Source organism: Lepidochelys olivacea, assembly GCF_965140295.1.
Source record: "Lepidochelys olivacea isolate rLepOli2 genome assembly, chromosome: 17".
NCBI classification, from domain to species: domain Eukaryota; kingdom Metazoa; phylum Chordata; order Testudines; family Cheloniidae; genus Lepidochelys; species Lepidochelys olivacea.
The window spans coordinates 24,571,776-24,696,287 of NC_140427.1; the positions used below are offsets into that span (position 1 = coordinate 24,571,776).

Consider the following 124,512-nt stretch of genomic DNA (forward strand, 5'->3'; position numbering starts at 1 on the left):
GAGCTGGCACCCCTATGGCCATGGGAGCCACAGCAAAGTGTTCCCTCAGCAGTAATAACCAGAAGTGAGGTGGATACAGATCGGGGAAGTTGCATTCAGAAATTGCAGGAATCGGATCCGGGACTGATGGGATTACAAAATTGGGGGACAAACATGTACCAAAGCTGGAGCTGAGGGAAGATATTTGGTGTGCTTTCACAGCCGAAGGACCAATAATGTGGTGCCCCCAGGAGAGTTGGGCAGCCTTCCTAAGCTGGGTGTATGGGAGCCTGGCAGGGGGACTTCCCAGGGTGGGAAGAGGCTTTGGAGACTCTGAAACAATTGTGCTGGTGGCTGGGTACGACGGCCGACTTGAAGTCGCACCTGGAATGCTGTTTGGACTGTGCTAGGCACAATCCACCTTATCAGGAGTTTTAGGAGGGAGTTAATGAGACAGGCCCCACAAGGTCCTGGGAAAGGATACAAATAGACTACACAGGACCCTTACACCAGATAAAAAGGAAAACCAGTTTATGCTGGTGGTGGTAGACGCCTTCAGCAGGTGGGTGGAGGCATTCCCCACAAGGCGTCAGACTGTCCGGGTGATTGCTAAAAAGCTGGTAAATGAGGTATTCGCTCACTGGGGGTTCCCAAAGATGATTGACTCTGACCAAGGGGTCGCCTTCCGGTCAGACTTGGTGGGGAGCTCACAGCACGCCTGGAATAACACAGTTGTTCCATATGACCCACAGGCGCGGGGCAGCTGGACTGCACTATCAAAAGTGAACTGAAAAAGGGAGTAGAAATGGGAGGGAGAAACTGGCCACAACTATTGCCCTTTGTCTTAATGAGGATAAGGGGCCGGGAATCAAAGAGAACAGGGTTCTCCCCCATGAAGCTCTTATGGGAAGACCCATGGAGTGATGGGAGAATTTACTCCCTCCAATACCGGGGAAGTCTCCACACAGGCCTGACACAGGAGTGGGTCTTCACGCTAATTGGTCACATTCAGCGGGTACAACAGGCAGTGGCCTGGCAAGATGAACAGGGAGCAGCCAAGATCAGAGCCTGGTGTGACCTGCCTGGAGAGCGCACTACAGCTCACTTCACTGGACGCACGGGCTCCCAAAACTCATTGCTACTAATCACAATTGTTGCTGTTGTAAATCCTACCCAGATCCCATGATGTGAAGTGGCAAAAGGAGGAAACACGTGGAATACTACACCACCAAGCTGAGGCAGAGGAGGGCTTTAAGGATATACCCATAGAAAACTGTACCACTAATCCCCCCATATGAATTTGGCAGTGTCGGTATGTGGTGTATGGATTGGAAGCGGGGGTCCCGACCCGGTGGAGAATATCAAATTTATCAGGAAATATTGCATGGTATTCCTTAGAATATGCCATGATCAATGACAGTGGGAAACACAGTCATCCAGCCATGTGGTTTGTCACAGAGGGCCCAAAAACCAAATCCCTATGGTCTCCCAGAGTGTATGAACCATCTTTGAGGTATGGGGTCCCACAACTGGGATGTGATGTTACCATGTGTAATCATAATGGTACTTCCTCAGAGGAAAATCCCTGGACGTGCAGTTGTTATGTACATATCTCGTTGGGCATAAAGTCTCCCCTGGGATGCTGGGTATATGACAATTTAACTGCTTTGCAGAATGTAACCCTTCAGGTAGTATGGATGCCAAGCTGGAAGAATCCTGATCTAAACTGGCCACAGCCTGGAGCCAGGAATACCCCCCCAACAGGCAAACATGTGGGAGAGGGTGCAACGAGCACTTTCCAGTCCATAACATGGGTGGTACACCCCAGAGAATGGCGGGTGGACCGAGTGCACCCCAACTGCAGTACATACATAGAAGGGCTAAAGCAACAATTTAATTGGTGGGTGAGAGGACATACATGGAATCATTACCGAAAAAGGGACTTATGGGCAGCAGAAAACACAGAGTTGGGTGTATGACATTTGGGGTACAGCTGGGTAACTAAGCAACTGATAAGCCAGAATGTAAGCAGCAGCCAATCAATGAACTACTGGCACAGCAGCTGTCTGCAGTCGCAACGGGGTGGGAAAGGGCGGCAGAGGTAAAATGGACAGGAAAGCTTGTGATGTGGGCAGGGGATGGCTTCAGAAGGCTAACCTGGTGGGAGGAGAAGCTAGCCCATATTTATCCATATTTGCAAAGACATACCCTTCCGCATGGAAAATAACATCCCTGACCTGTGGGGTTAGCACCTGTGTAATAGTTACCGTGGTACCTTGGAACGGGACCAAGGCAACTAAGGTGGTCCCCATGAGCCCTATGGGAATACTGAGAAAGGGAGGAGCTCATTGGGAACCACTGGGGGATAGATGGGGAGGATGGAATGGTATAAATTGGACAATAATTCAGTTAAGTAATTGTTTGTCCAGAGAAAATGTTTGGATGTGCCCCTCCTCAATGGGCATGGAGAAGCAGACTCAATGGCCTGTTGCCAGCGGTGGACAATTGGGTGTGATGTATATGGGATATGCTGGGAATGTACTCAATTCTGCAATACAACACTTGGGAGTATAAGTGCACCTGCATCTAGCACAATTATACATATTTACATGCTGCCATGTACTTCAGGACTTTGGTGCAAAAATGGATCTGTGGAACTCATTGCTGTGAACAATCGAACCAGTGAATACTAAGTCGTTAAGCTGGTTTGGACTATACTCCATTACATCACATTGTCTGCACTTTGGACTTCTGGTCTTTTGCTCGCTGTCTGCATGACAAGAACCATGGGAGAGGGTAAAGGGAAAGCCCTCTAACAGGTAGGAATAAATAGTCAGTTTTCACAATGGAGAGAGGTAAATAGTGGTGTCCCCAGGGGTCTGTACTGGGACCAGCACTGTTCAACTTATTCATAAATGATCTGGAAAAGGGGGTAAACAGTGAGGTGGCAAAATTTGCAGATGATACAAAACTACTCAAGATAGTTAAGTCCAAAGCAGACTGTGAAGCGTTACAAAGGGATCTCACAAAACTGGGTGACTGGGCTACAAAATGGCAGATGAAATTCAATGTAGCTAAATGCAAAGTAATGCACATTGGAAAACATAATCCCAGCTATACACATACAATGATGGGGTCTAAATTAGCTGTTACCTCTCAAGAAAGAGATCTTGGAGTCATTGTGGATAGTTCTCTGAAAACATCCACTCAATATGCAGCAGGAGTCAAAAAAGCTAACAATGCTGGGAATCATTAAAAAAGGGACAGATAATAAGACAGAAAATATCATATTGCCTCTATGTAAATCTATTTTATGCCCACATTTTGAATACTGCGTGCAGATGTGGTCACCCCATCTCAGAAAAGTTATATTGGAATTGGAAAAGTTACAGAAAAGGGCAACAAAAATGATAAAGGATATGGAGCAGCTTCCATATGAGGAGAGATTAATAAGACTGGGAGCTTTCAGCTTAGAAAAGAAACAAATAAGGGGAGATATGATACAGGGCTATAAAATCATGACTGATGTGGAGAAAGTAAATAAGAAAGTGTTATTTGCTCCTTCTCATAACAGAAGAGCCAGGGGTCACCCAATGAAATTAATGGGCAGCAGGTTTAAAACAAACACAAGGAAGTATTTCTTCACACAACACACAGTCAGCCTGTGGAACTCTATGCCAAAGGATGTTGTGAAGGCCAAGACTATAACAGGGTTCAAAAAAGAACTAGATAAATTCATGGAGGACAGGTCCATCAATGGCTATTAGCCAGGAAGGGCAGGGCTGGTGTCCCTAGCCTCTCTTTGCCAGAAGCTGGAAATGGGCGACAGGGGATGGATTGCTTGATGACTACCTATTCTGTTCATTCCCTCTGGGGCACCTGGCATTGGCCACTGCCGGAAGACAGGATACTGGGTTAGATGGACCATCGGTCTGACCCAGTATGGCCGTTTTTATGTACTCACTTAAAATCTATCCCTTTGTAGTTAATAAAGTTTTTTTGTTTGTTTTTGACATAATCCAGTGTGTTTAAATTGAAGTGTCTGGGAAACTCCATTTGGGGTGGCAAGTTGTGTGTATATTATTTCTATTGAAGAAATAACAGACTTTATATAACTTGTGTTGTCCAGGAGAGAGCTGCGCAGTACAGGACATACATTTCTGGGGGGAAATCTAAGACTTGGTGTCACCCTACAATGTAGCCAAGGCTGGTGAGAGCCAGAACATAAGAACAATCCTAGTGGCTCAAACATCGTAAGTTTGGCCACCATGGAAAGAATTGTATACCGTAACACAAACACCCAAGAAAAATTCTCAGAGATATGGAATCCTTTTCTAGAAATATCTGAATGATCCTATGAAATGCATAGTCCCCCCTCACCTCACTCTCTTTTCTACCCACTTCCGACCCTTTCCATCTGGATCCCCCTCTTCTGAATTTTGCTTCCAATCTTTTTAAACAATTTTTCTTTAACTAGTCAGATTCTTTTTAAACAAAATGTGTTTGTTTGTTGTGTAACACAAATAATTGATTTATATTTTAACCATTCATATTATATGTAATTAAATGTTTAAAGTATAGCTAAGGTTAGGTAGCAGATGGTTAATATATCAGAAGGAGTTGATGTATTATGAGAAGTGTATGTATATTTTATAGTGTTTGTTTTTCTATATATGTTTTAAAAACATTAATAAATAGGAAATAGGAAAAAAAGAAAAAAAGATGGCTGCCAAGGTGAACTGCAACCGGAGTGATGTCACAGAGAAACTGATGACATCACTTCTTTATGACATTACTAGGCTGGCTCATAGTTAAGGGAATTGATAATTGAACAGAGGCCAGCAAAGCAAGTTTTTTGTGGAAGTCAAAAATCCTAATTTCTTAACAGATGGTGCTTGTTCAGCCTGCAGGACGGACAGCCTTCAAGGGAACAGATTATGGATTCTGCTCAGAAAGGGTATAGTTTAGGTCAGCCATCAGCAAAGTTCCCCCGGAGTGCCTCACCCCAGGGAGGGGGAGGGCTCCTCCAAGGCATCCTGCTCCAACAAGGGAATGTGCCCCCACGAACCACCTCACTTCTGCAGGGGAATGAGCGCTGCCAAGGTGTCTTGCTCCGACAAGCAAGTGCACCCCCCCGAAGCGCCTCGCCCCAGCGGGGGAGCGAGACCCCCCGAAGCGCCTCGCCCCAGAGGGGGAGCGAGACCCCCCGAAGCGCCTCGCCCCAGCGGGGCAGCGAGATCCCCCGAAGCGCCTCGCCCCAGCGGGGGAGCGAGATCCCCCGAAGCGCCTCGCCCCGAAGCGCCTCGCCACAGCGGGGCAGCGAGATCCCCCGAAGCGCCTCGCCCCGAAGCGCCTCGCCCCAGCGGGGGAGCGAGATCCCCCGAAGCGCCTCGCCCCAGCGGGGCAGCGAGATCCCCCGAAGCGCCTCGCCCCAGCGGGGGAGCGAGATCCCCCGAAGCGCCTCGCCCCGAAGCGCCTCGCCACAGCGGGGCAGCGAGATCCCCCGAAGCGCCTCGCCCCGAAGCGCCTCGCCCCAGCGGGGGAGCGAGATCCCCCGAAGCGCCTCGCCCCAGCGGGGCAGCGAGATCCCCCGAAGCGCCTCGCCCCGAAGCGCCTCGCCCCAGCGAGCAGGAGAACTCTCCCAAGGCATCCCGCTCCGACGAGAGAGTGAGCCTCCCCTAAGTGCTTCATCCCAGCGGGGGAATGAGCTCTGCCAAGGCTTCCTGCTCCGTAGGGGGATCGCCCCGTCCCGAGCCGCCGCGCCGCAGCGAGAGGGTGAGCTCTTGCGCAGTGTCTTCCCCCAGCAAGGGCGTGATCTCCCGCAAAGCGCCTCACCGCAGCGAGGGAGCGAGAGCCCCCGAAGCGCCGCCCCACAGACAGTGATGGAACTGAGAAGTGGGAAATGTTCGGTCCAGCCAGGGAAGTTGTCAGTGACAAGTAGCCATTTGCTGGTAACTGTGCAGCAGGGCCTCAGTGCCCAGAGGGCGGAACCACACCAGAGAGCCAGCCACCTGCCAGGGACTGAACTGAACCAGGGAACATCGACACTGGCTGCCGGACACGTTCACAGGCCTCCTGCTCTCCCAAAGAGTGAATCCTTACAGACAGGATCAATCCCCAGGAGCCCAGAGGCTGCTTCAGCCAGCAAGGACTCACCTCAGCCACAGACCAAAGGTGCTCGCAGAACCATCCTCAACCCAAAGGACCAATCAACTCAGACCGAACCCATCTATGCAGTCTCCTTTCCGCCAAGGACCGAAGGGACCCGCAGGGGCTCTCCCCATCCCGACACCAAAGGGACCCGCAGGGGCTCTCCCCATCCGGACACCGAAGGGACCCGCAGGGGCTCTCCCCATCCGGACACCGAAGTGACCCACAGGGGCTCTCCCCATCCGGACACCGAAGGGACCCGCAGGGGCTCTCCCCATCCCGACACCGAAGGGACCCGCAGGGGCTCTCCCCATCCGGACACCGAAGGGACCCGCAGGGGCTCTCCCCATCCCGACACCGAAGGGACCCGCAGGGGCTCTCCCCATCCCGACACCGAAGGGACCCGCAGGGGCTCTCCCCATCCGGACACCGAAGGGACCCACAGGGGCTCTCCCCACCCCGACACCGAAGGGACCCGCAGGGGCTCTCCCCATCCCGACACCGAAGGGACCCGCAGGGGCTCTCCCCATCCGGACACCGAAGGGACCCGCAGGGGCTCTCCCCATCCCGACACCGAAGGGACCCGCAGGGGCTCTCCCCATCCCGACACCGAAGGGACCCGCAGGGGCTCTCCCCATCCGGAGAGTGAGTCAAGCTACAGGTGCACACTGCACCAAGAGATGGAATCGATTTGCAGGGGCTCACTCCATCCGGAGTCCGAAGTGGCTCCCAGGACCTCATTCCATCCACAGACCAGATGCACTAGCAGCTATGTGTCTGTCCCAAAGGATGCATCAACCCAGACTGAACCCTTCCTTGGGCTCTCACTCCACTCGGAGACTGGCTTAACCTGCAGGGGCTCACCCCATGCTGCGAGTGCAGCCACCCACAGAGGCTCGCCCCGGCCACAGACTGCATTAATCCCCAGGGATTTACCTCCTAGGGCCTTAGCCAAGTTTGGACCTGAATCAACATGGTGGTCCTTACTTCAGCCAGACACTGGACAGTCAGACAGTCAGGCTCCCGCGTGGCCAGGGTCGTCAGTGCCAGCGGCTGAGCCACTCCTTGCTGGAACTTTGCCTACAGAGACAGACATGATCTTAGATTGTGTGTGTGAAGGCACAAGGATCTCAGGCAAAGACTTGGCTATGCCAGTGTTACCAGACAAGCAACTCATGGCTGTCCCATCACATAAGGATGAGCCGGAGCGTGCTGGGCCCAGCTATGAAGCAGCAGACATGATCAAGCCAGCCAGAGAAAGAACAATTCCCAGGTTTAGTGCTTTCTTTGTGGGTATGTACAAACAATCTTGGACCATGAATTTACTGGGGTCTCTCAGCGTGTACATTGCAGGCTGGGACTGATGTCCTGTAACTCCACTATGATCACGTCTCCACTACAGGGCTGTACTCAGTCCTGCTTCTGTAGTAGCAGCTATCACTGTGACTGCTTCATGCTGAAGCTAGATGGGACTAAGTGCGAAGCTCTTGGCTGGCTGTCCCCATCTGAGACACTTACATCAGAGTAAGAAACAACCGTAGGTATGTTCAACCTGGGACCTCATACTGGGAACTGGGATGCTTATAGGCACACATCTCGCCCCCCCTCCACCGCCAACCCCAAATATGAGCCTGAAAGGATCATAGAATCATAGAATATTAGGGTTGGAAGGGACCTCAGGAGGTCATCTAGTCCAACCCCCTGCTTAAAGCAGGACCAACCCCAGCTAGATCATCCCAGCCAGGGCTTTGTCAAGCCTGACCTTAAAAACCTCTAAGGATGGATATTCCACCACCTCTCTAGGTAACCCATTCCAGTGCTTCACCACCCTCCTAGTGAAACAGTGTTTCCTAATATCCAACCTAGACCTCCCACACTACAACTTGAGACCATTGCTCCTTGTTCTGTTTTAAAGAAGCTTCACAGGGATGGAGCAGAAAGAATACACAGTCCTTGGAAAGTTCTGCAAGGCTTTTGCAGACCCTCCAGTGCATCTGGGGGAGACTATGCATCCAAACATCAGGGGAGCAGAGCTTCCATGGAGGGAGCTATCACTAAGGGTCACTCAGGGAGGAACCCACCAGTATATGGAAGTATGTGGAGGGGAAGTCAAGTGAAAGGAGACACTTGAGTGTTCAGAAAAGCAAGGGGGGCAGGTTTGGAACTTCCTATTAACCTTTGGTTCCATGCCAAGCAGACAATCCTGGGTGCAGCACCTTCCCCAGAGCACACATAAGGGCAATAGGAGTCAGAATCACAGACAATCCATGTGGGGTCTCAGACAGTACAGTGTTTTGCTGCATTCTGCAAAATCTAGGGCAGTGGTTCCCAAAGTTTTTGCCAGCATGACCCCATTTTAATAACTTATTTCCTCCCAGGACCCCAGACAGCATGGAGGATGCCATTTTATGTCCTCCACACAGTGTGACCTTGCACGTATGGTGCACATGGGCTCAGGCCGCATGAGGGATGCCATTTTGTAAAGCAAAATGGCATCCTCCATGCATTTTTGACCTCGCACACTGTGCACACAAGGTCACACTGGGCGGAGCAAAATGGCATCCTTCGCACACTAGGGATTGCCATGTCCCCATCTGGGGTCCTGACCCACAGTGTGGGAACCACTGATCTAGAGCCTGATCATCAGCTGATGTAAATCTGTGTCATTGTATTGGAGTCAGTGGAGCTGGGCTGACTTCAGTGTGCTACATGGCTTAACACCAGCTGCCGAGAAGGACCTGGGGATTACAGTGGATGAGAAGCTGGATATGAGTCAGCAGTGTGCCCTTGTTGTCAAGAAGGCTAACGGCATATTGGGCTCTATTAGTAGGAGCACTGCCAGCAGATCAAGGGAAGTGATTATTCCCCTCTATTTGGCACTGGTGAGGCCACATCTGGAGTATTGCATCCAGTTTTGGGACCCCCACTACAGAAGGGATGTGGACAAATTGGAGAGAGTCCAGCGGAGGGCAACAAAAATGATCAGGGGGCTGGGGCACATGACTTATGAGGAGAGGCTGAGGGAACTGGGATTGTTTAGTCTGCGGAAGAGAAGAATGAGGGGGGATTTGATAGTTGCTTTCAACTACCTGAAAGGGGGTTCCAAAGAGGATGGATCTAGACTGTTCTCAGTGGTAGCAGATGACAGAACAAGGAGTAATGGTCTCAAGTTGCAGTGGGGGAGGTCTAGGTTGAATATTAGGAAACACTATTTCACTTGGAGGGTGGTGAAGCACTGGAATGGGCTACCTAGGTGGTGGTGGAATCTCCATCCTTAGGGGTTTTTAAGGCCCGGCTTGACAAAGACCTGGCTGGGATGATTTAGTTGGGGATTGGTCCTGCTTTGAGCAGGGGTTGGACTAGATGACCTCCTGAGGACTCTTCCAACCCTGATCTTCTATGATTCTATGAGATCTCTTTCTCTATTGTGAGGATGCCTCTTACACAGTGGAACACTCTGGCTGCCGCTTCGTTGACATGACCTCCTGGCTCGTCTGTACTAGAAGGAAGCACTAGTTAAATGGTACAGACAAGCAGGTATTGATCTGCATAAACTGGTTCCTAACTCAGAATCACTGCTGTGAATATCTATCCCACAGTTCCTGGCTCTGTCCGCACAAGGCAGAGAACTGCCAGGTATTCTGCGTGGGACAGGAGCGCTGTGGGATTGTTCTGGGAGAACCAGTTAAGGCAGTTCAGCTGCCCTATCTCCACCAGCACTGAAAATGTTCCTTCTGAACTAGTGCGCACCACAATGGTCCCGTTGTCCTGGCCTTGGTCCATTCAGCTCAGTTAATAAGTCCCTGGTTTCAAGGTGCTGTGTCACCACAAGGCAAAGGGGTGGTGAGGTGTGCGTTGGAGAATTTCCTGTACCTTACGCCCAGAGCCTGGACAGAGATGCTTCATCCCAAGGCAGAGAAGCATTTGTGATAAAATTTTAAATGCCGCAAGCACTGGGGTTTCCAGCTCCAACATGTCCCTTGGGGATGCTCTTCCACGGCCCAGTGGATTTGGCTGTTATACAGCCTGAGGCAGAGAGGCATGGCCACTCTTGGAGACTGATGGTGCGGGACAGCTAGACGCCCCCGGAGGGCGGAACCGGTAAGGCCACTCTCACTACGCTGGAAACAGAGGGGTGGGACGGGAACAAGAAGTATAAAAAGTGATCAATGGCTCCATATCTAGTTGGCAGCCGGTGTCAAGTGGAGTGCCCCAGGGGTCGGTCCTGGGGCCGGTTTTGTTCAATATCTTCATAAATGATCTGGAGGATGGTGTGGATTGCACTCTCAGCAAATTTGCGGATGATACTAAACTGGGAGGAGTGGTAGATACGCTGGAGGGGAGGGATAGGATACAGAAGGACCTAGACAAATTGGAGGATTGGGCCAAAAGAAATCTGATGAGGTTCAATAAGGATAAGTGCAGGGTCCTGCACTTAGGACGGAAGAACCCAATGCACAGCTACAGACTAGGGACCGAATGGCTAGGCAGCAGTTCTGCGGAAAAGGACCTAGGGGTGACAGTGGACGAGAAGCTGGATATGAGTCAGCAGTGTGCCCTTGTTGCCAAGAAGGCCAATGGCATTTTGGGATGTATAAGTAGGGGCATAGCGAGCAGATCGAGGGACGTGATCGTTCCCCTCTATTCGACATTGGTGAGGCCTCATCTGGAGTACTGTGTCCAGTTTTGGGCCCCACACTTCAAGAAGGATGTGGATAAATTGGAGAGAGTCCAGCGAAGGGCAACAAAAATGATTAGGTGAGGCCTGACTGGGATGATTTAACTGGGAATTGGTCCTGCTTCGAGTAGGGGGTTGGACTAGATGACCTTCTGGGGTCCCTTCCAACCCTGATATTCTATGATTCTATGATTCTAAAAGACAGACACTGTAGCTCGCTCAGTTGGGCGAGATGGACATGTTTGAGCTGCCAGACCTGGCCGATGCTGAGGAGCTGCTCGGATTGCAATGTATCCCAGGGAAACAGAGGATGACCCCGGGACGCAGGTGCACCCCAAGGGGCGGGGATGAAGCAGCCCAGGGACAACTGACGGTAGTAAGGCTGTGTTGCTGCCTGAAGACAGGTCAGTGTGTTGCGGGCAGATCCCCACGGACTCAGGGGCAGAATACTCTGCTAGTTAGGGCCCTGAGCTGGGACCCGGTGGAACTGGGTGGGTCCGGGTCCCCCTAAACCCTGCCACCCGACCCTAGGGCCAGGAGACCTGTGTTGGTCTACCATCTGCTGAGCTAGGGTGCTAGACTGCTTTGGTGCTCACCCCTGCCTGAGCCCTAGACTGCTTTGGTGCCCTGCCCTGCTTGGGACCTGGGCTTCTAGACAGCTGACTCATTTGCCCTGCCCTGCCTGAGGGCCAGAGCCTCAGGCCGTTTGGTGCCCGGCCGGGCCTGATGGCCCAGGCTCATAGACTATTCCTTGCTCTGCCCTGCCTGAAGGTTTGAGCCCTCAAGAGCTAACTTCCCCTTGTACAGACTGCCATTCTAGGTGCGTGACAGCAGAGAGGTGTGGCCACCATTGGAGACTGACAGTGAGGGACGGCCACGCACGCCTGCACACTTACACAGCCGAATATCCCCTTCCCTCCGCTCTATCCCATCACTTCTAGTTATACCTCTGTCCGCCCTCCAAAGTCATTTCCCCTTCCCCCAATACCTGTGTGTAGGGGGTTCTCATCGTCCCTGTTGGTCAACATTTCGCTGAGTTTTGCCATCAGTTACAGGTATACAACTCCAGCGAGTCCATTGTTTATTTTGGGGAGTCTCTTCATTGGTTGTGGCCAACAAAAATTGTAGTTTTACAAAATATTGGATCCATATCCAGGGAATGCGTGACAAGGGATCCAGGCAGGGAATTTGAACTTGGACAACCTTCTACTCACTGGCTCTAGTGCCGGATCTTTACTTCCTGGCACCTGTCATATGAGGTCACAGAGGGCTACATGCCTCAGGTCAGTGGCAACTGTTCCAGTATCTTCAGCTCGGTATCCCTGTCCTCGGATATGCCACAATTCTGCAAATCAGAGCTGGGCCGATGCTCTAGGCAATGATGTGATTTGGTACCTCTCCTAAAGTTCCTTCTTCTCACTATGTAGCTCCTATTCTGTGTCATTTCTTCCAAAATTCTGTCCCCTGGTCTGCTCAGTTGTCTTCAGTGGGTACCATGAGCCCCCAGATGTGCCCTAGAATCCTTTGCACTGGGTGTAGAGCAGGGGTCTCAAACTCAAATGATCACGAGGGCCACATGAGGACTAGTACATTGGCCCAAAGGCTGCACCACTGACCACCCCCCAGCACTGCTGCCCCAGCCCTGCCCCCACTCCACCCCTTCCGTGAGGCCCCGTCCCTGCCCCGCCTCTTCCCACCCCTTCCCTGAAATCCCCACCCCCATTCCAACTCCTTCCCTGAAATCCCCACCCCAACTCCGCCCCCTCCCTGCTCCCCAGGGGGTGTGCATGCTGCATCAGGGGGCAGGGGGTCGGGGTGCAGGAGGGGTGCGGGGTGCAGCAGGGGGCTCAGGGCAGGGGGTCGGGCTGCAGGAGGGGTGTGGGGTGCAGCAGGGGGCTCAGGGCAGGGGGTTCGGCTGCAGGAGGTGTTCGGGGGGCGGGTCTGGCCGCTCTAGGTAAATGCTGTGGGGGCGGGGGCGCCGCGGGGAGCTGGCGGGCAACAGAAAATAACCCGCGTGTTTGAGACCCCTGGTGTAGAGGTTGTCAGTGGTCTTTCAAAGAAGGTGTTGAACTTGCCACAAAGGATCCCAGACCAAAAGTTTCCTGTCACATGAGGAGCAGAAACAAGGATACCGTTTGGGAGCAGGGAGCCAAACACTCTGCAGTAGTCGGAGAAGATCGGTCTGGCAGTGTCCTGTTGGTAAATGAAGATGGAAATCCCTGTATTAGTCTGACACCTGCTCAGCCTGTGCCTAAAGCTCCTCTTGTTGTGACCAGTTGAAGGCCTACGTCAGGACACTGCAGGTCTTGACCCTGGATCTGTAGGAGCCCAATCACCTGCCACTCTCCGCTTTCACCCGGCAGCTTGCTCCTAACTGACTGAGCAGGAGAGACCATGGAACCTAATGCCACATCAGAGGCGGCTTCCCTGGGCCTGGCTCCAGGAGTACTGTGACCTCTGATTGGTCAGGGCTTCCTATTGACACCCAAAGAAAGGTACAGGAAGTTGTCTGCACAACTGGGCTCTACCTGGCTGCTACATTGGACCCTGCCTTCTTGCCTAACTCCTGAACCTGCTTCCTGACTTATTCCTGCTTTCCTGTCTTGTTCCTGATCCTCACCCAGGTCGCCAACTCTGGCTCCATCTTCAACCACTCCATCTCCAACCTGACTGCCTACATCTTGGCCCCGATAGTCTGTCCATCTGTGGCTAAAGCAAATTTTAAAAAATTGACCAGTTTTCAGTCTGAAAATGCAGTTTTGTTGAAATTTAAATGTTTCGTGGGAACGTGTTTTCAACTAAATCATTTTGTTTAGATAATGTCAAAATGTTTCATTTTAACTTCATAGTTTCAATTCAACTTTTATATTATATTAAAATATTAATGTTAATGATGTATTGTATTTTTGTTTAATACCACAATGCATATATTATATTTATTATTTCAACACAATATCAAAGTTGAAACACAAGTAGATGTTACTGAAACAAATGGTTCGATTCCAAATCAACAATTTTTTGAATTTTTGTTCCATGGGAAATTTCAGCATTTGGGCTTTTTGTTCTGATTCAGAATCAGTTTTCCCCCAGATAGTTCTGGAATTTTCCATGGGATGGATATTCTGTTTCTGACCAGCACTATTTATGACTGTGCAGTAGGAAGTGCTTGCCATTACGGTGTTCCCCATTGCAGTTTGCATTGGTTCTTAGATAAGTAGTCCCTGAGTCCCAGCTATGTAGCTGTTCACTGAACCAAAAAGCTGTTCTTTTGGCCTGTGCCAGCATTCCCACAGTTCATTACTTCCTCCTCAGTATATGGCACTGTGCTCAGAGCGTCAGCCTTGTACAGTATCACAGAGCTGTTGGGTCATGAGGGAGTCTGCAGGGTCTTTCACTGTGTGTCATTCAAACAACCTGTGAACGCTGGAGGAGAACCACCAGATCAGGAGGCTGAGTTGTTGATGTCATTCATTCTGTGCTGCTCAAAGCTGATATCTCTCGGTCTGTGTGAATGGCACATCCCCACCACTAGACCAGCTGGTGTTTGAAAACTAAAACAAAGGTTTGATAATAAAGATCGTGGCCAATCCTGGGAACTGTTGGTTTGCCAAGGCAGTCTCTGGGAGCAGGAATGAGAGGGTGTTTGCAGTCAGGGAATAACAGTGATCCCTGCTGTTGTTGAAGACTCCAGTGACGGCCATTAGACCAGGAGTAGCCTGGATTTAGAAAGCTTGGGGAAACTGATTCTTAATCTCCTAGCCACCATTCATTGATTTGTCAGATTTGGATTTTATCCATGTTCTCTTAGCATCTGTTTGCCAAAGACTTTACCACCCTACCCAGTTGTTTTACTGGGGCTGTTCCTTTCAGTCCTTCAGAATATATAGTAGTGAGCTGTTGTGCAGGCGTGTGTGTGTGTGTGTATGCACCTCTGCCCTCCCCTGAAAGACTCAGAATTGCTCTGTGTCATAGGCTCCATACTGCTGACAGAGAACGGAGATTTTCCTTCAGCTCAGTACTGAGGCAGTGACCACTGCACTGGTTCCTGATTCACATTTTGAGGTTCTCTTCATGGTTGTGAGAGCTAGAAGCAACATGGGCAGGCGCCAGGGAGGTGCACACAGCCTGTGTGGCTACAAAGTGTATGTGCTTCAAAGCTGAGATCCTGGAGCTCATTTCGGTGGCGAGCAGTGGGTGAGGAGAAGACGGGAGTCAGGAGACATAGCTTCTCCTCCCAACTTGCTTAAACTCTCTGTGCCATGGGTGCCCCCTCTGTCACAAGATTGTTACTAGGTATAATTTGTGAATATGTTTAAAACACTTTGAGATCTGCCGGTAAAAGATTCTAGAGAAATAGAAGGTATTGTTGTTATCAGCAGGATGGGGGTGAGTCATAGCCAGCCAGAGCCCTTACAGAAAAGTCCTGTCACAGGCAGCAGGGAAGAAAGTGTTAGGGTGCGGTAGATTTTTGACTGGTCTTTACAGAAATTACTCTAAATATCTGGTTTCAGAGGAGCAGCCATGTTAGTCTGTATTCGCAAAAAGAAAAGGAGGACTTGTGGTATCTTGGAGACTAACCAATTTATTTGAGCATAAGCTTTTGTGAGCTACAGCTCACTTCATCGGATGCATTCAGTGGAAAATACAGTGGGGAGATTTATATACACAGAGAACATGAAACAATGGGTGTGACCAGGCAGACTGTAACGAGAGTGATCAGGTAAGGTGAGCTATTACCAGCAGGAAAGCCCGGGGCGGGGGAGAGGGGGGGAATAGTTTTACTTTGTGTAATGAGCCATCCGCTCCCAGTCTTTATTCAAGCCTAAGTTAATTGTATCCAGCTTGCAAATTAATTCCAATTCAGCAGTCTCTGGTTGGAGTCTGTTTTTGAAGGTTTTTTTTGTTGAAGAATTGCAACTTTTAGGTCTGTAATCAAGTGACCAAAGAGATTGAAGTGTTCTCCAACTGGGTTTTGAATGTTATAAATATCTAAATATCTGTAACATTGAATAGAAAATGTGATCATTGCCATAGTTTTTGGAACCAGCCTGCAGAATTCTCCAGCCGTCTAGTCTGTTCATGAGTATAGGCTGGTTTTATGCACCTACAGAAAGGCGTTCATGTTCTTTAAACTCCATAGTATCCTTCCGTACGGGTGTGGTTCAACCACCAACCTACCCTTACTGAAGGTGACATGGTAGCTGCTCCAAAAGCCTTGACGCCAGCCTGAATGTCTGAGGTCAGCTTGGGGCAGTTTCTTTACAGCTTGCTGACCCTTCACATAAGGAGAGGATGGGATGCTGCTGAGATGGCCCCAGGACAGAAACCAGTGTAGTGTCAGGGACAGGCAGGAACTTTGCCGAGTTTGGGATAAATCATCTAGCAGCCAGTGGACCCAGGAGCGGGAGATTTTGGGGCCCTTACCAATTCTTCAACCTGGCCACTCACTGCAACACAGTTAAGCTGAGCAGGAAAGAGAGGAAATGTGGAGCAGGGATTGTGCACGCTTGTGTCTTGCCCAGCACTGAGCTCCAGGACAGCACTGAACTCTTGTTCAAATAGCGTTTTCCATGGCATCACAGCCGGGATTGAGTTCACCCTCTCTCTCTCCATTGCAGATCTCACCAATGAAATGTACACTGACATCCTGTGGTGGCTGAAAGGTTGGTTTCTGATCTCATTTCGTGTGGAATCTTAGATTCAGGGTTTGCTCTGTTTTAATGGCTAGAGCTTAGAGATCTCTCCCTCCCCGGTTGTCGATTTCCCTTTCCCCAAGGCTCCCTTGCCCCACACGTTATCATTTCATCAAGAAATTGCAACCAGAATCCCAAGTTGCTATTTTTGTAGAACCTCCACAAACACAGTGTTTTGCTTATGCTTGGCTAAACCCTGAATCACAGACTGCATTAAAGATGGATTTTAAGCTTTCGTGGCCTGTGATCTTTTTGGGGTTCTTCCATTGGGCATCTTTCTCCATTTGCGAGGTATCTGCAGCCAAGGGATGGAGGGTGTGATCAGGTGCTGCCAAAGCTGAAATTTATACAACAAAAGCAGCAGGTGAATTTTGGCTGGTATCTAAACCCAGCAATACACCTCCAGCCTGCTGAGCTTTCAGACAATGGAGGGTGGCTGCCCTGCTGGGTACGATGTGGGGTGACAGCAGAGAGCAGCTTCCCCACAGGTGCCCCTTAGTTCTCTGTTTGACCCATCAGCAGCTGCCTGGGTGTTCTGGGGGGGCATGTCGCTGAATAGTGCAGTAATCTGTATTCGTCTCTTTCCTTCCCTCCTGCTCCTATTCTCCACCTGCTTCCAAACCCTCACACTTCTCCCTGCACATGGCTCCTCTGCCAAACTCCCGTGTCACCAGACGAAGAGGTAAGAGATCCTTTGGCATGGTGCGTCTCTCCTGCTTGTAGCCCCTTGCCTGGCCTGCCCCACTTCTCCAGGGTCTTCCCTCGCTGAGAGATGAGAGCTGGGCAGGTGGCTGCCTGTGCCCTCTCAGCTCGCCTGGACAGCACTGTTCCCATTTACCCACCCTGGCAAGGAGCGGGGCATCTGGGCAGCTGCTGTCAGCTCCATGGCTCAGGCCTCCAGCATACCCTGTTGTCACCTCACAACTCCTCCCCCACTTCCACTCACCACCTCACAACGCCCCCTGCTGGCCTCTGGGCAGCCCTGCACACAGCCCCTCACCTCAGTTTCCCTTCGTGGTACCCCAAATAAACACCACACAGGGTTTTTCCAGTCCCATCATGACAGCCCTCCTTAGGGTCTGACACATTACATGGAAGTTCAGAGCTGAACACAGACATCTTCCCTCCAGCCCCGTACAGCGTCCTTCCTGCCTGAGCAGGCTACTCCCAGCCCTTCCTAGCCAGAGCAACTGCCCTGAGCTCAGGGTCTTCCCTGCTGGAGCCTCCCTCCCTCACTACAGTCTCCTGAGCTTCCTCCCTGACAGCAGCCACCTTCTGCTCTTTGTGGGCAATGTGCCTGGTTCCCCTCAGCTGGGCTTACTCGGTAATCTGGTTTCAGAGTAACAGCCGTGTTAATCTGTATTCGCAAAAAGAAAAGGAGGACTTGTGGCACCTTAGAGACTAACCAATTTATTTGAGCATGAGCTTTCGTGAGCTACAGCTCACTTCATCGGATGCATACTGTGGAAACGGCAGAAGACATTATATACACAGAGACCATGAAACAATACCTCCTCCCACCCCACTCTCCTGCTGGTAATAGCTTATCTAAAGTGATCATCAAGTTGGGCCATTTCCAGCACAAATCCAGGTTTTCTCACCCTCCGCCGTATGCATCCGATGAAGTGAGCTGTAGCTCATGAAAGCTCATGCTCAAATAAAGTGGTTAGTCTCTAAGGTGCCACAAGTCCTCCTTTCCTTTTCGGTAATCTGGGTTGGCTTGGCCCCAGGCTCTCCAGCCCAGGCAAACTGCCCTGTCACACTCAGAGCAAGTGCCCCTGCTGGTCTGGGCCCTGGAAGAGGTACCCTGGGGTCTGGGCACTTTCTGGGCTTCACTGAATTCACCTCTCTGACTTAGGGAGGGAAACCATTGCCCTGCACTTGCCATCTCCGCCCTGGATCCCCCGCAATGCGGGGCACGCACAGCACAGGACCCTGTCATGGCACTGGGAACAAGAGTGGGATGAACCTTTTATGCCCAAGCTCAAAGGCACACACAACGTACCGGCTTTCAGGGTGTCTTCAGTGCAGAAAACCCTACATTGGCAGCCTGTTTCCTGCCCTAGGTTACAGAGGGGTGGGCAGGCTCTGAATCACCCTGACAACAGCAGGGAGTCTCCTCTGAAGGGCTGCCCTGGCCAGTGAAGGGTTCTGTGCTCTGGGCTCTGCAGGCATCAGTCATCTGTGTAACAGGACATTGGCTCAGCAGATGCCACCGTTGAGTGCCAATAGCCCAGGCTCTGGCTGGCTACAGCAGGTGTCAGTGGGGTGTGTGCGAAGCAGGGGGTTGCTCATTGAGCCAGAGGATCCTGGGGGCTGGACGGACTGCATAGGGTGAGGGGCTTCTATGGGGGAGAGCAGCTGCCTGGGAGGGTGTGTTGTGTGATGTGCATAGCGGGGGTTACACAACCTGGCAGCCAGGCCTCGCAGAGCTGGGCTGGGATTGCATGGGAACGAGAGGACACTGCTGCATGTGGCCAAGACAGGGAGGGGAGCCCATTGTCTGGCAGCGTGCGGCCCTCCACACCGTGTGGGAAAGTGATCTACTGCTGCCCCAAAGCCCCTGGACAGCGAAAGCGGTTCCAGGTCTAATGGTGAATGGGAACATCAGCCACTAGGGCTGGTCAGTCACTCTGGACGGTGGTCAGAACAAACACAGCACAGCCTTTGGGTCCTGAGGCTGAGCCTGGGGCAGGTTTGCCATTCTGCAGGGTTTGCCAAATAGTTTGGGCAGATCATTTCTAGCCCAACGGGTACTTGCTGCTTGTGTTGTGTGGTTGGTCACCTCAGTCACTTGGTTTGTTTCTGCTCCCTGTTTGGACAAACGAACATTTTCAACAGAAGAACACCGAATAGTGCAGATTTCCCTACGAATGATGTGCGCAAAAATCTGACAGTTCCAGCATTCACAAGCATTTTTACTAATCCCTGGGGGTGTCCAAATGCTCAGGAATAACGAATAATGGCACCAGTTGGCTCCTCATGGTTATTCACAAAAACCATCCACTAATTAGCTTTTTAATTATTTGCTCTTTCTAAGATCTGCTCTGGGGCCAATGCTGGGCCACACTTTTCTTACACAGAGGATTTTAAAAGGAACGTATAGGTACAGTTTGCAAAGCTGTCATCCTTGGAGCTGGATATAATTTGCAACAGGGCTTCACGCCCTCCTGTCACAAACAGCTGCATGGAGAGCTGGGGATGGAACAGGCGCCCACATCTCAGAACGCACCGTGACCATCGGTACTAGCTGACCCCCGTCATCGGTCTCAGTAGAGACAGTATTTAATGGGTCACAGTTCTCTCATCTCATTGGATGTGGGGCTCTAGGTCAGGATTGGGGCAGGCTGGTGGGGCAGCATGGAGGAACCTTGCTCAGCCTTTGCATAGAGGGCTTAGATGCCAAGGCTGCCAGCTGGCACCTTTCACCAGCTGTCCCCTTGTACAAAGTGAGGGGAGAACCCAGCTGTGTCTGGTTATCACATGTACAGAGGAACACAAACACGCACACTCTCACGCTGACACACTCAGGAACATATATGGCTACTCAGCAAAAACACAGTGAGTGTTAGCTAATTCTGCAAGGAACAGACTCTGGGAGCGAGAGACCCGGGGGAATTCAGGGAGTTTAAGCACAGGCTTTGCTGTGAGGCCTGCATACAAACCCTGGCTGTCAGCACACATAGAATGAGTTAGTGAACGTGACTGAATCTCTAGTGACTACATGTCACCATCTGGCTGCCTTCATCGTATTTCCACCTTTAATTGTAGATGTGCTTCCCCTCTACAAGGTGCACTGTCATAGTCTACAGGCACACTGCATTGCGCGCGGCAGGGCATGCTGTCACACACTGCATGGTGCACTGCAGGGAGTGCTACAGGGCACACAGTCACCCACTGCACGGCGCACTGCAGGGCATGCTGTCACACACTGCATGGTGCACTGCAGAGCATGCTGTCACATACTGCACGGCGCACTGCAGAGCATGCTGTCACACACTGCACGGCGCACTGCAGAGCATGCTGTCACATACTGCACGGCGCACTGCAGAGCATGCTGTCACACACTGCACGGTGCACTGCAGGGCATGCTGTCACACACTGCACGGCGCACTGCAGGGCATGCTGTCACACACTGCACGGTGCACTGCAGGGCATGCTGTCACACACTGCACGGCGCACTGCAGGGCATGCTGTCACACACTGCACGGCGCACTGCAGGGCATGCTGTCACACACTGCACGGCGCACTGCAGGGCATGCTGTCACACACTGCACGGTGCACTGCAGAGCATGCTGTCACACACTGCACGGCGCACTGCAGGGCATGCTGTCACACACTGCACGGCGCACTGCAGGGCATGCTGTCACACACTGCACGGCGCACTGCAGGGCATGCTGTCACACACTGCACGGCGCACTGCAGAGCATGCTGTCACACACTGCACGGTGCACTGCAGGGCATGCTGTCACACACTGCATGGTGCACTGCAGAGCATGCTGTCACACACTGCACGGTGCACTGCAGAGCATGCTGTCACACACTGCACGGCGCACTGCAGGCCATGCTGTCACACACTGCACGGCGCACTGCAGAGCATGCTGTCACACACTGCAAGGCGCACTGCAGAGCATGCTGTCACACACTGCAAGGCGCACTGCAGTTATCTCAAGTGCCTATACACAAATGCAAGAAGCCTGGGAAACAAGCAGGAAGAACTGGAAGTCCTGACATAGTCAAGGAATTATGATGTGATTGGAATAACAGAGACTTGGTGGGATAACTCACATGACTGGAGTACTGTCATAGATGGATATAAGCTGTTCAGGAAGGACAGGAAGGGCAGAAAAGGTGGGGGAGTTTCACTATATGTCACAGCAGTATGTCACAGCAGTATGACTGCTCAGAGCTCAAGTATGAAACTGCAGAAAAACCTGAGAGTCTCTGGATTAAGCTTAGAAATGTGAGCAACAAGGGTGATGTCATGGTGGGAGTCTGCTATAGACCACTGGACCAGGGGGATGAGGTGGATGAGGCTTTCTTCTGGAAACTCATGGAAGTTACTAGATCGCAGGCCCTGGTTCTTATGGGAGACTTCAATCACCCCGATATCTGCTGGGAGAGCAATACAGCGGTGCACAGACAATCCAGTAAATTCTTGGAAAGTGTAGGGGACAATTTCCTGGTGCAAGTGCTGGAGGAACCAACTAGGGGCAGAGCTCTTCTTGACCTGCTTCTCACAAACCGGGAAGAATTAGTAGGGGAAGCTAAAGTGGATGGGAACCTGGGAGGCAGTGACCATGAGATGGTCGAGTTCAGGATCCTGGCACAAGGAAGAAAGGAGAGCAGCAGAATACGGACCCTGGACTTCAGAAAAGCAGACTTTGACTCCCTCAGGGAACTGATGGACAGGATCCCCTGGGAGAATAACATGGGGGGAAAGGACTCCAGGAGAGCTGGTTGTATTTTAAAGAATCCTTATTGAGGTTACAGGGACAAACCATCCCGATGTGTAGAAAGAATAGTAAATATGGCAGGCGACCAGCTTGGCTTCAGAGTGAAATCATTGCTGATCTTAAATACAAAAAAGAAGCTTACAAGAAGTGGAAGATGGGACAAATGACCAGGGAAGAGTATAAAAATATTGCTCGGGCATGCAGGAGTGAAATCAGGAAGGCTTTTCGGGGTGAGCGGAAGAAATAAAAAAATCATACAATATCAAGGTGGGAAGGGACTTCAGGAGGTCATCTAGTCCAACCCCCTGCTCAAAGCAGGACCAATCCCCAATTAAATCATCCCAGCCAGGGCTTTGTCAAGCCTGACCTTAAAACCTTCTAAGGAAGGAGATTCTACCACCTCCCTAGGTAACGCATTCCAGTGTTTCACCACCCTCCTAGTGAACAAGTTTTTCCTAATATCCAACCTAAACCTCTCCCACTGCAACTTGAGATCATTACTCCTTTGTTCTGTCATCTTCCACCACTGAGAATAGTCTAGAACCATCCTCTTTGGAACCACCTCTCAGGTAGTTGAAAGCAGCTATCAAATCCCCCCTCATTCTTCTCTTCTGCAGACTAACAATCCCAGTTCCCTCAGCCTCTCCTCATAACTCATGTGTTCCAGTCCCCTAATCATTTTTGTTGCCCTTCACTGGACTCTCTCCAATTTTTCCACATCCTTCTTGTAGTGTGGGGCCCAAAACTGGACACAGTACTCCAGATGAGGCCTCACCAATGTCGAATAGAGGGGAATGATCACGTCCCTCGATCTGCTGGCTATGCCCCTACTTATACATCCCAAAATGCCATTGGCCTTCTTGGCAACAAGGGCACACTGTTGACTCATATCCAGCTTCTCGTCCACTGTCACCCCTAGGTCCTTTTCTGCAGAACTGCTGCCGAGCCATTCGGTCCCTAGGCTGTAGCGGTGCATTGGATTCTTCCGTCCTAAGTGCAGGACCCTGCACTTATCCTTGTTGAACCTCATCAGATTTCTTTTGGCCCAATCCTCCAATTTGTCTAGGTCCCTCTGTATCCTATCCCTACCTGCCACCATATCTACCACTTCTCCTAGTTTAGTATCATCCACAAATTTGCTGAGAGTGCAATCCACACCATCCTCCAGATCATTTATGAAGATATTGAACAAAACTGGCCCCAGGACCGACCCTTGGGGCACTCCACTTGATACCAGCTGCCATCTAGACATGGAGCCATTGATCACTACCTGTTGAGCCCGACAATCTAGCCAGCTTTCTACCCACCTTATAGTGCATTCATCCAGCCCATACTTCTTTAACTTGCTGACAAGAATACTGTGGGAGACCACGTCAAAAGCTTTGCTAAAGTCAAGAAACAATACATGCACTGCTTTCCCTTTATCCACACAACCAGTAATCTCATCATAGAAGGCGATTAGATTAGTCAGGCATGACTTGCCCTTGGTGAATCCATGCTGACTGTTCCTGATCATTTTCGTCTCGTGTAAGTGCTTCAGGATTGATTCCTTGTGGACCTGCTCCATGATTTTTCCGGGGACTGAGATGAGGCTGACTGGCATGTAGTTCCCAGGATCCTCCTTCTTCCCTCTTTTAAAGATGGGCACTACATTAGCCTTTTTCCAGTTGTCTGGGACTTCCCCCGATCACCATGAGTTTTCAAAGATAATGGCCAATGGCTCTGCAATCACAGCCGCCAACTCCTTTAGCACTCTCGGATGCAACGCATCCGGTCCCATGGACTTGTGCACGTCCAGCTTTTCTAAATAGTCCCTAACCACTTCTTTCTCCACAGAGGGCTGGCCACCTACTCCCCATGCTGTGTTGCCCAGCGCAGCAGTCTGGGAGCTGATCTTGTTCGTGAAGACAGAGGCAAAAAAAGCATTGAGTACATTAGCTTTTTCCACATCCTCTGTCACTAGGTTGCCTCCCTCATTCATTAAGGGGCCCACACTTTCCTTGACTTTCTTCTTGTTGCCAACATACCTGAAGAAACCCTTCTTGTTCCCATCATACCATCTCCTCTATAAACTTATCGAGTTTAATCTTGAAGCCAGATAGGTCTTTTGCCCCCACTGTTTCCCTTGGAAGGCTATTCCAGAACTTCACTCCTCTGACGGTTAGAAACCTTCATCTAATTTCAAGTCTAAACTTCCCAATGGCCAGTTTATATCCATTTGTTCTTGTGTCCACATTGGTACTGAGCTTAAATAATTCCTCTCCCTCTCTGGTATTTATCCCTCTGATATATTTGTAGAGAGCAATCATATCTCCCCTCAGCCTTCTTTTGGTTAGGCTAAACAAGCCAAGCTCCTTGAGTCTCCTTTCATAAGACAGGTTTTCCATTCCTCGGATCATCCTAGTAGCCCTTCTCTGTACCTGTTCCAGTTTGAATTCATCCTTCTTAAACATGGGAAACTAGAACTGCACACAGCATTCCAGGTGAGGTCTCACCAGTGCCTTGAAAACCGTACTAACACCTCCTTATCTCTACTGGAAATACCTCGCCTGATGCATCCCAAGACCGCATTAGCTTTTTTCACGGCCATAGCACATTGGCGGCTCATAGTCATCTTGTGGTCAACCAATACTCCAAGGTCTTTCTCCTCCTCTGTTGCTTCTAATTGATGCGTCCCCAGTTTTTAACTAAAATTCTTGTTATTAATCCCTAAATGCATGACCTTACATGTCTCACTATTAAATTTCATCCGATTACTATTACTTCAGTTGACAAGGTCGTCCAGATCCTCCTGTATGATATCCCGGTCCTTCTCTGCATTGGCAATACCTCCCAACTTTGTAGCATCCACAGACTTTATTAGCACACTCCCACTTTTTGTGCCAAGGTCAGTAATAAAAAGATTAAATAAGATTGGTCCCAAAACTGATCCCTCCTGCTATAAGGCAGTGCACATGAGCACATGAGACCAGAGTGGGCCGTATCAGCAACCTGGATTCTCTTCTCAACTCCGCCTTGCAGTGACTTTGAGACAAGTCTCCATTCACTTCTTTGTAAAATGGGGGATTGCTGTGACTGACTTGGAAGGCTGGGATCTGAGGTGGACAGAAATATAACCAGCAGTCATTAGAGGTGGGACGAGAGTGCCTGGCTTCCTGGCTCCCAGGAATGTCCAATGCCCTTTGCTCAGGCATCTGGGTGAGCTTTATCGCTCTGCCATGGCTGGGGAACAGGCAGCCTGCATTAGCTCCAGCATGGAACATTTCACTAAGTCCCATGCACTGGAGAGCTCTGAATACAAGCCCAGAGCTTGTCCATCACGTCATTGCTGAGTGCGTTTGGAGTGGACATTAACAGACTGACCATTACAGCTCCAATCTGCAAATAGCCTCTCCAATAAACCTCAGACCTGCTACCTAGGAATGTCCCCTGGGAGGAGCCGGCATTGTGGGGGAAGCATGTGGAAAGGAGCACATGGAAGAAAGGCAGAGCACATGGGGAGCAGGATGGAAGGAGGGAGCCCCGGCAAGGGAGAGCTGGCTACATCAGGACACAGTCTCGGCCAAGGGCCAACCTGGCCCAGCTGCCACTGGCCCGGAAGTCCAGGCTCCCCTGAAGGAAACCTTTCCTCCCCCCTGTGGCTTCCTCTCAGACATGTTAGTTCTCATGGTCTAACACTCACAGTGAGCCATGGACTCAAAGCAGCCACTGCTTTGGGTGCTTGGGTCCCAGGGCGTTTGAGTGAAGAGCAGTGGGCACTTTTGATGATCTTGGCCTCGATGATTTGCCAGGACGCTGTGGGTTAAGGAAACAGACATGTTTGGTGTTTTAAACACATCCTGTGTCCACACAGAAACATTTACAACTGATTCCGAACCACAGGAGAGTGTTTGTGGCCCCCCGCTGGTGGGTGTGGGCATGAGGAGGTGCTTAGCGTCGCGGTGCTGCAGAACACGCTGTGATCCCGGGCAGCGTGGCCGGTGTTTCAGTTGTCCAGACCTCGATGGTGTGTCACGATCTCCGGTGGCAGAGCCAGTGAGCTAGTCTGCTCTGGGCATTACAGAGCAAGACAATGGCCACCTGGAAGGCAGCAACCTGTGCAGGACTCTGCTGTGCACAGGCAGGCGCAGGGTTAATTGTGCCTTGCGCTCCAGATAGGACATTCTGGGCTGGGTTCTTTCCATCTTGTTTTGGTTTGGAGAATAAAAACCTTGGCGGCAGCATGGCCTCTTCCCAAAATAACTCAGCCTCCAAAGATAATTATAGCTCTCTAGCCCATTAGCCGCTGACTGAAGCTCTGCTTCCCAGGACACGGCCTGAGAATTCTCCCTGCCATGTCCACACTAACCCCTCTGCCATAGGCCAGGCCCAGGCATGGGGGAGCTTGGTCACTGCACTAGGTCTAGAGAAGGGAAGATCCTGCTAAAAACTCTGTCAGTCTCTGCCCATCTCTTTCTGCATCCTGCTCCCGCAATGTCCCTCACCTCAGGAGGGTCCACAGACCATGCCCAGGGCCTGCCCTTGGCTCTGAGTGGCAGGCAGCACTGTCTCTCATTCTCATTTGCTAGGGAGGGACTCTGCGGAGGAAATGCCAGCTGGATATAGCAGCATCTGCCTAATGGTTCAGGGCACTGGGGCTTCCCCCAGCCATTGGAGCAACCCACTCAGCTCCACTTCTGCCTCTACTAGGGAGGCTGAACTGATCAGTCAGATCCCATCCACTGCTAGAAACTACACCCCAGCAGGCAGAAGCTCCCTTCCGGCGGGCCAGCTGGGCACCTCTGCCCACACCCTCTGCATGTGGGGCAATGTCTCCTAAGGCCCCACCATCCTGGGGCTGAGAAAGCAGGTGCAAGAATCTGTTCCTCTGCAATGGGCCTGGCCAAAGGAAGGCACATTCCTGCAGCCCCCCAAGGCCTGGGCCAGCACTCTCCAGAGTCAGCAGTCCCATCTTCTCACAAAGCCGCAGGGAGGCACTGGGAAGCGTGCTGCACTCTGCCTGACTTGGACAGTCTCACTGAGCTTCCCTTCTCCAGGAAGCAGACAGACAGGCTGCATTCCCTGGAAGCTGTGGCCAAAGGAAACCTCTTTGGGGTTCTCATGGGGCTCTCAGGGAAAGGCTCGCCAGCAGGGTCAGTTCTGGCTAGAGGTCTAGGGGAGCAGAAATAGTTGTTTCTGCTCTTCCCTTGCCCATGGGAACCATGCAGTGTGATTGCAAGTTTCCAGCCCATCTCCCCCTGGAATGCCCAGAATTAGCTTCCTGAATGCTCCAAGTGTCCCAAGCAGTGCAGGCACCCATCAGCGTCTGCCTGACGCCTGCAACTGAGGATTTCTCATAATATATTTTTTCTTTCATCCTGAAGTGTCTTTAAACATGGGAATGACCACATCCACCACTGAAGTGCAGCCACCTCTGGGGTGAAACACAGCTGCTGTTTAACAGCAAAAGGCTGCAGGGCAGCATGTGAGCCTGTGGGGATTAGTCAGGATGTAACTACTCTGATTGGAATTTGACCAGATGATGGAGTCAGCGCCTGCCTCTTGGGGATCTTTCATAATTAGAAGCAGTCTCAGATGAAAGCTGCAGCAGCATGGCACCTCTTAACACTACGTGGGCACCACTTTGTTTACAACTCAGGGGAGAACTCCACCTAGCAAGTCTCCGATCCACATGTGGCCTAGCCCAGTCCTGCTCAGGTTCTCTCATAGACCAAGACAGAATGATTGCAGAAACATACTCCAGGCTGGAAGCGTCTCCCTCCCTTCTGTCTCACCCCCCTGCACTGCGCCTTTGATCCCTGTGGGATTTAATGCCTTATTTAAACTGCTGCAGCTCACCTCTCTTACCCTGAGCAGCTTCATCCAGCCATCACTGCCTCCGACTTCACACTTTACACAGGGCTCTGACCAGTTGGCTTATTGTTGGTTGCTTGGTGCTTCTGCATGTGAATTTGTGGCCCCATATCTGTCCCCCACTCAGCTGAGGCTGCTAAGCTCATCTCACTAATGTCGAGGAGCAGATTTCCCTCTCCTCCCCACAGAGTGTGAACATTACTCCAACACTGCAGCATTGCTGGCCCCTGAAGGGCATAGGGAGATGCAGATGATCTCCTGAAGAGTTTAAGAGGGTAATCCTCAGTAATGCTGAGTCTCGGAGGAAAGCACTTGCTGGGGGGATTAGAGATTTAGACATCTATATTCTCCTCCCTCTCCCAGCCTCTCCTATCCCCAGAGCCTGAATATGTGTGAACTCGGCCTCTGCAGCCCGTGTGTGTGCACAAGATCCAGGCAAGGAACTAGCTTCATCTCATCACACTTTGTCAGCGAGCTTCTCTGTGTGGAGGGCGAGAGCCACCTGTGTCTTGAAAACACCCGTTGGAAGGATACAGACAGAGCCTTGAGTTCAAGAATACAATTGCCCCTGGGGCCCAGCAGGATAGGGCTGGCAGCACAGGGAGTGGAATGGACTTTATCCCTCACCCTAGAGGGGCGCCGTGAGCAGGGGGTGAGACAGAAGATCTCAGACTCCAACACCGCAGCTAGGGCAGAAGCTGGGCAAACGTTCTCTCCAAGCAAATCTGCCTGTTCCCAGTGAGTGTAACTGCCCTGAACTACAGCCATTTCCTTAAACGTTTCTATTTTATGATCAAACAGGATGCAAAATATTTGGTCTGTGTGGATGGCTGCAAAGAAAGACAGAAGGAATAATGCCCTGAACTAGCCACAGGGGCTAGAGGAGTGCGCGTGGAGATCAGAACTCTGTGCCCCCTCTGCCCTGGTCCTGAGAACATTGGGCACATAGCTAGCACTTGGCAAACGCTAGGAAGTAGAGAAATATCATTATCTGCATTTTACAGAGAGGGAGCTGAAGCTCAAAGAGGCTATGTGCTTTGTCCAAGGCCATTCAGCCTTTCTCAGTCACACACACATAGACTTTAAGGCCAAGAGGGACCATCATGATCATCTCGTCTGACCTCCTGCACATTGCAGGACACAGAACCTCACCCACCCACTCCTGTGATAGCCCCCTAACCTCTGGCTGTGTTACTGAAGTCCTCAAATCGTGGTCTAAAGATTCAAATGACAGAGAATCCACCAGTTACACTAGTTTAAACCTGCAAGTGACCTGTGCCCCAGGCTACAGAGGAAGGTGAAAACCCCCCAGGGTCTCTGCCAATCTGACCTGGGGGAAAATTCTTTCCTGAACCCCAAATACAGTAATCAGTTAGCCCCTGAGCATATGGGCAAGACCCACAAGAAGGATACCTGGAAAAGCATTCTCCCCAGCTAGCATCCCATCGTTGGCTACTGGGGATATTTGCTACTGGCAATCAACAATGGGCAGTCCCGTCATCCCATCCCCTCCGTAAACTTACCAAGCTCAGTCTCGAACGCAGTTAGGTTTTTTGTCTCCACTGCACCCCCTAGAAGGCTGTTCTAGAGCTTCACTCCTCTGATGGGTAGAAACCTTCACCTCATTTCAAGCCATTACCAGAACAAGCCGATTCTTCATCCACTCCTCTAGCTTGTGGTTAGCTTCACCTTTCACTTGTGGCAAATAGCATTGTCCTCATTTTATGGGTGAGAAACGGAGGAACAGAAGGGCTACATTACACTGTGGGCTAGCTCCGTATTTCTTGATGGCCTGGCGCTGGTCCCTGAGATCTCCCTGACACAGTTTAGGAAGGCAGCAAGCTGTTCCCTGGTATCAAAAAGGTGGAGAAACACCAGTTCTTGTGGACATAGATCTGGCTTACTCCTCCCCAACACCTGAAAGTTCAGACTAGAGAAGAGGCGGCTTTCTGAGCAAAGCTCCAGCACTACACCCTGGAGCACAGTTTGCGCTCCTGAAGGGAGGTATTAACAGTCCCCACCCAGAAGCTCTGTGCTGGGTTCTGTCATTCTCCCAGCATCTCCAGCTCCTCCATCGATGAAACTCCATTCAGCTCAACCAGAGAGGGACAGATGTTTTGTCTCCTTCTGCTCTGGCTCTGCTACCTTGGCGAAATCAGTCCAGAGCCAACTGATTGTTGGTGGAGTGGACAGAAACTTCCTGAGTGTTAGAAACACTCAACTCTCTGACTGAGCTCAGGCTTTCCCAGAATGGCCACTCCAGGAATGGTTCTGCTGGCCCTATCTTGGCAGATATGACACTTATGCTTTTACCACTTCCCTGGCACAGGAATGTAAAAATGCCCCTTTCCTCAGTGAGTCAGACTGGGAGCAAGTGACAGCCACCATCATTCCTGTCTCTGCTGCCATTTCGTGTCCCACTGCCATCTGCGCAGCAGTAACTTGCAGGGGGCAACGCCCAGGAAGGGAATGTCCATGCGTCAAGTCTCCAGTCCCACACCACAGCTCAGAGCCAGAGCACACCAGCCTATGTGGGGCAGCCCCAGAGCTGCCATGGAACTCATGAAATCCTGTGTTCACATAAGTGAGCATTGAAATAACTCAGGACATTTAACCTGGGCAACTCCAAAGGCAAATCCGAAGAGAGATCAGCCACGTAGGGCTCGGAGTCAGGAGCAGAGGGGTGGGCTGTCCTAGAACCCCGAGCTCTTCCCATGTGAGGACTACTGGGCGAGGTCAGCCCAGTCACAGCACCGTCTCTGGGGTGGGACCAGCAGCTTAGAAGCACAACGGCAACTGATTCCTAGCCCACCCACCTGCCCTTCATGATGCATGATTTCTTGGCTGCATGCAGCCAGGTCAGCACTGGCCCAGCTGAATCATCCAGCCAGATTTCCATGATACAGGGTCAGGCAAGGTGCATGAGTTGTGCTCATCTCAGCCTGTTCTCCCCATGCCATTCCTGACAGCTCCGTGTGCCCCATCCCAGGGCCTGCTCCGCCCAGCAACGCTGCTCTGATTCCTAGGCCACAGTGGTGGGAATCGGAGGAGAATGCTGAGGGCATCTCGGTCACAGCAGACCAACCTTGTTCCACCGGAGGAATCCCTCCTGAAATCCCAAAGGCTGCAGAGCAGGCGGTTTCCACTGCAGGAGCCTGCCTTAATCACCTTGTATGCCCTCCTGCCCTGCAGCTGAGTGCCAATCTTTGCTATGTATAGCTTCACACACCTCTGGGAGGTAGGTCAGGGCTCTTATCCCCATTGTACAGATGGGAAACTGAGGCACAGAGAGACTAAGTACCTAGCCCAAGGTCACACCGGATGTTTGTGGCAGAGCAGGGAATTGAACCTGGATCTAGTGTGCTAATTACGGGGCCACCCTTCGTCTGCAATACATGCCAGCATCCATGAATGCCCAGGCTAGTGCATTTCCAACAAAGAATTCATCCTCCTGTGTGGACAGGGCCTGAGCTCCTCTTCTCCCAAGCAGGGACTGAATGCCAAGCCCGCCGGTTGGAGGGATCTTTGGGAAAGACGCTGCCTCGGGCTGGGCTCAGTGTAGCACAGACCTTTCTTGTGGTGGGATAGGGACATTCAAGAACCACCAGATGAGACCTGACTCAGCAACCTTTGTCCTGCATCTTCTTGGCTGGTTCTTCTTCCAGGGGATGTTCTCACTGGTTTGCACTGTGCTAGTACATGTCGGACTCTGCTAACAATTGTTCACTGGGAGATTTCCCAAGTGCTCCGGACTGTCTCCCAAATCTCACCTGGACCCTTCTGATGTGTATGGCCACTGTGATGCCCTCCCACACTCCGCCAGGCTCTGCCCCCAGGGACTGCTGGTCCTCTGGAGCAATGCATGGGGACCCCGGGCTCAGCAGCCAGGAGGCGGGGCTGACAGGCGGGGGGTAACATTCCCAGGTGTCTGGCTGACTTAGGGGCCTCAGGCCAGTTTCAGGAGTGAGCGCAGCCCTGGCTCTCAATGGGGGTTAGGCGCCCAAGGGCATAAATCACATGCCAAATGCTCCTAAATCACTCAGGTGCTTTCGAACCCCCCTCCCCGGAGGCTCAGAAGAGAGCTGGCTCCTCCTGTGCGGACGGGACAAAGGAGCGGCCCCCACCGCCGCCTGGAGCCCCCGAAACGGGGGCAGAGTCTGGCGTGTCCCCGACCCCCATGGCAGCAGCCCGGGCGCGGCGGAGCGGGCGCGACGATGGGGAGCCGGGAGCCCTCGGAAGGAGGCAGGTGGGCCGCGCCGCGCGGGTGACCAGCTCCCCGCCCCCTCAAGGCGAGCCGAGCCGGGCCGGGCCGGGCCGAGCCGGGCGGTGCATCCTCCGGCCACGTGACCCGCTGACTGCAGCCAGCCGCGCCAAGGCTCGCCCTGCGCTGCGCTCCCGGCCGGCCGGAGCAGCCTGTGCGCGATCCCCGGAGCCGCCGGAGCTGCGCCATGGTGAGCCTGGCTTCTCGGCCGCCCGGCGGGGCGGGGCGCGGGCGGGGCGGGGCGCTGGGGGTCCCACCTGCAGCCAGACCCCCTCGTGCCCTTGCGGGAGCCGGGCGCTGCGCCCTTAGGTGGGGGATGCGCTGCGGCAGCGGGCTCCATCCAGGCCGGGGAGCGCCGAGGCCGCTTGGCCGGGCATGCTCGGAGGGCGGCGAGTGCCGGCTGGGGTCCGCTGGCCAGCGCCAGGCGCTGGGGGAGCCGGGCGGGGGCACGGCCAGTGAGTGTGGGACCGCCCGGCGCCGGGCTGGGCTTGCAGAAGTTGGAGGCGAAGCAGAGCAAGGTGCCAAAGTCTCTGCCCACCCCTGGCCCGCGGGCAGCTTCTCACCTGCCTTGAAAAGGCTCAGGACTCCCGCCGCAGCGGTATGCAGGTCAGAGCCCCCCGGCTTCCTCCCTCATCCTTTCAGCCACCTGCGGGGACCTGGGCCGGCGGAAGGCGCAGGGCAGATCAGCACTAGCTCCAGGCTCCGAGCTCGGCCCAGCATGGGAGTCTGCCCAGAGAGCAGGGGAGAGAGGTGCCATGGTACTGGGTGGGACTCGCACCCCGAGGTCAGTGCCACCTTTCACACTGACCCCCGCGCCCACCTTGTGATGAGGCTCATGGCACACACGCATCCATCCTCATCCAAAACACCTGGGGGGGCAGGGCCCATGCGAGAGAAAGAGTCACAGGGGTCAGCCCCACGGGACAGGACGTGACACCCCCCCCCAATGAACCACAGGAGAGAGAGACACACAGATGGTTCCTACCACAGTTCCCAGCATATTCCAAACAGGGACCTGGGGAGCAAAACACAAGCACAGCAACCAGTGCTATCAGAAACCATGCCAGCCTGGGGATGGGACCCAGGAAGAGAAAGGCACACAGAGATCAGTGCAGCCTTGCAATCCATCTAGCTTCTCATACTGTGCCCATCACCGTGTTGTCTGGGCACCTACATGTAGCCCTCATCCTGGCATGGGAGCTCTTGAAGGAGAAATACAGATCAAAGCTATAGTTCAAACTATAACCATTCTCCTGCAGTGCATACCTAACATGCAGAGCAGTGCCCCCTTCCATCCAATCACACAAGGGACCGGAAAGGGGAAGGAGTACACAGAAAAGCAGTGACAGCCTTCTGGAAGTGCCTTGCCTTTATTAACATATTGCCCAAGGCATGGAAATCCCTGGAGTTTCCATCACGTAGCATGGCACGGGGATTGGGGCAGCTATAAGGATATATGCAGCTGCTAAAGCTCTTGACTAGCTTCAGGCAAAGGAATATGAGCTGGGGACAGCCTCAAAGGAAATCCCAGTACAGGATCTGCTCTGCAGTTACCAGGGCTGGAAACACATTGTCCCTCTGGGTCATGTGACTCGTGCTCATTAATATTCGGGTTGTGACTCAAAGTCACCCAAACCAGGAACCTGGTAGCAAAAGGTGACCCTGCTTCCTTCAGCCGGTGACCGTATGCACCAGCAGGCATTGGGCACCAGGGGAGGTTGAGTTCTGTCAGTTTGTGTCCCTCGTTCTGTCACTGGGAAGTTGTTTACCCATTTCTTGGAAGGGAGGAAGGTCTGGTCTGGGAGATGGGCTCCAAGGTGAAAGTTTGTTTCCCGGAGCATTTAGCTACTGCCCCTTCAGCCGCTGTCCCTTTCTCCTCAAAATCTCCTGAGACCAAAGTGACACCGGACTGGGTAGGAGGCAGCTGATCTTCCAGGCCAGGACAAGGCATAGGGCCAGGGACCAATGCAACTTATGCAAGAGTGTATATGGGCCAGGGTAGAGTGCGTTGGAGTGTGGCTGCAATTAGAAAAGTCAGTGCAGAATAGGTCCCATAGGACTGGTGTTTACTATCAAAGACTTTCAGAGCAAATCGATGCAATTTGCAAATCGAAGGTTGGTGTTGCGAGCGTCAGCACCAGGCGCTCAGCACGGGAGCCGAGCTGGTGGTTTCTGCTGCACACACTGGCACCAAGCAAAAGGTTCTGCCGTGGGAACTTGTCTGACTGTTGGTGGAGGCAGAATTGCATCCAGCTTGTGCTTTCGTAACTCTGTAGTAAAAGTAAAATGAACAGAGCTGGCTTTCCACCTCACGCAGATGTGTACAGCTAGAAGGGGTTACTGTGGTTTACTACAAATGTACTTTAAACATAGAAATCCAGCCCAAATGAGGCCCGTCTGAGAGCAACGTTTCCCTGGTAAAACATAAGGTGGAGACTAAGGAAACTTGCAGAACAAATAGGCAAAACTGTAAAATTCTAATAAACGTTTGATGGATGTCACAATTTGGAAGGCTGTGGCAGAGTTGGTGAATCCAGGGAGGCAGTTGGAGAGGTTAAGGGGACGGCAGAAAAGTGAAAGCCCCTCTTTCCATTGGCCTTCAGCATAGGGAGTGGTGGGTGAAATACTAGCCCTGGCATTACTCCTCACAGGCGGAGGAGGTGAGATGTCAGAGAAAGGAGACTAGGCAGCTCGCAAAATTACACGGCACTCAACAGGGCTTGGTGGCATCATTGTTAATAACCATGTATATAGACTCTTCGATTCCCTTCCAAAGCCAGAAGGGACTACTGTGATCATCTAGTCTGACCTCCTGCATAGTACAGACCGGATTGCTGTCCTGAAATACAGCATTCACTTGCAGAACATGGAGTTCTGCCCCAAAGGGATTACTGCCCAGCGGCTCTGTCAGAACTACCTGTGCAGCTATCTGACCTACCCTTTAGAAATATGCAATGTAGCATTAGATAACTGCTTGGCTGCCAGGCAGAAGCATTGTAGCCATCTCTGCAATGGATCAAAGGTAACATGCAGGATTTAGGGGCCAGTGAGCCATGTTTAAGTAGCAGGACAAATAGTGAAGTCACTAAAGAGGATAAGAAGCAGCTAGAGGAATGTGTTGTAATCGGCTTGGCTTCTCTAAGGCTGTGCTGTACAGGTTAGAAACCCATCACACTTTCTGAAAGACTTAAAATCAGATTGGTGAATTGAATTTATAAAATGGTAAGCAAGTTTCTCCCAAGGGGCTACTGAAGGGTAAGTGTGCTCTGAAAAGGGTCTGTGTAAAAAGATGCTTTCTGATGTGAATTCAGAACTGTGTTTCCTTGCTTAGCCCTGCCCAGCCGGCCCAGTGATGGGAGAGGGAGCTGGAGTCTATCCCCATTAACCCTGGAGAGCTGCCCCAGCTAAGTTATCAGAGCTGGATTCTATTTCTTCTTTTGCATCAGCAGCAGAGTTGTTTAGTAAATTCCAGTGAAATACACCTGTAACCCTTCTGCCCGTCAGAGTTGGCAGCAACAAGGGCTGGGTTCAGTATCTAGGGGTTCCAGTCCAATAACACAATGCAAAACAGGCTCGAGCCCCCACCCAGTGACCTGGGACACCCCCGCTTGCAAGCACAGAGTCTGAGTGTAGCAAAAGCCTTTTAATAACCGAGAGAAGCAATGTGGCATTATGTTAGGGAAACACCACCAACAGGATTCATAACACAACCCATGAGCAAAAACCCACCCCCAGCAAATTGGGCCTTTGGTTCTTGAGTCCAGCGACCCAAAAGTCACCCAAAGTCCCAAAAGTCCAACAACCCAAAAGTCTCTGTTTCTGGTCAGTGCAGCCCCAGAGTTCAAAAGTTTATCTTCAGAGTTTTACCTCTCAACCTGGGTGGAAATGGGAGGGGGGGGCAGTTTAAGGGGCACCTTATGTGGTCCAAAGCCAATTGCCCCACCTCTCTGTGGGGCTCTGCTCTGCTCCACCAGCCATCCTGTGAGCCACTCCAGCCGTCTTGCAAACTGCTCTGCTCCACCAGCCGTCCCATGAACTGCTCCAGCCATCCCACAAACTACTCCACAATATAGTTTCAGACCCCCCCCCCAACACAACACTCAATGATTTCAGCTCTTAGTAATTTTAGCTCTTTAGTGATTTCAGCTTGTAGTAGGAGAGCCTCAGTGCTCGTGCACTGTTGGCCCAAAGTGATGTCAGCTTAGCAGCCAGTAACTAGACTCCTATTGGAATCAAAATTAGCTCTGATATTCCACAGTGGAGACAGTGCAATTGGCATGTAGGACCCTCACCAGGAGGCCCATACCACCACACATTAATATCTATCCCCAGTTGCTCTCCCTTCACTAATTTTTTGAACCCATGACTCTTGCCTAGCAAGTGCTGCTTAGTTGATGGTGAGTCCCTCCATCATAACAAAAGGCCAAGTATAGTTCCACAGTCCTTGATTCACATAATCAGGATAATAACACTTTATTTTCCCTGCCCCAATAACAAAGAAACTGAGGATCCCACAGCAGCCAAAGTGACCATCGAGGCGGGGTGGGTGTGCCTATGCAAATGAGATCAGCCCCTGAAGTTCTTTTCCACAACCCACCACGACTCGCCACCGGATGTCAGGGTAACGCTCATCCTGACTCTGCTTACACACCTTTGCAAACCCACGCTAGATGAGGTAGCACAAGTGTCATGGAGGGCCTGATTTGGTCTTCAGGCCTTATATCAGGGGTGCTGACGTGCCAGAAGAAAAGATTCCAGCTTGATTTCCAGAGCTGTTTGAGTATTTGCAGTTAGGAACGTCCATGCTTATAAACTGTGCTCATTCAATCTGGAATTATTGAGAGATGGAAATGCTGTGCGCTGCAGTGCCATGGGAGGGTTGCTGCTCACAGAAGAGCAGCACTTTGAGGAAACACGATGCCACAGTGTGGAAGGGGAAGTCCTGCTGTGGCTTAAAAACTGGTTAGGAGAGAGGGGAGCCCTGAGCAAACCCAGCCTAGACAGAGCCTGCCACTGAGCTCCTTTTAGGAGTGCTGGTGCTCGGAACGTTTATTGGGGATGGAAAGCAAGGTGGTAACATGACATTAGTGAGAATTTAAGGCTCGATTGGATCCTGAAAAGGCACAAAGTGACCTGGCAAAGCTAAGGAACTGGTGACCTGATGGTAGATTAGTCGGTGCAGTTGTCGCAAGATCACAGACCTAGGAATGTGCGATTTCAGTTACTCAGACAGGCTGGACAGTGGTGAACTGGAGTAAAATGTTCTAGGTGTCCATGGGGAGAGTTCAGGGCAGATGTGCTCAGGGGCTAGCTGTTGTCAGGAGGGGGTGTGATGGCAGGTTGTATTAAAAAGGAATAGAGGTTAATGTAGAAAATATTAGAATGCCATCTGAATTGAGGGTACATCGTTGTGGGGATAGAGTCATCTTATCTCAGAAAAGATGCAGATGAAATTGGAGACCCGGAGAAGAACAATGAACATGGCTGAGTGTGTGTGTGTTAGGGCAGGGGCTACCAGGCAAGGAGATTAGCAAGCCGAGGGCTGTACCATTGAGGAACAGGAAGAGTAAGAGAAATGGGTTAAGTTGAAATACAATGATTCATACATTCTAAGACCAGAAGGGATCATTGTGATCATCTAGTCTGACCCCTGCATAACACAGGCCAGACACCTGCCCTGTATTAATTCCTGGTTGAACTAGAGCAGAGCTTTTAGAAAACCAGCCAGTCTTGATTTTAAAATGGCCAGTGATGGATAATCCACCACAACCCCTGGTAAGTTGTTCCAATGGGTAATTACTCTCAACCGTTAAAAATGTACATCTCGTTTCCAGTCTAGCTTCAAATTCCAGCCATTGGATCCCATTAGACCTCTCTCTGCTAGGCTGAGGAGCTCTCTAGTATCACATTTCCATTCCCCATGGATGTACTTACAGGCTGCGATCGAGTCACCCCTTAACCTTCCCTTTGTTAAGCTAAACAGCTCATGCTCCTCAAGTCTCTCACTGTAATCATTCTTGTGGCTCGTCTCTGAACCTTCTCCAATTTAACATTCTTTTTGATTTGTGTAAACAAGAACTGGACACAGATTCCAGCAGCAGTCGCACCTATGCCAAATACAGAGGTAACATAACCTCTCTACTCCTACTCGAGATTCTCCTGTTTATGCATCCCAGGATCACATTAGCCCTTTTGGCCACAATGTCTCACGGGGGCTGCTGACTGGCATAGGAGGCCAGGAATTGCTCCTGTGTGTCCCATCACATAGTATGAGGTAAAGGGAGCCATTAAGATTAAAAGGTGATGGAAGGAAGTGTTTTCAACGTGGCGCGTAACTAACTGGTGAAACGCTGCAACAGGACGTTGTTGAGGCAAGTCACTAGTGAGGTCTAATAAAGGCTCAGCCATCCCGTGGAGAAGAATAGTATCTGCAGTGACCCTAACTAAGGGAATGTCTACACTACGAAATTAGGTTGAATTTATAGAAGTCGATTTTTTAGAAGGCAATTTTATATAGTCGATTGTGTGTGTCCCCACACTAACGCACTAAGCTCATTAAGTCGGCGGAGTGCGTCCACAGTACCGTGGCTAACGTCGACTTCCGGAGCATTGCCTTGTGGGTAGCTATCCCACAGTTCCCGCAGTCTCCGCCGCCCATTGGAATTCTGGGTTAAGCTCCCAATGCCTGATGGGGCAAAAACATTGTCGCGGGTGGTTTTGGGTACATGTTGTCAGTCGCCCCTCCATGAAAGCAACGGCAGACAATCGTTTCACGCCTTTTTTCCTTGTGGGCGCCAAACTGCTTTCAGCAGACAGTGCAGTAGGACTGCTAATAGTCATCATCGTCATCCACTGCTTCTACTGCCATTCCGCTCTGCTGCTTTCCTGGTGGTCTCGCAGGGCCGCTTCCATTGCAACTCTGCTCGGCTGCTCTTGTCTCGCCATACCACGTCAAGTGTGCAGCCCGCTCAGCTGTTGTGTCCTGGCAGCAGATGGTGCAGTAGGTCTGCAAAACTGGTCATTCAACCACTGCTTCCCCTGCAACCCTGCTCTCCTGCAGATGCCATATCACGGCAAGCATGGAGCCTGCTCAGATCACCGTGGCAATTATGAGCATTGTAAACACCTCGCGCATTATCCTGCAGTATGTGCAGAACCAGAACCTGCAAAAGCAGGCGAGGAGGCGATGGCAGCGCGGTGACGAGAGTGATGAGGTTATGGACACAGACTTCTCTCAAACCACAGGCCCCGGCAATTTGGCCATCCTGATAGCAATGGGGCAGGCTCATGCCAGGGAGTGTTGATTCTCGGCCCGGGAAACAGGCATAGATTGGTGGGACCGCATAGTGTTGCAGGTCTGGGATGATTCCGAGTGGCTGCAAAACTTTCACATGCGTAAAGGCACTTTCATGGAACTTTGTGACTTGCTTTCCCCTGCCCTGAAGCACAAGAATACCACTGAGATGAGAGCAGCCCTCACAGTTCACAAGCGAGTGGCGATAGCCCTGTGGAAGCTTGCAAAGCCAGACAGCTATCAGTCAGTCAGGAATCAATTTGGAGTGGGCAAATCTACTGTGGGGACTGCTGTGATCCAAGTAGCTAACGCTATCACTGAGCTGCTGCTATCAAGGGTAGTGACTCTGGGAAATGTGCAGGTCATAGTGGATGGCTTTGCTGCAATGGGATTCCCTAACTGTGGGGGGCGATTGGGCGTCTATCTTGGGACCGGAGCACCAAGGCAGCCAGTACATAAACCAAAAGGGGTACTTTTCAATGGTGCTGCAAGCACCAGAGGATTACAAGGGACGTTTCACCGACATCAATGTGGGATGGCCGGGAAAGGTACATGACACTTGCATCTGCAGGAACTCTGGTCTGTATGAACAGCTGCAGCAAGGGACTTACATTCCAGACCAGAAAATAATTGTTGGCGATGTTGAAATGCCAATAGTTATCCTTGGGGACCCAGCCTACCCCTTAATGCCATGGTTCATGAAGCCGTACACAGGCAGCCTGGACAGTAGTCAGGGGCTGTTCAACTATAGGCTGAGCAAGTGCAGAATGGTGGTAGAATGTGCATTTGGATGTTTAAAAGCACGCTGGTGCAGTTTACTGACTCGGTTAGACCTCAGCAAAACCAATATTCCCATTAAAAGAAAAGGAGGACTTGTGGCACCTTAGAGACTAACAAATTTATTTGAGCATAAGCTTTCGCGAGCTACAGCTCACTTCATCAGATGCAATATTCATGCAATATTCCCATTGTTATTACTGATTGCTGTGTGCTCCACAATATCTGTGAGAGTAAGGGGGAGACGTTTATGGCGGGGTGGGAAGTTGAGGCAAATCACCTGGCCACTGATTACGTGCAGCCAGACACCAGGGTGGTTAGAAGAGTACAGCAGGGTGTGCTGCGCATCAGAGAAGCTTTGAAAATCAGTTTCATGGCTGACCAGGCTACGGTGTGACAGTTCTGTTTGTTTCTCCTTGATGAAAACCCACCCCCTTGGTTAACTCTACTTCCCTGTAAGCCAACCACCCTCCCCTCCCAACTTCAATCACCGCTTGCAGAGGCAATAAAGTCATTGTTGTTTCAAATTCATGCATTCTTAATGCATCACAGAAATAGGGGGATAACTGCCAAGGTAGCCTGGGAGGGGTGGGGGAAGGGGAAGCCTGGGTGGGGGGGTGGAGGAGGGAAGGACAAGGCCACACTGCACTTCAAAATTATTGAATGCCAGCCTTCTGTTGCTTGGGAAGTCCTCTGGGGTGGAATGGTTGGGTGCCTGGAGCGCCCCTCCCCTCCCGCCGAGTTCTTGGGCGTCTGGGTGAGGAGGCTATGGAACTTGGGGAGGAGGGCGGGTGGTTACACAGGGGCTGCAGTGGCGGTCTGTTCTCCTGCTGCCTTTCCTGCACCTCAACCATACGCCGGAGCATATCAGTTTGATCCTCCAGTAGCCTCAGCATTGCATCCTGCTTCCTGTCATCACGCTGCCGCCACCTTTCCTCTTGATCCCGCCACCTCTCCTGTTGCTCCCGCCACTTCTCGTCTCGTGTGTCCTTCCTGTCCTCGCATCATTTTGTGCTTTTCTGGACTCTGCCATAGTTTGCCTCCACGCATTCTGCTGGGCTCTTTCAGTTTGGGTGGACTGCATGAGCTCAGAGAACATTTCATTGCGAGTGTGTTTTTTTCGCCTTCTTTTATCTGCGCTAGCCTCTGGGACAGAAATGCTAGTCGCAGCGTTGAAACATTTGCAGCTGCGGGAAGAAAAAAAGGGAGATTAAAACTGAAAAAGACACACTGGCCATTTAAAAGGAGGGGATGTTTTCAGGTTAAACTGCAGCACAAACCCAACTAATCCCCCCTCCTCCCACCCAATTCTCTGGAATGATCGCTTCACCCCTCCCCCCACCATGTGGCTAACAGCGGGGATGATTACTTTTCAGCCACAGGCAAACAGCCCATCAGGAACGGCCACCTCTGAATGTCCCCATAATAAAATTCCCCTATTTTAACCAGGTGACAAGGAATGATATCACTCTCCTGAGGATAACACAGAGAGATAGAGAAGGGATGTTTCTTGAATGCCAGCAAACACCGGGACCACACGCTGCCATGATTTCTTATGCATTGATTCCCGACTACGTGCTACTGGCCTGCCGTAGTAAAGTGTCCTACCATGGAGGACGCAATAAGGCTGCCCGCCCCAGAAACCTTTTTCATAGATATTAAGGTCAGAGGGGACCATTATGATCATCAAGTCTGACTTTCTGCAAAGGCTTTGGGAGTACCTCCAGGACAGCTTCATTGAGATGTCCCTGGAGGATTTCTGTCCCATCCCCAGACACGTTAAGAGACTTTTCCAGTAGCTGTACTGGCTCCGAATGCATCCCAAGTCTTCAGGGCAAATTAATCATTAAACACGCTTGCTTTTAAACCGTATGTTATATTTACAAAGGTACACTCACCACAGTTGCCTTCTCTGCCTTCAAGGTCCAGGAGCCCAGGCTGGGAGAGTTGGGAGGATATTGGATCCAGGGTGGCAAACAGTTCCTGGCTGTTGGGGAGAACGGTTTCTCCGCTTGCCTGGTGTGCGCTATCTTCAACCTCCCCCTCCTCATCATCTTCCTCATCCCCAAAATCCTCATCCCTGTTGTATGAGACTCCCCTCTTGCAGGAGTCCATGTACGGGGGGGCAGTGGTAGGGGCACCCCCTAGAATTGTATGCAGCTCATCATAGAAGCAGCATGTCTGGGGCTCTGACCCAGAGTGGCTCTTGGGTTTTTTGGTAGGCTTGCCTGAGCTCCTTAAGTTTCACGCGGCACTGCTGCGGGTCCCTGTGATAACCTCTGTCCTTCATGCCCTTGGAGATTGTTTTAAAATATTTTGGCATTTCGTCTTTTGGAACGGAGTTCTGATAGCACGGATTCGTCTCCCTATACAGCAATCAGATTCAGTATCTCCTGTTTGGTCCATGCTGGAGCTCTTTTGCTATTCTGGGACTCCATGGTTACCTCTGCTGATGAGCTCGCCACACTGGCCAAACAGGAAATGAAATTCAAAAGTTCGTGGGGCTTTTCCTGTCTACCTGGCCAGTGCATCCGAGTTGAGAGTGCTGTCCAGAGCAATCACAATGGAGCACTGTGGGATAGCTCCCAGAGGCCAATACCATCGAATTGTGTCCACACTAACCCAAATTCGACCCGGCGATGTTGATTTCAGCGCTAATCCCCTCATTGGGGAGGAGTACAGAAATCAATTTTAAGAGCCCATTAAGTCGACAAAAATGGCTTCGTTGTGTGGATGGGTGCAGGGTTAAATCTGCTAAATTCCACCTAAACGCATAGTGTAGACCAGGGCTAAGATAAAATGAGAAGGGCTGTCAATACTCATGCCTCAGGACATCACTGGGAGCAGGAAGTAATATCCTCCCATGCTGTAGTATTGCACATGGCAGGGAGCTGGACTTTCCAGTGAATCATTCAGTATTGATCCCTGTCAGGCAAGATACTGGACTAAGGGATCCTCTCTGTTCTTGTATGCCTCTGTCCCTCCAGGTGTGCCTACCGAATGAGGTCAGGGAGACAACATATGGTGTTTCAAACAGGCTTAGCTGGACAATGCAAAAGGACGGGACCCCAACATGCCAGAGACCGAGAGATGGGAAATGATTGAGTCGTGGGGCTGGGAGTCCCTGTACTCCCAGGAGGTCAGGGCAGCGAGATGCTCTCCCTGCTCATGTTCCTCTGGAACAAATAGTTGTCTTGAGTCATGAAGTACAGCTGTTTTAGTTCCAGGCAGCAGTGGCTGTCATGCTACTGGATTCACATCTGGATCCCACGTGTGGCTAGGGACACCCTGTCATCCAAACCTCATGCTGAGTGAGATGGGAGGCAGTATGATGATCCCAAGATGCTGGGGCTGTAATAACAGTAATTAGTGAAAAGAAAAGGAGGACTTGTGGCACCTTAGAGACTAACAAATAAGGTTCCACAAATCCTCCTTTTCCTTTTGCGAATACAGACTAACACCGCTGCTACTCTGAAACCAGTAATTAGTGAGCGTGCGCTTTTGTTTATGAGGCAGCCCCACCCATGCTCTTTGCTAACAAAATAGAGACAAAATCCAGTTTACCCTAAGGGATGAAATCTGCTGGGATATCTGAGCCTCCGGACCCAGGGCGTGGGGGGCAAAGAACTCAACTCTCGTCATCAGCGGCCAGAGACGGTAGTGCCAGCTTTTGAACAGGATATGAAACTGAGGCTCTGCCCACTGATGGGCATGAGAAACCCCATGGCACACTTCCCAACAGGAGGGGGTTTCTCTTGCTGTCATGAGAAAATGCCAACATGGAGGGTTACATACTACCAACCAACGTACCCCTGCCATTTCCTAGGGGGTCTTACTTTCCACTGTCTACTCTGACCTGTGGGTAGTGGTGCTGTGCACTGTTAAACTGCCGCTGCATTCCACTCCCGAGGTGGCTGCATTTCACTGTTGTACATGATCTGTATAGCGTTTGCATATCAGTTTGCTACATTTGTGTATGTTTGTAAATTGTTTTGGGATGAAAAGAGCTGTGTCCCTTGGTGGTGCTGCTGTTATCAGTGACCATTGGGAGACATTCCAGACTCTCCCGGAAAGTACCCATCTGAAACAGCCCCAGCTGGACTGGCCAGCAGGAGTAGCTGTCTCCAGCCTGCTCTGCCCCTCCACCCGGCGTGAGCAGCGAAGCCCGCACAGCGAGAGGCCGGAACTCCTCGGCGTTAGCCAGGGGCTGCCCTGGTGGTAAGAGACTGTGGAGGCAGCTGGTCAGCAAGAGCAGGTAGGCTCTGGCGTTTGCTGCTTTCTCTGGGCACAGTGGGACTGTCGTCTCCGTGCTCAGGGGCGCTGTGCCCAGTGACAATGAGCCTTCCCACTGCTGTGCGCGTTCTCATTGCTGGTGAGGGGCTGGGGCTGCTGGATGAGTGACGAGTGGCTCCTGTCGGCGAGCCTGAGCGGATCTCTGGTGACGCCAGCACACGGGCAGCCATTGCTGTCTCCCGAAAGGTCTGGCTCTGCAGGGAACCGGAGTACATTTCAGGGTGGCTCTTGCTCCCAGTCTCTTGCTTCCAGCTGATTGGTCTGCTGCAGGCCTGAACCCTGGCAGGGGAGACCCAAGGGCTGGGGATGGGGGGGTTAGTTCTGCTCTAGGAATGGAGCGAGCTCAGGAGCTGAGATGGCAGGCGCTTCTGTTATCACTACAAACAGCTGCTGCAGGCTGGCTGGGACCATGGCTCTGTCCGCTCCCCCATCCCCCCTTGCTGTGCTGATGGGGCTCATAAAGGCAGCATGGTCTTGAGGTCAGATTACCGGACTGGGAGTCAGGACATTGTGCTCCTCCTAGACCCATCTCTGCCACTGATTCCCTGGAGACCTTGGGCGAGTCACTGCCCCTCTTTGTACCTCAGTTTCTCCATTTGTGAAATGAGGATCGTGATCCTGCCCCACAGTGCGGGAGAGGGCTTAGCAGGTGAATGTCTGTAAGGTATTGTCAGCTCCCTGCGTGGAGGGATTGCGGAAGTGCTCAGCGTCATGATTTGATTGCTTTTCCTGTGTAAGATGGAGTGCTCCACTCCCCACCCTGCCACCCCAAACCAGGGTGAGACCCTGGCTGTCAGCTTAGCTTTCCTCAGGTGCCCTGTCCACCCAGCATGGATACTGAAGATGCCATCACCCTGTTCTTTAGAGCAGAGGGTGACCTGGCCCTCTAGGCCAGCTTGCCCCTACTGTTGTGCTTTGTGCTGTCCATCCTCCACCCCAGAAGTGGCTGCCTTTCAGTGGTGCTGGATGTAGAGAGAGCTTAGAGGCCTGCCTTTGCTTGTGGGCGAGGGACTGTAAGCGTGTGTTCCTGAGTGTGTGCCAGCTCTGGGAGGGCATGGGGCTGTGTGGACATAAGGCTATTTCGGAGAAGGAGAAAGCTGTTGCACCAGGCCTCTCCATCCTTTCCAGAAACAGAATCCGTCTATCTCCCCATGACTCTGCCTCAGTCATTTTCCCAAGTAACTTGCTGCATATGGCTAGGGGGCCATGTTCGTCCAAGCTGTCATGCCAGTGGCGCATGACTGATCTCTCCCTAGGGATGAGTTGTTTGCCTGAAGGGGTTTGTATGTCCCCTGGTGTGACGTTACTGACATAATCTGGGACCGTATAGATCATTGTTGCAACCAAAGTCCTGTAGTGACACCAAATCTTATATAAAAGGGGTCAAATGAGGTGTCTAAGACAAGGTTATGGTTTGCTGGTTATGATGATGCTGTCTATATGTGTGTATCCTTTTTGTAGTTGAAGTTATGAATATTGGCTCTGTACCGTCTGTAATTCAAACTTGTGCTGTGCTTATGGGTGACACCCCAGACAAGTTGGTGTCAGCTCTGCCTAGCCTGCTGGATGGCCCATTAAGGACCATCTGCGACACAACTGACCCATTGAGAGAAAGCAGACACGCCTTGGGACTCAGCAAGGTGTGCAGGGACCTGCCTATGGACAGAACTCAGAGGTGTTTCCAGGCCATGGGATGGATAGCTTGTCTTTGGGACAAAGAAAGACAGACCACACGGCAAGAGACTGTACAAAGCTGCTGCAGCTCGTCCATCTTGTCTTCAATCCTGCTTCTTACCTCTGGAGGGACTTTGCTACACTGAAGCTTTGAACCAAGGGCTGAAAGACCCACCACAGCTGGGGATGTTCTCCAGAGACTTGATTTGAACCTGCAGTTTATTCGATCACTGCTGCAAGCTTGAACCAAGAACTTTGCCGTTACCGGATGTCATTGATTCCGTTTAACCCATTCTAGCTCTCGTCTGTATCTTTTTCCTTTTATGAATAAACCTTTAGATTTTAGATTCTAAAGGATTGGCAACAGCGTGATTTGTGGGTAAGATCTGATTTGTATATTGACCTGGGTGTGGGGCTTGGTCCTTTGGGATCGAGGGAACCTTTTTTCTTTTACTGGGGTATTGGTTTTCATAACCATTTGTCCCCATAACGAATGGCACTGGTGGTGATATTGGTAAACTGGAGTGTCTAAGAGAATTGCTTGTGTGTCTTGTGGTTAGCCAGTGGGGTAAAACCAAAGTCTTCTCTGTTTGGCTGGTTTGGTTTGCCTTGGTGTGCATAGAAACCCCAGCCTGGGGCTGTAACTGCCCTGCTTTAAGCAATTTGTCCAGAATTGGCCCACTCAGTTGGGTCCCGCCAGAAAACCAGCATCATTATAGTGGCGTAGTCGTGCTAGGATCCACAGAACCAGGTCAATTAAACTTTGGGTCAGAACCCCACGCTATCCAAATTTGAATTTTAGTATTGAGAGTTGGGTTGGTTAAAGAGCAGTTGCAATGGGTGAGCAAAGAGCATATAAGGGCCTTGGCAAAAAAGCCCTGGAAGATCTGTGCTCAGAAAAGGGAATAAGCGTTAGAAAGAAAGCTACAAATCAAGAACTGAGAAATCTGTTAGTGGCCAGTGGTCAGGAGGCAGGAGCACAGCCCTTAGCTGAGGCTACAGAAGCTGCAGAAAAAATTAGAGTGCAAAAGGCAACAAATAAACTGCAACTTGAGCGTGAATGGAATCTAGCATCTGCATCGATTGCTGAAAAAGCAAAAGAATGCTGAGTTCGAAAGAGAAGCTGCTGAGAGAGAGAAAGAGGCAGCAGAGAGAGAAGAAAAAGCTCCTAAGGGGCGTCTGAAGCTGCTGGTGGCTGAGGAGAAAGCTTGACGGGCAACAGGAGACTCACAAGATGGAACAGGAGATGGCCAGACTTCAGCTCCAAGTCATGGAAGAGCGGAGAAAGTCATCTCCACCTGGTACTCCACTTCCCAACCGCCACGAGAAGAACTGGGAGAGGATGTGTCCCATTTACAACGATACTGAGGACATAGAGGAGTTTTTGTCTACTTCTGAACGCCTCTGCAATCTGTACCAGATCCCCGATGATCAGCAAATGCCTGTCCTTCTGACCAGGCTGACAGGGAAAGCCAGGGAGGTATTTAATGAATTGGGGAACAAGAAGCCTTGGATTATGAGCGGTTTAAAGATTCTGTGTTGAGGCGGTTCAAGATTACTCCTGATTCTTACAGGGTTAAGTTTAGAAAATTTAAAATGTCTAATGATTGTACTTTTGTAGAATGTGCTCATAAGCTGATGGGTTTTGTTAAAAAGTGGGTTGTGGGAGTAAAGACGCATGGCAGTTTTGAAAAACTGCTGGAGTTAATAACTTAGGAACAGTTCTTAGACATCGTGCCTGACCATGTGAGAGCAGCTGTGTGTGATAGGGACTGAGTCAGTCCTACGGGCTGCAGAGATTGCAGATGCCCATACCCAAAACAGGGCTCGGGAAGGGTATAAACCCCAGGGGGAAATTAATCACTGTTCTCCCCAGTTCAAGGGGGAAGGATTTAAAAGTAAACCTGGCCCTGACTCTTATAAAGGAGCTCATGGCTTGACAAAGCCCTGGCTGGGATGATTTAACTGGGAATTGGTCCTGCTTCAAGCAGGGGGTTGGACTAGATGACTTTCTGGGGTCCCTTCCAACCCTGATATTCTATGATTCTATGGGGGCCCAGTGGGTAGGAACTCTCACCACAAGAATAAACAGGTTGAATGCTATCTCTGTGTTGTGCTGGGTCACGTGAGACCAGATTGCCGAACCCTGAAGGGCGACCCAAAACCAGCAACCCCAAATGCCATGGCAAATGCTAATCCTGTTATTGTAAACTCACAGGCAAGCCACACAGAGCCCAGCGCTGGTGCCCTGTGTGCAAATGCTGTTTCTGTGGTCTCTGAAGAATTTGACCTTAAAACTCATATTAAAGCTAAATATGGGAAAAATAATGCAGAGTTTATTAGCAGGGCAGAAGTGAATGGAGTGAGGTGTATGGCATGGAGGGACCCCGCAGCAGATATTACTTTGGTTAAAGCAAGTCTTGTCAGGGAGGAAGATTATTGGCGAGAAGAAAATGTAATTGTGGTAGCCCTATCTGAGTATTTTGTCAGGGTGCCTTTGGCTAAAATCCACCTTAAACGGAAGGGATTTGAGGGCACCAGGGTTGTGGGAGTGAAGAACACAGTCCCTAAAGATCTTATGATTGGAAATGATATTAAAGCTATGTTCAGTCAAGTTAACACAAACCAGGCACAGGAGAGGATGAATCCCAAAGTTGTGTCTGTGGAGGGTTTTTCCAAAAATTTATCTTTGGAAAGTAGCTGTTTGTCTGTGAATGAAGTTTCTGACTGTCTGTCTAGTGTCTCAGAGGTGAATCTGGAATTAGATCAAGCACAGAAAGAACTCATTGGTCAGGACAGTGTTTTTCAGGAGCAGATGAAAGTGGATGGTCAGGTTGAAGCCCTAACTGAGAAAGGAAAGGGTGGATTTTTTGATGGGTGATGGATTGTTGGCTAGTACAGCTTATAAAAGTGAACCTGGAAAAGGTAACTGATTTGCTGGAAGTAGCTCAGGGTAGTGAGAAGAGGAGCAGTTTATCTGTGGGGAGTGGCAATGTGCCTGGGAAGGAGATTTGGGATGAGCCTAGGCAGCCTTGTGAGCTGATGGCTGTGTCTAGTCAGCAGTGGGGGAAGGCGAGGAGAGTGGAAGATGAGTGTCCCTGGACCTTACCTGTTAGCTGGGTGGAGAATTGTGACAGTGAAGGAAACGTGCCTGTGTCTGTCAGGGGTATTGACTTGCCTGTGGAGGGAGCTACCCCGGTCTCCAAGCAGTTGTCTGTGAACAGCCTTGTGAGCTGGGACAAGGGAAATGAGATCCCAAGCTGTGTGTCTGGGAAAGGAGAAAGTGTCTCTCGCTCTTTGTCTGTGGAGCAGACAGAAGGGGCCTTTCAGCCTGTGATGGTTGAGAATAGTGCAGTTGGCTCAGAGGTGATTCTGGATGTAAGGGAGACCCAGAATGAGTCTGTTGTTGCTCAGGGACGTGTTCCTCTAGAGCAAGCCCTAGGTGAAGAGGGCAAAGGCAGAATTTCTGTGAGGGTTGAATTGCTGCTTAGAAAAGCTTTTAGGGTAAGGAATCCTCATGGAGTCTTTGCAAGCAGTTTACTGCAACTGAAGGGTGTGAAAGTGATTTAACTAAGAAAAAAGAATAGGAGGACTTGTGGCACCTTAGAGACTAACAAATTTATTTGAGCATGAGCTGTAGCTCATGAAAGCTTATGCTCAAATAAATTTGTTAATCTCTAAGGTGCCACAAGTACTCCTTTTCTTTTTGCGAATACAGACTAACACGGCTGCTACTCTGAAACTTAACCAAGAAAGTTTCAGTTCCTAACAGACAGAAATTTTCTGTGGTGAATGGATCCACTGACTTTCCTTTTGAAAGATCCAGTGTGGATAGCTTTGAGAAGGTCTCAGACGAAGCGAAAGCTGTTAAGGAAGTTGAAGAGTCCTATAACCAAGTGGCTGGGTTTGGCCAGCTTGTTGGGGAGACAAGGTTGTTGAGAGAGGAATGTCTCCATGCTGATTCTGTGAGTGAACAGACTGTGTCTCAGGTTCAGAGGGAAGACTGGGTAGCTGAGTCTGCAGAGTAGAACAGCTGGGCAGTTAATCTCTCGAGAATGCAGGGGATGGCAGGTCTACTCTCATCTCTAGACGCTTTGGATATGACTTGTATTCTCTCAGTGAACTTAACTGAGATTCCATGTGGAAGCAGAGGTTGGTAAGGGAAGGACAGCAGAACTTTGAGTCTGGCTTGTTAGTGAAAATGGATGGTTTCTCTTTAAGACAGAGCCCAGCCTTGGAATTGGTAGCAGCAAAGGATCTGAAAACTGGTGAACTGGCTCCTATCTGTGGTAATGCAAATTACTTGGCTGGCAGGGAGAAGAAGCTAATAGCTGTTAGCGCAGAGAGCACACCCAATCAGCCAGTGAATTCTGTTACACAAGAGAAATCAGGGTTTGATCCTTCAGGACAAGGAGGAAAAAGAGAACTTAATTTTGCAAAGGGAAGCCACAGGCTAACCCTAAAAGGCCCAAACCCCAATAGTATTGAGCCAAAGGTGTGGAATAACAAACATGAATGTAGATGGACACTTGCAATGAATTTGTTGTTATTGCTCATGGTAATTTTGGTAACTAATATGTTGCTATTACCAAAAACTGTAAAAATGTACAATATGCCTAATCTTTTGGAAAATCCCTTGAACGTGGTAAAAGGAATACATGAGAACACACTTTGTGTTAAAAGTCCTTGTTATACTGATGTTTCACAGTTAAGGGCTGTAAACAGTACTGAAACTTTTGAAAAGACATTCCAAACCTGATATGCTGTATGAAAAGGGAAACTGAGGCACACTACCATATTGCTTTCATGGCTAAATGCCAAGATTCCTGTACTGTAAACTACAGTAATATCTACATTAAGTTGATGTTAATTAGGTTCCAAACATTTGCCAGAGCTTGTATGGATAAAGTAGTTATGTTCTTTAGGTCTTGGCAAGATCACATGAGACTTACAGGAACCATGCTGCAAAAGCAGATCCAATCCGCTATTGTTCTAACCAAGTTTTACCTTGAGTTTGTAAAGATTCAATCATGTTATTGAACATGACTTTGATAAACCATTTCTCTTATACACCAATACTTGCTGTAGTAAGACAGAACCAAGGAGGGAAGCTCTTGGGATGCAGTCAGTGATGTTTGTGTCATCCCTTCCTGCATCAATTTTGCGTTGAGGGTGTGATGTTATTGACATAATCTGGGACCATATAGATCATTGTTGCAACCAAAGTCCTGTAGTGACACCAAATCTTATATAAAAGGGGTCAAATGAGGTGTCTAAGACAAGGTTATGGTTTGCTGGTTATGATGATGCTGTCTATATGTGTGTATCATTTTTTAGTTGAAGTTATGAATATTGGCTCTGTACTGTCTGTAGTTCAAACTTGTGCTGTGTTTCTGGGTGACACCCCAGACAAGTTGGTGTCAGCTCTGCCTAGCCTGCTGGATAGCCCATTAAGGACCATCTGCGACACAACTGACCCACTGAGAGAAGGCAGACACGCCTTGGGACTCAGCCAGGTGTGCAGGGACCTGCCTATGGACAGAACTCTGAGGTGTTTCCAGGCCATGTGCTGGGCAGCTCGTCCTTGGGACAAAGAAAGAGACCACATGGCAAGAGACTATAAAAAGCTGCTGCAGCTCGTCCATCTTGTCTTCAATCCTGCTTCCTACTTCTGGAGGGACTTTGCTACACTGAAGCTTTGAACCAAGGACTGAAAGACCCACCGCAGCTGGGGATGTTCTTCAGAGACTTGATTTGAACCTGCAGTTTATTCCATCTCTGCTAAAAGCCTGAACCAAGAACTTGGCCATTACCGGATGTCGTTAATTCCGTTTAACCCATTCTAGCTCTCATCTCTATCTTTTTCCTTTTATGAATAAACCTTTAGATTTTAGATTCTAAAGGATTGGCAACAGCGTGATTTGTGGGCAAGATCTGATTTGTATATTGACCTGTGTGTGGGGCTTGGTCCTTTGGGATCGAGGGAACCTTTTTTCTTTCACTGGGGGATTGGTTTTCATAACCATTCGTCCCCATAACGAGTGGCACTGGTGGTGATATTGGTAAACTGGAGTGTCTGAGGGAATTGCTTGGATGACTTGTGGTTAGCCAGTGGGGTAAAACCAAAGTCTTCTCTGTCTGGCTGGTTTGGTTTGCCTTGGTGGGCACAGAAACCCCAGCCTGGGGCTGTGACTGCCCTGCTCTAAGCAATTTGTCCTGAATTGACACTCTCCGTTGGGTCCCGCCAGAACCAGCATCGTTACACCTGCTTTCCTCATAGAGTGAACCATTTCCCTCCACCCCCTGCTGTCACCTCCGAGTCCCTTCTTTTTTCCTGACTGGAGCCCCCATAACTCAGACACTCCGGGAAAAGCTGCGGTAACTCACACTGGGTAAAGTCCTCATGAAGACAAGGCAGTGGTCACGTCTTAGCAGAGTGCGGTGAACTGTGTACATGCTGCCTTCTCCTCACTAGGATCGCCCCACAGGCCAACCAGTGGGTGGGAAGAACTCCCATTCCTTTCCTAGTGTGGACACACCGACAGAGCTGTTATCTGCATCTCTGCTGCCCTTGGACTCCATCATGTCATCTGGTGGGAAGCTGACTCTGTTCACACTGGGCAATGCCACTGATTCCCACTGCTCTTTCTGGGCCCTGAATGTTATAAGAACATAAGAACGGCCACACCGGATCAGACCAAAGGTTCATCTAGCCCAGTATCCTGTCCTCTGACAGTGGCCAATGCCAGGTGCCCCAGAGGGAATGAACGGAACAGGGAATCATCAAGTGATCCATCCCCTGTCGCTCATTCCCAGCTTCTGGCAAACAGAGGCTAGGGACACCATCCCCACCATGGCCCCCAAGTCCCCTCTGCAACACCAGGCTCAGCCCTTTGGCTTTTGTATGCTGCCTATGGGCCTTACAGCCAGGCTCTCACTGGCAGCAAGTAAATGGTTATAGAGCCTCTCCGCAGGCCCCAAACCCTACTCTCTGAGAAGGTCTCACAGTCCCCATTGAGTCCCGAGGGCTCCCCACTGCATTGTCTGCCAGCTCACCAGCCGGATCCTTTGGAGCCTGGTTGCATTTTCATCACTATTTTCTGTCTCCAGTTTGAGAGTCCTGTAAAACCAGCCTGATTCTCCTCTCACTCCTGCTGCTGTCAATCAGAGCTAACTCAGCCCAAGCCCATGGCTGCCCTGCACTTTGCATAAAGCAGCCAGAAAGCCACCATAACTGCCCCCTCAGGATTCCCCTGGGGTGGTACTGTGGTGGGGCTCCTACGCCGCCACCTCCCTTCCACCTGTATAAGGAGTGTAGCCACTGATTGGGGTGGGGGGGCTCATTTATCTGTGTGCCTCTTGAGTGAGCTGGGCTCAGCTTTGCAGAGCTGCTGACTGCCAGCTGCAGTTGCCATCAGTGGGAGCTGGGAGCACTCAGTATCTCTCAGCACACTCTGGAGGGACAGGTCCCGAGTGCGAATCCCGACTCTGTCACTGGTTCCCTGCATGGGGCCACTCCCTTTGTCTCTTCCCCATCTGTGAATTGGGGTGATGCTGGGCTCTCCTCACCCAGTGACACACTCGATACTCTGGTTCTGAGCAAGCGCCCGTGGGAGAGCCCACAAGGAAACAGGGCAGACTCCGGGTTGGGTGCTGGTACCACCAAGGCCACGCCCTGAACGACGAGGGTAAAGAATCGCAGGCTGCCCTTTCGTCTGTCCTGGCGCAGAGGGAGGCAGGAACCTGTGGGAAGAATCGAGCATGGGCATGCAACGAAGGCTGTCTCAGAGCACAGACACACAAGGAGGCCGAATTAGGGTCACCCAGGAAACCATAATTCTGGTGTTTCCTAACTTCCCTGGGCATGACACTGCTACCTGAATAATGATCTGTGAAGGCAGCAGGTTCATGTGTAAGCCTGGTTGCAGCTCCCAGCAACAGGGCCCGGGAGACCCTCAGCCAGCCCTTTCAGCAAGGGGGCTTCACCTTTGGCTCCTGCTCCCCAGCCAGTTTTCTGGTTTGCCTCCTGGGCTTTGACTCTTCAGCCATTAACCTTTGCGCAGCCTGGTTAAATGCTCTGCACATTCCAGCCCAGGCCTCCACGGGCTCTGCCAGATTGTTCTTCCCAGCGGCCTCAGGTTAGGTCAGCACCATCCGCTGCCGCTTCTCCACCTTCCCGCAGGGCTGCCCCTCACCCTGCCAGCTGCTGCCAAGGGTGGTGCTGGAGTGAAAGCGAAGGAGCCCAAAGCCGCCCCGCAGCCTGGGCTGGGGTGGGGCCGTCTGTCCTGAGCCAGTGGTGGGGCTAGCTGCCCTGGCCTCCCCATCTTGAACTGGGGATAAGGATATCTTCTTGCCTCTGTCCCTGGCTCTGTTCAGAACCCCTCTCCTCCCCCCGGCCTCCGGCAGTGTCTGTGGCTCCCTGGAATAGCTGGGTGGCTCAGGACGTGCGTTACTGTTTGGCAAGTTGCCCCGTCAGCTCCTGCCTTCCCGCCAGCGAGCTGGGCAGCGTGTGGCTGGGCCACGGTGGCCGCGATGGGAGCCACAGGCAGCTGCCCTCCCCGTGCGCCGGCGACTGCCATGGCAGAGCCCTGCGCCGGCATCTCCAGCACGCGCACCTCTGGAGTGGCAGCTCCCTGAGCTCTGCTGCGTAGCCACCGGGCTCGGCTTCTCTGGGAGGGCGGAGCTCTGCCAGGGCCATCCCCGGCCCGTCTTAATGAGCCCCAGCAGCACCGCGTCCCCATTTGCATCCTCTTTCGCCCTTGGACGGACATCCCCAGGGTCAGACATGGCCTCCAGCGCCCAGCCGAAGAGCGAGCTGCAGGTAGAGAGTATCCAGCCACGTCCTCCTGGGCCCCTGCTGCGTGTGTGTGTGGGGAGGGAGGGGGGGTCGTGTCTGGCTCAGGCTGCCCTAAATGCTGTCCTGGGGGCTGACCCCGCAGTGCCTCTCCGGGAAGCCAGCCGGGGCCCTCTGTCCAGGGCGTTCACTATGCTGTGCGGAGAGACGCTTCTCCCTGCATTCTCTCCCCACTCCCATCTCAAGGGGCTTGGTCCTGTTCCTCTCTCATGCTGCACCCTCCCAGCTCTCCTCCCTTTCCCTTCTAGCCTGCACCCACTTAGGAAGGGTCTGCCCGCTCGGCACAGCCTGCTGGGACCTACTGTGTCTGTTCTGCGGGGTTTACTTTGTGGACTCGTTCCCGGGGCCAGCTGGGAACCCAGCCAGGGAAGCCCTAGCAGGGGCTAGAGCTGCAGAGTGTGACCATTGGGGGAACATCTACACTACAGCAACCCCCTGGCAGTGAGTCTCAGAGCCTGGTTAGCTGACTCAGGCTTGGGCTGGGAGACTCACAGTAGCCACGGGGACGTTTGGGCTTGGGCTGGGCCCTCCGTGCCTGCCCCCGATGGAATCTCAGAGTCCAGGCTCTGCAGCCCCAGCACGAGTCAGCTGACCCAGGCCAGTGGCGGCTGGGCCGTGGGTCTTCTGTTGCCGTGCAGACGTCCGGAGAGACCAGCCCAGCTAGCACACAGACGGCTCGTGGTGAGCTGCACCAGCCTGGCACAGGGCTGCTCGCTCACCCTTCCAGGACAGCGTCATTTCAGGAGGTGGCTGGGGGCCTGGCCTGAGCCTGCAGCATGGTAGCAGCCTTTCCAGGAGCACCTGCTCGCCTGCCCATGGGACAGACAGAGCTGCAGCACTGAGGCAGTGTGCTGCGAAACACTGTTGTGTTGCATGGTGACCTCTGCAAGGCTGGAGAGGGAGCGAGGCCCTGAGGGCAGCCGGGCGGGGGGGCAGGAATGCTGCAGTTCCACAAACATAATGGAGGGCATTGATTTGTAATAACAAACTCTGCTTTAGACGGTGTGGGATTGCTGGGGGAGGGGACCCACAGCGACCCCAATTCCAGCCTCTTCCAGCCCCGTGTGGAGACGGCTCCTTGCTGCCTGTAGGAGGCATCGGGGAGAGGTGTTCAGGTGACTTAGCAGAGGAAATGGGAACAGCAGGTTGGGTGTGACATGCTGAGAACCCTGCAGTGGGGAATTGGTGCAGGAGAGGCCCCTGAGCAAGGCAGGGGAGCCCGGGAAGCAGCATGACCTTGATTTTGGTGCAACCCAGCCAGTTAATTCTTTGAGTCACATATTGCCTCCAGCTTCGGCTGCAGCTGCTGTCAATCTCATTGTCTCTCCTAGGACAGGAGTCCAAAGGGCAGCTGGGAGCACTCCCTGGCCCTTAAAAACACCAGGCTGTGAAAGGACAGCTGCCACGTGGAGGAGCTTGCTGGCGAACCTGGGGCTACAGCCAGCATGACTTCATGCATCCAGGCCAGGATCCCATGTGGGACCTGGGGAAAATGGCCTAGAAGGGTGCTGCACATTGTAAAGAGCATCCCTGTAAAAGAGCAAGTGCAGGGAGGGCTGTGGGAAATGTTTGTGTCTCAGCTGGCTTGGGGGGTACACAGAATCCACCACCCCCACCCCCTAAGGACAGGTGCAGCAGTTTGAGGCAAAGCCAGGCGGGCAGAATTCCTTGGGCAGAGACAGCCCATACCCACACTGGCTTTGCTGGGGCAAAAGCTACTCTGTAAGGTTTGGGATCTCTGAGCTCTGTATGTGGGGGTGAAGGAATGGTTCTGGCGCATCCCTTATCGGGGCAGAGCTGGGATCCAAAGCAGGAGAATTCAGCTGAGTGTCTCTTCTCGGTTGTGGGGTTCAGACCTGAGTCTTGCTTACAGTCTCTGCTCTGCACCTGCTCTCAGCATGGCTGGCCCCTCTGTGCCTTGCCCTGGCTCATCCATCCTTTGCTCAGCTAAGCTTCTCCGGGCTCTGAGCTCTGCTGGCCCTGCCACAGCTGGCCTGGCTCTGGGCTCTTGTCTGATAAAATGATCTATCTGGCATGGCAATAGGAAGTGACCCTCCAGGCTGGGAGGGAGAGAACCGAGGTGGGGAGGGATTTCCAATCTAGCCTGAGGCCCCCTTCAGGTCTCAAGCGGGCAGCAGAGAGCGGGGGGCTCCTGCATGCTCTGGAGGGCACTTGGGTGCTGGAGAGCTACTTTGCCCTGGGTTCAGGGCTGTTGCCTCCCATGGTGACCCTCCAGGGAATCCCTCCTTGCTTGGGATGCCTTGTAAACGGGCTGTAGAGCTTGTGTCAGTGGAGGCCAGAGGCACCCAGTTCCTGGGCCAGAAGCCATGAGCCTGCTGACCTGCAACAGCTCAGGTATGTGCTGTGTTCTTCTCTGGGCTCTGCCCAGCTCCTCCCCGCTCCCAAGCCGTCTGTCCCCCTCTCCCGTTGTCACAGGGAGCTGCAGGCCCAGGCTGGGCAGAGGCTGGAGCCCAGCCCTATCATCAGGGGCAGACTGTGGGTGCAGAGCCGAGCGCTTGGCCCAGGCATGGTCTCCGCCGGGGTGGGGGACCCCCTGCTGGGGAAGTGTCAGCAGCAAGCTCCAGGGGGGCGGATTGAATGGAGGAGGCACCTTGGCGGTTAGGGCAGTGACTGAGCAGGGCTGTGTGCCAGAGGGCTGGGGAAGGCCCAGGGCACATGCGTAGAGGCTTCCTCCCACAGCCGAGGGAACTCCCGTCGTGGCTATGGTGGGTATCAGGACTGTCATGAAATGGGAGTGCCCCCTACTGCCCCGACCCAGGGGGCTGGGACCCCAGCGAGGGAGGAAGGCAATTCTCCAGTCCCGCAGGGATTTCACATGCAGCGGTGACAGCCTGCGCTCTCCAAGGGTGAAGGGTAAACCTGCTAGCACGGGAATGGGAGGAGGTGACATAGCTGCTCCTTGCTGCGCTATCTGCAGCCCGGTCCGGGCTGGGCACCATTCTCAGGTAGGGCTGGCTGCTGTGGTAATTGCACACGCTGTCTCCCGCTGAGGTGCATGCAGGGCCCTGTGGGTGCCTCAGGCATGCAGGCCAGGCCCCTGCTTAACCTTTCCTCCTGGGCTCTAAGTCCTGGGGAGCTGTTTAGGGATGGGAGGAGCGGCATCCTTTCCTGAGCCACTCTGCCGTGGCTGCTATTCCTGGTGCTCCCCGGTTACAGGACAGCGGGCTCTCCATCACTGCCTGCCTTATGCGGGGCACCGAACAGGACTTGTTCTCTGCTGGGGAAGGGGGGGAGCGAGGATGTGAGTCAGCCCCTTGGGCTACTCTCCCTGGTCCCTGCGCTGAGTAGTGTGCCTGAAATGGTGAGCAGGAACTGCCAGCTGCCCCAGCCCACTCAGCTGTTGTGGTCTCAGCACAGGAATGGGGAGCTTCACCACTGCAGGGGAGAGGCCTGGGCCTGGCCTGCGAAAGTCTCTGGGTGGTCCCCAAACTGAGCAAAAATTGGAACGAACCCTTGGTCTGGCCGTGACGTTCATGGTCCGTAATGCAGCTCTGTCGCATGCTGGTGAGTGTGTGAACATGGGAGATACACACAGGGACTTGCATGTGCAGCCAGACACATGGAGCCACACGCTCCCAGCACATGCAGCCACACAATCCAATATCAGCCTTACTGAGCTCGGTCAGGCTGCAGAGCCATCTCCCCGGGGGAGCTGAAAGGCCTTTTTGCGGGGTGGAGGTGGGATTATTTGGGCCTTTTCAGCGAAATGGGACAAAGCTAAATTGGAGAACCCTGCAGAGGGTGAGTCCAGTCTGTTTCACTTATGTTTCTAACCTCTTGCTTGGGCTGGGCAGTTGTTTTTTTATAATTGCAGCAGATAATGGCAATGTTTAGTTTTAAGCTGTTTTGATATTTAAATGCTCACAGTTGCAGGAAGTTCTGGGGGGGTCAGACTAATTATTTAATGACAGCGGATGTTGAGATTCAGAAAGTTAAAGCACAAATTAACCCACAAATTATCCACATCCAATGTCAAAATATACCAAGTAAATCTCCTTCCAGCCGCTCTGATACGCCCTCAAGCAGCAGTTCTCTTACTGTGCCTAGCTGTAAATTATGATTAGTGTCGATGGAGGTATTTTTTGTCGGGTTGTGAGTGCATGGTGAAATCAGCCCTGACCAATTACCTATCTGTGACACGGGCATCCCCGTGTGCACACAGGGACGTGCGCAGTGCGGATACTCATCTCCACGATGTGCACATGCCCATATATACAGACCTCCGCATAGAGATCAGCAGACTCAGCCAGTGGGCACACAGGCAAGCCCATCGCATGTGTGCATAGGCATGCGGATGGGGCACGTTCAGATGTGATGGGAGCCCTGTGCCCCGGCACATCCAGGCATGTGAAGAGATAGGAGGAAGCCAAAATGTGGCAGTGGGAGTTGGGGCGTGGGGGTGGGGCTGGCTATCACCGCCTGCAGTGTCCATCGCCTGACCGCACGTGGGGGAGGCTGCGGGGTGCACAGATTGTGCTGTGTTGAAGATGCAGCAAGTGCTGAGCTGTCCCCAGCACCCAGAGATACTTGTGACCCCTGACTGTCTCCGTCGGTAGTGCAGCCTCTCCACTGATCTCCTCTGGCAGTGCCAGGACAGAGCTCATGCGGGGCTCGCAGACACACCCAGCTGTGCTCTCCGCAGGGAGCTGTGCAGTTCTGGCTTGAGCCCTAGTGGGGTTTCCCCAGCCAGCTGCTTCTGTCCCTGCCTTTGATCTTTTCTTTCTTTGATTCCTTTTCTCCATCCCACCCCACACTCTCTCACCCCTCACATGCTGCAATCAGGCAGCAGAGTGTGATGGGGGCCCAGCTGCTCCTGGAGACCCTGAAGAGACCCAGCCCTGTGCAGTGGAGCAGGCCGTCCCTTCTGTCCCTAGAGAAGGGGCCAGCCCCTGCCTCCCAGAGCGTGCTGAGGAGCCGGTTGAGATGCATGGGGAGCAAGCAGTAAGAGTCTGAACTGTATCTCGAGGTGCATGGGAATGTCCCTCCAGCCTAGGCCATCTCCATACTGCTCCCCAATGGATCCCCAGCCCTGACCTCTGGGAGCCCTGAACTCGCTGGGTGCGAGGAAGATCCTACCACTTTCCTGACTCTTCCTCATGCTCTCCCAGCCCCTCTTTGGTGCATGTGATTATTAACAGCAGATTCCTTGCACGCCTGCACTAACGACTCATAGCGGGGGGGTGGGCCAGGTCGCACTAGATATCTACAACAGCTGCTGAGCTTTCCAGCCTGTAAAATTCCACCCGAGCTGAAAGTAACCTGCAAATGCGGGTAACAAACCCTGCGCCGGGACTAGCGGGGCGGCGCGCATAGGCTTGTTTCACCTGCCATCGCTCCATCATGTCTAACTTTCCATAAACCAGCGTGCTCCTCTCTCTTCCCCGCTCCCCCTGGCTGCCCCTGATCTCCCCCTGCCACTCTCCCTCCCCCGGCTCTCCCTTCTCTGCAGATAAAGCGCTTCCTGAAAGAAGACTCGGAGGAGGCAGAGTTGGCCCAGTTCCTGAAGGAGTTCCCTTCAGGCGAGAGCTTTAGGAAAGTTGAACCGGAGGAGGGCAAGAGAGCCCATGGACAGGGGCCCGTAGATCCCGGCATGTTCTCCAGTGTAGCCTGGCCCATTGCCGATGAGCTGCTAGACGAGAAGGAACTGAGGCCCTTCTCCCGGCCTCGGCCCCCGGACTTTCAGCAGCACATCGCAGCTCCGGCACCCCTGAGCCCCTCGCGGCCTAGAAGTCCATGGGGCAAGCTTGATCCATACGACTCTTCTGAGGTACGGTGCATTCCGGGGCAAGCCTCTCAGTTGACAAGGAGCTCCAGCCTCTGGGTTACTGGGGAGCAGGGAGCTAGGTGGCTTGTACAGCTCTGGTCTGCTGAAGGATCTGCCTGTTCGCTATGTGAGACGCCAGGGATCAAGGACACCTACACACCAGGGCTAGAGCTTGCATAGGCTCCTAAATCCATTGTGCCTGACAGACTGGGGCCTGCGAGGGGCCGAGCACTCCTAGATCTCCTCGCATTGGCTTCCCTGGAGCTGAGGGTACTCGACTTGTGCCGGGATTGACTCCAAAGTGTCCAAGTCCCTGTGCAAAGGCCCGTCCCTGCCTCCTGGCTTCTCTTCCTAGGCGGTAGGGACGATGCTGTGCACTGCCGCAGCGGCTGGGTACCCTGTGACATGCAGGTGCTGGCCCTCACCCCTGTAGAGGGCGGCCTTGCCTGCCCTGGTCTCTGACACTGTCTGCCTGCTCAGGCCTGTGAGAGCGGTGCAGGCATCCCGTACACAGCTGGCCAGGGAAAAGCCAGCCTGAGCAGGCACATCTGAGGGCAAGCCCCAAAGCTGGGGAATTCAGACTGCCTCGCTCTCAGCAGATGGGCTCTGTCGTCATCAGAGGAGGCTCTTCCTCTGCCCGTTGTGAGCTCTGGACTCCTTCAGCCGGAGCATCCCTGCCAAGTGCAGAGGTCTGAGGGAGCCCTAGCCTGCTTAGGGCTTTGGCGACAAGGGCCAGGGCATAGAACGGGGCCAGCTGACTGCTCTCCATCCCAACGGTGGGTATGCCCCAGGGACGAGGTGGGAGTGAGATAGGGGTGGCACTCCAGATTCACATGCCCCCCATCCTCCCCCCTGCAGGACGATAAGGAGTACGTGGGGTTTGCGACGCTCCCCAATCAGGTCCATCGGAAATCGGTGAAGAAGGGGTTTGACTTCACGCTGATGGTAGCAGGTAGGGGCACCCCTGAGGCCTCACCCAGCAGCCCTTTAAAGAGGCCCCTGGGAACAGGCGCACTGGGACAGGCTGTGGGGGAAGCAGAGGCTGAGAATGCTGCCTCCTATAGCGGGAGCAGAACTGACCTGCACTCTGGGTGAAAGTGGGCAGAGAAGGAAGGAAGAAGAGACCCCAGCAGCGTAGACTGTGGGAGCTGGGCAGGTGGATTCACACTCCCGTGTTCAGGAGCCCAGCATGTCCTGGGAACTCAGCCGCAGAGCACAGTGGAAGAGATGCGTGTCTTCCATTCCTCTCCCCTGTAAGCCATGGCCCTGCTGCTGCTTTTGGGGAGGAGGCAGAAATCCCAGAGGATCCCGGACACACGGGGTCTCTGGGTTGGGGGTCACACTTCCTGGGTTGTGGTGCCTTCATTTTTGGAGCAGCAGCTCCTGATCCTGTCTCTTTGGCATGTGCCCTGGGAACCTGATGGGGCCAAAGGAACCCAAGCCTCTTGCCTTGCCTCTGATCTCTATGAACTGTTGTCTTTCTGCTTTCCCCTAGGAGAGTCTGGCCTGGGGAAATCCACCCTGGTGAACAGCCTCTTCCTCACTGACATGTACAGGGATCGCAAACTCCTCAGTGCAGAAGGTAAGAGGAGAGACCAAAGCCTTCCCTGTCCCAGCCAGCTGGGAGCAGCCAGGGGATCAGCAGGGAGGGAGCAACCTGGCCCATTCAGCAGGGAGCACTAATGTGGGGCTTGCTAGAGCTCAGTGCCTGGTAGGAGGCAGCTTTAGGGAAAGGCTGGCTGCCCCATGCTCCTGCCTGGGTGACACAGCGGAGACGGGCTGTTCAGGTGAGAGGGAGGGATCTTCGGTGGGATTTCCTGCTCTCTTTTGAGGAGGTTCTTATGCCGGGGCCATAGAAGTGAAGTGAAACAGGCGACTGGGCAAGCTCCCCGGCTGGTGAAAATCAGTGCAGCACCCTGGAGCTCCCCGGAGCTGGTCGAAAGCGTCTGCTCCTTAGGCGGAGCTTCAGAGAACACAGTGAGGCCTGTTAGTAAACGAGCGGGATGCTGTTGTAGAGACCTTTCTGTGAGGGGTGAGACTGACTGGGGGCCCTCTGGGAGAACCCCTTCTTCCCCCCACCAGGAGGAGCCCTAACTGGGGGCCTTCTGGGAGAAGCTTCCCCACTCCCAAGGGGAGCCCTGACTGAGACCGTCTGGGTGGTGGTTATTTGGAGAGATCCTGTAGAGTTCATACCTGTGGGCCTGGGTCAGCTGCCACTGATGCTAGTGGGAGCTTTGCTTTGGCCCTCTCACGCTGGCACAAGGAGACCCAGCCCTGCACAAGGGCAAAGGGTTTGGCCCACAGGTGTCCTAATCCCCATTCGTGCTCCCTGCCGGGTTCCACTGGCCCAAGCGGACCTGTTCCAGGCTCCCTGCTGATGAGCTCAGGGAGGGGTGCGGTGGGTGGCTGATTCTTGATTGGGATCGTCTAGAACCCTGTGCTTGTCTCAGGCTCTCCTGGGGTGGCTCTAGACCGAGCTAGTCCTTGGGCAAGTGGCGCATCTCCTGCTCTAACATCCCGCGGGAGGCCTGCTTACCGCTCTGATTAGCGCAGTGAGGATCTTGTCTGGCTTCTCAAAGGGTTGGCTCCTTTCACCTCTGCTGCAGTCAGCTGGTGTGCTGATGCCCGCTTGCTGTGAGCAGAGAGGAGTCTCAAGTTCCCACTGCAGATGACATGCTGCTTTTGTCTCTGTGGGTTTTTATAAAGAACAGCTGTAGCTATTGTGGGCTCCCACGGCGCCCCGGTAACAGTCCCGCATATCCACCGAAGGGTGACCCCTCCTTTCCCAGCCGCTCGGCTTCCTGCGGCCACAAGTGAGCAGGACTAGGCCTGTGAAGTGCGTCACTTGAATGACCATCACTGATCATAAGTGTCCACTGCAGGGCTCCTTCCTTAGCATCTGGCTAGATGGCCTGGTCTGGCAGTCCCTGTGTCCCAGCCGGAGCAGCACCAATGGGTGCCACGCAGAGCTGCCCTCATCCCTCTGCTGCCAGAGAGATGAGCTGCTTGCACTGGGAGGCAGGAAAGGTGGGCCCACGGGGTCCCCGAAGGGTGGGTTACAAAGGGTGGGGTTTAGAAAGTCTTCAGCCTGCCCAGGTCCCTCCCGCCTGAGTACTTGCCTCATGCACAGGAGAACACGAGAACCCCCTCTTGCTTGTGTCGCTGAGGAACAGGCTTAAACCAAACAGCTATAGCTGCTCTTTAAAGGTAATAAGAGCATCCACACAGAGCTTTGTACCAGTTTAACTACAGCAATGTAAATCGCACCGTTTGTGAAAAGCCTTCTCATGGAGGCACAGCCAGAGGAGGACTCAGAGCCCCTTGTTGGGCTCGCTGATTATCTGCAGCAGCCGGGTGGAATCCCCTCAAAGTCTGAAACATTTTCACTCCTTGTTCAAACATTTGGGTTGGGGAGGGGAGGGCGGCAGGGATTCCAAACTTTCCTGTTTTTATTTTGTAATTTTGTGAATTTCAACATTTAGACAAACTTTCCCCCAGGTTTAATGGATATGTCAGTGGGTGCTGGAAGCTTCACAGGTCGTAGCTTGAATTAGTATTCTCTTGCACATCCATTCCTGTAAATGCCTTAGTCTGAAACATGACTAGATGGTCTAATGGACCATTTTGGACTGTTCATTATTCAGCTGTCCAATCAGGGAGCAGAAACAGAATTAGGTAGTTCAGATGACCAATCGTATCCCAAGAGTTACAAATATTCACAACAGCCTGAACAACACACAGGCTGAGCATTGCTTGCTCACATGTTTGGGTGTAACGACTGCATCCATGGAAAATCAGGAAGATCAGGATTAGTGGACTAGAGCAGGGGCTAAATTCAGCCAGCTCTGATCTCTGCAGCTGGGTTCGGATGGGGCTCACACCCAGTTATACGGTAGGATGTGTGCATGGTACAGCTGGGGTTTGGAGGCAGTTAGAGAAACTATCCTTGGATTTATAATGGAACCTGTTTGCTGGGGAACTCACTGAGGCCCGGATCCTCCAAGATAATGGAACTGGGCTCCTAACTTCCACTGATTTAGTCCAATTAAAGTCCTAACTACCCCTGCAGCTCTGGGTTGGAGAGACTAACTGCCGAGCCCCTCGTGCTGCCCTGCCATCACTTGTCAGCACCTCAGCCACGGCGGACAGAGCATCACAGATGGTTAGTTTCTGGCACGAGCCCCCATATGTCTCTGGGCTGGAGATGGAGAGTGCCCCTGCCAGGAACCCACTGACTGAGAAAGAGCCTTCCCTAAAGTGGGGGCTTCTGCTTCTGGGGGAGAATGAGCAACCTCCCCCAGCAGAAGCTTCCTCAATGTTTTCAGGCCTCGAGTTGGGTCTGAGGCAGAGCTGGGCCTGACCCAACCCCTGCATCGGCACCCTCCACCCCCCAACGCTAGGGAGGAAAAGGGCCTCCAGTCTCTGGAGGGAGTTCTAGGGCCTGTGATAAGCAGGAGCTGATCTTAACAATCCCTTCTGGCCTTTCGATCTGTGAAACCAGAGCACATCCAGACTGTGTCTTGGACCCGGCTCTGGTTTGGGGCTCAGTTTGAGTCAGGTGCGAATGTTTGGATCAGTTCTAACTTTATCCAAACCCATTTGCTCTTCCTCAGATAGGCCTTAGATAACATGACCCTAGGGGCTGGTTCTCCTCTCCCTTCACCAGGGAGATTCTGGAGTAACCGCATGCATGTTAGTGGAGTTAAAGCCAGTGTAAGTGCACAGAGACTCTCAGTAATGGGCTAAATTCAGCAGTGCCAAAAATCACAGTACAGCTTGTCTCCATAGCATTGTGCAGTTCGTGGGGAATCCTGATTTCGGAGCATTTCACGCCCTCTGCCCAGGTGTAAAGTGACTGTGATGCAGCAGGGAGGGGGGAGTGTTGACCTGGGAATGTGGCAGGGGGGTTTCACTGGGGATGGGAGACCTGAGAGCCTGTCACCTGAGCCAGGAGGGGGAGGGGGAGAGGGAGGTAACACCGCTGCCCGGGAAACTGGACAGAGGCTGCAGGAGGGAGCCTGCTGTGGGGGGTTGGTTTCAGTTTGGTGCTGGGTGGAGGAATGCAGGGAACCCCAGGGCTGGGGTCTAAGCTCCCTGCTCCCCCAGAAGGACTTGACTGAGGGGTCCTGGTTCTACCCACAAGCTCTGGTTTGGACTGTGTTCCTGTTGTCCAATAAACCTTCTGTTTTACTGGCTGGCTGAGAGTCTCAGTGAATCCCAGGATGAGGGGTGCAGGGCCTGGACTCCCCCACACTCCGTGACAGTGAAACAGAAGGAGCAGGGCCAGGACAAATCAGACCATTAGGTGTATACGGGTCAGTGGCAAAACAGGCGAACTTGCACTGGCGTGGCATCTCTCTTCAGAGCAGTAGAGCACTGGGGTGGGACTCGCGAGACCTGTGTCTTTTCCTGGTTCTGCCACTGGGGGGATGGGTGACCTTGGACAGCTCTGTGCCTCAGTTTCCCCAGCTGTAAAATGGGGATAATGATACAGCTCTCCTTTGTAAAGGACATTGGGATCTGAGGAGAAGCATTAGAGATCATTATTGTTTAGTTGCTGTGTAAATTCAGGCCCGTTATAAGTAGCTGTAACTGCCAGTGAAGTTTGCATGTAAATCCCACTGGTTTTGCACAAGCCAGAATCCCACAATAGGGAGAGAGGTGCTACTGTGACACTGACCCCTGTTTTATGATCATCTTAGAACTGGCGTGTGATTTATGCTGCTGTTTGCAGCCTGATGAATGTGCCCCGGAGGCGGCCCCCATTTCCCCTTCGTTCCAGCTGGCTGGCTGGGACCATGTCATTACAAAAGGCCAAAGCTTATATGGAACCCTCAGGTTTTTAAACAAGTGAGTTAATTTCTGGTGGAGGGAGACTAATGGAAAACACAGGACGAGGAGTCAAGCCAGCTGGGTTCTTTTCGTAGCTCTGGCCTTGATACTTCTCGCCAGCAGCTCTCAGGGCTGTAATGGGCCCTTGCCCTTCCTCCTCCAGACCCCATGCCATGATATAACCCCACCCCATGTCCTTTTCAACATACGTGACCCTTGGTGAGCTCATCGGATGCCATGGGCTGTACGGCCATCAGCAAGCTGAGCACTGCTGAGCTCCACAGTCAGTGACCATCTTCACACAGGGTTCACTTCCAGTGCCCCGCATTGGCCCACAACTGCCCAGAGCCCAGCCCAGGGCAGAGGGAGGGATGCTGGCAAGAAAAGAAACGTTTCAAGAGCTTGCGAGGAGCGCAACAGCAAAGGCCCGTGCCCTGCTGTGTCTCACAGGGCTAGATACACCAAGGGTCTCCAGCGCTGCACTGCTCAGTACTGCAACACCTAACTTTGGTGTCTAGATCACTGGGATTCCTGTGTGGCGGGAGAGATTGGCGGCTGAGAACGGGATCCACAAAAGCCAGCACGCTAAGCTAGCCAATGGGAGATGTTGATGAGAGGGAGGTGTCCTAAGCCCCGCCCCTAAGGGAGTTCAGCACCTCAATCCAAGCTGCAGAGCAGCGCCTGTCTCTGCTTGCCATGAGCCCCTAGCCTCTCGCCCAGTGGCTGGAGCACTCTCCTGGCCTGAGCAGAAGAGCTGTGAACAGGGATCTTGTTATACCAATAGAATAAAAACCAGCAGGATCTTATTAAAGGGGGAAAGGCAAAATACCACATTTATTGTGGATACAGAAAGAATCATAGTAAGCAGTTAGTTATAGCTATAACATTCCATTCAATCTCATATTTATTCATTCATTCATTCATACACACACACACACACACACACAGGTTCTGCAAGGTTGTTATCATAGTTACCAGCCTTAGAGTTGCTCATGCCAAGCCACTGGCCAGGTGACCTGGACATGAGGAGGGAGCAGGGCCTTGTCAGATGCTCATCTAATGCTCCTGGAAGTTGGTTTGCAGAATCAGACCCCAAAGTTCTCACTTTCCAGAGTCCATTTTTATAGGAATTTCTTCCTATGCCAGTCTATGGGAATTGCTTCATCATGCTGTTGCTGAATCAATCAGCAGATGTCACATTCCTGATGGCTCCGTGCTGCCAGATGTATCTTGTTCTTTGGTTCTCCCATTCTTGAGGCTGCTGGGTGGATTCCAGTCTGCCCTCCGGGGGTCCTCTGGTTATTTCCACTTGATGTCTTCTTCAGCCGATGGACACTGGATTCTTAGGCTGGCACCTCACTGATCATTCAGTTATTATCCACACCAAGCATCCATCCACATACATCCTCTATCTCTATTTTAATCACAATTGTTAATACAACAAAAGGGCGGGGAGTCTCTGGGTGCTGTTTCTGTTGTTACAGAGTATTGCTTTGAGTCTCTCTCTGTGTGAATTGCTTTGAGAACAGACTCTGTCTTAGAAAGTACTAACGCAATTAGCAGCTTGCAAGTTTCACACATAGAGGGAGAGAAACAGCACCAAAAACCAAGAGACCTCTTAATTAGTAATACCCTGGAATTGAAACTCTGGGGAATCAAACTCATTTGTGATTTTAATATAGAACTTCTTTAATATGATTCAACAATCTGCCCCCTCCCAGGCGAGTGCACTCGCCAGGTGCTGTTCTTCCCTGGGCTCCTCAGTCTCTCCTGGTGAAGCAGTTCCATGGTGGGTACAGAATTAGAGCAATTGGAGCAGGGGGACCAGAACCACACGTCTCTTCTCCCGGGTGAGTGCCCTGCCTGCTGGGCTGGCGGGTAGCAGGGAACCCCTGCTCCTCTGCTTCTCCTGGCTGCTTTGGGTGGAGCGGGGCGGGCTGGGAGCGTGCTTGTGGGATCGGGGCCCGCAGCAGAGTGCAGTGGAGGAATGCCCCATTCGTGGCTCGCACCGGGGCTCAGGTGCTGCAGGCCTGCCGGGGGCCTGTAGTGCGATGCCCTGAGGCAGAAGCATCCGTGTGTGTGGAACTTCCACGCGGAAACCGTCGAGTTTAGGCACCTGCAGGGTTCGGTGGCAGCCAAGCGAGGGTTTGCAGATGCCAGTGACACCTAACGAGGTGGTGAGGTGCCTGGGCCCCTTTGTGACAGTAGCCCAGGGACTGTCTGAGGGGAGTGCACACGCGTAGCTGAGCTCACTATACGCACCAAGGGCTCCCTGCATTCCCCTCTCCCCTGAGCTCACTTCATGCCATCCTCCCATCCCCCTCCCTTGCAGAGGCTCCCCCATTCTCTGCCCATGCCAGTGCCTCTCCTCCCCCCACCCCCAAGTACCTTTCTTCCCCCCAGACTGGAAGGGAAGGTGGACTCTTGCCCACCTGGGGCAGGCTTGAAGGAATGAAGGCCTCTCTCCCCTCTCCTCTGGCTGCCCCTGTTGGCTGAGACTCTGTCCTGGGCTCCCAGCTGAGAGAACCATTAGTTCTCCCCTCTCCTTCAGGATGTCCACACATTCAGCTCTCTTAGGCCAGCGAGCAGAGTGCAATCAACAGCTGCCTATGCTCCATGTGCCTCCACTTTCCCTCTTCTGAGTTGTCCCCAAATCAATAGCATTCTGGCCACCCCTGCTGAGAACATTCCCGGTGAGTTTGGAATTCATAGAATCATTGAAGATTTGGGTTGGAAGAGACCTCAGGAGGTCAACTAGTCCAACCCCCTGCCCAAAGCAGGACCAACACCAACTAAATTTCCCAGCCAGGGCTTTGTCAAGCCGGGCCTTAAAAACCCCTAAGGATGGAGATTCCACCACCACCTAGGTAGCCCATTCCAGTGCTTCACCACCCTCCAAGTGAAATAGTGTTTCCTAATATCCAACCTAGACCTCCCCCACTGCAACTTGAGACCATTACTCCTTGTTCTGTCATCAGCTACCACTGAGAACAGCCTGGCTCCGTCCCTCTTTGGAACCCGCTTTCAGGTAGTTGAAGGCTGCTATCAAATCCCCCCTCACTCTTCTCTGATAGAGGGATATGCACAGCTGTTTGTTCCCCCAGATACTAATCACTTACTCTGGGTTAATTAATAAACAAAAGTGATTTTATTAAGTATAAAAAGTAGAATTTAAGTGGTTTCAAGTAATAACAGGCAGAACAAAATAAGTCACCAAGCAAAATAAAGCAAAAACACGCAAGTCTAAGCCTAGTACATTAAGAAACTGATTACAGGTAATATCTCACCTTCAGAGATGTTCCAATAAGCTTCTTTCACAGACTGGATGCCTTCCTAGTCTGGGCCCAATCCTTTCCCCTGGTACAGTCCTTGTTAGTTCCAGCAGACATCTTAGGTAGAAACTAGGGGTTTTCTCATGACTGGGACTGCTTTGTCCTGCTCCACCCCCTTTTATAGCTTTGGCACAAGCGGGAATCTTTTGTCTTTCTGGGTCTCCACCCCTCCTTCTAAATGGAAAAGTACCAGATTTAAGATGGATTCCAGTGTCATGTGACATGGTCACATGTCCTGTGAGACTTCATTTTTCATTATCCAAGGGCTGGCCCACACATACACAGGAAGGCTTGCAGGTAAATAAACCATCTACAACCAATTGTCCTAGTCAATGGGAGCCATCAGGATTCTAAACCACCATTAATGGCCCATACCTTGCATAATTACAATAGGACCTCAGCGTTATACTTCATATTTCTAGCTTCCGATACAAGAATGGTACATGCATACAAATAGGATGACCACACTCAGTAGATTATAAGCTTTGTAATGATACCTTACAAGAGACCTTTTGCATAAAGCATATTCCAGTTACATCATATTCACATTAATAAGCATACCTTCATAAAGCTTATGGAGTGCAATGTCACACTCCCCTCCCACAGGAAATCAACCCCCCAAAAGGACAGGAGAGATGCCCCTAGCGGCCAGGGCAGAGTCCTGTGTGTGTGTTACACCTGGCTGTGGTCAGTGCCCAGGTACTGGGGGCGTGGAGGCAGCATTGTACCCCTCAGCCATGCACAGAGGGGACTCTGTATAGCTCTCCCCCATCCCACAAGAATTGGGGGTCTGCTGCCTCTGTGGCAGTGCACTGTCCCCGTTCCTCCCTGCCCACGCACAGCTTGGCTCTGGGGTCCATTGCTCCCCTCTGGCCTGTTGGAGCTCGTCCGGTATGGAGAAGGCTGAACCCCTGCCTGGGGACACCCCGCTTAAGGCTGTCTGAATCGGCCCTGAAAGTGTGCAGCCCAACCAATGACAAAGGCAGAGTGAAGGCCTCTGCCAAATGACTCCCGCCTGCCTTGTGCCAAGGTGCCGTTGGGCCCAGTGCTGCACGTTGGCTTGGAGCCGTAGAACGCCGCGCCTCAGGAATAGCCTCTGAAAAGGGAGGGTTAAATGGCAGACAGTCACAGATGCTGAAATGACTCCAGGCCCATTTACACAATCCAAAGGGCTCCGCTGCATTAGCTGAGCAGGGGGAGGGGGGACTCGCACATTTCCTGGCATGTCAGCCCCCAGAATCAGCTCCTCCAGGGCTGGGATGGGTCCTGACCGAGCTTCTCTTCTCAGGGTCTGGGGAGCTGCACGGGAGCCAAGCGCCTGTCACAGCCAGGGCCCTGAGCAATGTGTTTGGGGCTCTCCGGGGACGACCCAGATTTGTTTATGTATGGTCAGTCTACAGCAGGCCAGCTCCTTCGCTGCGGTGCAGGACCATGACAGGCAGTGCCCACATCTTCACTGTCCCCACACCGCAGCCGCGGGAGCTGCCGTCTCTAAGCAGTGCTGGTGTGGCCTTCGCTTGGGCCCCAGGGCTGCAACCCTCCCTGCACCAAGTTCCCCCTCCAAGGCACTGGAGCAGCGTGGCATTGATAACGTAGCCACAAACTGCAGCAAGGGGCCTTGGGCATGGCCAGGGAGCGGCTTCTGCTCAGCCTGCTTGCCCTGCCCTGGTGAGTGTAAAGAGCCCGGACTCCTCTGGAAATCACCATGGGACTGATTCTCCCATCACTCCCTTCATGCCGCCCTGCCTAGACGCTCCCCAACTGGGGCTGCTTCCCCTTTTCCGCTCTTTCAGGGGAGCCCTGCAGCTGCCTCTTCTCCACTCGTCTCTTTCTACCTCCCAACATGCTCCCCGCCCGCCGTGCGTTACCACCAGAGCAGTGGAGCAGTGCTCCAGGTTCCACAGGCACAGGCATGCAGGGAGGAAGAGGGAGCCTGGAGCTCTCTCACCCCAGCCCTTGCACCCCTGAACAAGGGCCAGTCCCAGTCGAGGGGCCTGCAGTCAGGAGAGCACAAGGGCTGTCCCCTCTGAGCATCCGTGAGGCACAGATCTCCCCAGAGAGCAAGGGGAGGAGCTAAGAAGAGCCCAGGCCATGGTCCTGCCTCTTTGTGCTGAGGATCTGAGACCATCCCTGCTAGAGCTCGCTGGCACAGCACAGCTCTGCATCACCCCCAGGTACCTGGCACAGGCTGGCCCTGCAGCTGCGCACAGGTAACAGATCTGGGCCTCCACCGTCCTGGTGCAGCCAAGCTCGGCTCCCCCTGGCCCCTGCCAGATCAACCCACTGACTGCTTCTGTTGCTGTTCCAGAGCGCATTACTCAGACAGTGGAGATCACCAAACACGTGGTGGACATTGAGGAGAAGGGGGTCAAACTGCGCCTGACCATTGTGGACACCCCAGGATTCGGCGACGCTGTGAACAACACGGAATGGTATGTCCCACGGGAGAGGAAGGGGCCATGGCTCCGCAGTTCGCCTGGCAGGATGAGCAGGAGCCCGGGCAGCCACACACACTGGGCAGTCTGGCCCCTGGAGAGAACATAAATGATACCAAGTACTAGATGAGCACAGGCCACTGCACACAAACCAGCTGGTTTGAGCAGGTGAGCCCTGCCTCACTGAACTGCTCACATCCGGTGGGGGCGGGAGGGGGGCAGCAGAGACTGGAGGAGGCTCGGGGTACAAATCAGGCTTTCTGCTAATGGCCTGGAAGCCTGGTGCTGAGTGGTTGCATGGGGAAGACACCGGTCTGGAGAGAGGAACATAAAAGCGGTAGTAACTGAGCCATCGTGTACAAAGGGGCCAATCCCAGAGTGCAGTCCTGGGGTCAGTGCTTGTCTGTACAGTTATTGGTGACCCCAGAGAGGGAGCTGAACAAGGTGGCAATGTTCATGGCTGGAACAGAATTCCTGGCTTCCCAGGCTGCCTTGCGAGGTAAATGTCCGGTCTGGTCTGGCTGTTTGTTGCTCCTGTGATTTATCTGTACAATGTGAGGGACTCAGCCAGGAAAATTACTTTGGAAAGCCAGCCTGGCGCACTCCAGCTCTTACATCCGCCAAAAGGATGTGTGCATGCAGGTCCTGACCCCACCTGTGGTGTGAGCTTTGCCCTTTAACAAGCCCCATTGTTCTAGATTCATTTCTGCCAGTAAGTCTAGTTCGTGGTACAGAGAAACACTGTAGTTTAAACCAACAGAAGTAAAGGAAATAATGCCACCTAGCTCTTAAACAGATCTCCAGAGGGTAGGGTCCTTATCCTCATTTTACCGATGGGGAAACTGAGGCATGGGACAGTGACTTGCCCAAGGTCACCCAGCCGGTGGCAGAGCTGGGACTAGAACCCAGGTCTCCTGAGTCCCAGTTCAGTGCTCTACCCACTGGGAAACACTGCCTTTCCCCAGACACAGCTACAGATCAGACAACCCATATGGCCAACCTTAAAAGTCCAACAGTCCTGACCCAGACCCAAACAGATGTTGAGACCGGCCCAGAGACAGAGAGATTTACCAGAAAAGATGAGTGGCTTTTTCTCTGTTTGTTTGATCTGCTTCCCACCCGCCCTGTGCCAGTCACAGTGGGACCGACTCTGCCACATGCCCAGAGAGGCAGCTGTGGTTCCTGCTGCCCAGAGGGGCATGCCCCAATGGTGCTCTGCTCTGTCTGAACACACGTCAGAGACAGCCCTGCCCTGAAGAGCTTACAGTGTAATGCAGAGCACAGGGGTGCATGGGGCGGTGGGAGCTGGAAATGGGGCAGAGCCCCCAGACATGTGTGGGAGCTACACTGGGCAGGATTCAAACTGGTGACAGATACACAGCACCCTCTTCCCCCCCTGTAATAGGTGTGGAGGAGAGCGAGGCTGCTCTCTTAAATCAAATAGCTGCTTTCAACTACCTGAGAGGTGGTTCCAGAGAGGATGGTTCTAGACTATTCTCAGTGTTGGAAGAGGACAGGACAAGGAGTAATGGTCTCAAGTTGCAGTGGGGGAGGTTTAGGTTGGATATTAGGAAAAACGTTTTCACTAGGAGGGTGGTGAAACACTGGAATGCGTTGCCTAGGGAGGTGGTGGAATCTCCTTCCTTAGAAGTTTTAAGGTCAGGCTTGACAAAGCCCTGGCTGGGATGATTTAATTGGGGATGGGTCCTGCTTTTGAGCAGGGGGTTGGACTAGATGACCTCCTGAGGTCCCTTCCAACCCTGATATTCTATGATTCTATGATAAGTTCAGGACCAGGCTTTCCTGCCCTGGACACAGGCAAAATCCCACCCCAACAACTGCTCTCAGTCTCAGGCTACCGCAAACAGCCAGTTCCCATTAACCCAGTAAATAGTAAACTGCCCCAGCATAACGAATGTTAGTACAGTGTCCCCATCACTTCTCATAGCACAGCTTAGAGTCTAGACCCCTGCTAACAGTCACACCAGGCTCCTCTCCCTAGCAGCTATACGTGTCTATATTTACTGCTCCCCTGGCTTAGCAGCTGGGTGTGAACCCGCCATCTTTAGGTCCATAGCTCAGACCTCTTCTACGTTAACTGCTGCTCCCTGTGGGCTGACCTGTACAGGAGGCCCAACTCTCCCCTGTCCAGTGGGCTGCACAAGGCTTTGGGAGACAGCAGCAGCACAGGGGGCAGCGGGATCTGTGGTTTGTCTTCCTGCTTGTGGGAGCAGATTGCAGGCTAGTGCTCACAGACAGTGCAGTGCCTGTGTGTGGGTCATCGGGGTCACTGAACCTGGCACCACGGGGGGAAAGCAGGAGCTTCTACCGCCTGAGCTAAAGAGGCAGCTATCGCAACATGGGTCTAATAGCAGAGTCCCAGATCTCCTGATTTGGCACATCACTTCTGTCAGGCGAGGGGTGGCTCTGTTACATTTCTATCACTTTATGATCTGCTTTTACGCATGCTGTGTTATCTTAACGGAGGCCTGGATGAAGGACAGTTCCCCAGGCCTGTGAGGTTAATCTGGGATGCAAGGCTGAAAGAGGAGGATAAGAATTTCCCCCGATTGCCCTCCGCCATTTGCACTGTCATAGATCAGATGCCGGCCTGGGTTCTGGTGCAGTCATCCCTGTATTTCAGCACTAGTGAAGCTCGTAGCTTCTCGCAACTGGGTCCGGGCTGGAGAGGGGCAGCATCTCCCTGCAGCTCCCGCAGGACAGTGGAAGCAGGGTAATTCCAAGCTGACGGTCTTACATTTCCTAGTACAGAGTTCTTTTAACATGCCGGCCGGTGCAACGGGCACTGGCTTCACTTGGCTTTCTCCAGCCTGTCCCCTCTCTCCACAGCTGGAAACCTGTGGCTGATTACATAGATCAGCAATTCGAGCAATATTTCCGGGACGAGAGTGGCCTGAACCGGAAGAACATCCAGGACAACCGCGTGCACTGCTGCCTCTACGTCATCTCACCCTTTGGACACGGGTCTGGGAACTCCTGCCGCAGCCGCTCCTCCCGCCTTCCCTGAGAAGGCTAAAACCACCTTGCCCACAAGGCCGAGACATGGCCCTAGCGAGCAAAGCTTGCAGCTCAGTGACTGAGTGCGGGCCCTGGGTGGGCCCATAGTGTGGAGCTCCCAGCTCTGGACTCCCAGCCAAGCGCTGACTGGGCTGCTGCAGGACTCTTGGCTGAGGGCTGCTCTGGGAACACTTGCATTGCAGGGGGCTCAGCGGGCAGTGGGGGGAGGCAGTGCTTGGAGGATGCTTGCACTGCCGCAGTCCTGGCTGGGCACTGCCAGGGCACTGCTCCGGGGAAGCTCACACTGGAGTTCCCAGCTCGCACTGCCAGGGCAGTGCTTGGTGGATGCTCGCTCTGCCAGAGTCCTGTAGCGAGGAGAACATCCAGCCCCAGTTTACACAGGGCTAACTCTGCTCTCTGTCGGCAGCCTTCGTCCCCTGGATGTGGAATTCATGAGAGCTCTCCATCAGCGGGTGAACATTGTGCCCATCCTGGCGAAAGCTGACACCCTGACGCCCTCAGAGGTGGAGCGCAAGAAAAGCAAGGTGAGAGGAGGCCTGGCTACCTCTGAATTCCTCCCTCCCCCCAGCCCAAGTAATGGAATGCTCCTCCCACCCCCGTCCCGGGCTAACACAGAGTCTTTCACTCTGGCACTGCCTCTGTTCTGGCAAATGGGAGCCACAATTTCCCACCTGCACCGTTAACCATTGACAGCTAGGGGAGCAGCTGTATGCCTCCCGGGACTCAGCCAGGGTGTCCTGCGCGTGTCTGGGCACCGCCGTGGTACAATGAGCTCCGTCTACGCCCCAGCCTCGGCCATCGCTCCTCGGGTGCTGCTGCGCCTGGGGTATTCCATCCCATTGGGTCAGTGTAGCCAAGGCCTGTTCTAAACAGGCATTTCTGTAGGGCTGCTCCCAGAGTCCCGAGTGCCCCCCTCAGGATCCCAGGAATGGGAGAGGACAGGTCAGGAGAGGGAGCTGCAGAGTCCTACAGGATACTAAGGGAAGGGACAGCAGGGTGCAACCCCTCTGAAATGGAGGATGTAAGAGACAAGAGCTGGTCCCTGTGGCCTCATGGAGTCTGAGGATTGGTGAGAAGAGGGACAGAGGTACAGGCCAGGCTGCAGAGAGAGCAGCTGCCACACCGTGTGTGCCAGAGGGTTCCTGGGGCACGAGACAATGGTCAGAACTGGCAGAAAGCAGCCCGTGTACCATGTCAGGGACCTGGCCTGTTTGGAAACCATAGGAAATGAACCACTGGTGTCTGGATTTTACTGTTCAGTGTGAGATGGAAGAACAGACAGTAGTTGGCATGTAGGTGAGCATAACGTATTCCTCTCTCTCCTGGGATGCCCTTAAAATGAGGGCTGAGCGCCAGAGCCATCAGTCTTAGGGGTTGTTTCTTTGTTCAGATTAGAGAGGAAATCAAACATTATGGGATCCGGATCTACCAGTTCCCTGAGTGCGACTCTGATGAAGATGAGGATTTCAAGCTGCAGGACCAGGCACTGAAGGTGAGCGGATGAGAGCAGCTGTCCCACTGAATGCAGCTCAGGGAACAGGGTCAGAGTCGCCTGCTAAGCCCCAGGTATATCTTGTGTGACAAATGCAGCCAGACATACCTCAGCCCAGTGGCTTCTACACTCTGAGAAGGGAAGCTTTGTAGTCCAGCCAGAAGGGAAACCTTCCTGGATCATCTGCTTACTGGGAGGGAGGCTCCGACCAAGAACAGGAGGTAATGGAATCAGACCCCACAAGGTACGTGCAGAACACAGCAGCATCTGGGCATTAGCCAGTTTTGGAGAATCACCTGATCTAGTGAGTAAGGAGCAATGGGAGGGAGGGTTGAAATCCACAGGCATGGGAGAAGAGTGGGGGATCCCCAAAGGCTAGATCCTCTGAAAAGGAAAGAGGCAAGGAGTACGAATCAGCCAGTGTGGCTGCAGGAGGGGCTGCTCAGAGATCTGACACCCTGAAAATGCAACGTGTTGGGGAAGCAACCAGACCAGTCCGTATTCAGAACTAGCCCAGGGTTTGGAGGAAGAGCGACCAGCGGCAGATAAAGGAATGAGTGGACATGTACCAAAGGACTAAGGCAGCAAGGTCTTCCAAAGTACGGGCATTAGAAGAACCCTGGGGGGAAAGCACTAGAGAGAGACAGTGCCCAGGTGTGAATGCAAGGCTAGGGAGATTTCAGAGACAGCAGAGTCACAGGTGCCTTTGACAATAAACCTTTTAAAAGAAATCTGAAGGAAAGAATATAGACCACGGTCACGGGGACTCGGTGTTATTAGTTGCTGACCGCTGCCAGCAGTGAGGAGAGCTGGACACAAACTGTCGAGTGCGTCAGCTGAGTTCCCGGCTCCTTTGCCAGAGTGGCCTGTAAAGCACCCTGGGCCTGCTCCCGCTGGCGTCGATCGCCAACCTGCCACTGAGTCCGGCGTGGGCAGGATCACGCCTGCAATGGCGTCTCCCAGCCTCCATCCTGGGCTCCCCGTGGCCTGGCACAGACACAGCGCTGGCGGGGAGGCCGCAAGCAACGAAGGGCAGCACCAAGCTGGGGGGCTTGTCATGGGGGCGCTGCAGCTGCCCCGTCCCACACAGGCAGCAGAGTGGGAGGAGGACAGCGTGGCAGACCGTTACAGAACCACCCAGTGCCGGGATGGTATTGCACCTGCTGCCATGCAGGATGGTGGTTAAATACCGGCCCGCAGGGTAATACCCAGAGTGCACAGAGGAGCTACAGGTTAATGTGGCCACGGGCAGCTTCTCCAGATGGGACAAAAAGCTTCATGGAAGGAGGCTGCCTGGGGAGGAAGGCCTCTCCAGTGGGACTGACAGGCTGCTGGTCTTGCCACAGCGAGCAGACTGCCTTAGCCAAGCCAACAGGACCAGCCAGCAGTGTCACCGTCATGGTGCTGTCATTCTGAGCTGCGGGGGGGGCACAGAACCAGGGTGGTGGCCCAGCGCAACGTACCAAGCTAATGTAGCATGGCACATCAGGCCCAGATGGTGGACCCCAGCATCACACTCTGCTGTATGGAGCGGAGGGAGGGGCAGCCATCCAGTTGGTTGTCTGGGTTGGTAGGGGATCCACCAGTGATCACTGCTGGCTACTGAGAGGATGGGAGGTGAGTTTCTGAGTGACAGGCATGCAGAAAGGACCGGGAGGGCCAGTAAAATGCTGTTTCCCGGCCCAGCTGGCAGGAATTGCAGCAGGATTAACACAATGGTGATTTGTCGCAAGTCCAGCCCCCGCTCTCCACTGCTGCAGGGCTCCTATATCAGCAGCTGGGCCCAGACCCAAGCCCTGCTCCAGCTCCCATTGAACCGTCAGTTTACATGGCTCTTCCGCTCCTAGCCAGCAGCAGCTCTCCAGGTCCTTTCCAGCCATTGCTCTGGGGTGCTCCAGCTCCTGTTCAGTGGGGCATACCTGGTACCACCAACCTTGTGTGACCCTTTGCAGCTGGCTTCTCTCTTCCAGCCCATCTCTCTCACTGCTCCACTTTCTCTCCCGCTGGCCCCGCTCCTACCCTGAGTGCTGATCTCGAGGGGAAGGAGTGCCAGTAATGGAAAGCTACTTGCACTCCCATGCCAGGCTTGTTAGCTGGACTGCAGAGCAAATAGAGGGTGCATCTACACTGGAGCTGGCCGTGTAACTTACACTTAGGTGGACTCACCCACGCTAGCCTGTGTAGGAGCTCCAATGGGATTGTTCTCAGGGCAGCCAGCCTGCCCCATCACCTGTGCAGCCAGAGCTACACCCGTGCAGTGAGCAAGCTACTGCGGGTGTGTCTGCCCACATGGGGAATGACACTACCCACTCCAGTGCAGATGGACCATGGGGTCCCAGGGCACCGGGGATAGGGGAGGCCATGGCCAGGAGTAACCCCATGGCTCTGTTCCAGGAGAGCATTCCTTTCGCTGTGATCGGCAGCAACACAGTTGTGGAGGCCAAAGGAAGGCGAGTCCGTGGGCGACTGTATCCCTGGGGCATCGTGGAAGGTAAGGCGGGTTTGGCTTGTAGCTCAGTGGCTCAGGGACCACATCCTCCTCCATGTTCCTGCGCCCACCTCCATAGAATCATAGAATAGAATAATAGAATATCAGGGTTGGAAGGGACCTCAGGAGGTCATCTAGTCCAACCCCCTGATCAAAGCAGGACCGATCCCTGACTAAATCATCCCAGCCAGGGCTTTGTCAAGCCTGACCTTAAAAACTTCTAGGGAAGGAGATTCCACCACCGCCCTAGGTAACGCATTCCAGTGTTTCACCACCCTCCTAGTGAAAAAGTTTTTCCTAATATCCAACCTAAACCTCCCCCACTGCAACTTGAGACCATTCCTCCTTGTTCTGTCATCTGCTACCGCTGAGAACAGTCTAGAGCCATCCTCTTTGGAACCCCCTTTCAGGTAGTTGAAAGCAGCTATCAAATCCCCCCCTCATTCTTCTCTTCTGTAGACTAAACAAACCCAGTTCCCTCAGCCTCTCCTCATAAGTCATGTGTTCCAGTCCCCTAATCATTTTTGTTGCCCTCCGCTGGACTCTTTCCAATTTTTCCACATCCTTCTTGTAGTGTGGGGCCCAAAACTGGACACCATACTCCAGAAGAGGCCTCACCAATGTCTAATAGAGGGGAACGATCACATCCCTTGATCTGCTGTCAGTGCCCCTACTTATACATCCCAAAATGCCATTGGCTTTCTTGGCAACAAGGGCACACTGTTGACTCATATCCAACTTCTCGTCCACTGTAACCCCTAGAACCTTTTCTGCAGAACTGCTGCCGAGCCATTGGGTCCCTAGTCTGTAGCGGTGCATGGGATTCTTCCGTCCTAAGTGCAGGACTCTGCACTTGTCCTTGTTGAACCTCATCAGATTTCTTTTGGCCCAATCCTCCAATTTGTCTAGGTCCCTCTGTATCCTATCCCTACCCTCCAGTGTATCTACCACTCCTCCCAGTTTAGTGTCATCTGCAAACTTGCTGAGGGTGCAATCCACACCATCCTCCAGATCATTTATGAAGAGATTGAACAAAACCGGCCCCAGGACCGACCCCTGGGGCACTCCACTTGATACCGGCTGCGAGCTAGACATGGAGCCATTGATCACTCCACCCCCAGGGCAGTGGTGCTCATGGACGGGGACTGCTGCCAGTCTCAGCAGGCAGGGCCATGGCACTCACACCAGACAGGTCCTGGCTGGCGATCTCAATGGGGGTACTCGGGGGGCACTAAGGTGCTGCCCCACCTCCATGTGATTTGGGGGAGGCCAGGGCGACGTCCCCGGCCTGCAGCAGGGCCCTCCTTAGCCCTCATTGTCCCCTCATGCAACTATGGAGCCAGGCCAACTCAAAGCAGTGCTCTGCCTTTCTGCAGTACAGGGTCATTTGTTCCCTCAGCCCTCAGCTCCCCAACCCATGTCGGGGAGGCCCTGCTTTGCTGGGTGTCCCCTAATCTGCCCATCTAAGCCAGGCCCCTCCCCTGCAGTGGAGAACCCTGCGCACTGTGACTTTGTGAAACTGCGTACCATGCTGGTGAAGACCCACATGCAGGACCTCAAGGATGTGACACGAGAGACCCACTATGAGAACTACCGGGCGCAGTGCATCCAGAGCATGACCCGCATGGTGGTGAAAGAGAGGAACCGCAAGTACGGGGGGAGTGGGCACAGGGCCTGTGGGGCTATGGGGGAAGCGGGCACAGGGCCTGTGGGGCTATGGGGGAAGCGGGCACAGGGCCTGTGGGGGTACGGGAGGAGAGGGCACAGGGCCTGTGGGGCTATGGGGGAGTGGGCACAGGGCCTGTGGGGGTACGGGAGGAGAGGGCACAGGGCCTGTGGGGCTATGGGGGAGTGGGCACAGGGCCTGTGGGGGTACGGGAGGAGCGGGCACAGGGCCTGTGGGGGTACGGGAGGAGAGGGCACAGGGCCTGTGGGGCTATGGGGGAAGCGGGCACAGGGCCTGTGGGGGTACAGGAGGAGCGGGCACAGGGCCTGTGGGGCTATGGGAGAAGCAGACACAGGGCCTGTGGGGGTACGGGAGGAGAGGGCACAGGGCCTGTGGGGCTATGGGGGAAGCAGACACAGGGCCTGTGGGGGTACGGGAGGAGTGGGCACAGGGCCTGTGGGGATACGGGAGGAAAGGGCACAGGGCCTGTGGGGGTACGGGAGGAGAGGGCACAGGGCCTGTGGGGCTATGGGGGAAGCGGGCACAGGGCCTGTGGAGGTACGGGAGGAGAGGGCACAGGGCCTGTGGGGCTATGGGGGAAGCAGACACAGGGCCTGTGGGGGTACGGGAGGAGTGGGCACAGGAGCAGCAGGACGGAGCCAGACACAAGTGCCCCCCCTGCCAAGAACCTTGGGAGTCACGAGCAGGGTCTTCAGCCTCTGCACTGAGCTCTGCATGGGGAAGTCTGGGGGAACAGAGCCATGGTGCCCACATCCAGGAATGGGCCTGGGAGAGGCAGGTCAAGGACAGGAGCTAGAGGAGACCATCTATCCCTGACAGCCTCTCCCTTTGGGGGTTAGCCCATGGCTGGGCAAGGAACGTGGCATGATACCGGTGTGTGGGCAGCAGGAGTGCGGGGTGAGGCCGCCCCACCCTGCACACTGAGCCACAATGATAGACACTGTGCAGGAAAACCATGGGTCACTTTCATCTCCGTGTTGTGCAGAGCCCCGGGGGGTGGTCCTGAAGCACTCAATCCTGTGGCTGCTGGGGGCTGGTTCGAGCATCCCTGCCAGATGGGCCTTGCAGCAGCCAGGCACCAGCCAGATCATTGGAACATCCCAGCCATGCCACTTCCCACCCCGACAAGCCCCTTCGCCCCAGGCTACCCCTGGAGCCAGGACAGTTAGCTCCGAGCGAGCCCAGAAGGTGCCTCTGCCAGCAGTATTGCCTGGGCGGGACGTACAACCCCATGTGTAGCTGGCACAACATGGCCGCAGTGCCAGGGTGAACTCCTCCCCCACGTGCACAGCCTGGAAGCCAAGGGGCAGCTCTGTGGCCAGCACAGGGCTGGGAGCACAGGTTGCTCTGATAGTGCTCCGGCAGGGAGGGAGAGCTCTCTGTGGAGTCACTCACCGAGGTGCACGGTGCTCTGGCTTCTCCTCTGGTCGCGTTTTGCCTAGGAGTAGGTGGTGGCCTAGGGCGCAGGGCAGAGGAGAGCCAGGCCCTCTGCCCATGTATCTGCTGCTCATTGTCTGCAGTGCCCCCACATATGCACTGAGCTCTAGGGCTAGAACCTCCGCTGGGGAAAAGCTCCGTACCCGTGTTGCGATCAGAGAATAAGTGCAGTTTACACCAGCTGTGGCTCCGGTCCCTACTGCTGCTTCTCCTCTCACCCTGGTGTAACTCCAGTGACTTCAGCAGAGCGACTCCTGAGTTAGGCCAGCACAGTAGAGGGCAGGTCGGCCATGTAAGGAGCTGTCTGCCCATAGCTTGAGTGGATGGTGACACCCAGGTAGCAGGCTAAAATGGCAGCTCTAATGGCTCATTCATGGCGATGAATCTAAGCTCATCTCTTCGTGTACGGTGTTTTGCGGCATCCCCTTGGGGAAGAAGGAGAGAGTCCTCCACCTTGGGACTGTGCTGCAGCGACTGCTCTATGGAGTGACCCCGCTGATTCCTCGGCATCGGATGACACCAGGAAGTGCTGTCTCCCAAGGACTCCAGCAGGCCAGGAGCTGCTGTGGCTTTCTGGAGCACTGGATTCTCCCCAGATCCCTTCCCTCATGCTGGTTCACGGCTGTCCTTTGGTGGAGTGCTGCTCTGATCTGCTGTCACAGGCCGCAGCTGGCCCTGTGTGTCTGTTCTACCTGCATTAGTTCATAAAAAGTATTTTGTTGTGTCAAATCCTGTATTGGTCTCATCCATATCTACTCCAGAAAGTGACCATGTGAAACGGCATGCTAGGCCAATGGTTTGTTATGCCCCAGTCATTTCCAATCCAGCAGGGCTCAGTTACTATGACGGTCTCTTTTCAGACTCTGCCTGGCGTCTGAGAGTCAAGCTGGTCTCTTCCTTTCTTGGGCATCATCATCAGTCATGGTGGCTCTGCAGCCAGAATCGCCAGTGGGCATGCAGTACTCTAACAGGCTGGCATTGTGAATGGTACTCAGTGACCAGTGCTGTTGGGAAGGCATTCCTTCTTGTGCAGCCCTACTACTGCTAAAGCATGCAGTCTGTGAGCACCCCCGTGGTGGCTCTGGAGACAGCTCGGCCAGAGCTCCAGTTCTGGGCCAAGTGGACACAGGAGGCATTGAAGAGAACCATAGCCCTAAACAGTGGCCAGGAGATGGACCATTCCACCAAAGGCAGCCACAGGCACTTACCCTGCTGAGCCCAGCACAGCGCGGCCTCTCCTGAGCTAAGCCTCCTGCATTACTGAGCTGTGGGAACAATTTCTAGTCTTCAGACAACTGGCAGAGCAGGAAATTCTGGCCATACCGAGGTTCTGTGCTTAAAGGTGGAGTACAGCAAAGGCCTGATGGTCAGACACCAGAATAGGGATTAGAATTCAGTCCCAGTGGCTCAGATCCTCAGTGATATTTAGGTACCTAACTGATTTCAATGGGGTTAATCAACTAACTCCCCTTGAAATCAATGGGCATTCGGCGCCTAAATACACTTGAGAATCTCAGCCAACATTCAATGGCCTTTCATTCCAGGATTATAATAGGGAGCTGCTGTCTTGAGGGAATCCAACAGCAGCATACGACCAAGGAGTTTAGTTTGGACATACGGGTGGAGCCCTACCATATCTGAAAGTGAAGTGGTACGGTCGTAGGACACACCGAAACAGTGAGCCAAGAGCGGCTGTTTCAAGTGCGTCGGCTCTGGGGCTCGGGTGGTAAAGGACTGCAGCTTTCTAACAGATTAGCTGTTCAGGCTCTCAGGGAGGAGAGAGATAAGGAGAGTTCGGGGAGCTCCGAGTGTGGCTGCCATAAACTGCCACAGTGGAAGTATCAGTTAACACCAGACTGAAAAAGGACAAGTTCCTTTCCCACTCAGTTGTAGCAAACTCAGTCTGCCGCAGCTGGTGGGGTACGCTAGGGCTCATGTACAATGAGCCTGATGGATCCGAGGTGCGCTCTCTCACACACATTCTTGAATGATCGAGGAACCTATTAGTCAATCCTCACCCCCCAGCAAGGACAATGCATTTGTCCAGCCTCCATGGTGGATCGTGGCATGTGCCTATCTCTGTGCCACATTTCCACTAGCAGCTGGCTAACACTTCATCACCGTATCTGGCCTTCAGATCATAACCAGAGAAGGGAGGGGGCAAAAGACTCCATGTAGCACTCAGATGCAGTGGTGATAGCTGCTGTAGAAAGCCCCAAGATAGAGGAGCATCCTAGAACCTACAGGGTTCCTCTTGGACATGAGTATTGCTACTATCTCTTCCCATGGGTAAGAGCATAAGAACAGTCATACTGGGTCAGACCAAAGGTCCATCTAGCCCAGGATCATGACAGTGGCCAATGCCAGGTGCTTCAGAGGGAATGAACAGAACAGGTAATCATCAAGTGATCCATCCCCTGTCTCGCATTTCCAGCTTCTGGCAGTCAGAGTCTAGGGACACCCAGAGCATGGGGTTTCATCCCTGACCATCTTAGCTAATAGCCATTGATGGATCTATCCTCCATGAATTTAACTAGTTCTTTTTTGAACCCAGTATTACTTTTGGCCTTCATAACATCACCTAACAATGAATTCCACAGGCTGACTGTGTGTTGTGTGAAGAAGTACTTCCTTATGTTTGTTTTAAAACTGCTGTCTATTAACTTCATTGGGTGAACCCTGGTTCTTGTGTTATGAGAAGGAGTAAATAACACTTCCCTATTCACTTTTGCCACACCAGTCATGATTTTATAGACCTGTCATATCCCCCCTTAGTTGTCTCTTTTCCAAGCTGACAAGTCCCAGTCATTTTAATCTCTCCTCATATGGAAGCTGTTCCAGACCCTTAATCAATTTTGTTGCCCTTCTCTGTATCTTTTCCAATTTTAATATACCTTTTTTTGACATGGGGCGAACAGAACTGCATGCAGTATTTATATAGTGGCATTATGATATTTTCTGTCGTATTATTTATCCCTTTCCTAATGGTTCCTAACATTCTACTAGCTTTTTTGACTGCCTCTGCACATTGAGTGGATGTTTTCAGAGCACAATGACTCTAAGATTTCTTGAGGGGTAAAAGCTAATTTAGATTCCATCATTTTGGATATATAGTGGGGATTATGTTTTCCAATGTGCACTACTTTGCATTTTAAACACTGAATTTCAACTGCCATTTTGTTGCCCAGTTATCCAGTTTTGTGAGATCCTTTTGTAGCTCTTCGCAGTCTGCTTTGGACTTAACTATCTTGAGTAATTTTGTATCATCTGCAAATTTTGCCACCTCCCTGTCTACCCCTTTTCCCAGACCATTTACTAATACGTTGAACAGCACTGGTTCCAGGACAGGCCCCTGGGGGACATCACTATTTACCTCTCTCCATTCTGAAAACTGTCCATTTATTCCTATCCTTCATTTTCTATCTTTTAACCAGTTACTGATCCATGAGAGGACCTTCCCCCTTATCCCATGACTGCTTACTTCGCTTAAAAGCTTTTGGTGAGAGAACTTGTCAAAGGCTTTCTGAAAGTCCAGGTACACTATATTCACTGGTTCACCCTTCTCCATGAGTGTTGAGCCCTTCAAAGAATTGTAGCAGATTGGTGAGGCATGAGTTCCCTTTGCAAAAGCTGTGTTGACTCTTTCCCCCAACAAATCATGTTCATCTATGTGTTTGATCGTTCTGTTCTTTACTACAGTTTAAACCAATTTGCCTGGTACTTTTAAGTTAGGCTTACCGGCCTGTGATTGCCAGGATCACCTCTGGAGCCTTTTTAAAAAATTGGTGTCACATTAGCTATCCTCCAGTCATCTGGGACAGAGCCTGATTTAAGCGACAGGTTACATACCAGTTAGTAAAAAGAAAAGGAAGACTTGTGGCACCTTAGAGACTAACAAATTTATTTGAGCATAAGTTTTCGTGAGCTACGGCTTACTTCATCGGATGCATTCAGTGGAAAATACAGTGGAGAGATTTATATACACAGAGAACAGGAAACAATGGGTGTGACCATACAGACTGTAACGAAAGTGATCAGGTAAGGTGAGCTATTACCAGCAGGAGAGCGGGGTGGGAGGGACATTTTGTAGTGATAATCAAGGTGGGCCATTTCCAACAGTTGACAAGAACGTCTGAGGAACAATGGGGGGGACTAAACATGGGGAAATAGTTTTACTTTGTGTAATGACCCATCCACTCCCAGTCTTTATTCAAGCCTAAATTAATTGTATCCAGTTTGCAAATTAATTCCAATTCAGCGGTCTCTTGTTAGAGTCTGTTTTTGAAGGTTTTTGGTTTTTTTTGAAGAATTGCAACTTTTAGGTCTGTAATCGAGTGACCAAAGAGATTGAAGTGTTCTCCGACTGGTGTATCAATGTTATAATTCTTGACATCTGATTTGTGTCCATTTATTCTTTTACGTAGAGACTGTCCAGTTTGACCAATGTACATGGCAGAGGGGCATTGCTGGCACATGATGGCATATATCACATTGGTAGATGTGCAGGTGAATGAGCCTCTGATAGTGTGGCTGATGTGATTAGGCCCTATGATGGTGTCCCCTGAATAGATATGTGGGCACAGTTGGCAACTGTCTTTGTTGCAAGGATCGGTTCCTGGGTTAGTGTTTTTGTTGTGTGGTATGTGGTTGCTGGTGAGTATTTGCTTCAGGTTGGGGGGCTGTCTGTAAGCAAGGACTGGCCTGTCTCCCAAGATCTGTGAGAGTGATGTGTCGTCCTTCAGGATAGGTTGTAGATCCTTGATGGTGCGTTGGACAGGTTTTAGTTGGGGGCTGAAGGTGATGGCTAGTGGCGTTCTGTTATTTTCTTTGTTGGGCCTGTCCTGTAGTAGGTGACTTCTGGGTACTCTTCTGGCTCTGTCAATTTGTTTCTTCACCTCAGCAGGTGGGTATTGTAGTTGTAAGAACGCTTGATAGAGATCTAGTAGGTGGTTAGTGGTTCTACAGTTTTGCATTTGAGTTCCTTGAGAACTTTTGGGTGATACCATCTGGTCCTGGTGACTTATTATTATTTAATTTATCAATTTGTTCCAAAATCTCCTCTCTTGACACCTCAGTCTGGGACAGTTGCTCAGATTTGTCACCTAAAAAGAATGGCTCAGGTGTGGGAATCTCCTTTACAGCCCCTGCAGTATATGAAACAAAGAATTCATATAGCTTCTCCAACAACCTTATCTTCCTTAAGTGCTCCTTTAGCACCTTGATCATCCAGTGGCCCCACTGATTGTTTGGCAGACTTCCTGCTTCTGGTGCACTGAAAAATTTATTTGCAGTTAGCTTTTGAGTCTTTTGCTAGTTGCTCTTCAGATTCTTTTTTGGCCTGCCTAGTTATACTTTGACACTTGACTTGCCAGAGTTTATGCTCCTTTCTGTTTTCCTCACTAGGATTTTCACTTCCAGTTTGTAAGGACGCCTTTTGGCCTCTCTCTGCCTTTTTTACTTTCGTGTTCAGCCACGGTGGCACTTTTTTGCTCCTCTTGCTATGTTTTTTAATTTGGGATACATGTTTAATTTGAGCCTCTATTATGGTGTGGAAGAGGAGTCCAGCCCCCTAAAACAAGTGAATGCTGCTAATGTGTTTTTGGCTAGCAACCTCTTCCCAAATCCCTGAGAGCTGGAACAGGCTATACTACCAACACCGTTGATATCCCAGATGTGGTGATAAACTTCTGGTCCTAGCATCCCACTCAGTGTCTAGGCCACAAGAGGTAGGGGCTTCCTGTTTTCAGCCCTCAGCCTGCACTGATACGTCTGTACGGACCATTGAGGAGCTCTGCCTGGGAGGAAGACACAGGCTTGTCAGTCACTTGGGAAGGCCGTTGAGTAGTAAAACAGCGGTGACGCTGGTGAGCCGTTCCCATTACTGCGGGTGGCCCCGTTTCTTGTGTGTAAAAAGGAGGATCACCGGTTCTTGGGCTGGCTTCCATGGCATAAATCACAGGTCCATGCCCAGCACACTAGATGTTGTGATCAGGAAGAAGCCTGCCTCTGTCATTCCACGTGAACTGTACTGATTCAGGGGGTTGCTTTGGGGTCCTAAAGGTGTCAGTGATCATGTGTGCATGTAGTGATTTATATGTATTTTGGGCCATATTCTCAGGGGGTGTAAACTGATGTAACCCTGTTGTAGGCAGTGGAGCTGTGCTGATCCACTCCAGCAGAGGCCCTGGCACTATGATAGTTGCCCTTGCTCAATACAGCATCCTCCATGCTTGGGTCTCGCAGACTGTACAAACACGGCACTTGGGATTGTCATCCCCATCTGGCAGCTGAGACAAAGGGAGCTAAAGTCACACCATAACTCTGTTCCCAACTAGGAATAAAAGCCAGGTCTCCTGATCTACAATGCTGAGCATGAACCCCAGGCCCTGAGCATCTCAAAGAGAGGGAATTGTTTAATCTCTGTTGGAGTCTTCCTCGATTCTCAGAATAGCAGCTCTTGGAATACCTGAGGTGATCTCAATCTCTTCTGCCAGAAGGAAGTCCAGCTACAATTGGGTGCAGGGTCAGGAGCAGGTGCCAGAGATGACCAAAACTACACAGTCATTCCAACCTCACTTCCCTCCCTGAAATCTGAAGGAGACCTAATGCTGCTTGGAGATGGAAGGTTGATACCATAGATACATACAGACCTTTGCTGCTTTATTGGCTCCTCTGAACAACTGAAGATAATTGTGGAGTGGGCATGAACTGAAGAAGCCAAAATTCCTTTCAAGTCTAAAACCAAAGACTGCTGCAGCCCCCTCTTCTCGTCCACGTGGAGCTGTTCATGCTGCAAAATGTATTCCCAGATTCAGTGAGGCACCCCTATTCAGGTCTCCATGTGCCCAAAGCCCAGATCCAGACTGATTCAGTAACATATGATGGTGCTAGTTGGATTACTAGAAGGAGCTGTCAGGATCCAGGGTGGAAACAGGCAGGAGTCGTGGCAGGAGTTTGGGAGCCAGGAACTGAAGCCCAGGGTCAGAGCCAGGATCCCTGTCACGAGTCAAGCCAAGGGTCAAGGATGAAGTCAGGAATCGGGCTGAAGGTCAATACCAGGTATCGGGGTCCATGTTGGAGTTCCAGGGGTTGATCGGGACTCAGAATCCAAGTCGGAGCTGAGGTCAGTACTAAGAGTTCAGGAACAGAGAAGCAGGGCAGTTGTGGCAGCAAGCCAGGATCCACATTGTTAACTGGACGCTTCTTGGCACGCTCCATGGGCTTATTTTGGATCAAGGAGCCAATCAGGGATCACCAAGACAACTGTCAGTCAGATCACTTAGGGTGGAACTTCCTGTGGCATGCCATCTCTGCAGATCACAGGTTGCAGGGAGTGGCCAGGTTACAGCTGCCACCAGTTGGCCGTGTGAGGCTGTTGGTTGCCTGGTAGCCCTTCAGTGCCACCGATCCTTACATTATCTCCCACCCTCTATGGGTGCTTCCTGCTGGGCCAGGTTTGTCTGAGTGGTCTGCATGGAAGGCCGCCATGAGGTTGGGAGCTGGGACACTGGCTCCCAGGATCACTCCTCAGGGCCATAGCCTTCCCAGTCAATTAGATACCTGAAAGAGACACGTTTCATTTTAGAATCCAGTGTTTTGTGAATCACATGTTCATTATGACCCTGGACCTGCACTGGTGGGGAGGTGGTTGTGTTTGATGCACAAAGGGGTTGGGATGTATGGCATTAATAGAGATATATGAAACACTGGATGTCAGCTGCCTTGGTCTGGGTGATAGGTGATGGTAAAATTAAAGCCTGTGAAGAACAGGGACTATCAAAGCTGTCTTTGGCTGAGTGCCTTTGCTCTGTGGGGATACTCTGAGTTTTTATGATCTGTGTAAACCTGTATCAGGCACCTTCAAGGCAGTGGCACCATTCATCAAAGGCAGCCTTGATTGCTGGAAGTTCCTTATTTAAAATCTAATGATTTTATTCTGCCAGAATGAGTTTCTGGGAGTAATAGGCACAGGGAAGCAATTGCTGTTGGGGGCCCATATCTTTGGGAAAATGTTAACCCAATTGCTTCATTAGATATATCAGTCTCAAGGACAAAGGCGCATGTGTGGTTGGAATGGATCGGGTTTAGAGCACTGGTGAAGGCCATCTTGAGTTGATTGAACACCTGTTGAGTCTCTGGAGACCAGGTGAAGGAGCTGTGTTTGCAGAGAAGTTCTGTCAATAGGGCTATTCAGTCTGAGAATCTAGGAATGAAGAAGTGCCTATAAAAATTAGCAAACCCAGGAAGTGTTGCAGCTCCTTGATGTTCTGGGGGACTGCCCAGGACTGAACAGCATTCACCTTTCCAGGATCCATTCGAAGGCCCTCAGGGGACAAGATGTAACCTAAGAACTCCATGGAGTGCTGATCAAAGGTGCACTTGGAGCTGTGCATTTAGATCATGTCAGCAGAATTGATCCAGAACTGACTGGACATGTTGAATGTACTGCTCGTGGCTTTCCGACAAGACACATATTTCATCAAGGTAGACTAAGACATAGTGATCTAGGATGTCACAAAATACCTTGTTCACAAAGTGCTAGAATGTTGCTGGAGCATTTGTAGAACCAAATGGCATTTGTAGCTGCCAGAGCAGGTTCAAAAGTCTGTTTTCCACTCATCCCCTGCACGGATCTGCACCAGGTTGTAGGGGTCTCGCTGACTGAGCTTGGTAAACATCTGGGTTAATCATACGCAGTCCTACAATTCTGAAATGAGTGGGAGAGGATACTGGTTTCTGATGGTTTACCTGGTTGAGGGCCCAGTAATCTGTGCACAAGAAGAACTGGGGCCCCAGCAAGGGAGATGGAGGGATGGATAATCCCCTGGGCTAGGTTCTCCTGGACATAGGATCACAGGGTGGCTATCTCCAGCTCTGACATGTCAAAGATGCGACCAAAAGGTGTCTTGGCCCCAGGTTGCAGCTCAGTTGTCACAGTGCAGTGGTAGGACATCCGCATTCTTCTCAAAAACATCCGCATAGTCACGGCACTTAGCAGGAAGAGCAGGAGTCAGCTTGGATGATAGAACACAGCTGGGCCACACCCTGGGCCTGAGGGCACCTCTAGGGTGACCTGGATTTGGCCTGGACAAGTGTATCTTGAAGTCAAGACTCGTCTGTTGGTCCACTCAGGCAAACTGAATTCAGAGCAGAAACTGACATTCTGCTCATGCCAAAGGACATGCAGGTCATGAGTGGCCAGCCATAAGGTGCTGAGAATTATGGGGAAGTGGAGCGAGCCAATCATTCTGAACCACAGGATTTCTTCATGGTCCTGGATAACAACTTCCAGGGGCACAGTTTCCAGAGTTACTGGTCCAGGACAGGTGTGAGCCATATATAGTCTCTATGAGGTTGGGGGCTGTTTTTTGCTGCCCCAGGATGCCCAAGGCTTGTGCCATATCGGCATCTATAAAAGTGACCATAGCCCTGGAGTCCACGAGCGCCACTGTGGGGAATTTGTTTGGGGCTTCCCTGGGATGTGCACAAAAACCTGGATTTGCAAGTACGGCAAGGGCTTACGGTGCCTTGGATGTGGTTTGGTAATATGTGGGCAGCCAGTGAGATGTATAACCCAGGGCCCACCCATGCTGGCACACATCTCCAGGCCTGTGTTTGGTCATTCCTGTCTTTTTCTGTGTGAGAGCCTGCAAGGGACAGCTGGTGAGAGTATGGCCGGACTCTCCACAGTAGAAATACTGGGTGGTGCTCCCTTTCCTTCGGGGTCACGTGATGATGGGCTGCACCAATTTGCTTGGTTTCTGGGACCAGCTTGGAGATGGGTACTTGGGGCCACCAGCTAGGAGGCAACGCAGTCCCCTTCCTTTCTTCACTCTGCTCATGCAACTTGTTGTCAGTGCATATGGTGAGGCCAGCTAAGTCATCTAGACGGGTCAGCATTTCCACGTGAGCTAGCTCATCTTTGGTCTTTTTGCATGATCCTCACCAGAATTGGTGGAGCTGGGCCACTTTGTTGCACTCTGTATTGGAGAGAAGCCACCTACAGTGGGTGGCCGAGGAGGCGAGTGGTCCCTGCCCTTGCTGTAGTTTTTGCAGGCCACCTCAGCCAACCAAGCATGATGGGGGTCATCAAAAATAGAAGAGAAGGCCTGGGAGAAGGTTTCCCAGTATGACAGTGTCAGGCTCTGTCATTCTAGTAGAGGCAAAGCCCAATCCAGCGCTTCCCTCGAGAGGAGAGTAGTTATGAGTCCTACTTTGGCCTGGTCTGTGGGGTAGACGTGGGGAGTGGAGCAGATAACATTGGTTAAGGAACCTGCTGAAGTTTTGGCAGACTCTGCTGAAGTGCTCTGGGAGGGGGAGTGTCAGTCTGGGGTTCAGGTGAGCGGCTGCACCGCATGCTCAGAGTGCAGTGTTCTCGTCCCAACCCTGGGCAGCCTGCTCTCGTAGTAGCTGGGTGATCTGCACCTGCAGAGCCTGGTTCTCAGATGAGAGCTGCACCACTTTTGTTCACAATGGGGGAAGTTCCTCCTGGGGGTTATCAACCCATTCAGGAAAGTCTAGTGCCTGGTGGGACATGCCGGGTAAAGGGTGTCCCGCTGCCTCCATGTCCCCACCAGGCCGGCCTTCTCCATGGGTTATGTGGGGGTCCAGGCAAACTCTCAGGATCCAGGGTGGAGGTAGGCAGGACTAGTGGCAACAGCTTGGGAGCCAGGAACTGAAGCAAGGGGTCAGAGCAAGTATCCGTGTCAAGAACAAGCTGAGGTCCAAGTCAGCAGTCAAGCCAAGGGTCAGGGACAGAGTCAGGAATCGGGCTGAGGGTCAATACCAGGTATTGAGGTCCATGTTGGGGTTATGACTAGTTACATAAGTCATCCAATCCAGTAACACAAAAAATATCACATGCCCTATGTAGCTAACCAGAGCTTTCCCTCATGCCCTGTGCTGCCCAATTGTAGGCTGTGGGGTAGCAACAGGAGGCTTTATTTGGCCACAGTACAGCGTGTGAACTGTCATGGGTTCCGTGGGGTGCGGTCTGGGACCGTGGGACCACTGTGCCCCCTTAACTCTCCCCAGGCTGGGCTGTCTCTCACTATGCTTTGCTAGTGAAAAGCAGCAAGCCCCTCCAGGTGCTGTGATCACTCAGCACAACAGCGTGTGGAGCCCCACACCCAGCTAGATTGCCTGAATGCTCCCAGAGCCATTCATGAATCACACAGAGAAGGCACCAGCTCCTAGCCTTGTACCTCAGGAATATACCGTCTTGCACTGCTCCAGATGAGCACTGCAGATTTATTAATTGGTTCACCACTTCGTCAATGGAAGGTGGACATACACCAGCCTTTGCAGAACTTGAGCAGATTTGCCACACGCTTCATACAGACTCACTGGTAAAGATAAACAGTAAATCAAATTTATTGACTACAAAAGATAGATTTTAAGTGATATTAAGTGATAGACAAAAAGTCAGAGTTACCAAAAGAAATAAAATATAAGCACGCAGTCTCTCAACCCTGTTAGACTGGGCAACAACTAGACTAAGCAGTTTTTCTCACCACACTGGATATTGCAGTTCATAGTACACAGATTTCACCCTTGAAATCTGGGCCAGTCCCCTCAGCTGGAGGCTTCAGAGTGTCCTTATTGCTTGCAGTGTAGATGGGTGAAGTAGAAAGGCCAAGCATGGCCCCCCTGTGTTCAATTTTATACCCCCAGTCCATGTGCTTGTAGAACACAAATCCAGGCATGTCTAGGGGGCATTGCTGAGTCTCCAGGCAAGGTTGAGCAATTTCCCTGGTATCGCCTCATGCAGGTGAGTTACTGCATTGTAGCTCCCTTGCTGGACAATGGTTGTGGATGGGCTGTTTCACACCCTGCCCGGGCGCTGTGTTAGGGAAAAAAAACAATTAGCCCTTTCCATACCACTCTCGGTGCTTGATTCGACTCTAAGATCCCACAGAATTTGCTCCGGGAGACAGTCAGTCCTACTCCTTGCATTCTTCCTTATCTTCAGTGACAACGGGCAGTTTCAACTGGTTTTTCAGCTGCTTTTTCAGCCTTCCTCTCAGGTCAGCTTGACCTTGGCCTAAGGCTTCAACTACTTTAATCACTTATGCTAAGCTAGTAACTTATGCTAAGTTATAAGAACAAACTTATTAAACATTCATATAAAATAGCATATAAGCCCTTTCTTATAACACGCTGGTCACTTTCCTTGCAATTGCCTCTGGGGAGCTAATATCTGGCTGATTCCTCAACTTGCAGCATGTTTTAGTGACAACCATACAACACAATTCTCATAATATCATGACAGGTTTCAGAGTAACAGCCGTGTTAGTCTGTATTCGCAAAAAGAAAAGGAGTACTTGTGGCACCTTAGAGACTAACCAATTTATTTGAGCATAAGCTTTCGTGAGCTACAGCTCACTTCATCGGATGCATACTGTGGAAAGTGTAGAAGATCTTTTTATATACACACAAAGCATGAAAAAATACCTCCTCCCACCCCACTCTCCTGCTGGTAATAGCTTATCTAAAGTGATCACTCTCCTTACAATGTGTATGATGTATCATACACATTGTAAGGAGAGTGATCACTTTAGATAAGCTATGTATCATACACATACACGAAAGCTTATGCTCAAATAAATTGGTTAGTCTCTAAGGTGCCACAAGTACTCCTTTTCTTTTTGTATAACATCATGTGCCTTAATGATACACATCTATGGATAGAGAAATGACTTTCAGCAGATCATAACCTTTCCCCTGATGCCTTACAAGGCCTGCTTTATATGTAATATCACAATTATCTAAAAATAAGGAACATGGAGGATTACAGGGTGCTCCTCCAAGGTACAGAATGTCACACCTCCCCTCCTTAGTTTACTGCAAGAGGATTTAATCACTGACTAACTTGAAGGCAGTTTGTGTTATCGTAGAATCATAGAATCATAGAATATCAGCGTTGGAAGGGACCTCAGGAGGTCATCTAGTCCAACCCCCTGCTCAAAGCAGGACCAATCCCCAATTAAATCATCCCAGCCAGGGCTTTGTCAAGCCTGACCTTAAAAACTTCTAAGGAAGGAGATTCTACCACCTCCCTAGGTAACACATTCCAGTGTTTCACCACCCTCATAGTGAAAAAGTTTTTCCTAATATTCAACCTAAACCTCCCCCACTGCAACTTGAGACCATTACTCCTTGTCCTGTCCTCTTCTACCACTGAGAATAGTCTAGAACCATCCTCTCTGGAACCACATCTCAGGTAGTTGAAAGCAGCTATCAAATCCCCCCTCATTCTTCTCTTCTGCAGACTAAACAATCCCAGTTCCCTCAGCCTCTCCTCATAAGTCATGTGTTCCAGACCCCTAATCATTTTTGTTGCCCTTCACTGGACCCTCTCCAATTTATGCACATCCTTCTTGTAATGTGGGGCCCAAAACTGGACACAGTACTCCAGATGAGGCCTCACCAATGTCGAATAGAGGGGGACAATCACGTCCCTCGATCTGCTCGCTATGCCCCTACTTATACATCCCAAAATGCCATTGCCCTTCTTGGCAACAAGGGCACACTGTTGACTCATATCCAACTTCTCGTCCACTGTCACCCCTAGGTCCTTTTCCGCAGAACTGCTGCCTAGCCATTCGGTCCCTTCTTCCCTTTTTTAAAGATTGGCACTACATTAGGCTTTTTCCAGTCATCCAGGACTTCCCCCGTTCGCCACGAGTTTTCAAAGATAATGGCCAATGGCTCTGCAATCACAGCCGCCAATTCCTTTAGCACTCTCGGATGCAACGCGTCCGGCCCCATGGACTTGTGCACGTCCAGCTTTTCTAAATAGTCCCTAACCACCTCTATCTCCACAGAGGGCTGGCCATCTCTTCCCCATTTTGTGATGCCCAGCGCAGCAGTCTGGGAGCTGACCTTGTTAGTGAAAACAGAGGCAAAAAAAGCATTGAGTACATTAGCTTTTTCCACATCCTCTGTCACTAGGTTGCCTCCCTCATTCAGTAAGGGGCCCACACTTTCCTTGGCTTTCTTCTTGTTGCCAACATACCTGAAGAAACCCTTCTTGTTACTCTTGAATTATCTTTTGCTAGCTGCAGCTCCAGGTGCGATTTGGCCCTCCTGATTTCATTCCTACATGCCTGAGCAATATTTTTATACTCTTCCCTGGTCATATGTCCAACCTTCTGCTTCTTGTAAGCTTCTCTTTTATGTTTAAGATCCGCTAGGATTTCACCGTTAAGCCAAGCTGGTCGCCTGCCATATTTACTATTCTTTCGACACATCGGGATGGTTTGTCCCTGTAACCTCAACAGGGATTCCTTGAAATACAGCCAGCTCTCCTGGGCACCTTTCCCCTTCATGTTAGTCCCCCAGGGGATCCTACCCATCCGTTCCCTGAGGGAGTCGAAGTCTGCTTTCCTGAAGTCCAGGGTCCGTATCCTGCTGCTTACCTTTCTTCCCTGTGTCAGTTCTCTTGTTATAGTTCTCTTGGTATCCAGCCATCAAGACCATGAGGCAGCGTGCCTCAGTTTCCCCCTCACACACAGCAAACCAGGTTTGTTATGGTTTCTCTATTGTGATAAGCTTTAAATCTGTTTACATGTATTAACTGAGAACTAGCGTTACCACAAGTTTTAACATCAGTATCAAAATTCTTACCCCAAGATTTAAAATTAATACCAACATTGTTATAACAGATGGGCGTTTACAAGTATCATTATGATACCATGCCCTCTGTTCAGACAGTCTGGTTTGACGTTGGTTTGTTCATTACCCATAGTGTCCTTTGACTCTCTCCCATGTAATCAGGCACTGGTTTTTCTTTCCCTCCAGTGTTCCCCTATGCCTGGGTTCTTATTTTAATCATGTTTTTGGGATTTTGGTACCTCAGGATCTGGCAAGATAGATGTTTAGGGGGATCCTGCATATTCACTGGCCCTTTGAGGAGCTGTCTCCCAACCGCAGGACTGTACATATGCAAAAAATCCAGCTCCCTTATTAGGGTTACCCTGTGTTTCCCCCTCCCAGCACCGAGTCCTTCTCTGCCCCTAGAGGGCTTTGATCCATGCTCTCTGGGCTAGGTGTGTTTACCCTTTGATCAGGTTCACCTTTTCCCAGCAGCTTTCCCACAGCTGCTTTCTGTGTCTCACCAGCCTGGGGAAGGACACCCACCTCTCTGTGAGAATGCAAATGGCCCAACTGACAAACGACCACCTGGCAATTTCCTGGTCTCAACTCCTCTGCTGTCACAGGCGTTGGAGCTGCATCTTGATGTAAAGAGACACAGTTACTTTCCAAACACTTATCAGAAATAGCATCCTGAAAAACTGGGACCTGGATTGGGGTACCCTCTGTCACCCCTTTCTCTGTCCCTGAGAAGTCAGCTGTGTGACTGTTCCCCTCTGGAAAGTCAGTTACGCAGTTCCTTCTCAAAACCGGGGTCACAGACTGATCAGATGCTAACTCACCCATTCAGTCATGAGCATCCTCTCTCAGGTGACCAATGAGGAGACATTCCTGTACTCCCACTGTTCCTTCCCCAGTTTCCTCCTCTAGATTCCCCTCCAAGACACATTTCTCTGTGCTCCCCAAGATGGAATCCATCCCTTGTTCATCTGCAAAGCCCTGCCAGCTAACAACTGGGGTAGTTTCCTTAATCACTGGCAACACTTCTCCTGCCCCTGCTCCTGAGGGCATGTTGCCTTCTGCTGAAAAGGAGCTAGTCTCAGCCCACACCATACCTGGAAGCACCCTGCTTCCCTGTGTTACGGAGTCACAGGAATCCTCACCCACCTCAGTGGTTTCTGAGATTACCTCCCCCTTCTCTGGGCTCTCCTCCGGGACATATTTCTCTATGCTCCCTAGAATGGGATTTGTCTCTGGTTCAGCTGCAACTTGCTGGACAATTCACTCCGTGGCAGGCATTACATCACCATCTCTTCCTGGTGTGGTGTTGCCTCGAGCTGCAATGCAGGAGCTGGTCTTGTTGTATGCAGGCCATAGATGGTCCCAACTGTGAATTTTTGGAGTGACAGGAATGGTTGGGGTCAGTGGTTTCTGGTTCTCCTTCTCTAGCAGATCCAGTTCATGTTTTCTCTCTCTCTTTCTTCTCATTCTCTTTCCTTCTCCTCCGTGGCCAGTTTCTTTAGGGCTGAGACTGAGTCTCTGGTGTTCTCTCTCTTTTTCTGCAACCTGCAGTCTAAAAAACTCCAACTTTGCAAAGATTTCACTTCTTTCAGTCATTTTCCGCTTTTCTGTCCCTACTTCCCTTTCCCAAAATAACAAACTGGTAGCCTCCTCCTGACTCTCCTTAGCCACCACACTTAAAATCTTTACACCAGTGTATGAAGTGCAAATCTTGCTCAGTACAACAAGCTGTGTATTTCATCCTGCTCACAGAGCCACTGTAACGGGATCCCCGGGGTGCAGCCTGGGACCATGGGAGCACTGTGCCCCCTGAACTCTCCCCAGCCTGGGCTGTCTCTCACAATGCTTTGCTACTGACAAGCAGCAAGCCCCTCCAGGCACTGTTATACGATTGTAGCTCATTGGGGCAGGGACGGTCTCTGTCTTCTGGGTTTGTACGGTGTCCAGCACAATGGGGTCTGGCCAGAGCGGGGGCTTTGGGCATGACCACATGTCAGATAATAAATAACTAAATCCCCTGGGGTGGGAGTTTGGTCAGTGCTCAGTGCTGCCCTTTCTCTGTGCCCGGTGAAGTCAGTGGGAAAACTCCTCCCGACGTCAGTGGGAGCAGAGCCAGGCCAGCGCTGAATGCGTCTGAAGATCCACCCCAAGGGGGCCACGATCTGTGACCAGTCAGAGCAACACTCCACCAAAGGATGGACGTGAACCAGCAGCAGGGTTCTCCCACTGGGGAGAGTCCAGTGCTCCATAGAGCCACAGCCTCTTCCCTTCTGCTGGCATCCCTGGGAGACAGGCCTGCCAGGTGCCAGTCGATGCCGAGCACTCCACAGGCTCAGTCCATAGAGCACAATGTCTCTCCTTGTTCTCCAGGGGGAAGTGGAAAACACCGCGCATGAAGAGACGTGCTTTGATTCATCCCCCAGAATGAGTTGCTCCAGCTGCCAGTTTAGTCTTTTCGCTGGGGTGACCCCCCCCATCCCCCAGCACTCTCCTGCTCCTCTGCAAACATGCTGCCTTTTTGTCTGCAGTTTGCTGTCTGTTGGGTAGCATTCGCTGCTGGGCAGAGGGCAAGCCCAGGGCATGGGCAGTGCTGAAGCGGTGTGAGTTTAGATGGGAGGGAAGCAGTGCACAGGCCGTGTGCTAACCCTCTGCACAGGGGTGACTCTCACTCCTCACTGAGCTCAGCCAGGGCAGGTTTTTCCCTTGGAGCTGAGCCTGGAGCGTTTGCCTCATGTAACGAGAGCACCACCATTGTTCTGTCCCAGACTCTTCTCCCACTGAGGAATCTCACTTTCTGTGAAATGGCCCCTTGCCCATGGGAAGCGCGGGGCCATCCCAATCTGGCTGGGTTTATACAAATTGAGTTCCCTCCTAAAGAAATACATTTTGAAGTTTTGCACCCGAGTTCGGAATCCAGCAGATCCTGGAGCAAGCGCTTGCTAGGCAAGCGCTGCCTGTTGTACAGTGGGTTTGCTGCTATATTGGTGAGCCACACAAGTGGCAAGGGAGGCTCTAGTCCTAGCACTTGCCCCCGCACTGGTCTTGGATTCTACTTGCCCTGGGGCCTCCCCGTTAACCTGGGCTTCTTTCAACAGCAGTTCTTATATGTCTACAAACTGATCATTTGATGGCAAGTATCACAGTCCCCAAGCTGTGTGACAATGTCTGGCTGATGGGTCTGGATGTCAGCCAGTGGCTGAGAGAGGACACTGACCACTGATGGAGGGGAAGGGCCTTGCTAGGTTACCTGACCCACCAAAAGCACCGCAGATGCCTGTACAGGAAAAAGGAGTCCTGGCTGCTGATGGGCCCAGTCTGTCTGCAGAATGACAAGGGGAGGCCAGTGTGTGTTCCCCATAGGAGTATGCTCGGGGACCATCAGCTGTTCCTAATGCCCAGAGACACGCAAGGCCCAGTGAGTGGTAGGGACACCCTGTGGGATATCCTAACAATCTTGGATGCCCCACAAGGTGGCACTCATGCTCTTGTGGAATTTCCCTGATTGCTAGAGGAACAGGTCCCTGGCATCCCAGGGTGATGCTCTGTGGTCCAGCCACATGGCAAAGCCTTGGGTGGATTATGTCGTACTGGGCCAGCGCATTTCATGTTGAGTCCTATTGTGTGGATTAGAAGGCTGATCCCTACATGAGACATAGCATGTGTGTTAAGAAGAGCTGCCCCCACTGAGCAGGGCCTGGGTGTGTCCTTGGTGAAGACCAGAGTGGGGGGGGTGACCTGGGTCTCCGGCTAGCTGCTGACTGACCCTGGGATAAATGGAGGCAAAGCTAGAGACTAGGAGAGTATCTGCCATGAAGCAGCCAGGCTGCACTTGCCAGCTGGACCATTCCCAAGCATGGTGGTCCGAGGACACATTAGCATCCTCTCTGGGTAGCTGGGTGTGACCACGGAGCCTGTGTGTCTGGGCCCTCTAGTGTGGGAAATGTAACATCCCCATACATCCAAATGGGGTCAAGCAGTGGCCCCAGAGCCCATCTGGCGGGCCCCTCAGCAGCAGGAGTGGAACAGGACTCTGTCACCTGCAGCACCGGCAGCCAGTAGCATGGGAGCAGCTCACCTGGGGACAGAGCTTTCTCAGGGGCTGGGTAGGGACTGTGAAACTCCCTTCCACTGGGACGAAGAACCTCCACAAACCTCGCCCCGTCCTGCTCCAAGTTGAGGTGCACTGCTTCAGCCTGCCTTCCCCAATTGAAACCCAGCACTGCACAGCAGCAGGAGGGGGCCCGGGGCCAGTCACGTCATGAATGCCTCTCTGGAAGCTACCAAAGCGATGGGCACAGTATCAATCCCTCTTGTGTGTGCGCTTTGCTGGGGCTTGACTTCTCAGAAAGAAGCCCCAGGGCTCACAGACCCAGTGTGCATATCCTCAGGGGAGGAAAGGGAAGAGGCACTGGGGCCCTACCAATGGGCTCCCCCATCTCCAAGACCTGGCTCTTTGGCCAGGCTTTGAGTGGCAAAGGGGAGCTGCTCAGGTGTTAAGTGCGGGCCCCATCTGGGGGGAATTAGGAGCTTTGGCCTGTTCTGTCACTCCCCTCCCCCGACTCTGGGTTCTGGTAAATCCACCCCCTGTGTGTTTTGATTTTCTCTGATCTGCCAGTTCTCCAGCAAGATCCTACTGTGGGCCTGTCCCTTGTGATGGGAAGTCACCTGTTCACTCTCTGACTGTTGTGACGGGCAGGGGTTCTGTAGGGAGCAGGCCCTGCTCACTTCCCCTTCAAGCCGGCTGGCCCTGCGCGCTCCCCAGAAGGAGACGGGCCCGGCAGTGTGTGACCATGGGCATCGCAGACACCAGAGCAACTCTGAGGAGCCTTTGCAGCCACAGCCTGAGTCTGCCTTGGGGCGCTGTCTGTGGGCTCGCGTTCCCTAGTGCGGGTTGGGTGTGACACGCCGGCCTGTCAGCATGGTGCTGCTCTGCCCCCATTTGCGCTGGTGGCATCAGGGACACAGGGCACAGGAGCCTCAGGCCCAATCCTGCTTCTCTGGTGCAGGTCCCACCGGTGCAGTCTCGGAGAGACGGGAAGGTGCGGCTTGTGGGACGCAGTCTCCCATAGTTCCACCGCCCTTGTGCCATCGCTCTAAATGCCGCCTGCCCGGCTGGCCTGGCCTCTCCAGCGCACTGAGGGCCGTGCTAACTACCCATGTGTTTCTTCCTCTTTTGCCTTCTAGCAAACTGACGCGGGAAAGCGGGACAGATTTCCCCATCCCAGCTGTCCCAGCAGTGCCGGACTCTGAGACAGAGAAACTCATTCGGGAGAAGGACGAAGAGGTGTGTGCGGGGCCAGGGCCTCTGTCTCCTGCCAGGGGCTACACTGGAGCCCCCCCGCCCGTGGGAGGCCTGGTTAGAACTCAGAGCTGTGCTCTCGCCCGCTCCCTGCATGCAACGGTGCTGGACTGTGGCCCCCTCGCTCTCCATGGCAGCAGAGGCAGCCTGCAGCAGGGCCTGACACACTCCTCGCTTTGCGTATTTCCACTCCCCTCCCACTGGAGGAGCTAACAGAGTCCAGCTCCATCCACAGTGCAAAGCTGTCCACTGACCTTTGGCCTCCTGCAGCCATTACCACCTCCCTGGGTCTCCCTCCCACAGAACTGGGCTTTGGGTTCTTCCCCCCGAGGAATTAGCTACATCCTTTGAAGGTCGAGTTTGCTCTGCCCATGGTGCTAACCAGCTTGTTTCCCTGCTCTCGCTGGCCTTGGCGCACCCCGAGGTTGGCCTCCTCTGCACATTCCAGGGACCTGCTCCCCTCTGCCAGCTCAGGACTGAAGATATGAGCTAAAGCCAGACCCGGCCTGGACCCCTTCTGCCTCACCAGCCCCTCCTTCCTTGCGGCATTGCTCTAATTAACTCCTGCCACTGGAGTTCCCAGGAGAAACCCCTCTCTCTGTATTCCCAAGGCTTTGCCTAGCTATGCTGGGCCTGCTCCTTGCCCCAGCACTCTTCACCATCAGCCCCCTTCGTGCAGGTGGAATGTTCAGAGTGGGCAGCATTGAACAGCCCCTGCACTCCCTGTGCACAGGTATCAAAGAGCTACCCCAGTGTGAGGTGGGGGAGAATCAGGCCCTACGGTGACAGAGGACGAGTCTTCTGTGCTGTCACTCCCGCTGGCTGGCACAAGGGAGCACAACGGTTGTGTCCCGGTCTCCGAAGCAGAGTGCTGATGCCCAAGCAATGGGTGGCGGGGAGCTGGCCCTCACATGCTTTCTTATTCCATTTCAGTTGCGGCGGATGCAGGAGATGCTGCAGAAGATCCAGAGACAGATGAAGGACTCCCACTAGCCACCTCATTCCTCTCCAGCTCCCGCCCCACTTAGACCAGAAATGTTTACATCAAAGCCCAGCCATCAAAGCCAGCTATGCTACTCAATACCAACAATGCACCTAGCACCTTCAGCTGACGCAATACGCCTTATTATGGACCCTCGCTGCGCTTTCCTCAGCGACCTACAGGAAATAAAGGCTGACCCGCACCAAAGCTTCTGCTGCCACCCTCCCCATGCCTACCCTGGCTTGGACTCAGCCGGCTTCCTTGGCAAGGCTCCTGCAAACCCAGCCTTGCCCACCTGCGGCTGCAGGCAGTCTTCCCCATGGTCTGACTGAGTCAGGCCCAGCCACTGGGCTGCTTCCCTCATGTTGAATGTGTGCAGAGCCGCATGTCTGTCTACAGCCCCCCCCCTCCCCCCCCACCCCAGTGCTGAGTTTCACATATTTTCCCCTCAAGGCTCCTTCACAGTTGGGCCCCAGAGCAGGCCTCGTGCGGCAGGTGCAGGCCTGGGACGTGGCTGATTGGTGCAGCGCAGTGGCCATGGCCGTGTGCCCAGGCTGCTCCCCAACAATATGAGGAGCCAGTGAAGTCAGCATTTTGCAGTGGTTCCAGAGCAAAACTCTCAGTCCCCAAGGCAGCCTGTGGCCTGGCAGCTTATGCTGCAGGGAGCTCTGCTCTGCTCCCAGCAAAGCATGAGCTGCTCCCCCAGGGCCCTGCCCAGGCAGAGCGGATGTATGGGATGTCGACACAGCAAGTGAAGGGGGGTTGTAGCAGACGTTGCATGCCCCCGTTAGCGTCCATCTAGCTAGCGTGGGTAACGACAGCAGCACAGGCTTCGACATGGACGAGCCACCCACGTAAAACTCTCCCAGGATGCTGGGTCCATACTCCAGTTAGCTTCACTACTTGCAGCCCGCCCTCACTATATTAAAACTAGTGCGGGTCTGTGTCCCCAAGCCACAGTCACACCACTTGCTGGGCGCCTGTAGCCTCTGTGGGCCCCCTCCCTCCTGGCCACCAGCTGAGAGCCACCCTCAGGAACCTACTCAGGTCTTACCCACATTCTGTTCTCTCCTACATGTGCTACGCTAGTGAGGCCAGTGGGCTCCATGCGTGGCACTCAGAGAAGAGTGTGGCCTCGTGGCACCGGTGGGAGAGGAGCAGAGAAGATAGAAACAGTCCTAGTGCCACAGAACCCATGTCCCATGGTGGTAAATATGCTCAGGAATATGCTTCCTCGAGGGACTGGACATCAGGATCCTCCAGTGCCCCCCGTCTGCTCTACTAATCCTGGTGTGGCCAGGCAGCATCTCCCACACCAGCCACTCCCCCAGCAGGGCAGTGAGAGACGGACAGGCACACCTGGCCTAGTGATGGGAGCAGCGCTGTGTGTGCGAGCACAGGGCTGGTGCTGCACTGCTCACACACGCACACACACACTGCAGGGCCCTAGCCTGGCACAGGTGCCTACGCACACGTACAGCAGGCATCAGGTCCCCTCCTGGCATGTGCACACAGATGTTGCAGGGCCCCTCCTCTCTCCTGTGAGCTGGGTGATGGGGGCAGGAAGGCAGCATTTCATTGTGAGTTGTACATGGCAGTGCACAAGGAGATCCCTGACGCTAGGCCCTCCCAGAAATCCCCTGGCCAGGCAAGTTGCCCTTCTGTGCCCTGTTTCAGCCAGTGTCCTTGCCTTGTTGGGAGAGTCTCGATGAACCTCCATTGGCCATGCTGGAATCTAAGGCCCCGTTTCCAGTCTCCCATCCTGCAGTGTGCTGCACACCAGTCCGGGGACACAGCAGCTGACAGCTCCCTATAACCCCCCTTGCTGATCACGGACTCCACCTTGCAAGGAGCATGACTGTAGCAAACTGGTGGGTGAGGCCACAGACTCACAATGTCCAGAGTGGATTTCCCAACATCGTTGCAAAGAACAGGAACCAAGACCTGGGTGAGCTCACCCTCCCAGCCAGCTCTGGCAACAAGGTGGGGCCTGGAGACCGGCCAAACCATTTCAAGGACAGAAGCAGCTTTCTTCTATCCGCACCCAGACCTCTACTCCCAGTGTCTTCTGCATTGTCTCGCAAAGTCTCCTACTAAATATCACTCACAAATGCAATGGAAAACCCCTTTGTTTGCCTCAATCCAGATTAAAGACCTGCTCAATTGTCCTCTTGGAGCTTCTTCCCCCTACAACTGACTTCTCTGGTTGTGCCCGGAGAGCATTCCTCATTCAGACAGTTGGTATTTCTATCCTTCTGGGGCACCACAGATGGAGAAACCAGTTTGAATAAAATAGACTGACTTGAACCTTTGCCCAAAACTTGAACAAAACCTTTCCAGGGCTTCCCACGCTTGCTAGGCTGCCTGCATTCTGCCCCAAAACAGAGGTGTTGAAGAATGGAGAGGATCATTGTCCTGACAGCATCTCCAGCCCAGCAAAGCAAAGAAGACCAGAAATGTCCTGAGGAAGCTGGTTCTTGTGTCGTCCAGCCCAACTTTGCAGACTCACTAGGTTCAAGATAGTTTGGATAAATTCTGAGAAGCTTCCACCGTTTGGGTTGTGTCACTTTGGGGCGCAGTCCAGTTCCTTGAGGTGTTCCATCACTTTCTCTGAATCCTGCCTCTGTCAGATGGTGACCAATGCCATCTGGAGAAAGATGGGTGATTCTTGTGGGTGTCCCTGTGTCACGTCAATCTCCATGCACAGGCCCTGCACCAGCTGCTGTCTCTGGTTCAGCATCTCTTTACCAAAGAGTTTGGGGTCCTCCCTTGGGAGGAGCCTACTTAGAATCATAGAAGATTAGGGTTGGAAGAGACCTCAGGAGGTCATCTAGTCCAATCCCCTGCTCAGAGCAAGACCAAGCCCACTAAATCATCCCAGCCAGGGCTTTGTCAAGCCAGGCCTTAAAAACCTCTAAGGATGGAGGTTCCACCACCTCCCTAGGTAACCCGTTCCAGTGCTTCACCATCCTCCCAGTGAAATTGTTTTTCCTAATATCCAGCCTAAACCTCCCCCACTGCAACTTGAGACCATTGCTCCTTGTTCTGTCATCTGCCACCACTGAGAACAGCCGAGCTCCGTCCTCTTTGGAACCCCCCTTCAGGTATCATAGAATCATAGAATCATAGAATATCAGGGTTGGAAGGGACCTCAGGAGGTCATCTAGTCCAACCCCCTGCTCAAAAGCAGGACCCATACCCAATTAAATCATCCCAGCCAGGGCTTTGTCAAGCCTGACCTTAAAAACTTCTAAGGAAGGAGATTCCACCACCTCCCTAGGCAACGCATTCCAGTGTTTCACCACCCTCCTAGTGAAAGAGTTTTTCCTAATATCCAACCTAAACCTCCCCCACTGCAACTTGAGACCATTACTCCTTGTCCTGTCCTCTTCCACCACTGAGAATAGTCTAGAACCATCCTCTCTGGAACCACCTCTCAGGTAGTTGAAAGCAGCTATCAAATCCCCCCTCATTCTTCTCTTCTGCAGACTAAACAATCCCAGTTCCCTCAGCCTCTCCTCATAAGTCATGTGTTCCAGACCCCTAATCATTTTTGTTGCCCTTCGCTGGACTCTCTCCAATTTATCCACATCCTTCTTGTAGTGTGGGGCCCAAAACTGGACACAGTACTCCAGATGAGGCCTCACCAATGTCGAATAGAGGGGGATGATCACGTCCCTCGATCTGCTGGCAATGCCCCTACTTATACATCCCAAAATGCCATTGGCCTTCTTGGCAACAAGGGCACACTGCTGGCTCATATCCAGCTTCTCGTCCACTGTCACCCCTAGGTCCTTTTCCGCAGAACTGCTGCCGAGCCATTCGGTCCCTAGTCTGTAGCTGTGCATTGGATTCTTCCGTCCTAAGTGCAGGACCCTGCACTTATCCTTATTGAACCTCATCAGATTTCTTTTGGCCCAATCCTCCAATTTGTCTAGGTCCCTCTGTATCCTATCCCTGCCCTCCAGCGTGTCTACCACTCCTCCCAGTTTAGTATCATCCGCAAATTTGCTGAGAGTGCAATCCTCACCATCCTCCAGATCATTTACGAAGATATTGAACAAAACTGGCCCCAGGACCAACCCCTGGGGCACTCCACTTGACACCGGCTGCCAACTAGACATGGAGCCATTGATCACTACCCGTTGAGCCCGACAATCTAGCCAACTTTCTACCCACCTTATAGTGCATTCTTCCAGCCCATACTTCTTTAACTTGCTGACAAGAATACTGTGGGAGACCATGTCAAAAGCTTTGCTAAAGTCAAGATACAATACATCCACTGCTTTCCCTTCATCCACAGAACCAGTAATCTCATCATAGAAGGTGATTAGATTAGTCAGGCATGACCTTCCCTTGGTGAATCCATGCTGACTGTTCCTGATCACTTTCCTCTCATGTAAGTGCTTCAGGATTGATTCTTTGAGGACCTGCTCCATGATTTTTCCGGTAGTTTTCAGGTAGTTGAAGGCTGCTATCAAATCCCCCCACACTCTTCTCTTCTGCAGACTAAACAAGCCCAGTTCCCTCAGCCTCCCCTCATAAGACATGTGCCCCAGCCCCCTAATCATTTTCATTGCCCTCCGCTGGACTCTCTCCAATTTGTCCACATCCCTTCTGTAGTGGGAGGCCCAAAACTGGATGCAGGCCTCCAGATATAGCCTCACCAGTGTCAAATAGAGGGGAATTCTTCAGCTTCTTGTGTCTGGTGCTCAGGTACTAGGACAATCAGCTCTTTTGAAATGCCAGTGTATTAATTAGCTCTCACCCCATAGGGATGTCTTTCGCTGTCTGAAATTTAAAGCTCCATCAAAAATATCTATTGAAACAAATGTTCAGCGACCAATGGGGAAGGCTTTCCTGAACTTTTTCTCAAGCGTTGTGTGATTTCTGAGCAGCTTGGCTCAGACCGGTGATCCCTTCCCACTAGCCGTTTTCAGCAACAAAGTTCCACCCGAGTGAGCATCAGTCCTAAGCAGCATCCTGCAATAGCAATTCCCATGCTTCCCACAGTGTCGTTACCCCAGTGAGAGTGCCCAGCTGGAGGCAGTCCTGGGTTTGAACAATCAGACTCCAGGTGGCAATAGTCCCTTTCTGGTTTTGTAGCTCACAAGTTGAGCCCACTGAGGTCATCGCATCTGCCACAGCACAGCTGACCTCACTTAGCTCCTCCCTGTCAGCAGAGGAGCCGTTGAGGAACATAGAAAATGCGGCTGCACCAACCAGAGGCTGTACAGTGCAAGCCCATTCCTTCCCCATACAGCCTAACTGAGAGCTCTGAATAACACTCTGCAGAGTCCGGCTGCTCTAGAAGTCACCTCCATGCTATGTCTCCTACAAGGGACATTTGCATGAAAGCAGGCTCATTGGTGTTTATTCCCCAGAAGTTGTCAGAACCCTCTGTGACATCATGATAATCTCCATAGCAACCACTGTGATGTCACACACAGAAGAATCTGGGAAACAAGAAGCAGCCCACAGATGCCTAAGCACCAGTGGTCCTGTTTGTATGTAAAGGTCTTAATAAGCGAGGGCAAGAACCTTCCCCCCAAAGTGACGGCTACACATCTGCTTCTTAGTAGGTTGCCAGACCTAGCTGAGGTTCTTTGAAGGCATCATTCATGGGAAGTCAGGGCAGTTTCCTAGGTCTAACTGGGCTTCATTTCCCTTACTGCCACCATTAGGAAAATAGCTGAGTTCTGCTGGGAAGTTCGAGTAGGTGGCCTGCTTTCCACAAACAGCCATGTCCCTGCTCCCGGCCTTGGTGCCACTGAAGCTTGCAGCCCGCGTGCTAGGCTTCCTGCTCCTGTGCAGGGCAGGGTGCAACAGAGAAGCTTCCTGCCACTGGTGTGTGTATTTGTGCAGATAAGCTCACCGCCCACCCAGATCCCATCCCTCCCACGACGGGTGGTCAGAATCCAAGCTCAGGTCTGAGTGCTGGGCTGCCCCCATCTCTTCTGCCTTTTGCACAGTTTGCTTTTCACTCAGTGATGTGTATTTGTCTCCAAATTCTGGCTGCTTTTGCACATTCTGGTTCAACACCATTTTCCGCTCCCCCATCGCAGGCTACATGCAGAGCTGTGGGCAGTTGCCAGTCAGCCCCCTGGCCACAGCACTTCTGAGACGCAGCTGACGCAGTGTCTCTCCAGGTGTGCTGGACAGGAATAGGAGGAAAGGAAGCTATCTCCCTGCCGCCCTTCGGTGTAGTCAGTATGAGTCAAAGCAGCTTTTTCTAAGACACGACCTGTGCTGAGCAGAGGGGAGAGGCCTGTAGGTCATTCCACACTCTGAGGAGACAGGTCTGGCTCATCTGATAGAAGCAGGGCATTGTGGGAAAACTGTACCACGTCATGAGTGATTTGCATTCCTGAATAGACCAAAAAGCCAGAGGGTGTCTTCTCCCTGGCTGTGTGAGGGACCAGGCAGCTGTCCAGGGCAGGAGAGCCTCACCGGACGGATTAGTGCTTTCCATTTCCTTTTTTATCGAGCTGTTTTCTTACAGAAATACCTATCTTTGCATGATTGTCAGAGAGGCATTTATTAAAGTATATAAAGAATATAGGTTTATAAAATCTTACAGCTCTAGTGGAAATATTTTTATCGCTCCACAAAGTTCTCAATAAATATGGCTGATGGGAATTACTTGTGGGGGGAACCTCTTGTAACAGGAACATGCATGTGTGTATGTTTGTACTTGTAGGGTGTGTGTGTGCACGAGGTGTGTTTGTGCTAAGGTGTGTGCCAATGAGAAGGATTCCATGTTAAAAGTTACTGTCTCTAGGTTTTGGCATGACAGAATGCAGGCCTTGGGCTGGGCGACCGGTTTGTAACAAACAGCTCAGTGGATGGATTTGGTTCCAGGAGACTAGGTTCTGATCCCCTGGCTCATGGTGACTAGTGCCTGACTCCTTGAATAGCTCCAGTGACGCCAGCGGGGCCAGGCCCAGGGTAAGAAGCTAAGGGGATCAGGCTGGCCCAAACTGTTCACAGACACTGATTTTTCCTAATTGGTTTATTTTTAATTGTTTGATGAACACTTTATGCAAATGAATTCCAGCCTCTGGGGTGTTTGGGAACCATGGCTGAGACTTTCAGTGTAGCCACAGGGATTTAGACACCCAAATCCCATTAAAACGAATGGGAGTCAGGCAGTTTTGGGTCCATCATGGGTATTCTCTTGTTGTTAGCCCCATTGTGTGACCAGTCCCCTCCGATCAGGCCTTTGGGAGGAGAAAGGGCCAATTAGGGAGATTGGCCCCACATGGGGGGCTCAGGCTGGAGAAGCAACCCCTGACTGGGTGATGGAGCTGGTGCAGGCTGGGCTAGAATAGCCAGGAAGCTGGCTCCAGAACTGGCTGCAGGGAGGAAGGCTGCAGTCACCCCTCTTGTTAGGGGTGGGAACGGGGGGAAGCCAGGGAAAGAGCAAGACCCCTGGGGGCTTGGCCCTACAGGAAGGGTGGACTCGGGAAGCCTGTGAGAGGTGGGTAGGAAGCAGCCCAGGGAGAAAGCAGCAGGTTTGGGGACTGAGCAGACCTTGGCTGCATCTTGTAGGGTCCCTGGGCTGGATATGGCGTAGTGGGCGAGCCCAGGGCCCCTATCAGCCACTGGCAGAGTGGGTCTGCCTGGATAGCGGGTCCAGTGAGACTCTGTACCCCAGAGGGGACACCCCATAGTGGGCTGAGTCACCAAGAGGAAGCTGCAGCTCCTGGCGCGGGAGAGGGGTTGCAGTGAGGGGAGACAATGGGAGACCACAAGGGGATGTGTCGGATCTGGAAGCGAGCTATTCCCCAGAGCAGCCAGGAGGAGGCACCACCTGCGTTGAGTGAGAAGCTGTATGTGGAGCTAGCAGAAGCCAGACCGTCCTGTGGGGGGAACCCACAGTACATAGTGTCCCCCCTGAGCCACCAGAAACGGGCCTTGCTGGAGACACGGTGCTTGGATCCCTGCCTGCACCGCTGCAGCCCGAGGGCAGAGCCAGCTCTCAGAACACCAGCTTGGGCTGTTTCCCAAGTGTCTCCATTTCTGCCTCTGGACTTGTGCTCTGCTTCCTCCATCTAGGGGTCTGGATGCCTGTCACCCAGCTAAGCCCCAGAGTGAGTCACACCTTGGGGGAGCAGAGGTGCTTGCCTGCTGGGCCCGATCTGGTGGTCATGCTCAGAGCCATTGGAGCAGGGTCCTCGCTCTCTCACCAGGCTGCAGCATCATTCTCATGCTCATGTGCTCCTTCACCACCCCACCCCACCCCAATGCTTTCATTATTTAGCCAACATGGAGCAGTTTCTCCAGGAGGGAGCCCCACAACCCCATGGTGAGGGACTCCCCTTCTCATCAGGCAGGAGGGACTGGACCCGGAACCCACTCGCAGGCTGGGTGAGTTCACTAATCACTGGGCCAAGTCTTACAAGGGAGGGTGTCTTCCTCTGCCCTCCCACCAGCTTCTTGCAAGAGGCACCCACCTTCTGGAGCTGTTTCTCAGCTGAGACTCACTAGCAGAGCTGGGTACCTCACTGCAGCCTGGCCTTCCATATCTATCTCTGAGAGAGAGATGGGGCCCAGCACCCCGTCGGGGCAGCTTCTCCCATTGGCTAGTTTAGGCAGCTTCCCACCTAGCATGCTCCCTTTCTCAGGAGCCCATCTCACCCCCGGCAGCGTACAGGGAACCTGGGCACCTACCGCAGGCTCATGGATCGCAGTGTGTGCCAGTGATTTGCTAGGCACCTAACAGGTAAGCAGTGTGATGCTGTTGCAACGCCCACATCCTTTTATGGGTCCAGGCCTGAACCCTTCCCACATACAGCACAGCAACGTTTTGTATTTCAATTAGGGCTGTCAATTAATCGCAGTCTACTCAAGAGATTCACTCAAAACAAATTAACTTGATTAAAAAATTAATCATGATTAATCGCTGTTTTAATCCCGCTGTTAAACAACAGAATACCAACCTGCATCTATTATAAATATTGTGGATGTTTTTCTACATTTTCAAATATGTTGACTTCAGTTACAACACAGAATACAAAGTGTACACTGCCCCCTTTCCATTATTTTTTATTACAAATATTTTCACTATAAAAAAGAAATGAAAGCAATAGTATTTTTCAGTTTATCTCATACAAGTACTGTCGTGCAATCTCTTTATCATGAAAGTGCAACTTACAAATGTAGAATTTTTTTTGTACATACCTGCACTCAAAAAACAAAACAATGTAAAACTCTAGAGCCCACAAGTCCACTCAGTCCTATTTCTTGTTCAGCCAATTGCTAAGACAAGTTTGTTTACACTTATGGGAGATAAGACTGCCCTCTTCTTATTTACAATGTCACCTGAAAGTGAGAACAGGAGTTCACATGCGCTGTTGTAGCTGGTGTTGCAAGATATTTAGGTGCCAGATATGCTAAACATTCTTTTATCTTTTTTACAGTGCAAATATTTGTAATCAAAAATAATAAAAGAAAGTGAGCACTGTACACTTTGTATTCTGTCTTGTAATTAGAATTAATATATTTGAAAACGTAGAAAAACATCCCAAAATGTATATAATAAAGTTCACTTTGTGTATTCTGTTCTTGTTTCACAGTGCAAATAAACACGATTACTATTTTTAATTGTTTGACAGCCCTAATTTCAACCACACTGTACTTCTCCCCAGCCCTCTGTCCCCTCTCCTCATTCACCACTGACATGGTCACAAACTGGGCAGACATTACGTGTGGGGTGGGGCAGGTGTATGTATAGGGTTGTACAGCAGTCAGGAAAGGCATGGTGGGTTCCCCATAATAGTCTTGACTTCAAGGCGCCAGCTGGCAGCCTATCCAGTGCTGTGTTATTAAGCAGTGTCCCATGTTAAGCACTATTCACTGCCCCTCTCCAGGTGGATGGTGTGCGATTCCATTTCTCTCAGCCCTGGACTAACAGGATGGTGAATCACACCCGGAATATGCCACGTGTATTGCTCTCTAGTGTTCCGTCCTCCATCCACACTCACCCTGGTCATTGGCACATGGTGGCTGCGTTTTACCAGGTGCTGTTAGGCCTCACCAGCTGACAGATGTTTCATAGCATGCCAGGCTAAGAAGAGGAGACTGCTCTGCAGTGAAGAACTGCCAATACTTTAACCCAGGGCTCCCCCAGAAAGCTCCCTTACCTTAGCTTGTGATGAGGCTGGTGTCTGGATGGGAGGTGCATTGCAGAGAAGCTGGGCAAGCAGAGGGTGCAGCATGCTGATTCAGCACACCTCGATGTTCTTCATAAAGACAGGCTACGGGCTCAGTTCAGTAGCAAAGGTGCTCAGCCAGGTTTATGGCTGTGAAGGCCCGGTACTAGCGCCCCATAGGAGTTATAGAGACACTAACACATGGATAACCATGACAACGGTACTGGTTCAGTCAGCACACCAGGATCCTGTCCCCTAGGCTGCCACAAAGATGCCTCTGCTATGACCTATAGAATTGTAGGGCTGGAAGGGACCTCGAGACGTCATCTAGTATTATCTAGACCATCCCTGACAGGTGTTTGTCCAACCTGCTCTTAAAAACCTCCAATGATGGAGATTCCACAACCTCCCTAGGCAATTTATTCCAGCACTTAACCACCCTGACCACTAGGAATTTTTTCCTAATGTCCAACCTAAACTTCCTTGTTGCAGTTTAAGCCCGTTGCTTCTTGTCCTATCCCGAGAGATTAACAAGAACAAATTTACTCCCTCCTCCTTATGTAATTGAAAACTGATATCATGCCCCCCCTCCACCCCATACTCCCCCAGTCTTCTCTTTTCCAGACTAAACAAATCCAATTTTTTCAATCTTCCCTCATAGGTCATGTTTTCCAGATCGTTCATCATTTTTGTTGCTCTTCTCTGGACTGTGATATTCCCCTAATGTTATCTGGACTGGAGATCTGCTAGGTCACTCCAATCCTTGACTCTGGGAGCCAGCCTTACCCTGCTCTGCTGTGAGAACCCCCACTCCTGGGCTGTTCATGCACAGCCTCTGGCATGTAAGCTGCTTGGATCATGCAACTGAATGACACTAGCCAATATCTCTGGTCCCAGACACAACCCTAGGAACCTCCATCTTGCAATGTCCAGTTATGCCTGCTGGACGCTGCAAGCTTATATGAGTTCATCAATTTAACAAAGAAATTGATATGCAACAAGCTTGTTATCCCAAGGGGAGTCTCTGACATGCTTCAAACCAAATGCATGGCTTCAGATAGACTAAACAAACAAATGTATTAACTACAAACGATAGATTTTAAGTGATTATAAGTCAAAGCACAAGAAGTCAGATTGGTCAAATGAAATAAAAGCAAAACGCATTTGAAGCCGATCTCAACACTTTCAATGTCCTTACAAATTTAGAAGCTTCTCACCACAGGCTGGCTGGTCAACCTTCAGCCAGGCTCTCCCCGTTGATCAACGCTTCAGTTGCTTGGTGATGATGTCTGTAGATGGAGGTGGAAGAGAGGGGAAGAGCATGGCAAACATCTCTTCCCTTTATCATGTTCTTTCTTCCCTCTTGGCTTTGCCCCCCCCCCCCCACACACACTTCAGGGTCAGGTGAGCATCATCATCATAGTCCCAAACTGTCCAAGGGAAGGGGGGCTTTATTTTCCCAGTTTAGCATCTTTGAGACAAATTCTGTTTCCAAATGCTTTACAGAATCAAATGCTAAATAACAGCAAGATGGGAAGAAATAATGGGAATGACAGCAAGAGGGAAGAAAAGCAATGGCTGGAGAGCTGATGATCTACAGAGTTGGGGTGGCTGATCCAGGCCTCAGGTGGCAAAGAGAAGAAAACTCTTCCACCAGTGAAGGGTGGAGCAGGGTGCTGGTGGAGAAGAAGGGAGACCGGAAGGGAAATAGAGAACATTTCTAGGATGGGATCAAGGAAAATCCATGGAGGATTTCAAAAATATGGGGGTTGCTTTTTGAACTGCCCCCTGAAATGAGTGGGAATCCGGTGGAGTTGTTTGGGGTATCAGTGATTCATGCCAGAAGGTGTGTGGACTTCACCATTGTGCACTAGTCTGGAGAGCTGGAACCTGGAGTGATTTATTAATTATATCATTGCTGTAGTGCCTAAGGCCAAGCCAAGCTGTACGGACTGTACACAGAGTAGCAGATGGTCCCTGCCCAAAAAGCTGACTATCCAGACAGACCTGCCAGACCCAGCGCGGGGGAAGGTGTAGAACACACCACCACGAGCAGAGGGCACAATGGGATGGCAGCAAACACCATGGGAGTGCCACAGTTTTGTGCGGATGAATTTAGTTCAGAGGGGCTCAGTTAATGGAAAGAGAAGTGAAGAGAAAAGGGATTAGGCGCCCTGGGCCGGGGAGCAGAGGTCAGACGGGCAGGTGTGGAGTGATGCTGAGGGGAAGAGATTGTGAGGGAGGGGTTGGAGCAAATGGCCAACCAGCACAGGGCAGAGAAAGTCATCAAAATGGCAAAAAGTTCGCTGGCTGTCCAGTGGTTGCTGCTTTGGTGGCTGTGCACAAGGCAGGAGGAATGCAAGGTGTGGCCACGGAAGATGCTGTAATTACATTGCTACCGGCCTAGGCTACCTCGTCATTTCATTACCTAGTTTTATATTATGACTTTGGGGGTTTAGAGGAAATTTAAAATTCGGACTTTTCATTCTCATTTGGGATGAAAGGGATTTCCAAAATGTCGGAATTTCCTTCCCACCTGCTCTGCTGTGTATGGAGTCTGAGATCGGCAGGGTCCCCCAGGAATTTGGGCAGCAGGTCCCATGAATTTTGAGAATTGGGCATCCAAATCTCACAGGCAGATTTGAAAATTGGTTCCCTCAGGCTGGTAGGTGGCAGGTAGACAGGTGATTGCCCTGCTCCCACTTCAGAGGTAGCTCTAACATTGGGTTCCAGAAAGGAAAGTTCCCAGCAGAGGGTCTCTTAGCTGTGGCATTGTTAATGCCCGGTCCTCAGTATGATTTGTGCTGGGTGACCCACAGAAAGCAGGGCACTTTGGTTGGGTATCTTATGCATCGTTTCTCTGAAAGTGGGCTGAAGACTCATGAAATTATTAGCTCCTTTCACAAAGATTTTGGGTACTTCCTGGTATTGGATGGCCCAGAAATACAGAGAACAAAGCTCTCATGGAATTTTTGCATCCTTCCTGGCTGAAATTGAGGAGAGGGATAGCTCAGTGGTCTGAGCATTGGCCTGCTAAACCCAGGGTTTTGAGTTCAATCCTTGAGAGGGCCATTTAGGGATCTGGAGCAAAAATTGGGGATTGGTCCTGCTTTGAGAAGGGGGTTGGACAAGATGATCTCCCGAGGTCCCTTCCAACCCTATGATTTTATGAAACCAGAGAATGCAGAATGAAGAAATGGTCTGAACTTCCAAATCTCAAACTGCTTGGGTTTGATATGAGTTGGGATGAAGATCTGTAGAGGTTCTTACTGGATCTGACCTGGTTTGTCTCTCTCTAACACAATAACATCTTGTCCCTCTTGCTCCTGTTCTGTCTGTGTGGAGGGTCTGGGACTCCAGGAACTCAAAAGACCAGTGTTTAAGGACAGCAGAGATAAATTGCATACCAGGCACAGGATCCCCTGGGCTGAAGTTCAGAATTTATCTGAAGGTCCATTGAAGATATTCAGGTTTCCTATGGCCAGGGTGAGAACTGTGGCTGACAGGGCCAGCAGGCAGGTGAGGAGCAGGAGGTGCTGGGCAGCTGAAAAAAGGAAGAGATGGAGTGACACTAAAAATACAAACCCTCCCTTCAAGGAGCTGAGAATCACAACTGACCCAGCTCCACCGAAGTCACACCAGACTCACCAACTGGACAAATCCACAGGGTACACTAGTGCTTCAAGGCCCAAGAACAGTGAAAATTTTTTAACCCAGAACAAAAGCGAACAGCATCAGGAACAAGTTGTTGAAAGCAGAGCCTGTAGAGGGAGTTGGCAAGGCCGTACAGTGAGTAACTCTTCTGCATTGCCCTGGCTCTCAGCAGCATGGCCTGGAACTAGGTGCTGGCTTTCAGAGCCTGGTGTTGAGAAGGCACCTGGGCATAGTCCAAACTGCAGATTAAGGATAAATGTTACCCTTATGGAGCAAAGTGCATCATCGGAGGAGATGGTATGATGCGGTAACGTGGTTTTGGTAATTAAATATTCATGGTAAATAGGCCTAATGGCCTGTGATGGGGTGGGATCTGAGATACCCAGGAAAGAATTTTCTGTAGTATCTGGCTGGTGAATCTTGCCCATATGCTCAGGGTTCAGCTGATTGCCATATTTGGGGTCAGGAAGGAATTTTCCTCCAGGGCAGATTGGAAGAGGCCCTGGAGGTTTTTCGCCTTCCTCTGTAGCATGGGGCATGGGTCACTTGCTGGAGCATTCTCTGCTCCTTGAAGTCTTTAAACCACGCCTTGAGGACTTCAATAGCTCAGACATAGGTGAGAGGTTTTTCACAGGAGTGGGTGGGTGAAATTCTGTGGCCTGCGTTGTGCAGGAGGTCAGATTAGATGATCATAATGGTCCCTTCTGACCTTAGCATCTATGAATCTATGGATCACTATTGCAGGAAAGCAGGTTGTGTTTGTATTTTCCAGAAAGGGGCTTAGCTACTGCAAGGATAGGTGTGGGATAAAAACCTAGCTCAATAGACAGAACCAGAGAGCATTAGGCAAAACCCCACCAAACGGCCCAGCATGTGTCCCTCAAGAAACGTCTGGCATGAGCCATGACACACAGCACTAGCCATAACAACCACAAACGAGGAAGTCATGGCATTTGGCATAACTGCTGCACACATCCCTGTCCTGCAAAGGAACTGACAGCATTCTACCAGGGGCAGTGACAGCTGCTCTGGTTTTATGGTTTATAGGCTGGCTGAAGTGTTCTCTCCCTTCCACTGTTAAATGCGGTTTCTAACACATGTATCTTAGTATTTAATGCTACCATGGAGTTCTCCTCCTTGTCAGTTTAATTATAGTTCAGAGCTTCTGTTTCCATTTTTAGTGCTGTCTGTGTGAATACAAATAAAGCGTGTACAGCACGGTGGCTCCCATATGTCCCAAACTGCAGGAAAACCTTGATGCTGGGGCCTCTCTCCGGTAAGAGGAGAATGTATCTCACCATAGCAGGCTCAGACACTTTCTCGCTGCCTTCCTGCCAGGAACTGACAGCTCTCCCCCAATTAAGGAGAGCTTCCTGAGGGCCAGGGAGGGGAAACCCTCAAACGGGGACTGTCCCTTCTTGGCAGGGGTGGTTTGTCTAGTAGTGCAGCGTTGCCTGCGCTAGACTGCTCCCTAGGAGAGACCCATTTTGTGTGAGTTACTGGTTAGTTTTCGCTCTCACACACTTGTAGCTGGTCACCTACTCTGAGCCATTCGTTAGGCCAGGAAAGGTTGATGCACATTAACGGTTAGTGGTACTGGCCTTACAGGGCAACTCAGTGCACAAGGCGAGGGGCTGTTCCCCGTTCATGACTTCGCTGGAAGAAAGGGCCACCTCTGGGGGGAGCAGAGTGCATCTGCACAGCAAGGGGTGTGAGCACACAGCCTGCCCAGTGAGCCCCAGTTAAATACAGGGACTGCTCACTTAACGTCCTCCCGGTTAACGTTGTTTCGTTGCTGATCAATTAGGAAACATGCTCGTTTAAAGTTGTGCAATGCTCCCTTATAAAATTGTTTGGCAGCCGCCTGCTTTGTCCTCTGCTTGCAGGAAGAGCAGCCCAGTGGGGGCTTGGAACCAGGGTGGACCAGCAGCCCCCCATCAGCTCCCCTAAGTTCCCTGTGCAGCAGCTTCCCAGCAGGCTACCAATTGACGGCAGTTCAGCTGTCCCGCCCCCACTGCCCTGTGCTGCTCCTGCCCTCTGCCTGGGAGCTGCTCAGGGAGCCTCCTGCTTGCTGTGCAGAGGCCAGGACAGGACAGGGCTCAGGATGGAGGGAGCTTGCTGGCAGCAGCTGCTGTCTCAACTTGCTGATCCACTTAAAAAGGCAGTGTACTTAGGGCAGGTCTTCACTTCAACAGGGGAGCGGCTCACCGCCGTCCTCACGGCCAGGTAAGTCGACCTAAGATATGCCGACTTCAGCTATGCTATTCGCGTAGCTGAAGTTGCGTATCTTAGGTCAACACCCCCCCGCCCAGTGTAGACCAGGGCTTAGAGTGGGGTCAGCGAACTTAAAAGGGCAATGTGCATCTCACACACGGGGCGTGTCTCTGTCTGTCTGTCTGTCTGTCTTCGTCACACACACACGGTGTGTGTGTCTCTCTCTGCCCTGTTGTATCTCCTCCCTCCATTCCTGCTGTCTTGTAGAGTGTGAGGCTACATTAACAATGTGTTCACTCTGGAGGGGTCAGCCAAGTGCTAGTTCATCATTTAGCAGCAAGGCATTCCCTGGGAAACATCCCACCCTGCGACTCCACCACCTCCACCCAGCTTCACAATCAGCATTGTTGTGTGCAGTATCAAATTGTTCGTTTAAAACTTCTACTATACTTATACTATATATAGATAGTCTTTTGTCTGGCCAAAAAAAATTCCCTGGAACCTAACCCCCCTCTATTTACATTAATTCTTATGGGGAAATTTGATTAGCATCGTTTCACTTAAAGTAGCATTTTTCAGGAACATAACTACATTAAGCAAGGAGTTACTGTAGCTGCATTGTCCACTTGATGCCACTCTGCTATTTCCTAGAAGGGCAGGAAACACAGTAAGTTACTGATTGATTTGGATTTTTTCAAATGGGCCCTGCGGCACTCCACACTCGTGTACAAAGATTATAAAGCAATATGCCCCCCCAACTCCCCAGGCTCCACTCATGAGCACCAGCTGTCACAGGCACTCAAAGGCTGTGGCATGGGAAGTGTTGTTCCTGGGAGAGGTTGAGGGAGTGGGAGCAGAAATAGCAGGGGTCAGAGACACCCTAGGAAAGCAAGGTGCCAGGAGAGGAAACCATAGCTTTCTCGGACATGCAGGTGCATACAGCAGTGCAGAGAGTGGAGTGGCACATTTCCTGTCTTGCTCCCAGACTCACCCATGCCGAGACTCACCCATGCCATCTCTGCAGGGACACGTGTGGAGCTGGAAGCTGCTGCAGGTGCAGGCTGGCTGGAGGGACGCTTGGTCCAGTATTTATAGTTCCCTCCTGCCCCGTGCGATTCATATCCTTAAGTAGCTTTGGAAACCTCAGCTCAGTAAATAAATACTTGGAGGCCATTATAACTTGCACTGGATGTGCCATGTTTGTCTTTCTTCCACAGGACAGAAGCGACTTTGTCTGTACAAAGTGCAAGCTGGTCTCCATATTGGAAGAGAAAGTTCAAGGTCTGGAGCAACAGGTATCGACCCTGCGTTGCATAAGAGAAACTGAAGATTTCCTGGACAGACGTCAGGATATGCTTCTACGGGCACAAGGTTCTGAAGATTCAGAGCAGGCTGCGCTGCGGGGACAGGAGGACGGTGAAGAAATTTGGCAGCATGTGACCTCCAGAAGAAGAAAGGGGAGCGTCCATGTACCAGCAACGCAGATACAGGTAAGTAACCGTTTTCATGTTCTCTCCACAGGTACTAATGCGGAGAGTGGACCAGATGATACGTCTGAGGGAAGGGAGCAGAAGGAGACTCCGCCGATTGGAAGACATGAGATGCACTGTGCTAGGGTTGGGGGTTCCACGACCACCGCTCCCAAGAGAAGGAGGTGGGTGGTGGTGGTCGGGGTCTCTCTCCTCAGGGGGCCTGAGTCATCTATCTGCTGCCCCAACCGGGAAAACCGAGAAGTCTGCTGCTTGCCAGGAGCTAGGATTCACGATGTGACGGAGAGACTGCCGAGACTCATCAAGCCCTCGGATCGCTATCCCTTCCTGCTTCTCCACGTGGGCACCAATGATACTGCCAAGAATGACCTTGAGCGGATCACTGAGGACTACGTGGCTCTGGGAAGAAGGATAAAGGAGTTTGAGGCGCAAGTGGTCTTCTCGTCCATCCTCCCCGTGGAAGGAAAAGGCCTGGGTAGAGACTGTCGAATCGTGGAAGTCAACGAATGGCTACACAGGTGGTGTCGGAGAGAAGGCTTTGGATTCTTTGACCATGGGATGGTGTTCCAAGAAGGAGGAGTGCTAGGCAGAGATGGGCTCCACCTCACGAAGAGAGGGAAGAGCATCTTCGCAAGCAGGCTGGCTAACCTAGTGAGGAGGGCTTTAAACTAGGGGGGAAGGAGACCAAAGCCCTGAGGTCAGTGGGGAAGTGGGATACCGGGAGGAAGCATGAAGAGGAGCGTGCGAGAGGGCAGGGGTCCTGCCTCATACTAAGAGAGAGGGACGATCAGTGAGTTATCTCAAGTGCCTATACACAAATGCAAGAAGCCCGGGAAACAAGCAGGGAGAACTGGAAGTCCTGGCACAGTCAAGGAATTATGATGTGATTGAAATAACAGAGACTTGGTGGGATAACTCACATGACTGGAGTACTGTCATGGACGGATATAAGCTGTTCAGGAAGGACAGGAAGGGCAGAAAAGGTGGGGGAGTTGCACTGTATGTAAGGGAGCAGTATGACTGCTCAGAGCTCTGGTATGAAACTGCAGAAAAACCTGAGAGTCTCTGGATTAAGTTTGCAAAAAGAAAAGGAGGACTTGTGGCACCTTGGAGACTAACCAATTTATTTGAGCATGAGCTTTCGTGAGCTACAGCTCACTTCATCGGATGCATACCGTGGAAACTGCAGCAGACTTTATATACACACAGAGAATATGAAACAATACCTTCTCCCACCCCTCTGTCCTGCTGGTAATAGCTTATCTAAAGTGATCATCAAGTTGGGCCATTTCCAGCTCAAATCCAGGTTTTCTCACCCTCCACCCCCGCACACACAAATTCACTCTCCTGCTGGTAATAGCCCATCCAAAGTGACAACTCTCTACACAATGTGCATGATAATCAAGTTGGGCCATTTCCTGCACAAATCCAGGTTCTCTCACCCACTCACCCCCCTCCAAAAAACACACACACAAACTCACTATCCTGCTGGTAATAGCTCATCCAAAGTGACCACTCTCCCTGCAATGTGCATGATAATCAAGGTGGGCCATTTGTGCTGGACCTTGATTACCATGCACATTGCAGGGAGAGTGGTCACTTTGGATGAGCTATTACCAGCAGGATAGTAAGTTTGTGTGTGTGTGTTTTTGGAGGGGGGTGAGGGGGTGAGAGAACCTGGATTTGTGCAGGAAATGGCCCAACTTGATTATCATCCACATTGTGTAGAGAGTTGTCACTTTGGATGGGCTATTACCAGCAGGAGAGTGAATTTGTGTGTGCGGGGGTGGAGGGTGAGAAAACCTGGATTTGTGCTGGAAATGGCCCAACTTGATGATCACTTTAGATAAGCTATTACCAGCAGGACAGAGGGGTGGGAGGAGGTATTGTTTCATATTCTCTGTGTGTATATAAAGTCTGCTGCAGTTTCCACGGTATGCATCCGATGAAGTGAGCTGTAGCTCACGAAAGCTCATGCTCAAATAAATTGGTTAGTCTCCAAGGTGCCACAAGGCCTCCTTTTCTTTTTGCGAATACAGACTAACATGGCTGTTACTCTGAAACCTGGATTAAGTTTAGAAGTGTGAGCAACAAGGGTGATGTCGTGGTGGGAGTCTGCTATAGACCACCGGACCAGGGGGATGAGGTGGACGAGGCTTTCTTCCGGCAACTCTCAGAAGCTACTAGATCGCAGGCCCTGGTTCTTATGGGAGACTTCAATCACCCCGATATCTGCTGGGAGAGCAATACAGCGGTGCACAGACAATCCAGGAAGTTTTTGGAAACTGTAGGGGACAATTTCCTGGTGCAAGTGCTGGAGGAACCAACTAGGGGCAGAGCTCTTCTTGACCTGCTGCTCACAAACCGGGAAGAATTAGTAGGGGAAGCTAAAGTGGATGGGAACCTGGGAGGCAGTGACCATGAGATGGTCGAGTTCAGGATCCTGACACAGGGAAAAAAGGAGAGCAGCAGAATACGGACCCTGGACTTCAGAAAAACAGACTTTGAGTCCCTCAGGGAACTGATGGGCAGGATCCACTGGAAGAATAACATGAGGGGGAAAGGAGTCCAGGAGAGCTGGCTGTATTTTAAAGAATCCTTATTGAGGTTACAGGGACAAACCATCCCGATGTGTAGAAAGAATAGTAAATATGGCAGGCGACCAGCTTGGCTTCACAGTGAAATCCTTGCTGATCTTGAACACAAAAAAGAAGCTTACAAGAAGTGGAAGATTGGACAAATGACCAGGGAAGAGTATAAAAATATTGCTCAGGCATGCAGGAGTGAATTCAGGAAGGCCAAATCACACCTGGAGTTGTGGCTAGCAAAAGATGTTAAGAGTAACAAGAAGGGTTTCTTCAGGTATGTTAGCACCAAGAAGAAAGTCAAGGAAAGTGTGGGCCCCTTACTGAAGGAGGGAGGCAACCTAGTGACAAAGGATGTGGAAAAAGCTAATATACTCAGTGCTTTTTTTGCCTCTGTCTTCACGAACAAGGTCAGCTCCCACACTGCTGCACTGGGCAGCACAGCATGGGGAGGAGGTGACCAGCCCTCTGTGGAGAAAGAAGTGGTTCGGGACTATTTAGAAAAGCTGGACGAACACAAATCCATGGTGCCGGATGCGTTGCATCCGAGAGTGCTAAAGGAGTTGGCGGATGTGATTGCAGAGCCATTGGCCATTATCTTTGAAAACTCATGGCGATCGGGGGAAGTCCCGGACGACTGGAAAAAGGCTGATGTAGAGTCCATCTTTAAAAAAGAGAAGAAGGAGGATCCTGGGAACTACAGGCCAGTCAGCCTCACCTCAGTCCCTGGAAAAATCATGGAGTAGGTCCTCAAGGAATCAATTCTGAAGCACTTAGAGGAGAGGAAAGTGATCAGGAACAGTCAGCATGGATTCACCAAGGGAAAGTCATGCCTGACTAATCTAATTGCCTTCTATGATGAGATAACTGGCTCTGTGGATGAAGGGAAAGCAGTGGACGTGTTGTTCCTTGACTTTAGCAAAGCTTTTGACACGGTCTCCCACAGTATTCTTGCCAGCAAGTTAAAGAAGTATGGGCTGGATGAATGCACTATAAGGTGGATACAAAGTTGGCTAGATTGCCGGGCTC

At 51.9% G+C, this 124,512-nt stretch overlaps 1 protein-coding gene and 1 long non-coding RNA gene across 5 annotated transcripts; one reads left to right on the top strand and one right to left on the bottom strand.

The window, feature by feature from the left end:
* Positions 1 to 32,655: 32,655 nt before the first annotated feature.
* SEPTIN4 (septin 4) lies at positions 32,656 to 103,511 on the top strand. Of its 4 annotated transcripts, none has more exons than XM_084650873.1 (12): positions 32,656 to 32,676; positions 60,433 to 60,750; positions 61,606 to 61,699; positions 62,243 to 62,329; positions 72,220 to 72,343; positions 75,197 to 75,331; positions 75,792 to 75,909; positions 76,776 to 76,877; positions 79,272 to 79,368; positions 80,853 to 81,015; positions 102,290 to 102,389; positions 103,338 to 103,511. In XM_084650873.1, the coding sequence occupies exons 1-12, from the start codon at positions 32,671 to 32,673 to the stop codon at positions 103,395 to 103,397; spliced, it is 1,404 nt and encodes a 467-aa protein (XP_084506999.1). In that variant the 5' UTR covers positions 32,656 to 32,670; the 3' UTR covers positions 103,398 to 103,511. The 4 variants fall into 4 exon arrangements, with proteins under 4 accessions (XP_084506999.1, XP_084507001.1, XP_084506998.1 ...); XM_084650875.1 differs by lacking the exon at positions 32,656 to 32,676 and adding an exon at positions 44,183 to 44,396; XM_084650872.1 differs by lacking the exon at positions 32,656 to 32,676 and adding an exon at positions 54,865 to 54,929.
* Positions 103,512 to 114,675: 11,164 nt separating this feature from the next.
* On the bottom strand, positions 114,676 to 120,662 carry LOC311532305. Its single transcript, XR_014714364.1, has 3 exons — positions 120,416 to 120,662; positions 116,948 to 117,084; positions 114,676 to 114,829 (listed from the first exon to the last, which is right to left on the bottom strand). It is a non-coding gene; the product is annotated as an uncharacterized lncRNA (long non-coding RNA).
* Positions 120,663 to 124,512: the final 3,850 nt, after the last annotated feature.

Excerpts from the sequence above, each read along its gene's own strand:
- SEPTIN4 (XM_084650872.1), top strand. The coding sequence starts at position 54,894 with ATGGCCTCCAGCGCCCAGCCGAAGAGCGAGCTGCAG. Across the intron at positions 54,930-60,432 it reads AGCCGAAGAGCGAGCTGCAG|ATAAAGCGCTTCCTGAAAGA; the intron begins GTAGAGAGTATC and ends CCTTCTCTGCAG. Across the intron at positions 81,016-102,289 it reads GTGAAAGAGAGGAACCGCAA|CAAACTGACGCGGGAAAGCG; the intron begins GTACGGGGGGAG and ends TTTGCCTTCTAG.